Source organism: Peromyscus californicus, unplaced genomic scaffold, assembly GCF_007827085.1.
Source record: "Peromyscus californicus insignis strain IS unplaced genomic scaffold, ASM782708v3 Scaffold_14__1_contigs__length_90479793_seg_2, whole genome shotgun sequence".
NCBI classification, from domain to species: domain Eukaryota; kingdom Metazoa; phylum Chordata; class Mammalia; order Rodentia; family Cricetidae; genus Peromyscus; species Peromyscus californicus.
This window is the reverse complement of record NW_026294436.1, coordinates 47,216,332-47,360,510: the sequence shown is the minus strand read 5'-3', so window position 1 is coordinate 47,360,510 and position 144,179 is coordinate 47,216,332. Positions and strand designations below refer to the sequence as shown.

The 144,179-nt window shown below is 38.7% G+C and overlaps 1 protein-coding gene across 4 annotated transcripts; it reads left to right on the top strand.

Moving 5' to 3' along the window:
* Positions 1 to 60,340: 60,340 nt before the first annotated feature.
* On the top strand, positions 60,341 to 121,544 carry Suco (SUN domain containing ossification factor). Of its 4 annotated transcripts, none has more exons than XR_008217946.1 (24): positions 60,341 to 60,652; positions 72,827 to 72,938; positions 74,515 to 74,625; positions 77,114 to 77,268; positions 78,640 to 78,777; positions 79,175 to 79,325; positions 82,543 to 82,666; positions 83,436 to 83,560; positions 84,043 to 84,110; positions 88,686 to 88,793; positions 90,157 to 90,262; positions 92,157 to 92,177; positions 92,380 to 92,435; positions 92,903 to 92,994; positions 93,653 to 93,718; positions 98,983 to 99,051; positions 100,033 to 100,123; positions 103,244 to 104,401; positions 106,033 to 106,120; positions 108,955 to 109,059; positions 110,249 to 110,403; positions 110,820 to 110,911; positions 111,197 to 111,294; positions 117,795 to 117,847. XR_008217946.1 is itself a non-coding variant. In XM_052737378.1 (24 exons), the coding sequence occupies exons 1-24, from the start codon at positions 60,591 to 60,593 to the stop codon at positions 120,019 to 120,021; spliced, it is 3,750 nt and encodes a 1,249-aa protein (XP_052593338.1). In that variant the 5' UTR covers positions 60,341 to 60,590; the 3' UTR covers positions 120,022 to 121,544. The 4 variants fall into 4 exon arrangements, 2 of the variants coding, with proteins under 2 accessions (XP_052593338.1, XP_052593337.1); XR_008217945.1 differs by having other exon boundaries at positions 117,792 to 117,847; XM_052737378.1 differs by lacking the exon at positions 111,197 to 111,294 and adding an exon at positions 119,578 to 121,544.
* Positions 121,545 to 144,179: the final 22,635 nt, after the last annotated feature.

Below are 144,179 nucleotides of genomic sequence, written 5' to 3'. Positions count from 1 at the left end.
TTAGGAGATAAAATGTTTCTGAAATCTCATAAAGACGGCCTCATCTAGAGTACTCCAAAACCACATTAAGAAGAGCATCTTGGCCCTGGCCAGTATGTTGACCGTGGGTGCTATAGTTTAGAACTTAAATGCTCCCCACAATGGTCACATATTGAGTGAAGGCTTGGCCACCAGCATATGACTCCCAGGAGGTAGCAGTGTCTTTAAGAAATGGAGCCAAGAAAGAAGTTACGTCATTTGGGGGCATACCTTGAGTGGGCTAAGGGGACCCTGTTGTGTTCTCTCTTCCTCTTCCCAATTCTTTTTTCCCTCTCGTTTGCCTTCTCCACAGTCTTTTCTTCCTCCTTCTCCCTCTCTCTATGTTTCTAACACTATTAGGTCTTAGAAATATTTTATACTCTTCAATAATTAAGAACCCTAATGAATTTTAAAAGGGGGGTTATATTTATTGATATTTATCATATTAGAAATTAAAATAGAATAATTTTTTAAAGTTTCATTAGGTATCAGAATGGTTAAATTATCACATATCATTTAGTCTTGAGAAAAATTCTACCATGTTTGAGTAAGAAGAATAAAAAAGTATGTGCTATGCAAGTAATTATAGATTTGATAGCCCCAAAGGATTTCAAAGGCCAAGGGGTTCAAGTCCACACTTTAAGAGTTTAAGGCTGAGTAATATATACCCTTGAATCTCAAGACCTCCATGAAAAGGGGTGGCATGGTGATTTAACTCATGCTCAGAGTAATATGTTTCCTTGGCAGATGATCTAGAGAGAAGGCGGTACTAGGTTTTCAACATTGATAATTTTTAGCATCAGCTTCCCTTTACTACCTATGAACTTAGTAATATTTCTCAAATAGTGTCTCAGTGAGAACAGAAGTTTGGTCCCTACTACACTGTCATGTTTCAATTTGAATATGAGTGTTAGCTGATTTGCATTTTGGTTTAGTATGAAATTTCCCAGAATCTCAGGCCCAAACCTGACCTCTTATGGCCTCAGCACACTAGTGATGACCTCAGTAGCTTTGTTAAATAGCTAACCAAGAAGAGTTTCCTTATTACTTTGTTCCTGTAATCAAATTCTAGAGAGTAATGGATGTTTGCCTCTAACATATCTTCATGCATGACTAACCCACTGCTACCATTTAGATCAAACTTGCAAAGAGATCTGCATATATCCTGCATGGTGTTCTATACCAATAGTAAACTTATTTAAAATAGGTTTCTCACCTATACCATACTTGGCTTCCATTATGTTGTAGGAGGAAAATGGTTGACAGTGTCCCTCTTGGCTCAGTTTTCTCTGAATTGGGCTCTTGGAGGCAGGATAACAACCTGAGCTTGTTATTATTTTACCTCCCGAATGTTCTTAAGTGTCATCCAGAAATCTATCATGAATGGGCCAAGCAATGTCTTCATGTATAATGTTATTCCTAGGTCAAAGTCATATGTAGTTCAAATTAATTTTTGAAAAATGGATAGTGCTGGGCAGATGTTTTTATTTCAGTGCAAAAGCTTGATTTTGCTTTAAAAAAAACTTAATTGAGTTAAAGTCTACAGATGTTAGTCATACACATTCCTCCTCTCTTACTTTCCCGTACTCGAACAGGGAATTTAAAAACCATCAATCTGTATAATTCCTTTACCTTAGAAATGGAAAGAAATGCTGTATTTGGCAAAAAAAAATCCATGTTATAGTTTTGATTGTGTTTCGTTTTATATAATGCAAGATCATGGTGACACCTGGTCCCAATTTGAACTCTGGGAAGTCTGACAGGCATCTATGGCTATTTTCTCTCATCAGGGTCACTTGTACATTTCCCTTGCTCAGGACTATCAGGTGGGGAGGGAGAAAAGGAGAAATGGGGGCAGGGAGGTTGACTGAAATTGTTAGCAACTTGCTGACTTCCTGGCCTAGTGTTCTTACACATGGCGCAGCTCATGTTCATTGTCTTAAACATGCATAATTCCAGGTAGTCTCAAGAGTGCCCTGTTTAGGTCTCACTCAGGTGCAGTTGTTCAGGTGGAGGGGTGTTAGAGGGGTGAGAGTGGTATTCCCCAACAAAGGAAGAACAATGGGATTACTGCCTATAAATAAGCCTAAAAATGAAAATAGTAAGAGTCTAAATAAAGGGTTTGGCAAGACAGTAAAGTGCTCGCCTTGAAAAGATTGGAGTTGAAGCCTAGGAAGCCACTTAAAAAACCCAGGTGTGGCAGCATGCATCTGTAATTCTCGTGCTGGGAAGGTGGGGACAGGCAGATCCCTGGGGATTGCTGACCAGTCAGCCCAGCCTAGTCAGGGAGACCCAGGCCGGGGAGGGAGAAATAACCAAGATGTCATTAAATATTTGGTGCTCGACTATCACGCAGGAGGCCGTGGGTGCAATCTTGAGTATGGAGAGGAGGAAGGCAGTGAAAAGGATAGCCTAACCCCTAGAGAAAACTAGACAATCATGTCTTCGATTATGTTCTACTTAAAACCAACTCAATTCAGCACTTCATTAAACAGTTCTCTCATACGGGTAATTGTAACTCTGTTCTATTTTTAAAAAATGTGTAAACCTAAAAAGGTCAACAACATCTCATGCTGTACTGTATCCCTACAGGTGCTACCCAGCATGCTTGAGGTGTATTTAAAATAAAAGCAAATCCATTCCAAGATTTACTAACCAATCTGTAAAATCACAAATTAAGATCCATAAATTTGGGACTTTGAACATAGACTTGGTTAGGTGTTGGGATTCTGTCTTTGAAGAAGTTATCATTTCATTCAGAGAAACACACACACACACACACACACACACACACACACACAATCATGGAATGTGAATTACAAAGAAACCCCCAGCAATTTCAGCAGTAACACTGTCCGTATCACCAGCCTTCCTGCTGTCTGCACAGAGACAAAGCAGCAATCACAGCTATTTTCACTCACACGGTGTTATCATTCGTTCTCTGTGACATCTTTGGCAAGGCCTTTAGTCACCTGATCAGCCAAGTGCAGAAAAGCCAAGGGAGGCACAGACAGGCATTTGCTATTTCAGGGAAATCTTACTGGATTATTAGTTCAGCAGTAAGGGCCATCCAGTGGGATTCCAACCTCGGGGAAAAGAGTCAGGCAAGCTTATTTCCTAGATTCTTACCTCAAGAAGAATGCATAAAGAGTACAAAAATGCGCCGGTGGTAGTGGCCCACGCCTTAAATCCCAGTACTCAGGAGGCAGAGCCAGGCGGATCTCTGTGAGTTCGAGGCCAGCCTGGGCTACAGAGCAAGATCTAGGACAGGCACCAAAACTACACAGAGAAACCCTGTCTTGAAAAATACCAAAAAAAAAAAAAAAAGAGTACAAAATGCATAAAAACTAGAAAGAGATTGTGGTAGCCTTGGTTAGCTCCAGAAAGTCAAACTGAGTGGCTAGAGGGCAGAAGTCAGCAGAGAGGATTCTGCAAACTGTACCCTTCCTTTCCCTTTGGATTGTGAACTGCTTCAGTGTTTCACTGACTCAAAAACAGAACAGGAGGAAACAAAAGACGTGTTTGAAGGCGCCAAGGAGCTAATCTAGCTTTGACATTGGAAACCCAATAAACTATCTGCATAATTGTCTTGCTAACACTCAGCTAGACATAAACTTTGAGTCCTATCAGGTTCAGGCAAGTGTCCGGTTCAAAGAATACATTTTATCTCTGGCCCTCAAGAAGTTTTGCCACTAAAAGTCAAGTTCTGGCACCCAGTAACAAATGTTTCATGCTTATGCAGCATTTTATAATTCTCGTCTCTGTATCAACTGTACTTTTGTTTTCTTACCATTAAACAAGAGTGTTTCACAAGATGTTATTCATTCATCCTTCCCCAGGGTAAATCCATAAAAATTCTTCATTCCACTGACACATATGTGCCTGGTTTTGTTGGCTTTTTTTCATTGTTGTTACATTTTTACGGCTAGTGATCTGACTCCAACCATCCCACTTGGACTCTGCCCACAGCACTGCTCAGAGTGAAATCTAAAACCCAAGCTGTGGCTCTGGGAACCAACCACCTTCATTTTAGATGTCCTACTTTCTGAAACATGGGCTGAAATTGCATTTTTTTTTCTCTCAATGGTCAAATCCCTAATTCATTCTCTGTCATAGCCTTGCCACCATATAAAGATGATCTGTCATTCTAGTGAGAATTGTTCTTAAAGTTTTCCTCTGCAGCTAACTGTGTGTGTTTTATGACAGGGTCTTACTGTGCAACACTAGCCAGCCAAGAAGTCACAGAGCTCTGCCTACCTTTCCCGCCCAAGTGCAGGGATTAAAGGCTTGCAATATCAGACCCAGCTTGAATATATATATAGTTTTTTTTCCAAGACAGGGTTTCTCTATGTAGCTCTGGCTATCTTGGAACTAGCTCTGTAGACCAGGCTGGCCTCTAACTCACAGAGATCTGCCAGCTTCTGCCTCCTGAGTACTGGGATTAAAGGTGTGCACTACCATGCCCGGCTTTTGTGCTATGTATTTTTGAAGCTGTATGCACAAACTTGTATTCTCCTTTATTACAGACACTCTATCAGGATTCCAGACAGCCTCCATTTTTCTGAATCTGGGCTTCGTCGTTCACTAGTCCAGATTTGATCACCTGGTACATTTGTAGAAGAGAGGAGAATCAGAAACCAAACCCCATGACTCACCACAGCACAGCACTCCCATTAGATCAGGGGTTGCAAAGGCCTTGTACTTAACCTGCGTTTAATTATAGAAAAACAGGTATGTACACATAGGAGCAGAAATAACACACAAGCACCCATATAGCCTCCCACTCGAACCACTCTTGTCTCCACTTTGTCGCATCTACTCCAACTGCAGTACTTGCTACCATTTTAAAGACACTGACATCTTACACTAATTAGTACAACTCAAAACTCCAAAACAAATTCCTTTAACACATATCACCCGTGTCTTACTTAATAGTTACAAAAACAGTCTGTGTTGTTATCTCTCCTTGATCCATATTCAAATTCTTCAATGTGACTATTACAACAAGTGTTGCTAAATTTCCCTTTCTTGGGGAGGTGTAAACAGTGTCTACTCCCTGTTCATAAGGTCCCAACTATAAACTTACGTATGAGTCCACAAAATTCACTCTGGAGAACCAATGAGTTAACTAAGCTTCCTTCCAGAGCAGTGGGTGAGGGGTTATAGACAGGAGTGAGGGTGCCCTTAAAGCGGCCACATTGGAAAATCTGCCCCAAGTCTTGATGATGACTCCCCCATAGTTTCATAGAGGGAGCACCCTCTCCAGGCATTGCCAGCCTCTCTCTCCCTCTAGCCCCATGTGCGCTTAGGGCAGAATTACAGACAACTGGTTGGGAGGAGTAGCTAGATAATCAGCTGATGGTTCCATGTCCTTCCCTCAGTGAGGAAACGTCAATTGTCATCAAGCTGGGCTGTGATGATCTTTTGCAAGCATGTCCAGCTGAACTCCTGAAGATGCTATTATGTCCGACATGGGAGACAGTCCTGTACAACAGCTATTGCCTTTAAATTCAAATCAAATTAAAGTGACATGTTGCGTATTTGCCTCATTTAATCTAGAACTGTGCTTCAACTTATTTCCATAATATTGATTTGTTGAAGAAATCAAGACAATTGTTGTGTATTGCTTATGACTGAGACAGAGATGTGAGTCACTGAGTTAAAGTGCTCTCCCTCCAGGCCTGACAGCTCAAGTTTGGTCCCTAGAACCAAGAGTGGAAAGAGAACTGACACCCCAAAGTTGTCCTCTGACCTACACACACACAATGTGTCATGCCCCTGGCTGCACATCGCTTGTGCACGAGCACACACACACAAACAAATAATGCTAAAGACCTCTTTAAGTAGTACCCCTCTTCATGTGACTATAAAGTCATATGTAACTACCAATTAGAGCTTCCAGTGGGTATGAAATAACATTCCTATCATGGCTTGACATAGTCACAAGGATCATACCACAGTTTTGATACTTTATAATTGTGCAGCTGATCAAATTACCTTAATGGGGCGTTGTTTCTTGTTATCTATAAAAAGAATAAAAGTATCTGCCACAATAGCAAGGTTCTATTAGAATTGATACAACAAAGCACTCAAGACTTCTGTTTGAAACCTCTGACCATTGGAGCAAACGTATTTTCATATAACATTTGGAAATCTGACCCTTTAAGTTAACATCAAATCCATATGGTGGGTTGTTTAAAAAAAAAGTTATTATTGCAACCTGGAAGCTGACTCAGTGGAACAATGCCTGCCATGCAAGCATGAATACTGAGTTTTGATCCCCAGCACTCACACTGGCCCATAGTACGTGTCTGTAACCCCAGCACTGGCTAGGAGTTTGGAGGAGACAGGTGGATCCCTGGGACTCACAGGCCAGCCAGCCTAGTCAGTTGGTGAGCCCTACGTTTCCTGAGAGATCCTGTGTTGAAAACTGAGAATCATCAAGGAAGACAGCCGATGCTAATCTCTGGCCTCCACACTCATGTGTATGTAAGCACAGTTACATATGCACGCACGCATGCACGTACACACGTGTATGCCAAAACAGTGATTAGCTGTTTATTGTATACCCTACAATGCATCCACCACTGTTAGTAAATTCACATTTCATCCTTATATTACTCTACAGAATAATATCATTATCCTTATAGTATGAATGAGGAAACTGAATCTTAAAAAGATGAAATGCTTTCCCAGGCTCACACAATGTTACAATATGAACTTAGTGTGTTTTGAGTACTTAGCGGGAGCTCCTACCATGTCTTTCTAGTTGTGAATAATAGCAATTTTGTGGGTACAATATAACATTATGATGTCATATTAACCCATCAGCTCATCCCTGTTGGAGTTAAGTCCAAAGGAATAATTCATTCTTTTGAATCCTCTTGTTTCCATGGGATAAAACCAGCCACATGCCAAAGCAAGCCAAGCCTCATCTTGTTGGTTTTTCCCGGGGTGGGAAATACCACATGTTTGCTGCAGACAGACACCTCCCTGTTCTTTCAGCCTGTTAGATACTCAGGCTCATCAGAATATCTCATGTCTTTGGAATGGGAAGGCAAGGAGGGGTGAGATGAGGCCAGGTATTAGCATGGTAATTACCATTAGGACAGACAAGGCTTAAGAGGGGGAAATAGAGGCTAGGGCGGCCAAAGAATGGCAAAGTCAGCTATGGTGTCTTTCACCAGCCAGTCTAGGAAGCTCTGGAACCAAGTGGAGGAATGTACATATAACAAGGGGTACTTGGAACCATGGAGGGCAGGAATTTATAATAATGGACCTCTATTTACCTGTAGTTAAGCCCAGTGTCTGGACAGGGTTCAAAACAATGGATTCTGCCTGAGGAGGGGAGTCTGGGAATGGAAAAATAGGAAGCCTGGGAGTTCTTAGTGTGACCATATCATGATCTATAGAAAAGAAATATACAGTTATTGTATTCAATGTAAACATATTTTACAAATATATTTAAAATATTATTCTTATGTTCACCATCGAAGATGATAAAAGTAAATCTGAACAAATTAGTTTTCACTAGTAGAATGTATACAAAATGAATTAAAGCTAAAAGTTATTATTTTTACTTATTAGTGATTTTTAAGCAGCTTGTGAAATTTCTAGAATAAATAAAAGAAGTCATTCAATTGCAATATTCAGGAACCCTTGGAGAGAATAAAGGAAAGTTGGTATTCTGGGGCAGACCTAGTTGTCACAAAGGACAATGAGTTAGTCTAGGGTTTCCCTCCATCTGAGTTAATTCAGCATTCACCGAAAACAAACGTGAAAGGCATTGCACTGTTGATATTGCACAATAACGAATGCAAACATTTTCTACCTTGAGAGGTGTGTGGTCTAATTGGATGGTAAAGGTGAGTTAACAGACAGTCATAATGAATGTGAGAAGTGTTGTAATCAAGGCAGTACCGGGCACTAGAGAGTACTGTCTAACTTGGGTGCAGAGATAGGGAAAGCAAGCTGATTTCCTGGAAGTCCATAAACAAATTTTAAGGAGGACTTGCATTGGATCTCGTTCAAAGAAGCAGGCTATTCAGGACTGGTGAGCCACACTGGCTACAAGCTTGGGCTCTGTGCTCATGATAGCTAAGTTCCAGTCAAGATGGTACACTCTTGGGCAAACGACATGCTGCCACTTTTCAGCTTAATGCCTTCGTCCATCACATCGAGATTGCAATACAGCACCTCGCCCATCGGATTATTGCAAGGGTTAAATGGAATGACTATTTTACAAAACACCTTTGAATTAACTTTCCAGTACTGTGACTGTTACCTGGGCTCCGACACAATGGAAGAAACATTCATTTTGGCTTCCGGTTTCAGAAGTCTCTATGATCCCACAGTGGTCCTGCCTATGGTGAGGCAGAGCATGGATAGAAAACTGCTCACCTCATGGTAGCCAGGAAACAGAGAAAGAAGGGCCAGGGTTCCAGTGTCATGTCCCCAGTGACCTAACTTCCTCCAAGTAGGAACGCTAAAGGTTCTACCATGTCCCAGCAGCCTAGAGAAAAAACTTCACTTAATACACGGGTGTTGGGGGGAAATTCTAGATCCAAACTATATAGCTCTTGGTACATAACTCTAAGTTAATATAAATCATTCATCTTAAATATTATTTGCCCTGATGGATCTGAAATTGTATTTGGAGAGAACTTAATTATGATGTCCCCTATGTTTAGCAATTCCCTTTCTGGGTTGGCACAAGGCTTTTAATCTCTTCATCTGTAGACTACTTGACAATAAGGTGATGTTTGAAAAATTTGTTTGGTGACAATTTTTCTTCTTTTTTTTAATTAAAATTTTCACTATATATTAGTTTTTCAAGACAAGGTTTCTCTGTGTAACAGCGCTGGCTGTCTTGGAATTCACTCTGTAGACTAGGCTGGCCTCAAACTCACAGAGATCCGCCAGCCTCTGCCTCCCGAGATTAAAGGTGTGGGATTTAGGATGTGTGCCACCACCACCCAGGTCACACAATATATCTTGATCATGATTTTCCCCTCTCAAATCCTCTTTACTTCCCTACACACTCAGCTTTATGTTTTTTCCCTTTCTTTCTTAAAAAAAGATAAATAAACAAATAAATAAATAAAAGCACACACACACACACAAACCCCCCCACAAAAAAAAAAAAACTTAAATAAGCAAAAGATCAAGAAGGCAAATGAGACAAAAAGTCTACCAAAATATCATTTAGTTCTTTTTATTGTAGCCAACCACTCCTGGGCATGGGGCCTACCCTGACATGTGGTTGGTATACTCAGTGAGACTCCATTAAAGAAAACTGATTTTTTTTCCTCTGCCAGTGAGTATCAATTGCAGATAGCTTCTTGGTTAGGGGTGGGGGACTCCATGTCCACTCCCCATCTCAGTGCTGGGACCCCATCTGGCTTGAACTTGTGTAGGTTTTTTTTTTTTTTTATATAAAGTCATTCTTTAGCGTCGGCTAGCCTGGAATTCCTATGTAGTCGAGGCTAACCTCAAACTCATGATAGTCCTTCTGCCTCAGTCTCTGAAGGGTTTGGATTATGAACATGAACCACCCATGCCTAGCTATGATCTTGGTTTGGTTTGGTTTGGTTTGGTTTTTTTGAGTTTAACAAGAAGTTATCCCAACCAGGCTGTACCTCAAGCATTCACCAAAAAAACCCTCTTAAGCAACAGCAATATTGCTTATTGCTCTGGGTGTGTTGGTATTGTACAATAATGAATACAACCATGTTCTGTCCTTCAGAAGCTTGTGCTCCAACTGAACTGTCAACTGTAGGTTGACAGATCGCTGCAATGAAATGTATGCTGTGATAAAGACAGTACAGGACAATAAGAGAGACGTCTAGCCTGTGCTCTCACTCATTCATTGACTCATTCCATCAGCATTTGAGTCCCTCAGACATACCAGAACTATGTTTCATGGTCGGCCTACAAAGATGGTTTCTACATAATGTTTTCCCCTGGCAGCTGACAGCTTAAGGAGAAAGATATATCATACATTACAACACATACACCATATCAGTGTATAGGTACTTTGAGAACCCTCCCAGATATGATTAACACTGACTATGTAACTGGCAAGGTTTTATTAAGGTAAGCTTCTAGCTAGGCCTTAGGGAAAAAAAAAATTCCTAAGCCAGCACCAGTAGGGTGGGAAGATTCCAGAAAAAGGAGGCTGCTTTTATAAGATCCAATGTACTCATCAAGTGTATATTCAGGTCAAAAGGCACAGAGACTGATTGAAGTTAGTTTTGTAAAGACTTTTTTATGGTTTAGAAATCTCGTTCATAGCATTTTTAAGCATATCTCCAGCATTAACCTGAAACCTGTCTGCTCACCACATGAGGGCTTCTTTCCCTGCCTTTGTCCCGCCCACAGGTTGCAGGAACCAAGATGGAATGAAGCAGAGCCTGCCCTTTGGCTCTAGGCCTTCTAGATTCCTCCCCTCGCCTGCTCCCTTCCCCTTACTCATCAGCTTCCCTCCTTCCTGACCCACTTGGCATCACAATTGACTTGGCTCCCACTTCTGGTGTCTCCAGAGCCTCGAACTAGTCCCCATTCCGACTATAAATCAGCCAGTAATTGGTATGCATATCAGTCAAATCGGATTTTCACTCCTTCTTACAATGGTCTTCTTCCTTGTATCTTCTCAGTGACTTTCTCTCCTTGTTGTGGCATTTTCTTTCCATGTACCCATCTTGCTTTTCATACCTAAAATGCCATACTTTCCAAATCAATACTATGTATTGCTCAATCTAGCATGTCATCAATTAAAGTATGCAATATTATTTTATGTGCTAGTGAAGAAAAATGCTCAAGATGGGAAATTTAGCAAGAGATCTTAGGTAAAGCTAAGAAATCAGAACTCTATGTCCATAATATATGGATACATATGTACATAATGCAAGAGAAAAACTCACCAGAGCACAAAAAAGAACATCTTGTATGTCTCCATTTTGGCACTGAGAGAGAGAGAAAAAAAGAGAGAGAGAGAGAGACAGAGACAGAGACAGAGAGAGAGACAGAGAGAGAGAGACAGACAGAGAGACAGAGACAGACAGAGACAGAGAGACAGAGAAACTCACCTGAGAATTGAAATTACAAGCTGTCACTCATGGCTAAGAATGGAGCTCATTGGTAGAGTGCCTACCTAGTAGGTGCGAGGCCCCAAGTCTGACCACTGTCCTAGCAAAACCAAAAGAAAAGTAAAACAAAACAAAACAAAACAAAACCAGCCTGGCATTCATACAGGGAGTAAAGTCTATGGTTAGTCTAGGCCAAACATCTTCAATTTAATTTGAAGTGGTCTCAGAATGACAAGCAGAAGCAAAACCAAGCTCTCAAAACAAAGGTTTACATGGCCCAAACCATAAACTCCTTCCTCTAGCTACAGTCAAAGCCAAAACCTTTCATGTTTAATACAGCCAGACACCAGTCATCCGTAAGATTTCATTGTGGAGAGGTTTGGACTATGATCTCCCTTTTGTGTGTTTAAATTATGAGAACAGTACGTTGTGTATATTATGACCGCTCCAAAGCTCTAGATCAAAGAATGGAGGCTTTAGACATCAACAAATCAACCATAACACCAGGGTGCTGATTTAGTGCTCCAGGGAGCCATCTCTAATTCTCTGACAGTTCAGAACTCTTTTGTCTGGCAGCTTAGGCTCACCCTTCCTGGATGGTAGCTTTCGCTAAGTGTCATCCTGGCATCTACAGATATGATCGCAAACTGCTGGATACCTGAGCCTTGAATATAGGCAGACCCTTCTGAAAGCTCCTAGGCTAATTCTAGGCTTTGTAGCTGGAAATTACAAATGCTCGCCAGGAGTGGTGTTGCTTTAATACCAGAATGCAGAAGGCAGGAGGATCTCTGTGACTTTGGAGCCAGTCTGATCCAGTAGTGAGTTCCAGGGCAGTGAGAGCGACATAGTGAAACCTTGTCTCAAAAAACTAAAAAAACAAATGTTGCAGATTTTGAGAGGGAACAAAAAAGTACTGTAAAACAAGACCTAGATGGGAAGTGTAAAACTCTAGATTCTTCTATGTAGGAACCCTAGGGACCATCCAATGAAATTCCCAAGGACTGTCCCAAAGGACTATGAGCTCTCTAGAGGTTTGTATGGCTCATCCCTTTGCACAACTCAGGTACCTGTTCCTGTCTCCTCAGAGAAGCCACTTGGTCACTATTTGTTTATAATAGCCCGCCCACCTCAGATGCTCCATTCCTTAGTCCACTTGTTTTAGTTATAGCACTTATCATTAAAGCTGCCTGAAGTCCTCAGTTAATTGTTAACTCGCCTCTTTCTTTTATCTTGATAGAAGACAAGGACCTTGTTCAGTTTTATGAACCTAGCCCAAATGGTACCTGACCCAAAAAATATTTGTTGAATGAGTAAATGGAGAATGAATCAGCAAATAACATAAGAATGGTAGCTAATCATTTTAATCTCAGAAAAATTAAATTTCCTGATGTGAAGTTTACACCATGCTTTCTTGGGGAATTCATGCTCTAGTGAAGCAAGCAAAAAGGCTCTCGTAAAATAGCTCTTGCTTTGTGCCTACCATATACACAGATCCCAATAAATATTTGCTGCATGACTGTACCTTATACGTCCCTTTATAAGATTCTACTCCAGGGAAAGTACTGTGTCACCATTAGGAGACCTATGTAATTATTAATTAAAAAAGTAAAGAGAAAGGATGAGAATAGAAATAGCTTGTAAGTGATTGGAAAAATGGAAAGAAATTAAAGATTTAAGACAATATTTTTTCAAGTTAGAAGTGGGAAGTATCCTATTGCTACATGGTGGAAGATCTGACTAAGGGTGGCCTCCAAGTCTGGGGCCACATGAGTACCAAGCCTCAAGCACCAGAAGACACCTGCTGGGACATGAAAATGTACCTACCACCAAGCAATCAGCTATGGCCTTCTGGAGCTCTGCGGGGTGAGATGGTGGGCAGGGAGACACACAGTTTTGGATGAAACTGTGCAAGCCTGAGCAGTCAGTACTACGATGTTCATCATGGCCTGGCACTGTGTGGGAAACTGATGAGACAGAGATGACTAAAGCTTTGTCCTGTAAAACAAAGATGCCATTGCTACTGCCCTATGCAAAAAATGCTATAAATGATATCTTCAGAAAGTCTGAATGATGCTCGTTCAGGAGCAGCTGAGATTGGCATCTCCCTTTGAAAAGACTGCCCTCATTTTTGTGAAAGGCGCATCCCGTCTTTCCAGTTGAAGATGACCTGTCACTTGGGGGGTTAGTGATGACTGTGGTGCAGGTCAAGGAACTGGTTTATCAACTCTTAGGGGTACGGGAAAGGAGGTCAGTATTACATTATTGCGGATGAGTAGAACGAAGTAGGGAACAAGATGAGTGCTAAGCAGAGAGAAGAAGAGGAAGAAAGGAAATGCAGGCCAGAAAAAGAATGTACTCAATGGATATATGTGAAAGTAACTGCAAATCTCGCATCCTTGCAGCACTCCATGTACTACTCCACCCAGGAATGAGAGAGAGGGGCGCTGGAATGATCTATGACACTGATCACAACTTACTCCATTTTCTCTGCCAGTGTCCACTCCCTTCTTTCTCCCCTATAGTTATTATTTTGAAAGTGTAGTCTTTATAAAAATGCCTGATTGGAGAGGGGTATGAGCCTGAATGAGCGACTTACACTCTAGCTTTATTTCCACAGTAACTCATCCTCAGGCATTGTGTCTGAGCTCTTAATGTATACTGAGAGAATGTATACATTCTGCATACTGGTAGGTATGTAGATCAGATGGCTCCGAATTATGAACAAGTAATAAATAGACTTTTCAGAGACTCTCTAAAAACTGACATTTCTTTTAGGAATATTTCTGTCCCTGGTTCTTTAAGTACTGTGATTCTTTTGAGATCTTTAAAAGCAAAAATGCTTCCCTTCTGCTTAAGAAAGTTACCACAGTTCAATAATTCCCAAATAGACCTGTGACAATATGAGCCAAAGAAAACCTTGTCATTTGTTAGTCAAAGGTGAAGGGGAGGGGGAGGAGGAAGTGAGGAAGTGATAACCTGGTGGTAGATTGCCTCAGCCAGGTGGCCCCACTTGAGAACCAAAGTAGCTAGCCAGCTAGTCCTGGAGGATTTCAGGGGAAATGGTGTTTTTAGATTACCTGCAAGTTGGGCTGGCAAAATAGTAAAGATGCTTGCCTCCAATCCTGATGACCTGAGTTCAGTCTTTGGGAACCACATGGTAGAAGGAGAGAACTGATTCCTGCAAGCTGTCCTGTAACCTCCACGTGTGTCCACTAACATCCCTGCCTCCAACTCACACACTCATGGACACACACACACACACACACACACACACACACACACACACACACACTAAATAAAATGTAATTTAAAAAATTACCTGCAGGTTATCAGCCTGGGGGAAATGGAAATGTTCAGCGAGATGAAAGCATTACACACTTGCATTGAAAGAATACCAATGACTTTGAGATTCTCCATTTGGCCGGAAGCGAGCGCCTAAGACTTGAGCATGCCTCTGTCTCTAACTAATGTGGCACCTGGCATACAGCAGGTGTTTCAGCAAATTATCATTGAGTGACTGAATAAAGAAATTTGAGATCCGTGAATGTATCTCAGGAGCTAAGGATATCCCTGTGCTTCCTAACAGCAGGAAATTTGCCCTCTAGGAATAAAAGAAATCCTTTTCTAACTTTTAATGAGCCTTCATTTAACCTTGATTTGATTTTTCTGAGTTGTGCTCCATATTAACTGGAAATTTAACTTAAAAAAAACTGGCTCCAAGTGAGATAAAATTATTTTTTCATTTCATTGCCCTATTTAAAAAAAAAGACAGGTTTATTCTAGGATCTGGGGACTGAGCCTAACTAGGGACATTAGCAGATTACCAAAGGTCAGTGTTAGGCCCAAATCATGGGGACCCCCAAAAGACCACCACCGAGACCAAAGCCCATGTGTAAAAACAGCCTTTATTTCAAGCTTGGAGCTTTGGTCTCTCTCCAACACAGCTGTGAGAGCAGAGAGCCCCGAGCCCAGGCAGGGTAAAATTTTTATCATAGACGAGGGTGGGGTGAAGGGATTTCCAGGGTTCAGGACCCTGATTGGCTAACATTTGTCTGGGGATATCAGCAAAAAGGAGAAATAGGTGTGTGCTAGACTCAAGGGCATCTGGCCATCTTATCTAACCTTATCTAACATTTGGAATGTTTGGGGTGTCAGGTACTTCTCCATCCCTGGCCCACCCCTGGGGGGGGTCCCTAGGTGGTGTCAGCTTATGGCTTTTTCCTGAATCCGGGTGTTGCCAACCAGTAAGCCTGTCATGGCAGCTGTGTGGTCAAGCTGTTTTGCCCCCCCTCCACCCACACACACACAGTCAGCATTGAAACAAAGGAAAGTACCTTGCAGAGCTGGCCTTCTTGACGGAGCACACAACTGTCACTGAAGGGTAGAAACAGAAGTCCAGCTCATTCGGAATTTTCTATGCCCTCCAGACACAGACTTGAAACCTGGGGGAGAAGGGGATCCCTAAGTCGTAGCTCTAGTTTAAGCACGAGAACTTCCAAACACACTAGCTTAAAACTGAAAGACAGTCAGGAAGAGGTAAGTGCTGGGGATTAGCATCTGTTACTGAGAAAGAAAGCTGGAAGGCATGCAGATATGTGGTTATGTTTCTAGTTCAGTGTCTGTGAGCAAGTTTGGTGGTGGAAGTTGATGTGGTTTGTACCCTGACCCTATCCCTTAGTACTATTATGTGGTTTAGGGCAAGGCTTCTGTGAGACCACATGTCTTCTATTAAGGAAAATGCTTAAAACATTGCCTGGCATATAAGAAGTGCTCAATAAATACCAACTTATGTTACTATTACTACTATTTTTAAACGTTCTCTCAAAGTTCGGACAAGGCTCATATTTGCTTAAAATACTTCAGTAGTTCCTCAATTTACACCTAGCCCCAAGAACTTCAGGTTCTTAAGCACAGCCCACAGGGAGGATTCCAGGCTGGCCTTTGCTCACCCCTGTCGCTCTGATCAAGCTCCCAAAGGACTCCAGCTTCACTTAATGCTCCTTGAGGTGCCTTCTCTTACATCACTATACACATCCTCTTCCTTCTGCTGGAAATATCCTTTTCCCTCCTACCTAGCTAATAGCTACTTGTCCATGGACTAGCTCAGCTATCACCGTTCCCCAGAGTCTCCCTGCCCTAACAGGATCAGCTCGGCTTAGGGACCCCTCCCCTAGGCTCTTACTCGCCGTGTGTCCCTCTGCACCATGTCCCTCATCTAACTCTGCCAGCACGTTTCCTTCTCTTTCTTCCCCACAGCATCTTTTTTTCCCCTCCAATATGTCTTCAGTAAGTATCAAGAGAGGTGCTGCAAAAAACAAATTCTTGGACTCTTAGAAACTTTTAACGTGAAAGTTTTAAAAAGTGAGGAGGCTTTAGAAGGAGAGGACAGGGGCTGGAGAGGTGGCTTAGTGGATAAAACACTTGCCTGGAGAGCATAAAGACCAGTGGTCAGATCTCCACATAACAGCTGCGCTGACATGCCAGCTGCCTGTAATCCCAAAATTCAGGAGACAGGATTCAGGTGCATCCCCGAGGCAAGCTGGCCAGCTAGGCTAGCTCATTGGTTAATTCTGGGTTCAACTGACAGACTATGCCTCAATAAATAGAGTGCCATTGTCAAAGAAACTGGATGTCGACCTCAGGCCTCCACATCTATGGGCACACATGTGGCATAAACTCTGACATACACACATGTACCCACACACATATACACACATGGAAGCTCACCATATGCATCCACACAAATTTAGCACTTTTTAAATGAAGGGTCTTAAAAATAAAGTATCCTGCCGGGCGGTGGTGGCGCACGCCTTTAATTCCAGCACTCGGGAGGCAGAGCCAGGCGGATCTCTGTGAGTTCGAGGCCAGCCTGGACTACCAAGTGAGTCCCAGGAAAGGCGCAAAGCTACACAGAGAAACCCTGTCTCGAAAAACCAAAAAAAAAAAATAAAGTATCCTATAAGGATCAGTACAGTGAAAAATTGAGGCCCAAATAAAAGCAATCTGGGCTTCCATCTCATCTCCACCCTCTTGGTAGCCTCCCCACCTCCTGCCTCCTCCACCCCCCCAACCCCCCACCCCCTCCACCCCCCACCCCCCCCCCCGCCCCGTGAGGGCCTGGACTCACACTTCCTTTCTGCTTCTCCAGTTCTCCTGCACTGAGTAAGAAAATGTCAGGAGTCACATTCTTCAGTGACCTATGTTTTGAGGTTGTTACCTGATCCTGCTGCATTTCCGGTGAGCACCCATAGGGCTGAGTCTGATCCTCTACAGGGAATTCTGGGTAGTCAAGATTTCAGGCCCTTCTAAGCAGCTTAGGATGCTTGGAGGTAAGTGATCCCGGGGTTTTCCTGATCTAGACAATGCAGAGCCTGTCTGTCTGACTAGCAGCCCAAGGTTACTATACTCATTGCCTTTCCCATCCCTAAGTATCCCATGGGGCCCCAGGTAATCCTTTAAGTACCTCCACAGGTGGAAACACCAATATGCTACACAGTGATTAGAAACACGATAGTTCAAGGTCAGGCAACACCTCAGGGCAGAAGTAGGAATCCAAGAGGAGCTCCAGCCAGCGGGGTGCTGGGGTCCCAGAACACTAGCAAGCTGCTGCGGTTTCTGTTTCTGCTGCTGCTGCTTCTCCTTCTTTTTTGTTTTTTGGTATTTCCCATTCTGACCACAGGCTAGAAATCAAAAGTGGATCAAAAGGCCAGCTAAAGACAAAAATCACACCTCTGAATAAGATTTTACAATGAACAAGTCATGAGTGGCCGTCATAAAATCTTTATGAACCTGTTTCTGCAAGCTGCCAGTAACACAGCACAAACAGATGCCCCAAGTTACCCAAGGGAATCCCCGTTTCTTTCTTTGGCATTTGAAAGCCTCCCCCAGAAAAATCCAGAATTAATATTAGGAGAAAAAGAGGAAGAAAACTTCTAGAGTGTGTTAAGGGGAAACTGCTTGCCCTACAAGCACGATCTTGACTACCCAGAATTCCCTGTAGAGGATCAGACTCAGCCCTATGGGTGCTCCAGGGGGAGTATACCTGCAGTCCTAGGGCTGGGGAGATAGAGACAAGTAGAGAGACCTTTAGAAATTGCTTCAAAAAAACAAGGTGAATAAAGATAGAGGATGATACTTTGACATCAGCCTTTGGCATTTACACACACATGAAAATACACATGTTGTAGAATATTATTTTAACTATGTAAAGGTGTGGTACATTTGTTTATGCTGCAGAATGTTACTTTAACTGTGTAAAGGTGTGTTACTTTTGTTTATGCTGCATTTGTTTAACTATGTAAAGATGTGTTGCATTTGTTTCACTTTGCCTGTCTAAGGCACCTGATTAGTCTAATAAAGAGCTGAGTGGGCAATAGCTAGGCAGAGAAAGGATAGGCAGGGCTGGCGGGCAGAGAGAATAAATAGGAGACATTTAGGCTCAGGAGAAGGAGGAGCGAGAGAAGGAGAGAATGAGGGACATGCCTGGGGCAAGAAGCCAGGCAGAAGCCAGACATAGAGAAACAGTGAAAGTAAGACATACGGAAGTAAGAACAAGAACGGTAATAAACCCCGAGGCAAAATGTAGGTAAAGAGAAACAGTTAAGTTAAAAGAGCTAGCCAGGCTAGAGAGGTCCCCAGAAATCCACAAAGATACCTCCACAATAGACTGCTGGCAATGGTGGAGAGAAAGCCCGAACTGACCTACTCTGGTGATCGGATGGCTGAACACCCTAACTGTCGTGATAGAACCCTCATCCAACGACTGATGGAAGCGGATGCAGAGATCCACGGCCAGGCCCCAGGTGCTCCAGGAGTCCATCGGAGAGAGAGAGGAGGGATTACATGAGCAAGAGATATTGAGACCATGATTGGAAAAAGCACAGGGACAAATAGCCAAACTAGTGGAAACACATGAACTATGAACCAATAGCTGAGGAGCCCCCATGGAACTGGATCAGGCTCTCTGGATAAGTGAGACAGTCAATTAGCTTGAACTGTTTGGAAGGCCCCCAGGCAGTGGGACCAGGACTTGTCCTTAGTGCATGAGCTGGCCTTTTGGAACCTAGGGCCTATGCTGGGACACTGCTCAGCCTAGGTGAAGGGAGGAGGGGACTGGACCTGCCTGGACTGAATCTACCAGGCTGAGCTGAATCCCCAAGGGAGTCCTTGCCTTGGAGGAGGTGGGAATGGGGGATGGATTGGGGGGAGGGGGCGTAGGAGGAGGGAGGACAGGGGAATCCGTGGCTGATATGTAAAATTAAATTAATTATAAAATAAAAAAATATACTGATTAAAAAAAAAAAGAGCTAGCCAGAAATGTGCCTAAGCTAGGCCAAGCATTCAAACCTAATAATAAGTCTCTATGTCATGATTTGGGAGCTAGTTGGTGGCCCAAAAGAAAAGCCTGGTATATACACACAGAAAGAGAGAGAGACAGAAAGAGGGAGAGAGAAAGGTGTACACTCACAGACTGGTGCATACATGCTTGAAAACAAAGAGGATTATTTCTAACTATCTGAACACTTATTTGTGTCATGCCAAGACCTTTTTTTTTGGGGGGGGGCCAGGGGGAGGACAATAAACATAAAGGTAAGTAGATCATTATTTCCACTCTCCCACAATTTAGATCATTCATTAGTTTAAAACAAAACTAAAAACTTGTCCATTCATCATGGTGCTAGAATGAATAGGGTTCCTGCTCTGGCATGCTTAGGAAGGATGTGTCCTATGGAATGTGTTCTTGCAAGATAGCTTTCAGCTTAGTGTGATTCCTTTATGCTAATACGTCCTGGACATGCCCAGAGCCCGGCAGCATGGAGGGCCGGCTGCATACTACACTGGGGCCCAGGTTTCCCCTCCAGCACATGCACTCACTTCCCCCTCTGGTCCTGCCATCTCTGAAGGGTAGGAGTTTTGCCCAGGGAGGAGTCAGAGGGGAGGAGATGGTAGCCAGGCCAGCACCTACTCCACCACACCAACAGGAATGGTATGTAAGGCAGGTCCCAGCCTAGTCTTCCACGTATACACTTGGTTTTCTTCATGTTCTCTTTGCTAACAGTTCCCCACTGTTTTTCCCCCTAAACTCATTCTCTGGAGTCCCCCCCACCATGTTTGCCTTCCCTCCTGCCTTGGATTGGCTCCTTGTGGTCAAGGTAGAGGCTGACAGCAGCATATGATAAATCAGGTTGGTCTAGTTTTGTGCCTTGGCTCCTTCTGTTGCTGGCTCTATGACATTAAGTGACTTGACCTCTCTAAGCCTCACCTTCTACACCTACAAGATGAAGTCACGGTGAGTGCCTAGCCTGCAAGTATTTAAAAAGAACAACGTATTTACCAGGTTCTTAGCCAGTGCCTTGATGATAGGCACTTAACGTATTAGCTTCCTATAATGCTATTTTAACATTGATAGAATCATTGGTATCAGTAGAGGTGGAGTTTTCATGGCACAGTCTTATATCGAGGGACTTGGATGATGCCTACAACGTTAGCCTCAGCTTATCTGTACCTCCCATGATTCCACAGTCAAGATCCTTTAGTAAAGCACTGAGAAATGTTTACTGTGTAACAAGATACTGAAGACAATGTTGTCAAACCTGCCTCCTAGCAAACAGAACTATGTAATAATTTTCACCTGTTCCTTGAGATAGCCTAGAAGTTTTCCTTACTTGAGAAAATCCTTAATGACAGGGTATTTCTATGTAGCGTCAGCTCGCCTGGAATCCATGATCCTCCTGCCTCTGCCTCCTCAGTGCTGGTGTTTCAGGCATGTATAACTATTGTCCAGCACTAATGAATTTTTAATTCTGCTTCCTATAGATTTTGTTATTATTGCTGACATGATTTATGTAGAAAATATGCATCTTTTCCATTTATATTTAGTAATTATCAATTGATAATTGATATTGATGATATCAATCAATAATTACCTTTAAATTATCAATGAATTTATTAAGATTTTTAATTTTAAATTTAAATTAAATTCTAAAAATTAAATTAAAAATTTTTTTAAATTTAAAAAATCAATTAAAGCCTTGGCCTTTGAAAATGAATAATGGTCATAGAGATTATGGTGTTAATAGAATCACTTTATAGTTTATTTTTCCTCTGAGGAGCTAAGCCAGAGATTGGCAAGATGGCCTCTTGCACCTCTTCCAATTGAAGATCAGATGCCTGGAATCCTTGGAAACCCTGCATTTCTTATTTTCCTCCATGTATGATCGGGAAAGAGCCAAACTCCTAAAATAGGGTAGGTGCCACCCATATTTTTCACATCTAAATGTCCTTTAAGGATGCATCCACACTCATTTGTCAAGATCAAGGGTTTAAGCTTACCTTCAAGGTCAAAAAATGACTTTGAATTCTTCAAGAAACAGGAAATAATGTCCTGCTCAGGCTGGCATGTGTTGCCCTGTACATCAGAGGACAAAGTCACGCTTTGGACTCTCTGAAAACAGACTTCAGAAGCATTCAAGCAATCTGGAGAAGGCAAGACACAGCCAGAAATAAAGACCTAGTTTAAGTTGGAGTGTGGCAAACATGTTCTCACTCCAGTGTTTACCATAACTAAGCCAACTGGCCCCGTGTTTCCTGTCTTTTCCTTTGCTCTCTGTCAGCATAGGAATCAATTCTTCCCTATGCACAGTCCCACGATTGATCAACAGAATAGCCCAGGCAGGCTGGACATGCAGAAAATACCAGTCAGATTTAGTGATGGCTTGTCAGCAAGTCACTGTGCCTGACACTGGGACATCAGAGAAGAATTGGAAGCTTGTCACTTCTTACTGAAGGGAAGAAGCAAAACAGCTAAACAAACCACCAGGAAGCAATGGGAGAAAGCAGGGGCTGTGAGACCAATGTCAGGGTGCCTAATCCATCTGGCTGGGGGACAGGGTTGGGTGAGGGAAACTAGGGTCTAGGAGCTCTAACATACCAAGGGCTTGGCAGGTGCTCACTGATCCAAAGCAAAGGCACAGTGTGGGGGACCAAGAGGAGGTGCAGCAGCCAGAGTGAAAGGACCGGGAGGAGAATAGATGGGTTGGAACTGAATAATGATTCCCGTATCAGAATATTTTACTTTCAACTAGAAAGGTCTAAAGGTTGAATCATTGGCTTGTCACTCAACTCACTGGCGGTGACTAAATATCAATGAGTTTAAGGGAAGCTTACCGTTAGCCCTCTGTCCTGATCCATGAAAAGAAAGCTTAAAAAGTGCCAAGGTCAGAAAAAGTACTGGCCAAGTCCCTACGTAATGCTTTCCAACTCTAATGGACAAACAAAGGCCACCAGCAAGTGTCAGTCACGCAGGAATGTGCTGGGGTAGCTCTGAGGCTGGCTGTTCTCCCAGCTCTCTTTTCTTTTGGGTGGGTGAATTTGCAAAAGGCTTGCTTTCTCTGGAGTTGTCAGGTCTCATACCCAACACCCAGCTTAACCAAGCGCAAGCACATCCCTGCTTTCAGGAGCTCTCTCCACAGTACATTCTCTCTGCCCCACCCACGATGCCCTGGGGCCCTTTGAACTGCACAGCTCTGTGGAGACAGAAAGTCTGCAAGAAAGGGGCCCATCTGGGGGGCTGGGGCAAACAGGTGTGGCTAGTAGATCGCTTTCTCCTGTAGGCTTTAGGAGGAAAAAGATAGGTCATCATTTTAGACAATTCCTTGGACATTTCAGCGTAAGAGAGCAAACTTTCAGATCCTTGTTCACATAGAAAGTAAATGGCATTCTTAAGTGTTCAGGTTAACGTTTAGCATGGATGATATCCTCTAACCCACACAGTAATCTTATAGTGCTTGTTACTATTGTCCCTCTCTCTCTGAATTCCCTCACTATAAATTGGGGATAGTAGCTCCTAACAGTCATGTAGGCATCAACAAGTGAACAGTGAATACGCTGTACTGGGACTCGCCCGTATTAAGCTCTGAGAAAAGGTTACTATTTTTACCCAAAACTATGGGCCACACAAAGGTTAAGAAATTAGGATCACACAGCAGCTAAAACGAGGCCGAGAGTGAACTTAGGTATCAGGGTCTCAGAGTCAGCTTTCTTTTTTTTTTTTTTTAATAATTTATTTTTATTTTATGTTCATTGGTGTTTCACCTGCATTCATGTCTGTGCGAGGGTATCAGAAGGTCTGGAACTGGAGTTACAGACAGTTGTGAGCTGCCGTGTGGGTGCTGGGAATTGAACCCCGGTCCTCTGGAAGAGCAGTCACTGCTCTCAACCACTGAGCCATCTCTCCAGTCCGGTTTTTTCTTTTTTTTTTTTTTTTTTTTTTTGGTTTTTCGAGACAGGGTTTCTCTGTGTAGCTTTGCACCTTTCCTGGAACTCACTCTGTAGCCCAGGTGGGCCTCGAACTCACAGAGATCCACCTGCCTCTGCCTCCCGAGTGCTGGGATTAAAGGCGTGTGCCACCACCGCCCGGCCAGAGTCCGCTTTGTTAATTAGCAGCTTTCCCCTGCATGCCTGCACTGCTCTACAGAGAAACTGAAGAGGAACCAATGAGTTTTGGTTGTTAAACAGATGCCAGGGAATACCTCTGGCTTATGAATCCATCCTTCTGGCTTGTGTAAACACTGGTTCTCTAAATGTGTCCTCTGGTAACATCCCAGGAGCTGGTTAGACATGTTTGTACCTAGACCCCACACAGAGCGACAAGACATGGAACACAGGCTCTACCATGTTTAAGTCTACCATGGATTCACAAGTCACCAGGTGAATCTGAGGAACACTAATTGCCAGAAGTCCTTGTCTAGGCTTTCAGCTCTCTGTTCCCTCACGCCTGCTACACACAAGGCCCCACGGGTGAATGTGGCTCTCTGGTTTTTTTCCACTGCTTTATAACTGGCTTCAACCCGTCTTCCCTTTGCTTTGGTAAAGGTATCAAAAGGGGCTGAATACAGGGGTGACTTCTACAGCCCCAAGTCTTGCTTTGGGAGGCCCCACTGGCCATTGGCTCGTAAGGAGCCCTTAGTTTTTATTAGCCTTTTTTGGGAGACTTCACCAGGGCTGTGTCTGACCTGGTGAAAAGGAGCCATTTATTTGAATCCTGTCCCTAGTGAGAAGCTTTTCTGCAGACCTTGGTCCAGGTTACAAGAGCCCTTTATAGCCTTACCAGTTTTATTAGACTACCAAATGGGAAAATATGATTTTTTTCCTTCACATATTTAGTTTTAGAAGTGGCTTAGTACTGAGAGACGAGGAGTTGCATTGTCCAGTGGTAAGAGTGATCTATGGTTGGTATTTCCACTATTCAGAAAGCAACCAGAGTGATCATGGTTCATGGATCCTTTGTGCACCCCGAGCTACCCTGAGATCAGGGCCCCATGAATAGTCAGCCCCTCTGGGAAGGGCTGATGCAACGTTCCTCTTCTGTAAAATGGGCACAAGAGTCATTGCTTGCTTTCCATAGACACACACCTGCCGAAGCAAGGAGACCTGATGTCACCTAAGAACAATTTGCTCTTAGGCAATTTGCCTTTAATCAGTAGTACTCGCATTTGTCAGGGGAGGTGAGCTGGCAGCTTTCTGGAAACTTTGACATTTGCCTTCAAGTCTCCCAGGGAGAAACATAATGGCTCTGATACACCTTCTCCCAGGAAAAACCAGAATCCTCCCTCCCTTTGTAAGATGCCCAGAAGGAAAGACTTGGTGGGTAGACTCTGATTGCATGCCAGGAAAGGGTGGAGCAGGTTATACCTGCCTACCCAGCCTCCACAGATGAAATGTCAGGCAGAAAATGAAATATCCCTCCCTGAAGCCACACTGTCATGTTGGGTGCTCATTTCCTCTTGAGAAGGAAGACAGCCAGAGCCTGACTCAACTCCCAGGACCAGTGAGGCTCTGTAGTGACTGGATGCCACCATTTTTTAAAATACCATTTTTTTCCTTGAAAATGTTTACATGTATACAATGCATGTTGATCAAATCTATCTACTACCACCAGCTCCTCCTAGTGCCCCTACCCCATCTCCCTCCCAGATTCATGCTTCCTTCCTTTCTTTTTTTGTTATTAATAACTGGGATTATTAGTGCTGTCCTGAGCACTCTTATTTAGACCTCTGTCAGGGTTGACGTCACAGTACTGGGAGGCTGGACTTTGCCACCTGCCTCTGGATGTTCCCTTGCAAAGGACTGCGTGTATCACTGTCACCTGACAGATGGGAAAGCAGGAGGTGCCAAATTCCACCCAGAAGACGGATGTGGCAGTGTTTGGCTGAACCAGTGGCAAGAAGCATCTGGTCCACTAGTGGAAGCCCATGAACTGTGGACTGGTGGCTGTGGAGCCCCCATGGGACTGGACTAGGCCCTCTGGACATGGAAGATGGTTGTTTGGCTCGAACTGTTTGGGGGGCACCCAGGCAGGGGGGTTGGGATCTGTTCCTGGTCTGTGGGCAGGCTTCTGGGAATTCGGTGCCTGTGGTGTGACACCTTTCACAGCCTTGGTGCAGTGGGAAGGGGCTTGGACCTGCCTAGGCTCAGTGAACTGGGCTCTGCTGACTCCCCATGGGAGACCTCGATTGGGGGATATGGGGATGTGGGGTGGCTTGGGAAAGAGGTCTGGGGGATGGGAGGAGGGAGGAGGGGGGTCTGTGGATAGTATGAGGAGTGAGTAGAAAATTTCTTAATTAAAAAAAATCTTAAAAAAAGAAGAAGAAGCGTCTGGTCATAGAAGGAACAATCACCTTGTGCTGCTGGTCAGTTTCTTCCAGCCACTCTCTTTTCCCTGGACAGATCTGGACGTCAACCAGCCTGAACACTTGAGGGAATTTTATCCTTTGGGAAAACTTAGCCTCTTAACTTCTCAGTGCCACGATTTCCTTAAATCCATCTTTAATGGGATGCAAACAATCTGTGGGTATCAACCAGTTAACACAAGCCGATGTCTAGTGCCTCATGTGAGGAATGTGGTAGGTTCGCAGCAGTATTAATGACAGCAATGCTTCTCATAGTCCCCTGGAATGTTGAAGTTGCAGGCTGAATGAGGAAGAAACTCCGTGGAATGGTAAGGTGCCGAAGGAAGCTATGTAGCTGGTTCCCATCCACGGCTCATCTTTCCCCTTCTCTAATCTTAAAGAGATAGTGACACTTCTGTGACTATCTTTATGGAATCTCAGAATTGTTTTCTTTCTTTTCTTTTTCTTTTTTTTGGTTTTTCAAGACAGGGTTTCTCTGTGTAGATTTGTGCCTTTCCTGGAACTCACTTTGGAGACCAGGCTGGCCTTGAATTCACAGAGATCCGCCTGCCTCTGCTGGGATTAAAGGCATGCGCCACCACTGCCCGGCTCAGAATTGTTTTCTAACACTGTGGCTACCTCACCTACCCAGTGGGTGAGCTTCATCATCCTTGGCTATGCTCAGCTCACTCCCACAGATACACTTCTAAGGGTCAGATCCATTTGGTCATTTTTAAAATTAGCTTCTTTGGCCTTTGAACTATGTTTTCAGTGTATTTTAGGGGGGCTTAATCAACACATACACACACATACACACACACACACACACACACACACACACACACACACACACACACACACACAAAGCCTCATTGCCAAATCTGTTCTCCATCTGTGACTTAGTGTTTCAGAGAACCAAGGCTTCTGTATGATGTACCCATAAGGTCAAAACTTAATCCACCTTTCCAGGTATCTAGGTTTTGTTCTAAGGAAATTTCCTAGTTGCTAGAAGAAATACCAGTGAAGCTAGGACCCCCAAAGGCCCTACCAACATCTCAATGCTCAGTGATGCAGGAGCACTTGTGTGTGTCCTTGATACAAAGTAGACTCAGAGGACCCTTTTTTATCACTTCCAGGAGATTACTAGAGGTTTCCTCTGATTGTGATGGAGAGATACAAGACTCTTATAAGAAGAATAGTTGTATATAGCTTGGATATGAGGGACACAAGCATAGGGAATAGGTTGGAAACTTAGGGCCCCACTTGGTTTGGACTATGCAATGCATCCCTCTTCTTTCAATGCACTTAGCAGCCTGAGGCTCTTATCTCCATGTATTATGGGTATACACCTTACTCCAAACAATGTATCTAGTTACCTGTTAGCACCCTAGAACCCCCACTTGTATCAGTAGGTATGCTCATCTTACTCTAAACAATGGGAAAAGTTTCTTTTCCCCTTAATGACCAACAAACTTAGATTCTACTCAATCATACTGTGTTTATCTCAAGGTAGGGGAGTAGGAAGGCCAATCGGCCTGAACTGTGGTTTTTGTTTGTTTCATTGGTTGGTTGGTTAGTTAGTTTTTTGAGATTTTTTTTTTACTTTATGGATATGGGTGTTTTGCTGCATGTATGTCTGTGTGCCACATGGGTACAGTGTCCACAGAGACCAGAAGATGACATCGGGTCTCTAGTTACAGATGATTGTGAGCTACCGTGTGGGTGTTGGAATCAAACTCAGATTCTCTGGAAGAGCAGTTAGTGCTCTTAACCATTGAGCCGTCTCTCCACCCCGTGAACTACTTTTGAAATTATGCACAAGGCAAACTATGTCTTCATAGTAAACTTTTAGGGGAAATCCTCATTTACCTTATCATGCCTATGCATAACTGGGCATTCATATGATTAAAATTAGATGCATTATGGAAAGGGACATACACAGGAAAAAAGATGATATAACAATTTGCCAATCAAGTTAGTGAGTTGCCCACATTTTTGCCACAGCTCTTGCAACCAAATTCCTTTGTCTCTTGAACCCCATAAAAGGAAACCCTAAACTACAATCATAGTACCTTCACTCATGTGGCTTTCTGTCAGTCTATCTACTATTACTTCACTCTGAATAAAGTTTCCCTGCTACTTTGAAATCCACAAGTGCCTTTATTTAATTCTTAAATAAGATGCCAAGAATCTAGAAACACTCAGCCCAGACCCTGACCACTAAGGAAACTATCCCTTCTTACTGAAGAATAAGAAAAACATATACCCTGGCTAGTAAAACTCAAATTATACTACCTGCCACATGGATAGTGAAGGCTGCAGAATGAGCAAGCAGGTAGAAGGGGAGGCCGCAGAAGTGTCAGGGAGTGTCCCTAAATCATGGAACCAGACCAAGGACAAATTCTCCACAGAATGGTCTGATGACAAAGAGCATGAGTCAAGTCTTTGGAGCAAACTGTTGGAGAATCCATCTGTGTAGTATAGAAAGGGTCTCATGGGAATCTGGGGACATTTAGTTAATGGCTCCTAACTGGAAAATTAACTTTAGGAGAGAGAACACATAGACTAGAGAGAGCCCTTTAACATACTAATGCTTAAGTCATTTTATTTTCTATAAACCTTAGGTGATATTTAGTTGGATTGGACTAAAACAGATCCTTCTAGCTCTCCTGAGTTACTGTGAAACAGGGTCTTGTCTAACTTCAAGGGGGTAAAAAGGTATTTTAGATCATCTAGCCACTCTGTGGAAGCTGTACCTCCATCCCAAAGATCAGCTATCCTTCTGAAGTTGAATATCCACAAAGTCACTCCATTACAAGAGCAGCTATGCATGTAGTATGCATCCTTTCAATTCTGACTCTTGAACAGAAGCAGCCAGAGAGTGTAAGTCATTCTCTAGCAAAATCAACTGGAAGTATGGGCTGTCTCTCTTTCAGGTTGATGAGCTTCAAAATGACCTGAGGCAAAACCTAGCCAATGCCAATCTTACTGAGGCGGAATGCAGTGTAACCAGAGACTGCTGACTGCGTTTAGGGACCTGGAGAGAGAGGAACAATCTCTTCAGGCTGAAAAACATTGTCTGAGTGACTGAGATGTTATTTATTTGTAAGACTGCTATAGTTAAGACCCTAAGTGACTCCTTACAGCTCATGTATTGAAGGTTTGGTCCCCACCACAGCAGTGTTCAGAGGTGCGGCCTTTGGGAGGTAACTGGATCATGAGATTTCTGACTTCATTAATGGTTTGATCCATTTATGAAAACTTTTTTTTTTTTGGTGACAGGGTTTCTCTGTGTAGTTTTGATGCCTGTCCTGGATCTCGCTCTGCAGACCAGGCTGGCCTCTAACTCACAGAGATCCACCTGATTCTGCCTCCCAAGTGCTGGGATTAAAGGTGTGCACCACCGCTGCCGCATTTATGGATTCTTAATGGGAAATTAAGAGGTGGTAGAAACCCAAGGGGTTGTGGGAAAAGAGAAGAAGTAGGTCATTGAAGGCATGAACCTGAAAGGTGCATTTTTATCTCTGGCTCCTTTCTCTAAATCTTTACTTCCTGGCCAGTGGAGATGAGAAATTTTCACTGTTATATACTTCTGCCATGATGAGCTACCTCACTTTAGGCCCAGAGCTTCTGGGCCAAATAATCATGTGCTGAAAACCCCGAAATCATGAGCCAAAATAAGAATCCCTGTATTAAAGCAGGTGTTTCTCGGGTGTTTTGTCATAGCAACAGAAAGCTGGCAGACACAGACATTTTCCTCCACACTAGCAAAATAGATGCATTTGGCAAGTCTTTCACATGCCCGCTGTGAGAGTTCCTGATAGTACACTTGAGGAGGGCTTTGTGTTCCTGCTAAGCGAAAGGTTGAACAAACAGAATTTTGTAGTCACCAACCTGCAGGCCTAACAGTTCCTCGTGAACAGCAAAGAGAACGAGGCTTGGAACAGGGCTGTGAACTCTCCAGCCAAAAAAGGCAAAGAGACTCCTCTAGCTAAAATGCAGCCTCAGACACAACTCTCTCCAATTATGGCTAGCTAGGCACACTTAAGGTGATCTCATTAAGAGATCTTGTTACTGGTAGGTTGGGATGCTCCCTTCTGTACCTGAATGCCCATCACAGAATGTTCCAATAATGACCCAAAGGGCAGTTCTATCGTTAGACATTAGACAGAAAGAACACAAGGAATAAATTTGATCCCAGTCTCTATCATTAACTCCACAGTCTGTTAAAATAAGGAAGTTTTTGTTTCATTGATTATCAAGAATCAGTCGAGGTAGCCAGGTGGTGGTGGCAGAGATAGGCAGGTCTCTGAGTCTCTGAGTTGAAGGCCAGCCTGTTCTACAGAGCTGGTTCTGGGATTGCCAGGACTACACAGAGAAACTCTGCCCTGAAAAACCAAAAAAAAAAAAAAAAAAGAATTAGTTGAGGCTTCTCCTAAGTGCCAAAATTTACCTTGTGGGTTTCAGTGACTTTCAAAGTTGGGGAGGGGAGGAAAGAACCGAGTCACTAACAGGGAATGACTTATTCTGTCTCTGGGTGTGAGACTGTCAAGATTTGAACTCTTGTATTAGTCAACTTTTTATTACTTTTTATAACAGATGCCTGAAATAATCAATGTGTAAAGTTATCTTGGTGCTTCTGTTAACAATCTGTTAATTATATTTTTCTATACAAGATTCTACACCAGGAATGAGAGTAGAGAAAGAATATTAAGAGATACAGATCAGGGTGTCCACCACCAGACAGTCATTCACTGACTAGGTAACCTGAGTGCTATAGATACAGTGCTGGGCAGTAGAAAGCACAGGGGATGCTTCTAATAGCGTAGTGTAATTGCTTATTTACACAACTGCCTGTATCTCAGCAAGACTGATTTTTTCAAACTGTAAGAGACATTATCTGATGTGAAATGATAGTAGAGTCACAGGAAGCATCATTCAAAACAAAGAGAAGATAGTACTAGAAGACAGCACGTATTGTACGTAACATTACAGTATGAAACCTTTATGTGCGCACATTTTAAAATACACAAATATATGTGGACAATAGATTACATTGTGAAATGTGCTTGTTATGTTAGTTAGGAATTGAATTAAGAATTAGCCCATGTGCTTCCTAAAAGCAGGGGCAGTGATCTAGGGCTGTGTCCCAGCAGGGTCTGAGTAGATGGAGGTTCACAACAGTTATTTGTTGATGTTTGCTGAATAAGGGAAGAGAAAGTTATCTTTCTCTTTAAGAATAGGGCTCTAGCCTGGTGTCGGTGGCGCACGCCTTTGATCCCAGCACTCAGGAGGCAGAGCCAGGTGGATCTCTATGAGTTCGAGGCCAGCCTGGGCTATAGAGCAAGATCCAGGACAGGCACCAAAACTACACAGAGAAATCCTGTCTCGAAAAAAAACAAACAAACAAAAAAAAGGAATAGGGCTCCATTTAGAAAAATAGAGCAAGAGAAAAGAGGAAGACCATGCCACGGCTATGACATAATCACAGATTCAGAGGGATTCACAGATTCAGATAGGGATACTCAAGACTTTAATGAACTGGAGGTTCCATGGAGTCAGTGGATCTGTAGATTAACTAATCTATTAGTACAGAGAGAAATTAAGGAAGGAGATGTTGTCTGGAAATTAATGTCAAAATGACCAGCAAGCTTCTCCAAGCATAATTTTTCTGTGATGAAGTGATCAAGTAATAATGTCAAAATCATATACTTGCAGAGTGGGGGGGGGGTTTGTTTCATTTAAAGATCTCAACCCATATTTATTTTTTAAGATATTGAACATTTTTACTTTTATGTGAATGAGTGTTTTGCCTTCATGTATGTAAGTGCACAATATGCATGCAGTGCCTTTGGAACTCAGAATAGGATGTTGGATCCTCTTTGAACTGGAGTTATGGAGTGTTGTGAACCACCATGTGGGTTCTGGGACCTGACCCTGGGTTTTCTACAAGAGCAAAAAAGTACTCTTAACTGCTGAGCCATCTGTCTTGGCCCTCAATTCATACTTTTGTTACACGTTACATTTCAGACATTCTGGAAAGCAGGAACAGAGAGGCAGCAGTATCATCACCCAATAGAAAGCAGTGAAGTTTCTTGATTCTTCACCCCTAAAGTGAGCACTTAGTCTGAAATGTGCTTACTCTCTAGGCTTCCTCTTCTCAAGCCCATTATGTGTACAGAGGGTCCCGGTTCTTATTCAGTATAACTGTAGGTGTTTATCTCTTTTTAAAAACTTAAAAATTATATTTTATTTATATAAGTATTCTCTGTGTGAGTGGCTCAAGTGCCACTGTTCCTGTGTGGCAGTCATAAGACAACATGTGGAAGTCACTTCTCTTCTTCCAACATGTAGGGTGCTGGGGACTGATTTCATGTCACCAAGGTTGAGTGGCAGATGCCTGAACACATAAAGCCATCTTGTTAAACTCTAAATATTTATCTCTTACAGAGAATTGATTGTGATAGATTCAAAGTCATGTCATTTCCTCATCCCTTAGGAAGATGGACTTATTATATATTCCTTTTCAGTGTCACAAATGTTTCTCATGATGCCTAAAATTAAATCATAGTGTTTAAGAACTAAGACATGGGCTAGAGAGATGGCTCAGCAGTTAAGAGCATTGGCTGCTCTTCCAGATGACCTGGGTTCAATTCCCAGCACCCACATGGCAGCTCACACCTGTCTGTAACTCCAGTTCCAGGGGATCTGACTCTCACACGCAGACATGCAGGTGAAACACCAATGCACATAAAAATTAAAAACTAAGTAAAAAACTAAGACAGAACCAAATGAGACCTAAATATTAAAATCCATTTCTAGCATCCACATGGTATTCCATAACCATCTTATAACGCCAGTTCCAGGGGATATGACGTCCTCTTCTGACCTCCTCCATGAGGCATCAAGCACACACATGGTCACATACATACATGCAAGCAAAACACTCAAAATAAATACATCTAAAAATATTGAAATTATTTTTGAGGTGATGGTAATGAATTGCCACACGTGGTAATGAGAATGCATTGCCAGTTTCAATGCATATTTGTTGGCTCTGATGTCTGTTTGGGAGGATTAATTGAGCCTGAAAAGATAATTCAAAGCTGCCTGCAAGAGAATATTCTGTAACTTGACTGTGACTATAGCAAGCATGATTAGATTGGGTGAAATTACTGCACTGTTCAAAAGACAGCTGTTCAAAAGCAGGTCAAGCATCCACTGGAAAAAATAGACTTAGACAAATTGTTTTTACTCCCAGGAACTCCCACTAAGGTCTTAACAGGAGTTAATAGTCCACTGATGTCTGTTTAGACAAATGGGTTGACCTGTTTACAAAGTAAACAAATGATTCTAGCATGAGCTAAGCTTCCTTGCCAAGCAGGGATTGCTTAGAAAGCAGGTCTGGACTCAGGACAAGCTGGAAGCAGTTTCTCTGTTGAGGTAGGAGGAAAGAACAGGCTGCTTTTGATGGCAAAGATAAGGCTGGGAGAAGTTATTTACCCATCCCCCCACCCCCATCCCTGGCCATAGGCTCAGAAAGGCACAATCCATGCTACAAACGGCCAGCTTCTCAGAGGTCTCCTCACCTTCCTGGTGGTGGTCCTCAGGTGGGCAGGGCAGATCACAAGGCACCAGACTCTCCTCTGTGCTTCTTTCGTGAGCAGTTAAATAAGAGATGTTTCTTCTTGTTCCTGGGGGAAATTTCTCTTACAAAAAAAGAAAGAAGCTTGTGTTGATTTGCATGAAATCTGAATTTCCCACCGTGCCTGAAGACAGCCATCTCATTTCCGACACCGACTTCTATAAACATCAAGGGCGAATAGACCCTAATCCAACTCATGAAAATCTCACCCCCACCCTTCACACACACACACACACACACACACACACACACACACACACACACACACACATACACGCAAAGCAGGAGGGAATGTGACAACTAGAAGTGTCACACTCTTCTAGGGCAGAAAGCACACACTAGTCTCATAGCTCATGCCAGGGTGCTGTTGTGTTCTTTCTCGGTAGACACTTCCCCAGGTTACCTGTGGCTTGCTTTACATGTTTTCTTAACAGAAATGGGCTTCCATGTACTCGTAACCATCGTCATAGTTGCAGATTAACCCTTCTTGGTGTTCTAATCTGATGTTCCTAAGTCTGACATTGGATCCTACAGCTTGTCTGCAGTAGAGTACAATAGTCTTGTATGTGGGTTCCAGGATCATAAGCAATGGTAAAACTAGGGTTGAAGTTGCTAAAATGGTTGACCTGGTGGATCTGTGGGACAGAGGTGTCGGAAGAAGACTGAAATCACTCACTTACTCAACGTTCATTGAATCTGCAGTATGTCCTGGGCAGAGTTAAGGGGAACTAAGAACAGATACATAAGACATTTCTATACGCCCAGTGGGAGGAGGGTAATTGCCTAGCTGAGAAATTTGTAGTTTTAAAATGGGCATTCTAAGTCAGAACCATAGAGGTTGCCTGCTTTGTGGGATCAAATTGCTGTTGTGGGGTTTGGACACCAACAGTTTCCCATTAATGAACCCACTTAAAGCTTTAGAGAAATTATACAGCACTTACTGAGATGTAGAGTGAATATTGTCAGGTCAGCATATCTATTTACTAGGGAGATTGCTTGCTGAGTGGCAGGGCCAGTATCCTGGTGATGTATGAGAAAGTTCCTTTACATCCATTGTTACACATGGACGTAAGGAGAGCCATACCCGAAAAACTATGACAGTGGCAACTCCAAATATTCATAATGGGATATGATCCAGGAACCCTGATTGCTAATATTTTTTTCAGCCACTATCAGAAACATCTTGCATAAACATCCTGGATCGGTTAAGCCTTAGGTTTCTTTGTTGGTGGAATGTGTTGTATCTAATCCACTCACCTCACAGAATGGTGTAAAGCTCAGCTTCTTGACCTCCGGGATGACTGGTTGTGGGATCACTAAGAATCTGGCAATAGCAAAAGCTGAGAAAACTAATTCAAACATGAACTGAATCTAAGGTGTCTCTGGTGGCACTTACCACTGTTGCTTCCTGTGATGTCACTGAAGCCTTGGTTCTCAACACACAACATGAGCTGGGTTTATATTAAATACAGTTACATAAATTTAGTTATGATTTATTTTCAGAAAATCCTTGATTTGTGTACCTATTTTATAACCTGGTACTGTATAAAAACCATTGGGTGAAAGGCCTTACAAGGCTGAGGAGATGAGTTAGTTGATAAAGTGTGTGCTTTGCCAGAACAAGCCCATGACTTCAATTGCTAGAATCCATTTTTTTTTTTTTTTTAAAGAAAAAGCCAAGTGGCACAGACTTGTAAGCCCAGCAGAAACAGGCAAGGCAGATCCTTTGGAGCTTGTTGGACAGCTAGTCTACAGTGCTTAGTAAGCTCCAAAGCAGTCTTAATAAAACAAAAAAGATGGATGGTACTTGAGGAATGACACTCAAGGTTGTTCACAGATCTCAATGCATATGCTCACACTCATGTACCCTGTATGCACACGTGTGTATAGATACACACACATGCACAGGTAACGGGTCCCAAGTGGATAAAGTTTAAGAAGTATAAAGTATCAAATGAGATCATGAGAATTGAAAATAGTCATTCTTTTCCTCCTACCCCAACATTGCAAGTCCGTTACCAGGATCCCATTCCACAAAGCACATGTTCAGAGAGGCTAAAGTGACAGGAAGGAGGCTACTTGGCTCTGGTGAACCGCTGTGAAGAAAGGTAAAGACGAGGTCGACTCTGGTTTCATCGGCTCAGAATGCCTCTGAATCTAAGTGGCTCAGTCACCTTCTTTCTAATAGAAGCAGGTTTTGTTCAGAATCTCTAAAGCACATTTCCCTGCTTCTGCCTAGAACATCAAACATTCATTGTCTATCTCATGAAAGACACTAGGCTTCAAAGATGAAAGGGCATGGCTTCTGTTTGTAAGATGTTTCAGAAAGGAATAGAGATAGACCATGAAATGAAAGAGAGCTTTATTGGCTACTTGAATCAGGACCAAGATAATTCAAGAACGTTAGAAGCTATGTGTGAACCAAGGCCGACCTATTATCCTAACGCTTGTCAAGAGGTATCAGGTGGCCTATTCGATAGAAGGGAAAAGCAGACCACCCAGTGTGATAGAGAGCCTTGCATACATTGGAGACACCTGGAATTTTATGCCCAGACTTTAGCAGATGTGAGGGTTTTGTTGTGAATTCAAGTTCTAGGGTGTGAATAATCAAGATTATAGTGAGATAAAAATAAAAATAAAATTGTAGTGAGGACTAGAAAAAATAAAAACAGACGGATGGAAAACCACAGAGTAGTTTATAATCAAAGAGGCATCACAGGTCACCATATAAACTAAGAAGTAAGCTGTGAACTCATTTTGCTGTAAAAACTGTTGTCCTCTAGTACAGAAAAAACTTATGGCATTCTTTTTCAATGAGGAACTGTTCTCTGATCACATGGTCCAGGCACTTGCCACCAAGCCTGATGACCTGGGTCTAATCCCTGGAGTCCACATGGTGGAAGAAGAGAACTAGTTATTAGAATGTGAAAGTGACCTTAACAAAAGCTTGCAAAAAGCTAACATTGAGATGCATGTCAAGTTTTGGTCAATGTATTACCAAATCTGAATTTTCTTTTATTAGTGCCTAATTATAATTTTGTCTAAGACTAAGTCTAACAAGATTGAATGTTAAATGAATAAAGACTTATCATTCTTGTTAAAATTTAAAAAAAATAACCCTTTTAGTCCTTTATTCCATGTGTCCTTGATCAATGAAGAAAAGTTGGCTTCCTTCATAAGGATGCCCTACTCTCAATCGAAGCAAAGAACCAAGAGTCAGTGGCACAAAGTGTCCCCAGAGGTGCAGATAGAGTAAAGCTAGACAAGAGACAGAGAACAACAGAGACAGGAAGAGAAGACAGGAAGCCAAAGGAAGAGTGAGGTTCACAAAACTGATGCCGAGTTACTAGGCTAAATGCTGAAGACAGCACTTGAACAACTGAGAAGACTTGGGTTTAGTGATAAAATTGGTGATCTGGGAAGAATGAGGGAAGAAAAGACTGAGTGCAACATGCTAAAGAAAAAAAGCAGTCAAAGAATGAAGACAGAGTTATAGTAAAATGTGGTTGAGGGTATTTATGGAGATTAGTTGTTTGCCTAATGTTCCACTAAACACTGACATGCATAGCTTTTTATAGGGGCCCTATTAAGTATGTGCAGTGGTTTGAATAAAAATGGTCCACATAGGCTAGTGAGCACTGTTAGGAGATGTGACCTTGTTGGAGTAGGTGTGGCCTTGTTGGAGGAAGTGTGTCACTGGGGGCAGCCTTTGAAGTTTCAGATGTTCAAGCCAGGCCCAGCATCACTCTCTTCCTGCTGTCTTAAGATCTGTCCGTAGAACTCTCAGTTCTTCTCCAGTACCATGTCTGCCTGCATGCTGCCACATTTCCCACCATGATGACAATGGACTAAACCTCTAAAACTGTTAGCCAGTCCCAATTCAATGTTTTCCTTTTATGAGATTTGCCATGGTCATAGTATTTCTTCACAGCAGTAGAAACCCTAAGACAGTATTATAATAATAACAATTTTATATTTAATATTTATTCTATATTTGTTATAGTAATTATTATTTTACATATTTGAAAATTTTAATCCAGACCAACTAGTAATTTACATAAGTTAATTTACTACGTTGTATGACTAGAATCAATATGGCTCATATTCAGAGTTCCATCTGTTAAACGCCTCACTAGATTACTTGTTCTTTTGAAAGAGGTTTATCTGGGTAACAGGAAAGAAATAATTTTATCTTTATTTCATAAGGAGAATGTTGATAGAGGAAGTTTCTTTTCTTTTAAGACATAGAGATAAGGAGAAATATTCAAGCTGATGAGAAAGCCGTGGTGGAGATGGAGGCTGAAGATACAGAAAGATCAGTTTTGTTGGATGGAAACATGCGATTGGTGAGATAAAATTCCCCCAAGGAACAGAAAGGGCTTTGGTAGCTGCCACAGTAAGTTAACTTGTAATGCAAGAGGAGGAAGAAAGTGGTCCCTGGACTTGATGATTAGGACATAATATTGTTTGAAAAGGAAGTCAGTGGTTAACAAATGCTCCGTTGTTCTTGTAAGTTACTGGCCCTGTCAGGCAGAGTCAGCAGCATGCACTTGTCATTTCTAATTATTCTATAAAAGCCGATTTAACAATGAAAAATTATCTGCCTCTATTATAGCAAACAATTTACGGTGCTTCTTTTTGCTAAGGAGCCAATAGTCTCTGAATAGTTCTGTAAACTGGAACTCTTTTAAGGGTCAGAATCTGAACTTGAGCTAGCTTAGGCAAAAGGAAACACACAGTGGATCCCCAGGATTGGAGTGGCTAGTCTTGGGACGACTGGTGATATGAACAATAAATCTACTGCATTAATCATGTAGTTACTTGTTTTGCAGATGGGGAACGTGAAGCACAGAGATGTTAGAAGATTAAATCATGGGGCTGGTGAGGTGTCTCCATGGGGTCAAGGCACTTGCCACCATACCTGATGACCTTAGTGCAATCTCCAGACCCCACGTGGTGGAAGGAGAGAAGCGACTCTCACAAATTGTCCCCTGACCTTCAGATGTACATCATTGCATGTATACACACACACACACACACACACACACACACACACACACACACACTCAATAAATAACTGTAAAAACTTTTTTTTAAAAGAAAATTACCTAAAAGAGTCTTCAAGTCATAACTGATAATAGATTATTTTTCAACTTCGGGGCTAAATTGTTGTAGGTACTAAATTAAAAACAGGATTTGGTTTCAGTTATAATTGTTACTGGTTTCCAGTTTGGCTTCTTTGTAAACTGTGGTGTCTGATTCCAAGTTCATTGCTGATTATATCCTCAAGAAAACCTCTGGGCAGCCCCAGGTATATATTTAAGAGCTAACTTCTTCCTTCTCACAGAAAGCAATAGGGAAAAGTCATAGCAAGCTCACCTTGGGCCAGCAAGTCTCTGCTTGGCACAGACGTACCTTCATCTGGATTATTCACGGTGATCTCAGTGAGAACCCCACCTACAGTGTCATAATGAGTGAGCAGAGGAGGAGGGAATTGCTGACACAAACCTCTGTGCTATCCTTTCCTCTTCCACGCTGGATTAAATAGAGGACCTGCTTCCTCTGTAGCCCTGAGGAAGAGTACAGACATCTAAATACTTTCAAATAAAGGCTCTCACTCTGTATCTCTCAGCTTTCAATATTAGAAAGGTATTGCTGGGAGTGTGGGAGCTGGCATCTGGAGACCCATGACTTAGAAGACTGAGACCGGAGGATTGTTGTTGAGTTCCAGCCCAGTCTGGATTACAGAGTGAGACTCTGTCTCAGAAAGAACAAAGCAAAACCAAACAAAACGAGTATTCACATAATTGACATGACTTAAGCACATTTTTTCTTTGTTAATGGAATTTGAAAAAGTAATTACTGAATGCTTATGTGTAAAGCAGAATTGTGGATTTTATCATAGATGGGGATCTCGGGTATGTGTATGGATGGAAGGAAAGAAATATAAAGAATAATATGTCTAATTTATATGCAGATCTTAGCCAAAGATACTGAAAGGATTTATAGTTGAGAAAAACTCCTAAGTGGGAACTTACTGTTGGACTCCAGAGTACTGGGCACGGTACACCAGGCACTCCTCAATGAGGAGAGCTGATTTTATGATGGACTAGGCCTGTATACATCTTTCAAGTGGATTTGTTCTCTTCCTCCCTGTGGATTCAGACTGAGCCTTTGTTCATTGGCCTGCTCTGTACTGAGATGTTTGCTGCTATAACCTCACGTGAGTCTGAATCCAACTCCATGCCAGTCTCATTAGTCTCATTTTACAGACCAAGAGACTTTAAGCCAGTGGTTCTCAGCATGTGGATTGTGACCCCTAAGGGTCGCATATCAGATATTTACATTATGATTCATAACGGTATCAAAATTACAGTGATGAAGTAGCAACGAAATAATCTTATGGTTGGGGTCACCACAACATGAGGAACTGGATTAAAGGGTTGTAGCATTAGGAAGGTTGAGAGCCACTGATCTACTTAGATCTACTTTTCCTAAGGTCACATAAGAGGTGAGTAGCCAGCCTAGGTTATGAAAATTCTAGTCTGTCATTTTAAAGTATTGTTATTATTATTGCATGTATATGTGTGTACAATGTGTGTGTGTGTGCGCGCGTGCGTGTGTGCGTGTCACAGCACATTGTAGAGGTTAGAGAAGAACCTGTAGAAGTCAGTTCTCTTCTTTCACTGTGGGTTCCAGTCCTCAAACTCCAGTTGTCAGGCTTTGGGACAAGCACTTTTAGCAGCTAAGTCATCTCAGCAGCCCATAGGCCAGCACCTTTAGCAGCTAAGTCATCTCAGTGGCCCATAGGCCAGCACCTTTAGCAGCTAAGTCATCTCAACGGCCCATAGGCCATCTATTTTTCCTGATAGCATAATGTGTTTCTTCTACTAACTCTGCTCTCTGCATTCATAAAAGAGCTGCACCAGAATTTAATAACAAATGACAATAGAGTGGAGAGAATAGTGTTCTTTCATTGTTTTGATTTTATGAACAGAAAATTATATACTATGCCCAGAAATAATAGAGAATAAGTAATCCATAATTGAAGCTGGCATGGGACAAGACATAAAACCATCTGTTCCCTTTGTTGTTGTTGTTGTTGATGGTGGTGGTGATGTGTGTGTGTGTGTGTGTGTGTGTGTGTGTGTGTGTGTGTGTGTGTGTGTGTATTTGAGTTTAGTAGTGTAAGCAAGCTCACTGCATTGCAGAAAAACATGGAAAGTAAAACATGCCAGCTTGAATCGCAGGAAGTGTGGGGCGGGTTAGCTCTCTACCCTTGGAGCTTTATTTACTCACTAAAAGCTTTAAGCAGCACGTGTCTGAAAGCAGATTTATCTTGAAAGAAGCACTCTCACTAGTGACGTCAGAGGGTCACGTAGCGATGTGGGACCTGAAGATAAGTGTTCCTCTGCAAAGCTGGTTGAAATCAAGGGTCATTTGCCAACTTTATGTGAAATGCCCATTTGGCAAACACAAAACTTCTTTGAAAGAAACATAGGGTAGAAACAGGGAAAATTTTAACCCAAAATGAAAATAAACATGAGTCATAAAAATTAATTATACCCGAGCACATTGCTGTAATAATAAAACTAATTTCACTTCTGTATATTCCCTTCACAGGGACATGGCTGTCTGGAGTCCATCGCTTAATTTTCTTCTGATAAGTGCCAGTAAGGGTTGGATTGCCTGGCTTTCCACTTCATTTTTAGGACAGTGACACTTAGTAGTGTGATTGTTTTATGCAGCCTCGATAGTGTTTGGATATTCAACCAAGCATACTCAGAGCACAGCAAGCATGCTATGGAAGAAACACTTCTCTCTAGCTCTGCTCTGCCCAGTCAGTTCTGGTGCTAAAGGAAGAAGCCAGCGTCTGCTTCCTGACTGTGTGTTTTCAGCTTCTCAAGCAACTGAAACAGGAAGGCCTGAGGCCAGGCTTTATTTCCTAGGATATGTTTCTTGGATTTTTACCTGCTAATTATTCTTGTCACAATTCAGCTTCTATCTCATTCAGGTACTGTTTTTAATTGAAAATAAATTTTTTTCATACAGTATGTTCTGATTACAGCTTTCCATTCCCCAACTCCTCCCAAAGTACACATCTTTAAAAAAAAAAAAAAAGGAATGAAAGTTCACATCAAAAATTATCCATTGACCGCTGCCTGCCAAATCGATGGTGAGAGAAAAGGTATGTAGCTCTTCCATTGTTCATTTGGCTGCCTTATGCTATAGATCGAGTCTTCAAAAGACCATTCATCTGAGTACGAGTATAAGGAGAGAGAAATGGCTCCCAGGTCCCTGATAAAGTCAAAGCTCGAAGCTTGCCACATTCATTTTTCTGGGTCCACCATCTCTTGTCTTTCCCACGTCCTGTTCCGATCCCACTCCCTCCCTTCTCTTTGTATCCTTTCATCTCAGCAGATGGCAGGCATTGAAAGAATATTAGAAATACCATCTAAGCATTCCGATGACCCCCGAGGAGGATTCCTTCAGAGTTTCAGATGATTAGTTTCTTCTGCAAAGCAAACTATTCATCTGTCAGGCAAACTGGCTCTTCTCTAGCATGGTAGGCATCCATCAGACCTCAGGAGATGACATTAAATATATTTTGCAAGATTAAAGCTGGGAATCTGGATTGGTTCCTTGCTAGAGTACAGAGGTGTCATCCTAGGACAAGGAGGAGAGCAGAATTAGTGGGGGTGGTGATGTGGAGATAAGGTAAGAGGGTTCTGAGGTCCTTGTGTATAATAATCACAAATGATTTTTTTTCAGTCATTCCCTCTATAGCCCTCTGGCACATAGGTAACCTTTTCTTAAAATCATAGCTCAAGGTAAATTAATTTTCTTCCTCTACCTTTAGTAAATGGGGTTTTGTCCCTACGCCTTGGCTTATGTGTCCTTCTCAACTCACTATACACACATATGCTGACTCTGTCAGGGAAATACACCTAGCCATTAAGACCATGCGAGAGGGGGGCGGGAGGAGGGAGGACAGGGGAATCTGTGGTTGGTATGTAAAATGAATAGAAAATCTCTTAATGATAAAAAACATTATCTTAAAAAAAAAGACCATGAGAGACAGAAAGGGGGTGGATCCAGAGAGGAGGGGAGGCAGGGAGGAAGTGGGAGGAGTAGAGGAAGGGGAAACTGTAGTGAGGATATTTTATGTGAGGGAAAAAAAATCTGTTTTCAGTAGGGGGAGGAGATTCAGTTGGAGGCCAGTCTCTTCCTCACGCTTGTGGAGTTCAGCTTGCTCCATCCCTCCTTTCTTTTCTGAACTTTGTAGCAATACACTATCAGATGAGAGTTAACCCCCACGGTGGAAACCGTTAGGACGCAGAAGATGGAAGTCTTCAGGCTTGGGAGAGTATCCTGTGTGTGCACGTGTGTGTCTTGGCCAAGAAGCAGAAAGTAGAAGGTCAGGATGGCAGAAAGGGTCTTGAGGAGAGGTGACAAACACAGAGAAGAGTTACAGGAAGCGGATGAAAAGAACATGCCCCCTTCTGGGAGTGACCACTTGTTTCAGAGAAGTACTTTTTTAAACTGGTTCCTTCCCATGGTGATTATCACATGCTCTATTTGGCTCTCATCTTGCAGCTATTAACTGATCTTAGAAATTCACCAAGACCTCAAATTTCAGCTCAGCACTTTTGAAATATTGTATTTTAGAAGAGACCACACACACACACACACACACACACACACACACACACACACACACAAAGAGAGAGAGAGAGAGAGAGAGAGAGAGAGAGAGAGAGAGAGAGAGAGAGAGAGAGGCAGAGACAGAGAGACAGAGACAGAGGAAGACAAAGAGATGTGGAGACAAGAGAGACAATGATGAGAGAGACAGAAAGACAGAGGAGAGAGAAAGGGAGACTATACTTTAAGTGTCAACGTGGCTATAATATTAGTCAGCTTGGAATTACTGTAACACAATACTCCAGACAATCAACATAAAAGAGGAATGCTGTGGGATGTTCTGTATGGCAAATGTGTTGCTGATTGGTCAATAAATAAAACACTGATTGGCCATTGGCTAGGCAGGAAGTGTAGGCGGGACAAGGAGGAGAATAAAGCTGGGAAGTGGAAGGCTGAGTCAGAGAGATACTGCCAGCCGCCATGATGAGAATCAGCATGTGAAGATGCCGGTAAGCCACGAGCCATGTGGCAAGGTATAGATTAATGGAAATGGATTAATTTAAGCTGTAAGAACAGTTAGCAAGAAGCCTGCCACGGCCATACAGTTTGTAACCAATATAAGTCTCTGTGTTTACTTGGTTGGGTCTGAGAGGCTGTGGGACTGGCGGGTGACAGAGATTTGTCCTGACTGTGGGCCAGGCAGGAAAACTCTAGCTACAGAGGAAAGGTTCACTTTGCCTCAGGGTTTCAGATATTTCATTCAGTCCATGATAGGTAGGACCTGTTACTTGTGGGTCTATGGTAAACCAGAACATCATGGCAGGGAATTCATGGCTGTCAGCTACTCACCTTCAGATAACTGCAAAGAAAAGGCAAAGGGACAGGAAGGTCCAAGATCCCCAAAACTCCTTCCCAGTAGGTCCCATCTCTGAAAAGTCTCCACCGTTTTCAACAACATTAACCCTTGGAGGACCTAAGATCCAAACCACAGTGTCCACTAACTTGAAGTTAACCTCGTAAGTGATTCTGGTTTTTGTCACTATTTACATACTTTTGGCCACAATGAAAATCAGAATAGCTTATTTCCTTTGCTTTTCTCCTTCATGTATTTTCCTAAAGGATATTCTGATCTCCCGCCCCAGCAAGTCCCATTCTGTAGTCTGCAGCACACCAGAGCTCTCAAATGCCAAGCAAACCCCATATATACTTACTTCTTACTTAACCCTTGTTCTCTTGGCATGTGTATGCATGTTCTCACAGCACAGTAATGGCACAGCCTGTAAATAAAATGTGGGTCTGAAAAATCTATTTTAGCATCCAATTTGTCTTCTTTAATAGACATATTTGTGATCACAAAAAGTAGGCCTTTCAGTATGTTCTTCAAACATAATGCTAAAGATAATTATATGTCCTTATTTTTATATATTTGTGGCTCAACACATACCAAACTTATGATGACTGATAACCTGTAGTTTTGAGATGACAGAACTTTGAAATAAACATCAAATGTATTAGAAATTTTCTTTCTTCCCTCTGGTCATTTCTCCCTTCTTCCTTTCTTCCTCCTTCCCCAATTTTCTGTCTTTCAACAAATATCTGAAAATCATAATGTACATGTGCATGCATATTTGATTGGATAGTGTCTGGTGGGCCACAAATGTTCCCTCCAAGGGCTGTCACAGTACAGGGAAAAGCACCTAGGTTCAGTGATACTGTGTGTGGTATAAATGGCTTCCCTACTAAAGAAAGGTCCCGGTTTCATTATTGAAATAGGTCAGTTTGTAGCCTGGGGCCTACTGTTTATTTTATTTACATTTCGACCAGCATCAGAAAGCTCTGCCAGGAGTGTCTGTCTCATTGACATGCTCAGTTGTATATTATAAACATAGATAAGAAGCTTTTGCATACGAAAGGGCAGAAACAGGGTCAACAGAGAGAGCTTGGACAAAGAGTATAGAAAGAAGGGATGTGAGACCACAGGGAGAGAGGCTTGGTGGGAAGAGCTTCCTAATGTCTTCCATTAACCTCTGCTAAGTGAGAAGCATGAGTGATGCTACTTGCATCTCAGTAGACTGAAGACAGAACACTCTCCAAGCAATGACACAAGGAAAAACTGTGTCGGTATCCTTACCCTGAGCTTCTTGCTTCCATGACTTACACTTTGATTTATTTAAACTCACTGTCATGCAGTCAGTCTACATCTATTATGCACCTGTGAGAAGCATAGGTGAACTGAAAAGTAAGAGTCTGGCCTAGGTTGCCAGGCAGTGGTGGCACACGCCTTTAATCCCAGAACTCAGGAAGCAGAGGCAGGCAGAAGATCTCTGTGAGTTCCAGGCCAGCCTGTTTACAGAACAAGTTCCAGGACAGGTTCCAAAGCTACACAGAGAAATTCTGTCTCAAAAAACAAAAAACAACAACAACAAAAAATCTGGCCTAGGACTTTACTTGATGAGGGGAAGAGACCCAGTAGAATAGCTAGATGATATAAATACTATAATACAATAACATAATATATAATTATATGGAATCTATATCATGATATATACTAGGCATTATCATGGTTACATTAGATGTTATAATTCCCACAGTGACATATACTATGTTCTGCTTTTCCACGCCAGAATGGGAATAAGAATTGTCCATGAGACAGAATTTAAATATTAACTAGAATTAGAGACAGAATTTAAATATTAACTAGAATTAGAATAGACATAATTTTTTACCAAGTTTCTTACAGCCACACGTTGAATGCAGTTCAATAGAGATATTTTATTTCCTCTTGTAAAAACAACGCATCAAGGAGCTGGAGAAGAATGTTCTAGAACAGTTTCTAAGCATAGCCAAGGATAAAAACCATCTTAAGGTATAGACCTCAGAGCTCTTTCTGGAGCTGCTTATCCTATGGTTACAGTGTAATAGTAAGAAACAGCTTGTGAAGATGGGTTTGATTGTAAGGGAAATTGGGGAAAGTTCTATTTAGGAGAAATGCCTTGTGATCATGGGGAGGCAAAAACACAAAGAACATTATATGTAAAGAAGAAAGACAATACGATGCGTTGTGAGCCTTTTATGATCCAATCTATGTTGACAACATTACAGAGAAGTATAATTTAAAAGAATTTAAAATATCTTGCCCAATTAGGAAAATATTTCCAGCAGCTGTGTTTGATTTAAAAGCAGGCACAGTGAATTGCAGTTACGCAAATACATACATCATATTTAATTTCTCAGCGTATAAGTAGACCTGGGAAGTGGTAAAATTAAAAACACACAAATTTTAAAATGAACTAGAGTGATCTAAAAGATAAATTGGGACTGAAAATTCCATTCTGACTAGAGGGGGCTGGAGAGACAGCTGAGAGCAGTCGCTGCTCTTCCAGAGGACCTGAGTTTGGTTCCCAGCACCCACAAGGCTGGAGGCAGGCACAACCACCTCTAGTTCCACTTCCAGGGGGATCTGACCCCCTCTTCTGGCTTCTGTGAGACCCCTCACCCATGTGGCATGTACTCACACAGACACATATACATACATGTAATTAAAAAGAGGTCTTTAAATTCTGACTAGAGCCGGGTGGTGGTGGAGCACGCCTTTAGCCTTTAATCCCAGCACTCGGGAGGCAGAGCCAGGCAGATCTCTGTGAGTTCGAGGCCAGCCTGGTCTACAGAGCAAGTTCCAGGACAGTCTCCAAAGCTACACAGTGAAAACCTATCTTGAAAAAAAAATTCTGACTAGAAAGGAAACTACTCTAAAAGGGAGAAACAAGGTCTTGAGGAAGCAAGGCAGGGTGGACATAAGTGACTTGGAAGTGGAAAGGAAGAGGTGAGGGGGAGAGGGGATAAGGAGGGGTGGGGGATGGAGGAGAAGCAACAAAAGCAAATTTTCTTAATGTCACAGTAAAATCTAATACTGTGTGTGGTAATTAAAAATGTTTAATTATGGCTGGAGAGATGACTCAGAGGTTAAGAGCACTGGCTGCTCTTTCAGAGGTCCTGAGTTCAATTCCCAGCAACCACATGGTGGCTCACAACCATCTGTAATGAGATCTGATGCCCTCTTCTGGCCTGCAGACATACATGCAGGCAGAACATTGTATGCATAATAAATAAAATTTAAAAAAAAAATGTTTAATTAAAAGTTAAGTCTGAGTCAGGCAGTGGTGGTGCATGCCTGTGATCCCAGCACTTGGGAGGCAGGGGCAGGCAGATCTCTGAGTTCGAGGCCAGCCTGGTCTACAAAGGGAGTTCCAGGACAGCCAAGGTTACACAGAGAAACCCTGTCTCAAAAACAAAAAACAAAAAACAAACAAAACAAGCAAACAAAAAAAAACCTCTAAAAACCAAACAACAACAACAAAAACCAAACAAACATTAAGTTCTGTTTAGTGATATCCTCTCTTTCTCATTCCTATACATTTAGTAATAGGAATTCAGTAATAAACATTTAATTTTTCTCTCAGTTTTCTTTTCTTTTGACACACAGTCACACACTGTACTTGGCCTGGAACTCACTATGTAGCTAAAGCCGGCCTTCAACTTATGGCTGTCTTCCTGCCTCCACCTCCTGAATACTTGGATCTTTAAAACTTCTTAGAATGTAATTTGCTTTCCAATATTATCTTGGAAGATGGAACTAAGTGCTGGCAATCATAATAAAAGCCAAATGTTTCTGAAAAGCCCGCTTTTAATGTTCCAGCTCACAAACAACATCATGAGGATTATATTGCTTAGCTGTGTTTCTTCACTTTTCATTTTAAGTGAACACAAAGCTCTAACTCTATATCGCACGAGCTTAAGACACAGAAACATGCCTCTTCCTAGATTGCTATCATTAGCATGCTCCTTATAGGCTTGATTGAATGCCCCTTTGTGCCAGGGATAATGTCAAGCCCTGTGGGGATATAGAAGTGAAATAACATACAATCCCTGCCTTTCCAGTTGAGGACGCACTGATCAGAGTGTAAGAATGTAATGATTCATGGTATGGAAGCTCACAAAGCAGAGGGATTATAAAGGAGAGCTCTGTCAGAGGGGAAAACCTGGAGAAACTGGCTTTTGAGCTGGCTTGCAAATACTTCCTATTAAAATACTGTATTACCAACAGCCACCAACCTTCTTGAGAGCATCGTTGTTACTCTTCATCAATTATTTAGTGATGAGAGATAATTAATATTTAATGCTTTCCTATGGAACAGACTTTCCCAATGAATTCAACTAAGTTGTTTGAGTCATTTATGTGTAAGTAAGTGACAGTGGTACAGTGGAGGGAAATTGCAAAGTAACTCAATACCAGTTGACCTTGAATATCCTTTCACACCGACGCTTTAACGACTTACAGATGGGCACATTTTAATACCACATTATCTTCCTGTGAAAAAAGATGAGATGAAATGACTGGATCCATGCAATGATGTTCACAGCTTAGGCCTCAAACTGTGATAATGACTAAATTGCTAAAGCAGAGTGAGTTTTCCTCAATCACCAGCTAAGTACTTAACCGTTAGAAAGACTGCGTAAGACGGCCATACAGATAACAGGCAAGAAAGGAAACTTAAGTCGAGGAACAAAAGTTACAGTTTTAAAGTTCTGAAAGTACATATGGCAGTGAAAATTCTAGTGCTCTAAAATACAAGAGAATACTTAGGGAAATGTTCTTCATATACTTCACATCTCCACTTTTGTTGTTTGCTTTTTGTTTTTCGAGACAAGGCTTCTCTGTGTACCCTTGACTGTCCTAGAACTTGCTCTGTAGACCAGGCTGGCCTCCAACTCTGAGATCCACCTACCTGCCTTTGCTTCCTGAGTGCTGAGATTAAAGGCATGTGACACTGCCTGGCTCACCTCATATATATACACATATATATATGTATATATATATGTGTATATATATATAAATTTTCTTACATTCTCATCAGATTTTTGAGGTCTACTGGTTGAATAGGAGAACTCTAAAATTTATACACCATAACAGGATGGTGTGCCCCACGTATTCAGTACAAAGGTATACAAAGATGGAGAACATCATTAAAATATGAACTAATTTTCCCATAAATGGCAAGTACCTAATGACCATGACATACAATATTTTTCCTAAATTGTTATATATACACACAAGAATCAAATTTTTCCAGTAAGATTATGAAAAATAAGTTCCCTAACCCCCACCACTTCTCCTTGTTCAACTGCCTTCATCTCTTATGGCCAATAATTCTCTGATATTTACTCCATGTCTTAAACAGCAGGCTAATTATTCCTTGTTTTAAATAGTAGGTATTACTTCAATGGAGGCCAAGGATTTGCTTTTCCTTCTGTGGACTAATAAGTCTCATGAGAGCTGTACTCTTCCTCATTCCCTACCTTCTTGGTGTAATTATATCATAATTTTGATGAATTTTCAGCGTTTATATTATGATGAGTATGTAACTGCTTTTCACAGACATATCTTTCATGCATATCTGTTTTTCAAATTATGTTTGTTTTCTCGGTGGCTGCTTCAGTGGTCTGATTTTTTTTTTTTTGTTTTACATACCATGTTTATATATTGAAATCCTAGTCTTCAAGATGATATTTGTAGATGTTTCCTCAGAAGGTGGTTAGGTCTGTTTGTTTCCTTGAGGGGAAGAATCTCTTTACATGAGTGTCATGTGCCACTATTCATGGGAAGATATGAATGAAGATCTACTCACCCCAGAAAAGGAACCAATGACATACTTAGGGATATCACCAAAACCCAACTTGGTGAACCAATGAATTTTATTGGGGTTCCTTAAAGAGCAGAAATGGTTCAACGATAACTTCACCAAAAGCTCACCCCAACGTGGGTGATGGCTCACAAAACCTGGAAGCTTGGAGAGAAGTGCCCAATTTGCAGGTAGTTCAACAGTGGCAGAGTGTCCTTTCCGGATAGTTCTGCTGGTCTGAAAGTCTTGTTAGCAGTTCAGCTTGTCTGAAAGTTGTGTAGGCAGCTGGCTTGTCCTAAATTGTTTCTCAGAAGTTCTCACAGCTTATATTTGCTTGGGAAGGGAGAGCCCTAGTGAACCTAAAAATCAATAAATATGCGCATTGGATATCTCTTTGAGTCAATGTGTGATATTTGCCTATGACCTCCCCTGGAGAATGAACTAGTTGAAAAACATCAGATCTCCATGTCTTCTCCCCCTCCCCAACCCCCTTTGGAATATTTCCCCAGATAAGCCTCTTCCAATTTCCAACATAGACCATGAGTCCTGCTACTGATGAAAGATGGTGTGATGTCTCCATGCACACGTAGAGGTCAGAGGACAGCTTTCCTCCTTATACCTTTATATGGGCTCCGGGAGGTCAAACTCAGGTCCTGAGGCTTACATAGTAAGCACCTTTATCTGCTCAGCCATCTCACCAGCCCCAGAGTTGCCTAGGCATGTAGGTGGGGGAGGAGATCCATTGTCATTAGTCTCTCTCTCTCTCTCTCTCTCTCTCTCTCTCTCTCTCTCTCTCTCTCTCACACACACACACACACACACACACACACACACACACACACATACACACACACACCTTTAATTCCCCACCTGCTCAATTTGGTCCTGTTTCCTGAACTGATTTTGTGAAAATTCCATGCCACATATTGGATCAAATTTTGCTCTTTGCCATTGCTAAACTGGAGTTCTCCTTTCTGATGCCTGCTGTGTTAAAGATGACTATATTGCTTATTGTGCCAGCCAGAAAATATCCAGGAGTAAAGGTTGGCGCTGTTATTAGTTATGCCAGAATTATTAGTAGGGTAAAGCAGGATTGCCAGACCAGCAGATGGGCACTTCAGGGAACCTTCATTCCTTAGTCGCCGTCCTGCTGCAAGGTTTTATTCTTATGATCCCTTCACCTGATCTTCCAGCCTTGAAACCTCTTGTATTAAAAAGCAAAACCCATCTCCTGTAGTGTTGTGGGGCTTGTGAGTACAGCAATTACACAGGCCCAATGAAGGTATTGCTTTTCCAAGCTCAGTTATCTTTAACTTACTTTGATTCCTTTGTAACTTCCACATTTTTTTAATTTAAATGTTCTTGTCTAGTCTAATAGAAGATGGCATCTTTAAAATTTTCCCATGACCTAAAGTCATTTTTACAAGGTGCACAATAAATGATGTATTACAGTTCACCCACACTACTTCTTTCAAACAATAATATCAAATAAGTACCAGCTGACTAAAATTAAAAAGCTTGTGATACAGATTATTAAAGTTGCCTTGTATTCAATTCTAGGGCCTACTGTCCCCTGTAGATACTTATCTCTTTGAAAATCCTTCCTCCCCCCACCCCCCTGCTCTGTGTGTGTGTGTGTGTGTGTGTGTGTGTGTGTGTGTGTGTGTGTGTGTAGGCCAAAGAACAACTTTGGGTGTACTTCATTAGGTGTCACCCTCCCCCTCTTTTAAATAGAATTTCTCACTGGCCTGAAGTAGGCAAGGCTGACTAGCCAGTGGCCTCCAGTAACACAGCTGGCGCCGCTTCCCCTGGAAGACAAGCCTTGCCTCACCACTAATTTCTTTTTTTAAAACGTGGGTTCTGGCCGGGCGGTGGTGGCGCATGCCTTTAATCCCAGCACTCAGGAGGCAGAGCCAGGCGGATCTCTGTGAGTTCGAGGCCAGCCTGGGCTACCAAGTGAGTTCCAGGAAAGGCGCAAAGCTACACAGAGAAACCCTGTCTCGAAAAACCAAAAAAAAAAAAAAAAAAAAAAAAAAAAAACGTGGGTTCTGGGAGTCAGATTCAGCCCTCATGCTTGAAGGCACGTGCTTTACTGTCTTCACGGTGTCTGCAGCCCTGTACCATCTTTTAAGAGCTATCTCATTCATGTACATCTACTTCTTCCCTCAAAGAAGAAGTAAATTCATTTTCCCCTTAACCTCATGGCACTAACTGTTAATATCATTTGGCCTTTATTCAGCATGTCTTATGCATCTCATTTCTCCTAGTGAAGATACTTTCACGTTATTTTGAGTGCAACCCATATTTAGACATATTTTACACTGCAACCCAGTTTCATGAAAAGAAAAAAAAACAGAACACACACACACACAAACTGAAATAGGAATGCCAAGAAAAATCATCTCCATTATGGAGACGTATGCTGATTTTTTAAAAAAAAAAAAAAAGATTATTTTATACTTTTTAATGGTTTTGTGTTTTGAGAAAGAGTTCCATTCTTTAATTCTATCTGATCCAGAATTCATTTTGGAACTTAGGTGGCCTCAAACTCTTGGGTGACCCTTTTGCCTCATCTTTGTTAGTGCATGTTGTGACATGAGCCACCATGCCTGCCTGGCTTCTTTTACTCTCTAAAGAGTGCTGCTGGACTTCCTCACAATTGACCTCTTGACACTCTGATGAATTGTGGCCCAACCTGTTGAAGCTTCTTAATTTGAGACACATAAGCATCATTTACTAGTCTAAGAAATTGGATGAAAATGTAATTACACTTTTACTTTCACTAACTTCTTACTAAAATTTACACTTTCATTTTATTATATGAATATAGGTGACAAGCTGTGATAATACTAGCCAGATACATAACTTTGTCACCAATAGAAATAGTGGACGTTTTCACACCACATTAAGTATATTATAGATATCCTGAAATATGCTGCCGCTGGGTGCTGTTAATTATACATTAGTCCAAAAGCATAACTAGTATATTGTGGATTCATATTTTGATGATTGTATTCCATGATTGGCTTTTCTGTTAAACTATACATATTGTGCCTTTATAAACTTTCTGAGATTCAATGTCACTAGACTACTGTCCAGAAATCTGTTAAGACTCCCTGTCTATAAGCAGCTATCTGTCTCAGTACTTTTTACATAAGGAAGGATCAATAAATATTTCTTAAACATCTTAGTTTTCCATGTTGTAGAAGAGTAACTGGAACTCAGAATAATCTAGCCAGACCCAAATCAAATAATATTATACAAATAAAGCCCCATGTAGTCATTAATAGAGGAAGAGCTAGTTGGCTGGGTAGGGCCTCTAGGAATTAGTAATGTCTTACTACTAAGAATTTCAGTAATAGAGCAGATTATATTAATTTAGTGTGATTAGATAAATCAAATAGTTAAGCAAAAAAAGATTTTTATGCCGTTGTAAAAAAATTATTGTATTATAAAATGCATGATCTCGTAAGAAATTTATGCACTGTTTGTGAAGATAGAACACAAACAAATGAACATTAAATAAAATGGTCTTACAAGGGCCAAGTATTTCATGGCAGGGAAAACAGTTTGCTTAGTGAGAAATTTGAGTCTTGAAAGGACAAAAACGGTAGATAAATCTTGAACCATCAGATATGCTGAGTTGTGGAAGGCCTTGAGTGCCAGGCTGAGAAAGGAGGCCTTCAGTAGAGAATCATGTAAGGTCGATTGGAGGCTTTTGAATGAAATTGGGGGCAGGATGGAAGCAATGTTTTAGGAAGCAGTTAGCTGACCTCGTTGTGCAGGAGGGACACAGCAGAACCTCCAGTACATTAGCATCATTACTACTTTCTTCCCCTTACGCCTCATCTTAGCCTACAAAGCTCTTGCCAGATATTCCCACCAGAGCCTCAAACCTAACACAGTGCTTGTGCTTCCACAACCAAACTAATCCTCTTTGCAAACTTGTTCCTACGGTTTGAATGTGCTCCCCAAAGTTCAGATGTTGGAAACTTAATCTCTAGTGCAAGTGTCTGTGTGTAGGATTTAAAAAACAAACAAAATGCATCAACAAAAACCAGCAACAGTGATTGTCAGGAAGACTGCACTCATGAGTCGTTTCATGCCATTACTGCAAATCAGATTCCTGATAAAGGGCTCTCTCTCTCCTCTCTCTCTCTCTCTCTCTCTCTCTCTCTCTCTCTCTCTCTCTCTCTCTCTCTCTCTCTCTCTCTCTCTCTCTGTCTCTCTCCCCCTTCCCTCCATCTCTCTCCTCTCTCCTTTCCTCCCCCCTCTCTCTCTCTTCTCTCTCTCCCCTCTCCACCTCCCTGTCTCTCTCTCCCCCCTTCCCCTCCTCTCCACTCCATTGTGTCCCCAATATCTCTGCCTCTCTCCATCTTTTCCTCTCTCCCTTCTTCCTTCTCTGTCAAGCTATGACACAGCAAGAAAGCCCTCCTTGGGTCCTCCCTAGAGTCAGCCATTGATCTTGGACTTCTCAGCCTCTAGGTCTGTAAAAATAAATAAACAAGTAAATAAATAAATAAAAAGCAAATGTCTTCAATTAAAAAATTAAGCCTAAAATATTCTGTTAGAGAAGCACAAAATTAACACATGACCTGGAACTTCTGACTTTTACATCATTGCTCCATATTCCTTTAGAAGTTGGATACTGATTTTTCCCTCTCCATCACCCACATTTCCTCTGGTTACTTCCTCTTTGAGCTTATTAAATCTATCCATTTAAAAACAGTCATATGTTAAACTTGTGATAGAAGTCTAAAGTTGGCAAAGCAAAAGTATGAGTTCTAATTGCATACTCATAATCCTCCTGCCTCAGTTTCCAGGGTTTTAGGATTTACAAACATACATTACAATTGCAAGCTCAATTTTTTCCATACAAGTGGTTTTATTATTTGAATTATAAACAGGACTCTACAATACAGTATTCTCCCATTCAATTAAAAAAAGAAATAAGTTCCTAGCTAGCTAGAAATAGAATTTCTTGTCTTAGTCCCTTCTAAATTCCACCTTTCCCTCCTCAAATAGCCAAATTATTCATGATGCGAAGGTAGATTGACAAAGTAATGTACTTTTTTTAGTAAAAAAAGAATAACTAAATAAAAAATGTATATAAGGAAGAAAATTAGGTGGGAACAAACAATGAATTCAGTTGTACTTATTCATATGTGAAATTTTAGGTGCTGATTTCCACACTCATCCTTTCTATTAATGGTTTGTTCTTTATACTCTGGCATTTTTCACCTATTTCCAAGCAATTTCTGGCCTAATTGGCATCAAATCACACTGGGCAACAACTGTACAAAGCTTTCTTAGACACAGACCTTCTCAACATTTTGTTAGCAATAAAAGAAGCAAATAAAGTTTCAAGTTAATCAAAATATGTCAAAGTTTGCTAATCAAAACCACCTCCTTAAATTAGACAAAATGGTTCATTCCTTGAACTTCTTAGGTCTGACTTGTATGTGAGGTAAAGGACAAAGAGATGGTCAGAAGGTGTTGGCTCCTTTTCTGAGATCTGCCTGTTCTTTCTTACCCCAAGGAAGACTTTCTGATCTTTATCAGGGGTGGGACTGAGCTCTACATAGTTTCTGTGCAGTTAACCTTTTAGGAACAGCTGAGCTTTTGTTCATTGTACAGCACAGCCCTTTGTAAGTTCCAGAACAACCCAAGTTCCTGCAGGGATCATCAGTTACCAGGAGTAGTTAGGGGTTCAAGACTTTATTGAATTGAGAGATTTTGTTATATCTGATTCTCTTTCAAAAATAAACAAAACAAAACAACAAAACAAATAATCCAAATAAAAGATAGGTGAAGACCCAATAGACATTTCTCAAAAGAAGATATACAATAACTACATGAAAAATCACCATCACTATTTCTTAGGGAAATGCAGATTCAAAAAAATAACATTATATAATCTTACTCTAGTTAGTGTGACTACTATAAAAAAGACAAAAAAAATCTGGCTAGAGAACAGAGAAAAATGTGAACTCTTGTAAACTCTTCATGGAAATATTATAAGTTTATACAGTTCCATGCTGTCTTAGCAAGTAAGTAAAGTGAGACAGTCTGGGGCACTATTGGAAGCTGGGATGTTTTATGCTGTGATATTGGTCTTAAAATGAGATCTTGAAGACAAACAAGAAGTTTCAATTGGATAGTGGTATGGTTGTGTGTCAAGTTGACAAGGAGTCAGTTGTTTGGTTGTTTTTCTTTGTTGTTGTTGTTGTTGTTGTGTGTGTGTGTGTGTGTGTGTGTGTGTGTGTGTGTGTGAGCTTGTCATAAGCTATAGTTATCTGGAAAGAGGAAGCTCAATTGAGAAAATACCTCCATCAGATTGCATGTAGGCAAGTCTGTAGGGCATTTTCTTAATTAACGATTGATGTAAAAATTCCCAGTTCACTGTAGGGGATGCCAACTCTGGGCAGGTAGTTCTGAGTTGTATAAGAATGCAGACTGATAGACTGGAGGATTGGCCCAGTGCATAAGAGCATTTGCTATTCTTGCAAAGAACCTGGGTTCAATTCCCAGCAACCAGATAGCTACTCACCATCTCTATGGGCACGAGACAAGCATGTTGGGACACAGATACACACACAGGGAAAACACTTACACATACAAAAATAGTAAAATAAATACATCTAAAGAGAAATCAGGCTGAGAAAGCTATATGGGAAGGCCAGTAAGCAGTATCTGATTTAGTTCCTGCCTCTGGGTCCTTGTACTGATTTGTGCCCTGACTTTCTTCTATGATGGACTGATAAACCCTTTCTTCACCAAAATGCTGTTGGTCATGGTATTTTATCATAGCAATAGAAACCCTAACTAGGGTACATGAAAACAGTATGAAGCTTTCTCAAAAACCAATATATATATATATATATCCCATTGCTTGGGTATATGTCAAGAGGAACTGAAATCAGTGTGTCAGAAAGATGGGTATACTTTCATGCTTATTGCAACAGTAGTCACAATAGCCAAAATATGGAATCAACCTAGGCATCCATTCATGAATAAAGACAATGAATTTATACAATGGAAAACCATTCAACTGTAAAAAGAATGAAATCTTGTCATTTGTTGCAACATAGAGAGAACTGGAGAATGTTATGTAAATAAATCAGGCGTAGACATACAAATATTTTCACTTACATATGAAAGTTAAGACCGTTTCAAAGAAGAGAACAGAATAGTGTTTAGAGATCCCAGGAGTAGAGAGTGGGAGGAATGGAGAATGGTTAATGGGTATAGGGATGCAGATGGATGAGAGGAACTGAATGAAAAAAATAAAAAAGGAAGAACGTGACTGTTCCTAGGTATAGTGGAGGAGAAAGTTTATTGTAGATAAAAGGGAGAGCATAGCCAGAGGGAGGGACATCTGGAAGAGTCCAGAGTGAACATGACCTAAGCCATGTGAGGAGGTGGGGGAAGGGAGAAAGAGGAGAGCCAGGGGATCAAGAGGCCAGGAGGATAAAGGGTAGACCAAATGGGCTGGGTAACCCAAATGGCTGGATTATATAGGAATGGGCAGCCCAGTACCTGGTCTGGAGAAGTTTAGGGTAAGGGACAGTGTTGTGAGATAATGTTTTTGTACACTGTAAAGATGTGTCTTTGCCAAGATGCCTTCTGATTGGTTTAATAAAAAGCCAAATGGCCAATAGCTAGGCAGGAAGAGGTTAGGCAGGACTTCCAGGCAGAGAGGAACTCAGGGTTAGAATCTGCCAGCAAAAGACACCAGCGAGATATAGAACAGTTTGGATGTACAGATTGGGAGAGAGGCAAAAGCCACGTGGCAAAACATAGATTAATAGAAACAGGTTAATTTAAATTATAAGAGCTATTTTGGAGCAAGCCTAAGCTAAAGGCCAAGCTTTAATAATTAATAATAAGTCTCCATGTCATTATTTTTGGGGCTGGTGGTTCTGACAAGAAAGATTTGCTACAGGGTGAGGCATGCCAGCCAAAAGGACCCTGAGGGATACTGGGAGAACCTGGCAGCCAGGTCTGCATTGGTATGTTAAATAAGCACCGAATTAGCCATTTTTTCCTGGTTTTGAGACCTAACAGGGATTACAACTATTTACGATACAGTAGGACAACTATAGCGGACTACAATTCATTGACTTTTTAAAAAATTTATTTTATGTGTATGAGTGTTTGCTTGAACATATGTATGTATACCATGTATGTGCCAAGTGTTTGCAGAGGTCAGATAAAGAGTATTGGTTCCCTTGGAACTGGAGTTACAGATGGTTGTGAGCCACCATGTAGGTACTGGGAACTGAAATTTGGTCCTCTGGAAGAGCAGTAAGTACTCTGAACTGCCAAGCCATTTCTCCAGCACCAGACTTTTTCAAATACTTGAAAAAAAAATCATTTTCAAGTAGAGAGGGTTTTAACTGTACTCAACACAAAAAAAGATACATCTTTTAGGTGATAGATACCTTAGTTACACTATCTGATTGTTATACATTGTATACCATAGTGTACTCCATAAATATGCATAATTACTGTGTGTCAAATAAAAATAATTTTTTAAAATGAGCTGACTTGCTGTTTTGGGATGAGAGGGATAGGAGTTATTAGCGGAGGTATACCAGTTCCCTATCCTGACCAGCATAGTTCCTTGATTTAGAAAACAAGGAGCAAGTGGAGGTACATGTCGAAGACCCCAGAACTCAGGAGGCTAAAGAAGGAAGAAAGTAGAGTCCAAGACCAACCTGCGCTACATGGTAACACTGTGTCTCAAAGCAATACATAAAAAACACTTGCATACTAATGATGTGGTTCTCTTTTTGAGGTAAATGCTGGTCTGCAGTGGGGAATAGACAACAGTTTTTTATTGTCATATAAAAATGGCATCAACAGATGATTCGAACTGGTAACTATTTAATTGACAGTTAAAAGTCTTTTAAGGAAACCTCTTCTGAGGACAACATTAGCATCTTTCGTAGATAGCCTAACATTTGGTTGTATTATTTCCAAGAATTACTTGGTGGGTTATTTCGTTCCCTTGGAATATAACAACTCATTCACTTTAGATTCTTGAGGAAAACACCACGTCTCAAAATTGGGTGTTCATTGGGCATTTTCCTTGCTTTTTTCCGATGACAGCATGAATAAGTATCGCCACTTTAAACGCCCCCCTCCCAACAACAACAACAAACTACTACTATATTATGTCCTGAGGCACAGATTACTGACAGTAACCCTGTGTCCCCTTCCTTCACTTTGTTAAACAAAAGTTTCTTCGGAAAGTAGTTTCCAGTCTCCTGGTAGGAAAAGGCAGTAAGAGCAATCAAATTGAGTTGCACTTTTATATTTTGTAGCCAATAAAAGAAGTATCCAAGCCGGGCAGTGGTGGTGCACTCCTTTAGTCCCAGCACTCGGGAGGCAGAGCCAGGCAGATCTCTGTGAGTTCAAGGCCAGATTGGTCTACAGAGTGAGATCTAGGACAGGCACCAAAACTACATAGAGAAACCCTGTCTCGAAAAACCAAAAAAAAGAGAAATATCCATCAGTAACGACTAGCTTCTATTAGTGCTAGAATCTGTAAGAAATGTGCCACCAGAGACAAGAGGAGACCAAATGTCTCTTCCAACAGCTGCCTTTCAGGATCAGAAAGCTACTTGAAGAGATGCTTTCAAACACTGAGTTGTTTTTTGTTTTTTTGTTTTTTGGCCTGGTCCACAGCAAGTATGTGGAGAAGGTCTCTTTCTCTGCTTTCGGGGTACCCTAGGACGCGGAGCGTCAGCAGTGTACTGTCTCGCAGCAGGGAACCCAAAGCCCCAAATAAAGACAACAAAAATTGACTCTAACTCTACTATCTCAGGAATCTGGCGGGCAGGGAGGAATTCTCACTTAGGTGGAAGAAAAGCTCAGTCTCTCAGCCCCAGCCAATCCTATGAGAGGAAACCTTGACACGCCTCTTTCTACTTTCCAATCAGCATCTACCTCAATAAGCCAGACCCACTGCCTGGGGTGAATCGATTTTTAAATTACGTTAGTAAGGCTTTATTCTGACCGTCCTCCGTCATTCTAGGCCATTCTGTGACTGTACTCAAAGGAAGAAAACTCGACGTAACAATGACAAAACTAGTCAGTCTGGAGGTGAGAAGTGATCCTATAAAATTCTAGAATCAAACCCGCCGTTTCTAAGGAGAAAGAAAAGCGGGTTCGGGTAGGAGGACTACAACCCCCAGGGGGCCGCGCGCGGAGGCGGCGCGCGCAGCAAGAGGGGCGGGCCATTCAAAGGCGGAAGGCCGAGGGTCACAGGACTTCCTGTTCGGACGCCAGCAAGTGGGCGGGACCTGCGTAGGCAGGGGGGCGGTGGAGTCGTTTGGGAGCTTTGTCAGCGGAGGGGGCGTGGCCTGCGCTGAGGCCGGTCTGGAGTGCGAGCCGAGAGGGACGTGGGTGACGCGTCTCCTTCCAGCTCAGCGGAGTGTGAGGTGTCGGGGCCCGGCCGGCGATTGGCTGTTGAGTGGCGAGTACGCGGCGGCCGTTGGTCGCTGGCAGCACGGAGCGAGGGCTCGAGCGGGCGGGGCGGGGATGGGGAGGCTGTGGCGGCGACGGCCGGAGGAGGCGGGCGCGGGCGAGCGGGCGGACCCAGCGGCGGCGGCGGCAGTCCCCGGAGCGCCCCTGTGAAGCGTCCCTGTCCGCGCTGCCGTGGGCCTCTCGGGGAGGCCGGCCGGGAGGCGAGCCGCTGCGGAGCCGCTCCCCTGGCGCCACAGCCCTTCGGACTCTCGGTCCCATCCTCGCGCTCCTGCTCCGGCTCCTCCATCTTGGCCTCGGCAGTGGCTGCTGCGGGGAGGATGTGCCGCCTCCTGGCCGGGGGAAGAAGGAGGAGAAGATGAAGAAGTACCGGCGGGCCTTGGCCCTGGTCTCCTGCCTCTCGCTCTGCTCTCTCGTCTGGTGAGTCGGGGCGACCTCGCGGGTTCTTGGCGTGGACGCGGTAGGGGAGAGGGAGCAGGTCGGGTCACACCCCCAAGTCCTCGTGGCTTTGGGGGGTTTGCGGGTGCTCCTGCCCGCGCTCCCCCCCCCCCCCCCCCCCAGGCAGGGGACACAGCGGCCACCCAGCTCTTCCTCTTGAGATTATCGGGTTGTGCTTTGGAATTTACGGAGTCCAACCGAGAGAGAAGGGAGTAGAGGGCATCCCTTGGTGCCTTTGTACGCAGGGACTCCCGCGCTGCCTGCCGATGGGGCAGTTGGGGTAGTGTTCAGAAAGCTGGTGAGTGAGTAACTCGGTTTTACTGTCAGTCGCTTGCTTTCATTACGAGGGAAGGGCATGGGCGAGGCAGGTGTGATGTGTTCCGGACCTGTGATTTTGAAAACGTGAGTCGTCAGGAGGGTAAGAGTAATGTCTAAACAGTCGTCCTTCGGGTCAGTTCTTGCACAGGGCTTGACCAGGGGTACTTTGGGGGCTGCTGTTCTTGAGACACGGGTCTCGCGGGGACGTGCCGTATGAAGTCCTTTTCCGGTTAGCTTGATGGAGAAGGGATCACAGACGGAGTAGCTACCCTAGGTAGGTTTCGGTCACGTCCTTTGGTACTGGGAGAGTAAACTCATTTGCGACCTGTTCCGTTCTTTGTCTCTGAAACTTTATGGAGTTCAAGTTCGTTTTAAGCACATCTCTGGTTTTTGAGGAGCAGAAATAGCTTGTCAGCCAAAGGATTGCTAAAGGTGTACTTGGAAAAGCCATTATTTCTGAAGGAATTCCCGGGAGGATTGCTTCAGAGTCATGACATTTGGTGACCAAACGATGGCTTTTCTGTCAGAATGATTTTGTTTTTTATATTAAAATCTAGACAGATTTTCTTATTTAGCGTCTTTCTTCAAAGCACTTAACAATAGTTCCGTTTTGATGGGTGTGAATGGAATCCAGGGGCTCTGACGTTGTAGAGTTGTTGCTCATATAGAATAATATATTAATGAGGATGAAAAGAAAACACTTGTCTATCTGAGAAAATATGACTGGAAAGACTATATTGGAGAACAAAATGTTTGGTCTTCTGTTTGTCATTCTGAACCATTTAAATACTCGTTAACAGAAACAGGTATCTGAAAACGGCATAGAATTAGACAGCAATTTCTTAAAGTTGGTGAGCTTCTCATACTGGCCATTTTTTTCTCCTCTCATTCAGAAATTGTCTCCAAATTTTGTTACCCACTTCTGTTTTGTAGACAGAGTGTCGTATGTTCATATTATAATCAGTTTCTGGGGTTTACCCTCTCCCTTACCCTACTAGTATTACTGCATTTTACTTTATTTTTTTTGTTTTTCGAGACAGGGTTTCTCTGTGTAGCTTTGGTATCTGTCTTGGATCTCACTCTGTAGATCAGGCTGGCTTTGAACTCACAGAGATCCGCCTGGCTCTGCCGCCCAAGTGCTGGGTGCCACCGCTGCCCTGAATATTACTGCATTTTAGTTTGATCTTACACGGTCATAATTTGATAGATTGTGACAAAGCCTTTCTGTTTTTGTCTTAATTGTCTAGAGTACTATAGATTTACCTTAACAGAAAAGCAAAACTAATTCTATCCATGTCATTCTTTCTGGTTGCTATTTTTTTTCTTTTGCACTCTATTAATCACAATTCTTGGTTAAGTAGTACAATGTATTGTAGGTGTAATTGTAACATAGCTACAGAACAGCAGTGGTAGCCAGTATTTATTGTTAGCTGTGCCAAGCATGTGGCATGTGTACATTTTAGCATCTTTGTCAGCACGGCCCTCTTAGGTAGATATTACTAACTTTTTTGTATTTTACAGATGAGTAAGTAGAGAGGCTATGGTTCAGCTTGTAACTGAGTAACATGGTTAAGGTTAACTAGCTACTACATTCTGAAGTTTAGATTTGAACCTAAGCAGCTTATAATACAGGCTCCTCATTACAGTGGTTTTTTTTAACTATAGGTTAAATAAGGCCTGTGTTATTAGACAGATATGGTACCATCACTTACTAGATACGTCTGCTTGAGCATGTTACATAACTCCTTTGAACTTTAGTCATTGGAGTCTCAGTATGATACAATTGATCCATTCATATCAAAGTTACTACAAGTAAATGAGATAACACATAGGCCACTCTTCGTAAAACAGTAAGAGCATTCTATGTATTTTATTATAAAAGCATTCAAAGATGTTTTTCTTATGCTTACTATGTAGTAAACATTGTGACTCTTAGTTTTTTGAGACAGGGTTTCTCTGTATAGTTTTGGTGCCTGTCCTGGAGCTCGCTCTATAGACCAGGCTGGCCTCGAACTCACGGAGATCCACCTGGCTCTGCCTCCCGAGTGCTGGGATTAAAGGCATGCGTGCGCTATCACTGCCCAGCATGACTCTTAACAGCGTGACTCTTAACAGTGTTTTTAGTACTGAAACTATAGTGACTAAGAAGCCCCCTTGTCAGTTCCTACTGCCGCTGTAACAAATTACCAGAAATTCAGTGGCTTACACATAGTTATTTTATAGTTTTAGGGTGTGTGTGCAGGAGTCCAAAATCAATCTCACTAGGTCAGAGTAGTTACCGAGGCATGGCTGGTTCATTCTGGAGGCCCAGGTTGGGGGTGGGTGTTGGGGGGTGGGGGGAGCAGGACGACTTCATTTCTTTGGCTTTTTCAGTTTCTAGGGGTTGCTTGGATTCTGTCTCCTGTCTCACATCACTTCAACCTCTTTCTTTGGCCCTCAACATCTGCTTATGAATCATCTTCCTGCCTCCTCTTTCTCCTATAAGGACATACTATATTGGCTGTATCCTTGGTCAATCTAGGAGACTTGCCCTGTCTCAGAACTCTTAATTTGTTGAGGTCTTCAAAGTCTCTTACAATATAAAGTATGATTTTCAGATACTAGAGATGCAGAACTGTCAATCATTGGCACAGGGAAGTTGATCATCACAATGAAGTGGAAGATGTGATCCATGCATTTGAGTAGATATTCTGAGTGTGTCCTCTAATTAGTAAAACTTAATGCATGTGCCTTTAAAATGTGTCTAATTATTTGTAAGTTATATACATGTGCCAATATGACATTAGTATTTTAGTGTATATATATAATTACATAAGGTAGGTATTTAAGAAGGATAAAAAACATTTTGCTAATATTACCGTTTGTTTTCATTAAAGTTGTAATTTTCACTGAGAGCTGTATGATTGACTAGATTATTTTATATCAAATGTAGATGAGGAATGGTTTATACTGATTAGTCTTGCTGTTTTCTTACTGGCTTATGCTTGTAATACTATGTTTGTTGGCTTTTTTTTTTTGAGAAAAAAATACATGTTGTAAGGGTTTATTTAGTTAAAACAAGATAATCCCTCAGTCTTCTTAGCTGGACACATGTAAACTGCAGTGAATCATGGTATGCTTGAGATAAATCCCACTGCTTGTGAACTTCCACTCTTCCTTTGGATTTCTGGCTATAGTTCTACAGTTTTTGATGTGTGTCCAGCTAGCCCTTAAGATCAATAAATCCATACATCAATCTTAGTAAAGGCTTGTTTTTAAATAGTAACAGATCTCTTCTCTCTGTGCCTCAAAGGATGATCTTGGAAGAGCTAATATTTAGACTAGTGAGAAGAGCTTGCCATTTAAACAACTCTGACATGTTTGACAAATACAATAAAGGCACTTACAAAAGACATAGAAGCATCAAATGAGAATTTGTATTTTAGGGTATTCTTCCTGTCATTCTGTTATCGATGAATCATGCCTTTGGGTCAGTTATTTCTGTGGACCTCAGTTCTCACCTGTTAATGATTTCCAGGGTGGATAATTGAAGGTGAGAGACTTGAATTATGAGCAGAGGGAACATTTTGTGGGTTATCTAGAGTGCTTACTAGGGATGGAGAAGAGTTGAAAAGGAATGTTTGTTAGGGTTTGAAGAGATTTGATTATTGTGCAGGTGAACTCTGATTATAACCAGACAGAGGATGAGCAAATGAAGGCCATATTGATATTTTAATTAGATTACTATCAAAGATAGAATGGATTTGCTGACAGATTTTGGAGGTGGTAGTCCATAAATGGGGATAAAGTAGGGGAGCATTGGGAATAAATCAAGATGATGACCTTTTTAGACCAGAGACATATGTCAGTCTAGTTTTCATGGATGGAAGAGGTTTTTTTTTCCATCTTTTCCCCTTGGGTTATGATTCTGTTTCTGTATTCTTAATTTTGTTTTTTCCTCTGATAATTTGTCCAGCTTCTTATTTTTGTTAATATATGAGCAGAAAAACAAGAAACATAAACTACATGTAAGCTGTTTTCTTTTTTTAATCATAGAAAAATTGAAAATTCCTATTCTTTTACCTGGAAATTTTTTACTTGTTTTCTGCTTCTGTAGAGACTTTAAAAAAGACTTTGAGTCTATTTATTGAATAAAATGATATTCAAAATAAATAAACTTAATATAAAAACACTGGAAAAAAATCAGGTTTGCTGATATGTATAGTCAGAGGGTAGCATCTGGTGTTTGAAAGGAGTGTGGGGTCATTATAAAGAGTGCTAAGTCCTTTGTATAAGGAGTGTGGGGTCATTATCAACAGTGCAGATCCTTCATATGAACTTGGTAAACTAGGCTGCTTTAATGGTGATAGATCTGGGAAAGGTAGACAGCATCTGTGTCCAAACACAGAAAGGCCAGTGATTCTTTATAATGTTCTTTGAATTATTTTTAGGAGCTGGAGATGTGGCTCATGTTGCCCTTTAAGGTTATTAGACATTTGAAGATGTTTTAGAATGTAAGCAAAAATAGGCTTGGCAGACAATTAAAAAAAATCAAAGATATTTGCTTATCTTTGAACATTATCATTTCATAATTTTGTTGTTCATGACTAGTAAATTATTCTTTCACCTCTCTCAATCTGAGCAGAGAAATAAATGACATATAATTAACATTCTTGCACTTCTAATGAAAAGGAATAAGCTTAGAGAAGTCTTTGCTTTTTTCCCTCTCAAGTCATCCTCAGCTGTGAACATTATACGTATAAATGCAATATATATATATATATATATATATATATATATATATGCTCATTTTTCATAGTTTATCTAGATATGGAAATACATAAAACACCCTACTTGAAACAGTGATTTACACATTGCAGATTTTAGTGCCAGCTATATAACACAGAGAGCAGAAAACACAATTTTACTTCCATTACTTATTTTGTTTTCAAGATGATATTATGAAGTGTTTTTGCAAAGTAAAATTCCACCTGTCACAAGGGAATGGGAAATTGCTTTTGAGTATTTGCAGTATAAAAATATAATCCTTTGGGATATACTTGTTTGATAAATGGAGTGGTTTTTTTTTTTTTTTGGTTTTGTTTGCTTTTGAAGGGCCTGTCTTCCATTTTTGTGTGTTGGGTATAAAACCTTGGGGCTTCCCAAGTGCTAGACAAGTGCTCTACCATATTCTACACCCCAGGCCCATAACTTTATTTTTATAGTGAATTACTAGTTAAAGGGATTTTGTATTTTACATACAAGTAAAAGTGACAGCTAGCTTTATTTGTTGATTTTTTATAGTGTTGCCGTGCTTCTTAGGTACAGAGCTCATTTTGTATCTTGTATTAAGTGGTAGTATGTATGTTGTGCTTCATTCACTCTGGTGACTTTGGTAGCTTATTGAGTAAAACAGGAAAGGCTATATATATTAGGATTTAGAATATTCTACAATTTTTTTCACAAATTTATTTAAAATAATACTTTGTTACCTACAATATATTTGGGACAGAAAGGGAAACAGTGTAAGTGTGGGACTTGAGCCCTGTGTTCAAGTTGCTTGTCATAATACAGATAGATACCTGTATTAGAGTAGTGGAGAAGGCCTGATAATCATTTTATGATCATTACAACTCTTGTGAAATGTACAGCCTTTTAGTATAGACATCTTCATTGAAAGATGAAGACGACACATAGACATTAAGCAACTTGGCCAAGTTTTCTCGCAACTAACATGGGATGGATCCAGAACTCAGCTTTGAGTCGTGAGCCTATGTTCTTTTTTTCCTTCCTATGTTTATTTTTTTTCGCCTCTATGCCAGTTGATGTCCTTGGGCTAGTGTCTTTACCTCTTTCTTTATAGTCAGATTTCTTTTTGATCTGATGAAGCAAGAGAGGATTTAACAATGTTAAACTTGTTTAAAAAATACACTTTCTAGGTGGGCATTGGTGGCGCACGCCTTTAATCCCAGCACTCTGGAGGCAGAGCCAGGCAGATCTCTGTGAGTTCAAGGCCACCCTGGTCTACAGAGCAAGTTCTAGAACAGCCAGAGCTGTTACACAGAGAAACACCGTCTCCAAAAAACAAAGACAAAACAAACAAAAAAGTACACTTTCTTAGGATTCCTACATTGAACAGACTATATTTATGGGTATTTTTGTTTTTGTATTCAATTTAGTGTTACTGGAGATAAACTCACCTATTTTTATACAGCCAACATTCTAGAACTATGACTAGAATACTAATGAATCATTCAGAAACCTAAGTTTCATAGTTATTAAATATAAAAAATAGGGCTGGAGTTGCTAGGAAGACTTGAATGTATGTGCCCGTCATAAACTCTCCTGTGTGAACAGGTGCTTCATGAGCTGAAATAAGATGCTCTGTTGCTGCTAATATGAATGATGGCTCTATCTGTCTGTATGCATTTCACTGCCCGAAGTGAGCAGATGGCATTTAATTAATTGTCAAGGGGAAAGAGTGTGGGTAAATTGATAATGAGTGGATAGAAGTGGTAATGCACGTAAGCTTAAGGAAAAGTAGCAGATACATTTGTGAGATTATGGTGAATTTTATAAGTAAAGCCAAAGAGCTAGATGATAAATGTCCAGCAAGGAAAATTGTTTTGAGAAGGTTTTTTTGTTTTTGTTTTTTGACATCGTTGTCTTAGATATGTTTCAGAAGAGAGATTTACAGGGACAAATACATCAAAGCAGAGTAATTGAGTTTGCCACAGCAAGAATGTGGTTTTAGAAATGAAGAAAGTAAGTACATTAAGCATAAATTTTATGGAAGTAAATGATCTGGTTATGTAATAGGTTGTGAAGTTCAAGGCCAGCCTGGGCTACAGAGTAAGTTCCAGGAAAGGCCCAAAGCTACACAGAGAAACCCTGTCTCGAAAAACCAAAAAAAAAAAAAAAAAAAAAAAGAGTCAAGAAAGATGACCAAGAAAGACAGCCTTGAAGGCCTGTTATGCCTTCCTGTAATCCTAACATTTGGCGGGAGGGAGGATTAGGAATTCAAGGCCAGCCTTTGCTCCTTAGAGAACAGTCTTAGTTACATGAGACCCAGTAAAAGGATGGGAAGGAGGAAACTGGAAACAAAGATGGAAGGACATTTAAGATCACTTTGTCAACAATTAGGGTCTGATAAGGTTAAAGAGGTTGAAAACAGAAATATCTTGTTTTTGAGAGGGAAGTGTTGATAAACTTTTGGGAGTTGAAATAGAAGATGTTTGGGAGGTGGCAGGCGTGCATTCTTGCATATTTGTTTGGTAACCTGGAGGAAAAAGAATACTTATAATAAAAAGTTAATGGCTACAGTAGCCTTATGCTTTCTATTTTAATTTTTAAAAAGGGTTTATCAAATGTTATATATGTTTGCGTGTCTCTGTGTAGGTATGTGCATGTGAATGCAGTTGTGTATGGAGGCCATAAAAGGACCTGGGATTCCTTTGAGTTAGAGGCTGTTGTAAGCTACACAATTTGAGTATTGGGAACTGAACTTTGGTATTCAAGAGTAGTATGTACTCTTAACCACTGAGCCATCTCTTTAGCCCCATACTTCGGATTTTTGTCAGTCCCTTAATGAAATTCTTTTAAATGCTCCTGTTTGCCTTAGGATGAAAATTTGAAGGCTTAGTCCTGAACCTACTTTTGAAGCTTAACTCTTTTTATTGTTCTATTTGTAGATTTCTGTTTTACCCAGACTACAGTGTTAGCCTGGCACTAATTTATTTGGGAACTCTTTTTCTATTTTGAACTGAAAATTACTATAGAAAAAGCACTGTGGTTTGAGTTTTATAGGATAAATACATTTTATACAATTTCTTAAAATATATCATTTTAACTATAATTAGTGTATGGTTATTTCCAGTTGTTATGAATTATTGCAGGGGTGGAGGCGAGGGCATCCCATGTGCAGGGAAACATGGTGGCATCGGCCATTAATTCACAACCCAGATACTGCATCCATGTGGAGAGTTTATTATAATAGAGAGATGAAGAGAAAGATAGTAAAGAGAGAGAGACAGAAAGAGAGGAGGAAGAGGAAGGAGAGAGAGAGAGAGAGAGAGAGAGAGAGAGAGAGAGAGAGAGAGCGCGAGCGAGCGCACCTCGGGGGAGGAAAAGTAGAAGAGAGAGAGAGGAAGGGGAGGAGTTTTTCCTTAGAATGAGACTTTTACATCAGGACACAGGGCGGTGCTAAGGGGGTGAGATTTCAAGGGGAGGATCAGAATATTATTAACACCAGTAGCTTAAAGGGCAGATTTTATTGGCAAAATTAGTAGTGGTAGAATGATATAAAACATAGCCTACCTTGCTCAGTGCTTCTTTATGATGGATCATTGAAATTATAGGCCAATCTTTAGTCATCAATCATTGAATAGAATTTGATATGTGGAGTATAGTGGCTGAGAAAATCCAAGAGCAGTCATATGTGAGTGATGACTAGTAATGATCTGAACTACTTAATTGAGAGGTTTGGTTATCAGCCAGCAATAGAACAGAGTTTTCTCAGCTAGACTGAAAGGAGAAGGGATACATTGTGCGCTTATCTACTAAGAGACCAAGCAGAAGCAAAGCAGTTTTAAGAGCCTTAAACTATAAGGTTAAGAGTAAAAATATATAAAATATTATATATATTCTTTAAAGCCAAGTATTTGAAAGAAAAAAAGTGTACCTTTTAAGCAAAGACTCTGGAGGCCAAATGACAGTTTGCTGTTTTATCACCAGTGTTTAACCAGAGTGGCTTCCGTATTATTTCTCATTTCTCACAAGTCTTGTAATACATTACAGAATTTTGTAGTTAAAAAAAAAAAAAACTTAAGTAGTGATGTTAAAGAATAAAACCAGTATTTTTTCACGGTTAATTTGAACCATACTGCCCTAAATGAATGGCCAGCACTGTATTTCTGTATCAAGAATAAGATGCGAATTTGGTATCAGAAGCAATCTTTACTGCTGATATAATTTCTTTAGTGTAAATGTCAACTACTTTTCTACATATTGTAGATGATTAGATTCCTTTACATGCTGCAAATACAGTCACATTGTAGTTTGGTTCAGGTATTTAGTTCTTATATGGTTATGGCTATATAAATGCTACTCTGCCGCTTCATGTTGTACAATCTAATAATTTCTTTTCTCTATCATTTTCCCAGAAATACTGACTTTTTTGAATTTGAGTTTTTATTGAATTTGCTTATTCTTTCTTTAATTACAAATTTTTCTAGTTATAGTGTATGCTTCAGACTTTCAAAGACGGATCAATTAGGTCATAAATTTTACCTTCTATCAGGCCCATGAACTTCTGATAACCTTCTGTCTAGACTGGTTGCCCTATGTTCTTTGTTTCTAGCTGTCATCCTGAAGCTTCTCTTTTTAGACATAGAAAATGCAGTCCCTTTGGCCCTCTTATCTCAGTATAATATTGCTGTAATTGTAGCTTCATATAGGTCTAATCAGACCCTGTATGCATTAGAACTGCCTTTACTGTTTTACTTTACTTTACTATTTACTACTTTTATTTTTTTCAAAACTACATCCTTGTAGTTTCTGGATGTGGTTTTCAAATTTTCCTTATATGTCAATACTTTGAGTTGTGTTAAAATGACATTTTTTTCCAAGTAAAGCAGTTGTCTAATGTTGGCATTCTCAAATAGTTTGATTTAATAATTTTCATGTTAAGTTTGTATCTTTTATTTATTGCTAACAAAGACTAGGAATGTATATTTTATACCTTACTTGTAATAGTTAATTCCTTTGTATTTTACATTATGTGAACTCACCTGTATACAGATAAACTCATTATTTGTAACTCATAATCATTTTACTGTTTACTTTTCCACTTTGGTACCTTTTTCTTAATTGAAAATAGATTTTTTTTCATATAGTATTTCTGATTAAGGTTTTCTCTTCCCTTTACTCTCTCCCAACTCCCCACCCACCCAAGTCCACTTCCTTCTCTTTCTCATTAGAATACAGACAGACTTCCAAAAAATAATAATAAAATAAAGTAAAAACAAGCAAACCAGAATAAAATGAAACAAAATAAGAAAAAAGACAGGGTGGTGGTGGTGCCCTCCTTTAATCCCAGGACTCAGGAGGCAGAGGTAGGCAATTCTCTGAGTTACAAGCCAGCCTGGTCTACAGAGCTAGTTCCAGGACAGCTAGAGCTTCACAGGGAAAACCTGTCTCAGGGAAAAAAAAAAAAAGAAAGAAAAAAGAGAGCCAAAGAGAAAGCACAAGAAGCACATTCAGACACATATGCAGACACAGAGCAATTTCAGCAAAACACAATACCAGACACCAGACATTAATATATACACAGAAGTCCTGTAAGGAAAACAAAAGGTAATGTCCCATTAAAGCTTCCTGAGACAAGGAACCTCCAAAAATGCCATTGAGTTCATTTGTGTTGGCTACCTGCTGATGGGCATGGGGCCTCTCCTTAAGAGTGCTTTGTATACCCAGTGAGATTCTGTTGGAGAAAACTAATTTTTCCTTTGGGAGTGGTTATTAATTGGAGATAACTTCTGGGTTAGAGATGGGGACTTGTGTCGGCTTGTGTTCACTTCCTTCTCAGTGCTGGGATCCCATCTGACTTAGACCTGTGGAGGCCCTGTGCTTGCTGCCACAGTCTCAGGATTCATATGTGCGGCAGTCTTTCTGGTGTTTAGAAGGCTTTGTTTCCTTGGTGCCTTTCATCCCTTCTGGCTCTTATAATCAATCCTTCTACCTTCTCTGAAGGGTTCCATTAGCTCTGAGGGGAGGGATTTGCTGGAGACATCTCATGTATTGCTGAGTATTTCAACACCTCACTCTGTGCACATTGTCCTGTTGTGGGATACTTCCTTTTTTTTTTTTTTTTTAATCCTCATAGCATTGATACTACTGACAGTAGATTAGTGATGCTGATCTTGTTTCAGAACTACATAGATTATTTTTATATTTTTAAAAAAGATATGCTAACTCTTTGGATTATATGGCATATATGTTCCCTATACTATGTTTGTTTGTGTGTGTATGTGTGTGTGTGTGTATTATTCATTTGAAGAATCTTTATGACTAGGTAGGTTTATCCAGATGCCTTTCAGTGGGAATGGTCATGATCCTAGGTATAAATTACAAATGAAATAGATTTATATTTAAACCAGTTTTGACAGTCTGCTTTCTAAACTGTCTTATAGAATGAAAGTAACTTGAGAAATAGTAGACTACAAATTTGGTAGAGATTTCTGTTTTATTGTTAGGAGGAACTCCTGAGATAATTTTGACATTAAGATAGCTCAGAGATATTTGTGTATTTATTGCTTGTTTTGAGCTAAACAATCATAAGGTGTTCTATTCCTCCTTTGTTATATTTGTGGAGAGTTTTTTTGCTTCTATTTCATAATACTGTCAAACTGTAGTATTTGTGCTTATACAGTTTCTATTACTTCTGTCTATAAATGTCCTTTATGTAAAAATAGTTTATAAACTTTACTTCCATGCTTTAATTGAGGCGGGTTTTAGAATTACCTTTAAATATTTGTACATGTCTTTCACATCTGGACACTTTCTCAGGAGGCTAACTTTGACAACTTTCTGTACCTTCTGTGATAATTATCACATGCTGCTTTTGTGAAGTTGTTTTTATTGTACTCTCTAGGAATTTATATATTATTTGGCAGTGATAACAATAGAATCAATTAACTTTTTTCCTTCTAAGATATTCATACTCTAAAGTTGTGTTCTTGAGCATATTAGGTAGGATAAGAACTTGTTTTTATTGCCTCTGCTTGTAGCCCATAAAAAGTATTATGTTTTAATAATTTCCCTTCTCTGTTGTTCCTTGTTGCTGGTGGCGGGTGTCTACAGGCTTCCCAGTTGGCATGTATGCTGTAAAGAGAGTTCTTCAGCTTCAACAGCCTATTATTCTCAAGATGACAGTTGTGCATTAGGAAGTGAAGACACACAGTTCCAGAAAAAGGTACCTTAAATGGAATTGACAGTCTTGCTTTCTAAGGCTATCTTAATTTAGAATGAAAGTAACTTGAGAAATACTGGGTACAAATTTAGTGGAGACTTCTGTTTTATTTTGAGGAGCTACTGAGGTAATTTTGACATTACAATAGCTCAGATATTTGTATATTAATTTTTGTTGCTTGTATTTCAGATTTTGGTAGCATACCATGTTCTACAGTAGGGAATAAGAATGTTGTGTATTCAATAAGAATTGGTCTTTTATTGCTGCAAAGAAATATACTCTTATAAATTAAAAACTATCAGCAATAAGTATTGCATGGAGAATTTGCAGTTGGAGGCTTTGTAGTTCCTTAGATATAATTAAGTACATTGAATAGATTTAAAACATCTAATAGTTTTGAAATCATTTACAATTTTACTATTTCAAATGATAAAGGTAAATATTGATTTGTATTTGTCTCTTGCCTCCAAGTTTATGTATTTTGAATTATAGAAGTAACTTAGGCTGACTATAAAACAATCATCTTTGTATCCTCTAAGGAATCATAGTTTACTGATTGTTGTGAATGCTCAAATGTTTTCCTGTGGTTATAGATATACATTTAAAGAGGAATACAAATTAATGTTTTTATTTCTGTTAAGATAACAACAATGTTCCACAAAGTGATTTCCTTCCTTCTCCAAGGATATACCCACATGATTTTTCTATGTTGATCATTTCTTCAGAATGGCTACATTTTCATTATATTAAATAGATACATGATGATGTATTTTTCCCTTCATGGACTTTTGTGTTGTTCCTCAGCTGTGTCTGCGTGTATATACATATATACACATGTTAAACATATATGTGCTATGACATTTTTATTTACATATTTAGAGGTTTGAGATATGATATTTGGATTGGATTATTTAATTTTTTCAGTTGTATAGAATTTATTTCTGGGATGAATGATATAAACTTTTGAAAATTTGTCTAAATGTTTCTTTAAAACAAAACATAATATTTTAGCTTTTACCCACAGTCAGTAGTACTTGACTCTAACTTCTTACTTGATGAGATATCTAAATTTAAAATGTTATAAAAATGAATTAAGCAAATATTAAGTGGGGAAAATTTTTTTCAGCAAGCATTTTGATATTTTGTATGTGCTAGGTAAACTCAGGTTTAAAAAAGTCAAACATGAGCTTTGCTTTTATGAACTGTGTCTTCTGGGAAACATATTTAAAGGCACAGTTATAGAAAATTTTAATGAACATGTCAAAAGAGAGATGAGACATGTATATTCCATGTAATTATGGAAGTTTTACTTTGTGTCTGATACATAATGCTTCATATAGGATTTTATTAAATAATCAAATGAGGTTCTTAAATTCACATATTTTATATTTTAAGTATGTTGGCAAGGAGAGGAATGGAAGGAGATAGAACATAAACAAAAACAGTAAATACAGTTGAGAGTCAAATGTATATAAGACTGGTTTTGTCGCAAAGAAGGAGATAGTTTTTGGTGACTGATTTATTATTTTTTTTAAATAAAATAATTTTACTAGTCTTTTTTTTTTTGGTCACAATGTAGAATGAAAAAGAGGAACCTAGTAATGCTGAGCTATCAGGAAAATTGAATTCATATTTACCTATTCCTCCAGAAGAAAATAAATTAAAAGATGACTATGCTGTGGATGTACAAGTAAGCTCTATATTGCTCTTGCTTTTAATAATAAAACTTTTCTCGAAAAACCAAAAAAAATAAATAAATAAAACTTTATAGTCTTTTTGCATAGGATTGGGTGCATTTGTTTGGGCAACATGTTATATGGTGTTATATTTTCTTCTCTCTAAAGTACCATATAGCAGAATGTAAAATTAGTTACTTTGAAATAGTAGTACTGATTTTGAGAAAATGTAAAATTATAGATTTAATAATAAGTATGACTGTTTTCTTAGAAGTAAAATGTGAGTGCAAATACTTATTTCTTCCTAAAATCTATTGTTTGACTCATTATAAATATATATTTTCTGATTTCTAGGTCCCATAATTTTTTTCTGACTTTATTTTTCTTTTCTGCTTTATTTTACAGCAGTAATTGTATGTAGAACACAGAGCATTTTTGGTATCAATATTTAAATTTATATAGGATATAAAATTAAAAGAATAGATTAAAATAAAATATTTTACCCCTTTTTTTCATTCTGAGTATTGTTTTCTATTTTATGCACCAGAATTAATGGAAGCTATTAAAACCCTGAATAAATATACTGTAAACCCAGTAGAATGCTGATACATCTGGAAACCATTTAATGCAACAGTAGTTGAAAGAACTAGGGATATTTGATTTGGAGATAGAAAGATTAAGGAAAAAACAAAACATCTTATAGATTAAAAAATATGTTCATCTTAGTATGAGGGCGTTTCATCTTATTAGCTTTTGGAAAATATTAGCCAAAGATTTATTCATAGACTAAAAGAATGCCGTCTATTGCCTTGAGTATCTTGAAGCAGCTAGAACAGCAGTTCTCAACCTGTGGGTCGTGATCTCCACAGGGGTCACATATCAGATATCCTGCATCAGATATTTATATTAAAATCCATAACCGTAGCAAAACTACAGTTGTGAAATAGCCATGAACATAATGTTATGGTTGGGGGTCACCACAACCTGAGGAACTGTACTAAAGGGACAGGGCATAAGGACTTAGGTTAAAAAAATGTAAAATAATTACTTTTGAAAAGTTTGAATATATGCTGAAATAATATAGTTTTTGATAATGTCCTTCCTTAAGACTTCCTACCTTAAAGAACAAACCAATGTTATTTGTGAAAATTTCACTGCTACTAATTCTCCAAATGATCACACATGCATTGTATCCTGCTGCACTGTCTTCTGTCTTCTTTTTGCTTCCATACCAGCTCAGCTATTTTGCAAGGCCTACCTCATCTAGTCCATAATAGTTCATAGTTTTTCTCTTTCCTTGAACATGATGTGAATTCTTCTCACTTGCTATTCTTTGTTAAACTTTAGATGCTGGGAAAATTAGTCAAAAGAACGTTCTCCTTATTTAATACATTTATATTAGAATTGAAAATAAGAGGGAGGCATAATAACAATTGAGCTATTATAGATGTGAGAAGCCAGGCGGTGGTGGCACACGCCTTTAATCCCAGCACTCGGGAGGCAGAGCCAGGTGGATCTCTGTGAGTTCGAGGCCAGCCTGGTCTATAAAGCGAGATTCAGAACAGGCACCAAAACTACACAGAGAAACCCTGTCTCAAAAAACCAAAAAAAAAGACTGAATAGAGAATAGTGGAAGCAGAAAGGACAGGGGCTGGCTAATCCTGTTATAGCTGGGTGTGGGAGTGCTGATAATCGATTTCTATTTGGGAGGGGTGAATGACCTAGAACATTCAAGACTGAAAGAAAAGCAAATTTTTTATTGCATTGTAATACTTGCACATATCTTATTTATTGATAAACATTTTTCCATAAATTCTTTACGGATAAAAGTACTATATCATAACATTTTATATATTTACATAGGATTCCTTAGTTTTTGTATTCATTAATTAAATAGAAGTGGGATTACTTGTAGGACCTGATACAAAATAGGAAGAAAGGAGAATGGGCAAGCTAAGCTGTGTCTGCAGATGTATGAAAAATGCACAGGTCACATATTAGAACAATAATAAATAATAAATGAAATAAATTTCTTAGGGTAGAATGAATGTTGCTTGTTGGAAGAAAGGATTGTGTGTGTGTGTGTGTGTGTGTGTGTGTGTGTGTAAAAAGTATTTCTTTTAGGGCTGGAGAGATGGCTCAGAGGTTAAGTGCACTGACTGCTCTTCCAGAGGTCCTGAGTTCAATTCCCAGCAACCACATGGTGGCTCACAACCATCTATAATTTGATCTAATGCCCGCTTCTGGCATTTAGGTAGAACACTGTATACATAATAAATAAATCTTTTTTTAAAAGTATTTCTTTTAAGTAATTTTCTTTTGTTAGTGCTGGAGAATTAAACCCAGGATTCTAGGTGTCATGTATATTAAGCACTTTACCATTAGACTAAATATTCTTAGATTGTGAACATTACACAGTCATTTTTCAGCTTTCTATAAACTTTAGTCCGTCAAAAAAGTGGTTTATTAACCTTAACATTTAATATAATCTTAAAAAAACAGGATGTGGAAACGACAAAGTTAAGTCTCCCTGTGGTTGAAGCACTCCCTACAGTTGATTTACATGAAGATTCTTCCAGTGTAGTTGTGGGCAGTGAAAACACTGAAAATAGTTCCAGCTCATCTACCTCAGAAACGACTCCAGTCTCAAAGCTTGAGTAAGTCATTATGAACGGGAGGTTGGGTTAGGAGAGAAGCAAAAACAACAAATCAGAAATATTCCTTAATGAGACACCTTGATAAACTCGTTTGATATTTGGACTAGATAGCAGATACAATTTATAGTATCTGTGTCTTATTTGTGTGTATTGAATGTAATCTTAATAGTAAGCTTATTTACTTAGCTGAGTAAATAAAATTGATTATGACCTGGCCATGAATTTCTATATAGCACAGGTTCTACTTAGGAGAAATTATGCATTTTTTAATAATCTGTGTAGTTATTTAAAAAAAAAATCAAGTGTCAGTTTATTTCCGTTAAGTATTACTAGCATTCCAGTAATAGTTATGTTTTTGTGTGTCCAGCTATCTTTTCCTAACTTAATAATATTTGGAATAGTTAAGCTTAAGTTATCCTTAGTTTAGCAGATGGGTTTGTACTTCTGAGTTCCTTCATCTGTAATGCAGAGAACAAAGCCAAACACCCCTCTCTTAATATTACATTATATATTTACTTTATCATAATAATTGATAATAGTAGGTATGTAAAAGAATACTTAATAAATGTTATTTATTGCCACTTTAAAAAACCCTTATACAGTAGTAAGTCAGGTTTTAAATGTCTGTATTCCTCAAGAATATAAGGGGCTGGACTGATGAAGTTGTGTACAAAGATGGTATCATTTGGGAATGAATGTTGCTTAGTTAAGGAAAAGGGAACAGAAAGCATGTGGAGAAAAGACTAAATACTATTTCAGAAACAATTTAATACCAGAACAATATTTATCTGAACAATATGTTCTTAATTCTCCCATTTTTAAAAAATTATTTAATTGTGAATTAGAATTAAGGCAGGGAAAAATATTGTCACATTTTTTAAAGTAAAATTGTAAAAGTGCAGTAAGACTTCTGCGAAATGGCCTGAGATAATTGGTAGTTTTGCTGTATGCAACAGTATTAGTAGATTCAATATGAACAAAAATCGAATGTTAGAGAAGATACACTTAGAAAAATAACTTAAGATCTTTTTATCAGACCAAATACTGATTTAATGTGTTTTAAAATTCAGTACTGTTTTAGACCTAGGTACACTCATAGATCAGTCAATAGTTGGTTGTATATGATTTAAGAGAAATAGTTCAGGCTGGCCCTGACTTCTCAGTCCTCCTGTTTTGGCCTCCTAGGTATTGGGATTAAAAGCATGTGCCATTGTGCCCTATTTAAAAATAATTTTTGAAAACATTCCATAGATCTGCGAAGCATTCTTCTTTTGGAAGCTTAGGTTATGTTTCAGTGCCACTATTATCATTTTAAACTTAGATTGAGTTGATTAAATTACTGGATTATCATTTTTTTCTTTCCTCTTTCAGTGAAATAGAAACATCTGGTACTTTATCTCTAGCCAAGCCAGGTGAACCTGAGCAGTCTGAAGCTGACTGTGATGCTGCTGAGGCTCCTGATGCAGACGCTCCAGTTGAACAACCTGCTTTTGTTAGTCCACCTGAAAGGTGGGTGTGAGCAGTTGTTTTTAGTGTGATTCTTTTGTTGTTATCATTTTGGTTTTTTATTATGACTGCATCTTGCTATGTAGACCACCCAGGATATCCTGGAACTTAGTGTGTAACCCAGGCAGGCCTCAAACACAGGATCCTCCTGGCTCAGCCTTCCAGATCCTGGGACTCCAGGCTTGCACCACCACATCTGATTGTGATAGGACTCTGTAATAACTGCAGTGTGATTGTTTTAAAAAGGTGTTTTTGGTGCAAACTTCATTCTGTTTTTATGACTGGAATTTCAGCTTTGTGCTTCTGTTTAGGTTTTCTTTGTATATGATAATCATAATGATTGTATAAAACTTGTTATCTAGCTAAAACTATGTTAAATATATCTTTTGCTTTTAAATAGCCTTGTTGGCCAGCATGTAGAGAATGTGTCATCTTCACATGGCAAAGAAAAAGTAACAAAATCAGAATTTGAATCAAAAGTTTCAGTGAGTGAACAAGATGGTGATGATCCAAAGTCTGCGTTGAATGCTTCAGATACTTTAAAAAATGAGGTGAGGTATAACTTTGGCTGTCTCCTACCATTATGTAATGCACTTTAGTACTGGAATCATGAAAAAAAGTTGCTAACCATATTTGTTATGAAATTAGGGATATGCATAAAACTGATAAGAACTCTGCTTCTATATATAGCAAGTAGTTACTTTATGATATTCTGACTAGTATTTACATATATTGGTGTTCTGGTATAGATTCTCTCGGGTTTTATATATAATTACACGACTTTCTGCCCACCATCGACTATTTGGGGTCATATAAGTAAAGTCCTTGCCTGGTGGTGGTGGTGGCGCACTCTTTAATCCCAGCACTTGGGAGGCAGAGCCATGCGGATCTCTGTGAGTTCGAGGCCAGCCTGGTCTACAGAGTGAGTTCCAGGACAGGCACCACAGAGAAACCCTGTCTTCAAAAACCAAAAAAATAAAAATAAAAAAGTAAAGCCCTCACTTAAGCAATGTTTTAGAGCTATAATAGATGACACAACCATTAAATTAAAGAATATCATTTAATTCAGTAAGGACAAATACATGCTTCTCAGCTAGAATAGTTTAAGGGCATATTTTTGTTTTTGTTACTTATATTCAAGTTGTAACTAGATGCTAAACTTCTGTCTTGAAACATTATTCTTACAATAAAGAGGGACTTCAGCACAGTGAAGCAGTTGTCTTTCTGAAATCCACTTTAACTGCAGAGAAGAGCCAAGTAAAAAAGTTCCTGAGGAACTGTTACCCAGCAACTTAGGTTCCCCTCTGGCAAGAAAAAGCTAAGTGAAAGAGATGAAGATCTTTTCATCAACTTGAAAGCAAAATAAGTTGAATGAAAGAGTAATTTAAAGTGCCAACCACACATTTATTTATTCCTTTTAGTATGGGATGTTCTATTCTTTTTAGTGAATTTTTACTTCAACTTCCTAACCTATATTTCAGAGCTTTATACCATTTATAGGATTAGATGTGTCTGTCTGTGGTGCTTCTTAGAAAAACAGTTCAGTTTTCTGTAGTCCAGTACCTTAAAAGAGCTCCTTTTAATTTTCTCGGTGGAACCATATCGAGTGTTAAGGTTCATTTGTCAAATATACACTCATAGGTAAAAAAGACAAACATTAAACATGGCTTCTTTGGAGCTCTTTCAGTATCAAATATGAATTGAAGCTTGGCAGCCAGCTCTGTCCTAAATTTACTTGTTCTCAACTAGTAGCCAACTATAGTACCTAAGACCTTAGACTGTAAGCATGTGCTAATAGGCAGAAGGATGAAAAAAATCTTAATTAAATGTATAATTACCGTCTGAACCAATTAGTATCCCAGAAAGACTGTCAGAGATAACATGTGAGCGTCCAATTCAGAATGATTCTGCCCAGTTAAGTTCGCGTAAGCCACTTCGATTTCCAATGAAAGCAGTTCTTTGCTGTTCTTTAAAAGGTTTGCAGGACACTGACACGATTATACACACAGTGTTTTAGAAAGTGGCTCCATTTGTAGACAGTGCGTTAGAAATTGATTTTATGGTTTTGTTTAGATCTCTTAATTGGTGAGAGGAACTTTGTTACCTGGAACTCAAAAAAATGTGTACATGTTATTTTTGATTTTGTTTGTCTAGCAGGGGGCTTCACCGTCTCAGCCAAGTGAATTTTTATAATTACTTATTTACCAGAGTTAATTCTCTCAACAGACTTTGTTCATAAGCACATAAGTTGTTGTTTTGTTTTTTTTTTTTTGTAATACACAAATGGTTAAGCCATGAAATGAATAGGTAAGTAAATGAATCTGCTTTAAAAAAAAAAGATAGTGTGCTCTTTCTTGGTTACAGCTTCTCTTCAGACCATGCTATCATGCATTTAGTGATTTTAAGTTTTCATTTCAGGACTTTGAAACAGTGTGTACTGACATTCTTGTCTTTATTTAGACTTTTACTCAATGTTGACTTTGAGATTTGTCTCTTGTTACTGCTTGATTATTCTGTTATAATTATTCATTTGAGGACTATTCAAGTTTCTGATTTCCTTATATTAGAAGTAGTACTGCACTATGCAATTACACACATTAAAAAAAACCATGCGTATATTTTTCTGACATTGCACATAAGTGTGAATTAGTGGGTATGTACATCTTGCTAATACTAATTTTAAGATTCCCTCAGCAATCTGATAGATTCCCCATGATTCAGTAGATTGTCACACTTTAACCTCCGATTGGTATTTTTTTTGTGTCTCTGATTTTCTTAGCTTTTCATGATTATTTTTATGATTGTATTTTCTTTTTGCTAAATTTATTGCTTCTGTTCCTTCTGCTGCTTATTGATTTTCCATCATTCTTTACATACATTCATTTGTTGGTTGAATATGTTATAAATACTTCATTCTTGAGGCTTATTTCATGCAGCTTATTGGCTTAATTTTTATATAACTAGTTTACTAAGTTTTTAAAAATGTATTTCATACATCCATTTTTTCAAAGTCTTTTTGTTAGCAGGAGTTATAAACACATTTTTTTCTATTCTTTTAAAGTATAATAATCTTGGGGCTTTTAAAATAACATTTTAAAATCTACTTTAAAATTTTTGTGCATGTAATACTTGTTACTGATTTTGTAAAAACTGTACTACATCTAAAATTACTCCTTTGATAAGTGGATGTGTACATCTTAGATTTATTTTAAGGTGGTTGTACTGCAAATACTATATATATGGATGGATGGATGGATGGATGGATGGATGGATGGATGAATAGATAGATTTCTTTTTGAGTGAGTAAAGAATTTGCTTAGGATACAGCATTCTGTTTTATTTTTACAAGTGTTTATATCACTAACATGTGAAGGAGTATATTCTTTAGTGCTTGAAGTTTGTTCTTTTATATGAACTTGAACTTTTAAGCAAAAAATTAATATTTCATCTTAAAGTATTCATTATAAAATTAAACTTTATTGGGAGGCTGAGGAGATGGCTCAGAGGTTAAGAGTACTGGCTGCTCTTCCAGAGGTCGAGTTCAATTCCCAGCACCCACATGGTGGCTCACAACCATCTATGAGATCTGATGCCCTCTTCTGGCATGCAAACAGAACACTGTGTACATAATAAGTAAATGTTTGTTTAAAAACAAAAAAAATTAAACTGTAAATATTTAGTGTTACAGAAACATTTGTGCTTACCTTCATTATTTATTAATCTTTTTTAAAGATTGAAGTTTCTTGGGTTTTTTGGCATTTCTTTCAGAGTGCTGAATATACAAAGCCAGGAGAAACTGACCCTACACCTGTCACAGGTCCCAAAGATCCAGAAGATATACCAACGTTTGATGAGTGGAAGAAGAAAGTTATGGAAGTAGAAAAAGAAAAAAGTAAGGAAAGCACTGGGAGTCTACTGACATTTTTTTCTAATGTTTCAATTATTGAGGGAGTGGTTTAAATATTGCTTTTTCTCTTTAAATCATAAAATAAAATTTCTAAAAACTTCATCAGATTTACCACATTGCTGCTGATTACCTGCCATTTATTGGTAGTGTACAGTTTTAATCTTAATTGAATTCCATTCTTAGAGATTATCCACTGATAGTAAAATAAGAAAGAGTAATGCTATAACTCTCAATTTATGGGAAGAAAAATTGGACATAGAAAGTTTAGTCAGAAAGTTTTAAACTTTTTTTATACTAATTTAGAGTTTAGAATTCTTGATGTTGGAGTTAGAAGTAGAAAGAATAAAACAAAAAAAAAGGCTTTATTCTCAAGGAAAATTTTCATCTTATGTTCTTAGACATATCTCAGGTAATGTGAATTTTTGTAGTTTATTCCAAATATGTTAAAGCACTTTGAATTTCTAGTTTGTTAGTTTTGAGATAAGGTCTCTATGTGACCTTGGTCAGCCCTGAGCTAACTGTGAAGTACAAGCTGGCTTGAAATTCATCGCAATCTTCCTTGCATGGCTGGGATTAGAAGCATGTGCCACCATGCCTGGCTTGAGATTTCTCATGTATTTTAAAGCTAGATTTTTAATAGTTAAAACCTGTTCCTTTCTAAAAAGTAGCTTGTTACTTTTGAGATCATAGTGTTACTGGGGGGTATTTTCATAATCATAATCATATATATATTTATAATGAGGTTTATCTACAGGTCAATCACTGCATCCATCTTCTAATGGAGGTCCACATGCCACCAAAAAGGTCCAGAAGAATAGAAATAATTATGCCTCAGTAGAATGTGGTGCCAAAATTTTGGCAGCTAATCCAGAAGCCAAGGTACTTAAAGTATATAAGTTCTTTTCAAAGAAAATATAAGAAACTAGTGACTTTATTAAAAATAGACATTGTTATGATGTTAACTATTTTTTCATATGAGTTATTTTTCAACTTTACTAATTAATACCAGATTATGCTTTTAAATACTTTATAGTGTCAATTTTTAGTTATATTGGTTGATAATATTGCACCTTTAAAAATATCATTTAATAACACAATGTAACTTTTAAAATAGCTCATAAAAAAGTTATTTTTCCTTTGTAATAACAGGCATTGTAAGTTTCAAAAGGACAGTTGATATAAGGCTAATTTAATGCTATAGCCTTAATGGAAAATTTTAGCCAGTCAATTAATTTTTTCCCCTTAAGTATTCTATCTTAAGCTTATTTTAAATGTCTAAAATACAGAAATCTCACAAAATTTTAGAATTGAAATATTTTTAAACTGTTTTTCTTTAATATGTTTTCTTTGTCTCAAAATAGAGCACATCTGCTATTCTTATAGAAAATATGGACCTTTATATGTTGAATCCTTGCAGCACTAAAATTTGGTAAGTAATGTAAAATTTTACAAAGTATATTTTATATGTGTGCATCTTTATTGAGTTAAGATTGGTATATTTGCATAATTTAATAAGTATTTATGATTGATTAGTATTGCTATTACTTCCGAATTGAGAACAAAATGGTTTTCCTTTTAAGGAGGTAACAAAAATGCTAACAGTGACAGGCCTGATCAAAAGTACTGTTGGAGGAATTTTCTAGAAAGAGATAACTAAAGGAGAAAGTCTTAGAAGTGGTAATTCCTAGGCTGAATCTTGAAGGACACATGGGAAATGGTAGATGATGGAGGCAGAGTACTCTAAAAGGACTATATTTATTCTCGATGACTATATTTAAGCAGTTTAGTAGTTGCCAAAATAAAGGTAAAATTAGAATACTGAGATGATGAGGCCAGAGCATTAGTCTAACTACAGTCAGACCATTTGGTGCTGGATATACTCAATTTGACAATGTGCATGTGTCCGCACCAGTGCCGTTTGCTTGTGTGTGGGCATACATGTTTGCTGTGTGGATGGAGGTCTAGTGTGTTTTCTTTGACCATTCTACAGTTTATATATTGAGGCAGGGTCTCTCAATTGAACCCAGAGTTTGCTGATTCTATTAGTCTAAGTAGCTGACTCTCTCCTCGAATTTTCTGGGATTACTGGCAGCTGTCACACTTACTAGCTTCTTCTTGAGTGCTGGAGATCTAAACAGTGGTCCTCAAACTTGCTTGGCAAGCACTTCCCTGCTGAGCATTCTCCAGTTTAACAGTTTGTAAGTTTTTTGTTTTTTAAAAGACAGGTAGGTTAATATTTATTTTAAAGAAGTGACATTATCTCATTAACATTTCAAGAAAGCTTGTCCTCAAAGAATGCCTAAAAGAAAATGCATTTGAAGTAGAGAAATGAAATGGAAGACTGTTGTCATAGCCTTGGTCTGATGTCATGACCTTGAGCTATATAATTGGCAATTTGAGTACAGAAGAGAGGAATTTATCTGAAAGACATTTAAACAGGTAAAATTGGCAGCTCGTAGTAATTAGGTATGTAGAAGAGAAAACCATCTAAGAAATACTCTATTATTTTGGCTTCACTATTGGTGAAGTTATTAAGGCCACTCCACGTAGTTAAAAGGAGATTTATTTAATGGCGTAACTTACAAATTAAGGGATAGGTAGGTCGCGGGGTCTGGGGAAGGTGTATCACAGTCCAGTGGTGTTCTCTGGAGCTCTGCTTGGTCCACCTCCACTATCCAGGGTCCCGGAACCAAGAGAGTGCCTGCGGATCCAGATCTCGGGTCCCCAGGCGCCTCCCTTGACCCCGCCTTGTAGGCGTGACAGTTGCCGAAGTCTCAATGGGGGTTGGAACTTCCAAATCAAAGCTGGAATGGCTACCCACTACACTTCTCTGCTTTTTAATTCTTTGATTAATGAATACTATAGACATGGGAGCAGATATACAGGGGAAATAATACACTTATTACAGTTTTTTGTTTCTTGATACAGGGTTTTACTGTGTAGCCCTAGGTATCCTGGAATTTGGTCTGTAGACCAGGCTGGCCTTGAACTCATAGAGATCTGCCTGCTTCTGCCTCCCTAGTGCTGGGATTAAAGGTGTGCACCACCACTCTCTGGCTTATTACAAATTGCTGAGCCATCTCTCTGGTCCCATGCACTATTAAATTTTTAAAGTTTGGCTCATCTGCTTATCCCCCTTGTGGAAGCTATTAATTTTAAATGAAATGTTTACTGTTTATGATAATGATTAAATTCACATGGTTTCAATTTCTTTAAAAAGAAAAAATTTCTAGCTTTCATTTTCCATTCACTGTTAAAGTTCAATCTGCATTTTCAGTGTCACTGTGCAAATACATGTATCTCTTTTCATGTAAATTAGTGTATTATATGTCATATTTATAGCTTAGAAGTATTTGGGCCTTCTCTTTTTTATTTTTAGAGAACTTTTTCATTCTTTTTGATTACTAAATGAGATTTAGTGAGTCCTCTCTAAGTGAATATTTGGATTATTTGTAATCATTTTCCCAGGGTAAGCAGTAGTATTGTTAGCTGCCTTTGTATTAGTGTCCTGTATTATGTGAATACCAACTGACCGATTTATTGATAGGGCCTCAGTTGGTAACCTAAACTAGCTCTGAATTTATTTTTTAGCCCAGTCTGGTTTCATATTCAAAAATCTTCTTGCCTTTTCCTTTTATGCACTGGGATCATAGGAATATACTATATTCTGTCTAGCTTATATTTCTAAATATTTTAAGCTTTTTTTTTTTAAGTGACTAGGTTTTCTGCTTCTTGAATTAGCTTTTGTGGAAGTCAGTTTTTCATCTATAATACAAAATGCCTAAAAAGACAGCTGAAGGAGGAAGGACTTACTTTCACTTCACTTTCAGTCCAAGGATCAAGGATTTTGAGCCTGAGCAAATTATTGTGGTCAGTCTGTTAGATAAGGCCGTTCACCGCATGAGGGACAAGAATCAGAGACAGGTGAAAGGTCTGTGGGAAAAGATATATCCTTGTAAAACACAACCCCTACTTTGTTCAAGTAGACCCTATGTCCTGCTAGTTCATTCAGCTCTAAATTCATCAGTGGATAAATCTATCGATAAAGTTAGAGCCCTTATATCCAGTGTCCTTTCAAAAGCTTAGCCTGTATGTAACAAGATCTTACACTGTGGGAGCTGTAGATTTAAACCTCAACGGTTTTTTGTTAAATTACATATTGTGGAAATAAATTTGCCTTCATATTTTCAAAGTTTTATAATAAAAATTTTTACAGTATTGTCTTTTTTTTGCTTTAGAGAGCTTTTCTTTTAAAAATAGTATCTAATGTTTATGCTTTCACCTTTATCTCCATAAAAATCTCTTTTGTCATCATTTATTCCTTCTTCTATCTTTTCCTCTTTCATGAATGTACCTAAATCATGAATTTTAAGTATTCTTTAGATTTGAGAGTTATTACACAGAGAAATCCTGTCTCGAAAAATCAAAAAAAAAAAAATCCTGACTATGGATGCTTAATAGAATATATTTAAATTGGATTTGTTAACATAGTTTTATGCAACATTCTTTTAAATTTATACATTGTTCTCTCTGAGAAAACATGAGAGATGCAACAGGAATAGGTATAGTGAAAAGACTGACAAAAAAAAACTGACAAGGTCACCAGCTTACTAGTATTTTATATAATATGAAACTTTTTATTGGGGATATACAGTTATTAGGATATCATTAATTATATCAGTGAGCATATATTAATACAGTTTTTAATCTTCAAAATAGGAAAAAATTCTGTGTGAAAAAATGAGAAGGGAGAAATTAGCTTTTAGTTTCTTTCTCTATACTGTATTTTGGGCTTCTTTTCTTCATCACAAATAAAGAGTCTTCAAGGATTTTTACAGGGTAGTTTAGAAAATATTCAGGCTTTAGCCCCAGATAAATATTCTGATTTTAACTTCACTGTTTAGTAGCTATGCAACTATTAGTTTGTGACCTTTCTCTCTGAAGCCTGATTGGTTTTTACCATCTCCTAGAACTATGGCTCTATTTTTCTCTAAGATTAAGCACTGTTAATTTAATATCTTTGATTTTATTTGGGGCTGGCAATATCAGTGCATAAAGCACTTGTTGCCAAGCATGGTGACCCGAGTTCAGTCAACAGCCAACATGGTGAAAGGGGGCACCTAACTCTCTTGCAGGTTGCCCTCTTAACTGCCACATACATACACCATGACATTGGTGTGCCCAAACACATATGCACACCGAATGAATGAATGAATGAGTATAATTAAAAAATGAAATTGCATTTGGTGAAAAAAGTTGATTAGAACAGGTTGGAATGCTAACCATGAATGTCTTTTTTTTTTTTAAATGTTTTTTCTGCAAATATTATATACAATTCTATTTTTGTGTCTGTGGAAACATACTCTTACTACCTTTTTTTCTAAGTAGTAATGTGACATCTTATCATCTCAGTAGGCCTCTCACATCCTTTTTTTTTTTTTTTTTTTTTTTTTTTTTTTTTTGGTGGCAGGAAATGTCTTTTAAATGGTAGGAATTGAACCATTGATTTAATCTTAATTGACATTAGTTGCTTCATTGTCTGGGAAGACCATAATTTTTAAAATCTTTTTGGCTTAATATTAAGACAGACATTTTTGCTTCTTTTTAATAACCTTTACAAAATGTTAATACAAGGATGGACATTTGGAGCAGTGTTGCCTTCAGATAATTTTTAAGAGTATATTGCTGGATCAAAGGCTTTCATACTAACTATGTATCAGATTATTCTTGCCAGTTTGTAACATCACAGGATTTTTTTAGTAAAATCATTTCATTAAAAGAAAGGTAATTTTAAGAATATCGTAGGCACAAATACCAATGTTCCTTTCTTCTCACTAGATAATGCTTGTCTTGACCAAGGCATTTTTACCAATGGATAAGTTGGGTTACAAACTCTACTCCTTGGTTACATTGTAGGAACTTGTGAATGTCTAGTTTATACAGATGTTTAATATGGACCGCTTTATTGGTTTATGTAAATAATTGTCTTATTTTCTTTTAAAAGGTTTGTTATTGAACTTTGTGAGCCAATTCAAGTGAAACAGTTTGATATTGCAAATTACGAATTATTTTCTTCTACTCCCAAAGACTTTCTGGTTTCTATCAGTGACAGGTAAATTCTTAAACTATTTTTTATAGAGTCCATGATAGAATTTCAGAATAAAAATTAAAGATACATGCCAGTCTGTTGTCTTCCATCATTTTAGTTTTTATTTTAATTTCAGTTTGTAGTAATATTTTAATTGTGGGCTCTTGTTAATCATTCATCTTAGCTCTTGAAATACACAACTGTGTTATGTTACTCCGTTATAAGATGAAGACACAGATGGGGGTTAGCTTGCTTAAGTCACATGATTGTTTATTTGGGAGAAGCAAGATTCCAATCTAGAACTATGTGACTTTTAATCATTAATGCTTATTGCTTCCAGGCAGTTCTTTAAGACTTATTAAAAGCATGCTTCATTTTATATCACAATGTTTATTTTTCGTGAAGTGTTTTAAAAATTTTTTTACTTGCATGATTATAGAAGAAATGAAAATCTAAGAAATTAGAAAAAGAACTATATTCTGTTCTTGGTAACCAAAACTTACTGTTCTTAGCTTGTAATATATTCTTTTCAGCTTTTCCTATATATTTTTATGCCACTAAAATATGCATCTTTTTATTTCTTAAATCCTGAGAATATTTTCTTTTTTAAGCATAGCAGTTTTAATTAGAATTTAATTTTATTCTCGACAGTGGAGGTGTTTATTTGCTCCATAAGTACATTAGTGTGCCAGTGATTGCCCTAGGGGATATTGTAACTTCACTATGCTGCTGTCATTGATTATCAGAGTTCCAGTGGTCTTTCTTCCTCTTCTTCAAGCTATCATTGTATCTTTACAGCTTTTGAAAGCAATATTCAAAATTTCTTGAGAATCCATCTACTATTTTGATATTAACCTTTTTTTCAGATCACGCCTTCTAACATTGTGTGTGTTAGGTGGCCATACCTAACTCTGAAAATTAAAGTATGCATATTTTTTAAAGATGAGAAGAGAGAACTCAGTATTTTGAGCTCTTTAAATGTTATAAACAATAACAGGTTTAGAGTTTGAATAGTAGATTTCCTTTTAAAGGAATTAGCTGTGTAGGGTATCTGTGTAAATACAGTAAAATAGTGTCTTTTCTAGCCTACTTTCAGTTAGTACCATATTCACGTATTTCTTCATCCCATTCGCCATCACTGCTTGTGTGGAATGGCATCTTCTTTCTCCGTGAGATTCTCTTGGTTACTTTGCTCTGCTCCTTCTTTTGTCTTCACTTGTCTTCTGTTTGTTAAAGTGGTTTTTCAAATAATCCTTCCTAGTGAAGTGGAACATGTCAGTTTTAAAAAAAGTAACTTAAGGGCCTGTTTTTTAAAAAATTTAAAAAATTAAGGGCTTAACATGAGAAGAAAAACTCTACATGATGCATTTATTTTTATGTTTTCTAGATATCCCACAAATAAATGGATTAAGCTGGGTACTTTCCATGGTAGAGATGAGCGAAATGTCCAGAGTTTCCCTCTGGATGAACAGATGTATGCAAAATATGTGAAGGTAATCTTTATGCATATAGAATTATGTCCTATAATGAAAATATCCTAGTTATTCACCCTGCTTGTTTAGAAATTAGAGAAACTAAGAGGAAATTTATAGCATAATACTATTTAATTAAATACTTCTTACTAGGCTATATTATTTTTTGAGACAACTGTCATTCTGGCATTTTTGTATTATTGGTAATCAAGACCAAGCAATTTATTTCTGGCTGTAATAAAATGCCAAATTATGTCTTGTTTTTGAGTCTTGTTTTTGTTTTGAGGCAGTTCATGTAGCTCACTCTGGCCTAACTGACCAGGTGAAGTACAGCAGTTTGTAGCACCATGCCCAGCATGCTTTAGAGTCTGTAAATTGTCATTTACCTGGTATTGTACTCTGTTTTGAAACTTAAAACATTGCTACAGTGGAATCTTTTAAGTAGGTCTGATTTGTTTTTAATTTTTTAAAAATCTGATTCCTAGATGATTGATTCAATTCTGGTGTCAGTTTATTTATGGCGTCCCTTTTTATATTCAAGTGAAACATTCTATGCCCATTTAGCAATTTCAGATAAAAATTTAGACACATAAATATTCCCATTGCTTCCTTCACCAACTGACATTCTTCTTCAGTTGAATTTAAATAGTATGTGGAAGTTTCTGTGCTTCTCTTTCTCACCCCCTTTTTTCTTTAATAGAAAGTAATAGGCACATCTTAAAGTACCATGATGTTAATAATAAGGCCTTTTGGAATTGCAGAGCTTCTAATTTCTCTTCTTTCTTCTTTAAATTGTAAGAACTTGTAGCTACTTGATTTTGTCTTCTGGGATTTTACTTTCTCTGTTTAAAGCATGACTTAAATTGATTTCTTCAAATGGGTAAACTTGTAGTATTCCTAATTTCAGTATGAAAGTGCTGGTTTCTATATTGAAAATGCAGTTGATATTTTCAGTATAAAAATTGCATTTTTAGTATAAAAACTGCCATGTAAAACTCCCTACTTTTATGGAGAAAAACTATATATATAGAAGGTTTATGATTTTTTTTTTTTTTTTTTTTTGGAAAAACCCTCTTTAGTAAAGACAAGTCTAAAAACCATTTGCTTGTGATTCTTACAGTGATGAATGCTATATATACACACAAATTCTTACCTGGGTTTCTGTTCCTCTAAAGGAACTAAATACAAATATACAAATTACTTTTTAAAACTTGCATTTTGGCCAGGCAGTGGTGGCGCACGCCTTTAATTCCAGCACTCGGGAGGCAGAGGCAGGCGGATCTTTGTGAGTTCAAGGCCAGCCTGGTCTACAGAGTGAGATCCAGGAAAGGCACAAAGCTGCACAGAGAAACTCAGTCTTGAAAAACCTAAATAAATAAATAAATAAATAAATAAATAAATGAAAATAAAACTTGCATTTTGTAAATGAAACATCTTTCACTTGTGTTAGTTATATATGAAAAATTTATACTTTCCCTGAAACACATTATATAACTACCAGAAACACTTCATGATAATTAATTTGCTTATTAATGTATACATTAAACTGTAGATACATGCATTCATTTTACATGGCTGTAATATTTAACTTAAGACATGATTGTTTCTAGAAACCATTGGTTTTAGAATCCTTTTTTAATCTAACAAAACAACAATGGATTTAAAGATTTTTTTTCACTGTATCAGCTTAAAGCTAATCTGTTACATATTTTCAAATTGTGCTTTTCAGTTATGGTAAAAAATGGAAATTATGGCTTTTATTTCTGCAAAGAATTAGGAGTACTACAATGTTACCTGCTACAATGCGTTGCCTTCTACACTTCATATCATATGGGAGCAGATACTTAAGTTACTTATGGCATGTTACCTAGACTTTGGAACTGATTCCTTTTTCTTTTCCTTTCTCTTGCTTCAGATGTTCATCAAGTACATAAAGGTTAGCAACCTTCTCTTTTGCAATATTGAATAACAGAGCATGGCATATTAATGCGTTGCAAAAAAAATTCCCGAGGCTTTACAAGTATTGATTTGGGGGAAATGATTTTATTTTTAGAAATGCTATAATGAGAAGACTGAGTATACTGTTAACCTAATGGATGCCCTGCTGGCTTCCAAGTTCATGTACTTCTGTTTTTCAGGTGGAATTAGTATCACATTTTGGATCAGAGCACTTTTGTCCTTTAAGCCTAATAAGGTAATACAAAACAAAATATTTCCTGTTTTTACAAGTGATAAAAAAAACTTACATATTTTAAATTAAAGAGATAACTTTCTCTTATGTGAAATTAATACTATAGAAATATAAGGTATTGAGCCTCCATTTGAATGTATTTTGCAAAAATGCCAAGATAGTCTGAAAAATAAAACTTATTTTTAAATATTTCTGTTAGCTTACTTTCTATTTTAGTGTATTGATAATACATAGAAGCACAAATTGATAGGAAATTTTGGTCATTATATTTCTAAATGCTTTGTTACTTTTATATTAATGAAGTAGTGAATGAATAAATATAAGAAATACATTATTTTGATGTGCAAAAGCTAGTGCCCCGTAAAGCATTACCAGAATTAATGTTTGTGACATTTTTGCTCATGTATTGTGTAGTGCTGAGCCTTAGTAACTTTTATTTTAATGAAAACCTGTAATGAAATTGTTATTAGGGTTTTCGGTACTAGCATGGTGGAAGAATATGAGGAAATTGCTGACTCCCAGTATCAGTCAGAACGTCAAGAACTATTTGATGAGGACTATGGTAAGTGATTTTAAGTAGGTGACTATTAATAATTTTATTTTTTGTTTGGTAATCCAATAGTAATGGGTGAGTCATGGATTATGTAAATCAACAATTGTGGTCACTTTAGTTTATTTCATTGTTTTTAGCTCTAATAGCCAAATTTTTCTTAAATGCATCTTCTAATGTGAATGCTTTGGAACTTGCATTCCAAACCCATCAGTGAGTTCTTGTAACTGGAACTCTCTTTTGTTACACCAGCACTATCAATTATGAGTATACCCCAATTCTGGGCCTAAGAATCTGTTCAACTTATAAGATACTGATCCCACTAAGATCTGCGTTTTTTAGATGCTCTTTTGAATCAGAAGGGGAGAGGTTTTTAATCCCCTGACTACTTTGTTTGATTTTCTTTTGACTTTTTCCTACAAAGACATTTGCTGAAAGTTGGAAAAATATGTTGTGTTTAATACTTTTGGTCAGCATTACATATATTTTCCTTGATTTACACCTGTTAAAGGGTCTTCTGAACCTCTTTATGTGAACATGTTTTAGGTTTATAATTAATTCTTACTCTATGGTGTTTTGTATTTCAGTTGGCTGACAAAGTTCAGGAATTTTAAATGCTGTTATTAGAACTAGTTCTTATCAAAATTATTTTTATCCTCTCTTAAAACAGATTATCCCCTGGATTATAATACTGTGGAGGATAAATCCTCAAAAAATCTTCTTGGTTCTGCTACAAGTAAGTACTTGGGGGTTTCCTATTTATATTATTAAAGTCTCAGTCTCTTGCTCTCCTTCTGACAGGCTATTTGTTGCAGTGTAGTTTAAGATGCTTATACTCCCAATATTGACCTGCATTAGCTTTTGAAAGGAATTTTCATGGAAATGAAATATAGTAGGTAAAAAGGAGGAAAATGTAAGCATCAGATGTAATCATATTTGAGGGGCTCAATCTCTTTGTAGTGAAGAAAGGGCTATAAATTTCTTGGGGGAAAATTATTAAGAAAGTAGCACACCAGTAAATTATTTGTGAGTGAAGACTTGGTAATCTGTGCATATGCCTAGTTTTCTGTTCAACTGTAAAATATAAAAGCTGTTTCCAATATGTGCCAAAAATAGTAATAATACAATATGGTGTTTTCAACTGAAGAAATGAATATGATACCTACTTGGTGGTTTAGTTTGTTCTTCTTCCAAACTAGTGTGAACCTAGGGATAGGCTACCTAAAGATACTTACAGAAAAATCCTACCAACTGGAACATTATTTTTGCGGTTAATACAAAACTAAGCATTTTCTATATATTTAGAGATTAATAACTAGAGGTCATATCAGTATATGTGTACTTTGATAGACAGTTTATATGTCGTGTATATGGAGTTGAGTCACTTTCTTTTCACCTTCCCTTTTCTCCTTTTATCTCTTCTCCATGGAGGATTGTAAATTTTAGGAGTCTCTAAGGGATGAGAATAAAAATATTAAAAATACCTGCGAGAGGAGAACCCATTTATATAATGTTCACTACATATTAGTTCATTATACCTCATTTATAATTGTTGCTTTTATTTTCTTTCATATGTGAGGCAAGCACTGTAGCCCTCAGCTAAAACCCTAGCCTCTGTTGATCATTTTTGACTTTTTAGGTTTGAACAACTATTCGTACTTAGAATCCATTGTTATTTTATTGCTGATATAAAAATAGTGCTGTGATACAGCATTATTTTAGGGGTGGAAAACAAGATGGTATGTTATATATCTGAATTTTAGTATCATTTTCTTCAGTATATGTTTGTTTTATGTAGTAGTCATTATTCTTAATGATGAACTTGTTCTGAGGAAGCATCTATTTCTTTTCTTTTTATACATGGAGTTAGAACCAGACTAAAAGATTTTTACATGGAGTTAGAACCAGATTAAAAGATCTTTAGCTTCTGATGGTTACCAGAAAGGAGGTAATTAGTTTCTTACTATAGTTTTAGCTAAGGGAAAACCCTGTTAATATTCTGGGTTTTGTTTTTCTTATTCCTATGGGATTAGTTCACAGATGCCATTAAAACATAGTTATATGCCAGTGTAGGACATTTCCCTACTTGTAGTCTTTTCTCTGACCATATACTATTTTAACTAATTATATATAGACTTTTATATTCAACTTTTTCTTTCTTTCTCTTTGAGAAATGTGATTCTTGCTAAAACTTTTACTTTTTTTCTTTTATCGGTCTTGAAAGGCAATTCATTTACCTTTGTGTGTTCTGGGTATTTAAAGAATTTGCCTAGTGAAATGATAGAGAGAGGGAGATGTTACTTGCTCTGTAGTATGGAAAATAGCTTTTTGAAATGACATACCTGACTTAGTTACATCCTCTAAGATAGGATAACTAATAGTGTAAGGAGTGCATACATGTGTAGAATTAGTCTAAAGAACCCATGTCTAACAATAGAATATCCAAGTTTGGCAGTTCTAAATGAGCTTGAAATTGGGCTTATTTGGAACCCAGCATTTTGGTACTGGAAAGCAGACCTAGGGCTTTGCCCATGCTAGGCCAGCACTCTATTACTGTGCTAAGTTATCTTCCCACTCTTTAGATTTTTGAAACAAAATCTCTATGTAACCCAGGTTTCTTCAAACTTGTCATCCTCCTGCCTCTACTTCCAAAGTATTGAAATTAGAGATGTGTACTAACATACACAAACTTTTCCCTTTTTAAAATTGTGTATATAGTCTATAAAGCAGAATTTTGTAACTTTAATTTCACAATTTGGATTTCAAAATATTGGCATATACATAATGAGATATCTTGAGGCTGAGATGTAAGTTTAAGCATGAAATTCTCTTGTTTTGCAGTTTATGCACATAACTTGAAGGTAATTTTATACAGTATTTGTAGTATGCCTGAATTTTGACTATGATCCATCATATGAAGTCGTATTTTAAATTTTCTGCTTTTGGAAGTAGGAATTGTTAGTGCTCAAAAAGTGTATTTTGGAGCATTTTGGCTTCCAGGCTTTAGAGTTTTGGGATAGGGATGCTTAGCCTATAGTTAGTATTCATAGGAAGTATACATCACCAGAATACATACTCAGTCTATACCTAGACATGCTTGATACTGTGCAATTTTACTATTACAAAGGGAGAAATGGCTGTCTTAGAGCATCGTGTGTGCACGCCCATTCTGATAGTTCTTGTGACTCTTGCTTACATTCTTGAACTAAAACACTTATATCTTTACATCAATAAGAATTCTCCCTAATGCATCCTGTTTCACTTGTGCTTTGTCTTGTGAATTTACTATATGGCCCTCTACTTTGATATTCTTATTAGCTTATCTTTCCTCTTAGATACATGTTTTACATTTTATTTAAATCTCTATATCTGCCAAATATATCCATATACACGTTTAGGAGAAAATGCAGTTTTTAAGTCAATATATTTGAAATTTGATGTGGTAAAATGCAGTGGTTTGAGCTACCAGGTTACTTGGTAAGTGGATTTTGTATTGCCGTTTTAGAAAGTGGAAATGATTATCCAAAGGGAACGGAGTGCACATAGAAGAAGGTAGTGTTTGGGTTGGTTCATCTTGGAATATTGAAGCATAGACAAAAACTCCCCCATCTCTGCATTCTAGACAGGAGTTAGTTTTCTGTAGCCAAAATGCCATTGAAGTACTGGAGACTCAACAATAATGTAGAGGTTGTCCCTACAAGTATTTCATTCCTAAAGGAATTATGTGGGATGTGTAACTTGCCAACTCAGAGAAATGAGGGAAAATTAATACAGTCTTGAGATTGTGCTTGATGTTACAGCTCTAGTCCTTCTAAAAAGATCTAAAGCTGCCCACATTTGGCTCTAAGTGTAGAATGGTCAGAATATAGACTGTTCACAAAGTTATTTTGTCTCAAAAGACCAAAAGAGAGAGAAAAAATTAATGTTCTTTGAACATAAGGAAATTGTTTCTTTTAGTTAGATGAGCTAGAAAATAGAAATCTTCTAAAATTTGCTTTTGTTACCAAGCAGTCCCCTAAAACGATGACAGATAGGTCTTTAAGATGTAAAATACTGTGTGTCTTCTTATTGTTAAACTATTAGTAAAATTAAGTCCAAAATAACACAAAAATAAGTTCTTTATACAGGTTAATGTAGATGTTTGTTCATTGAATTCTTTTTTTTGTTTGTTTTTTTGTTTTGTTTTATTTTTTTCAAGACAGGGTTTCTTCATGTAGCTTTTTTGTTGTTTGTTTGTTTGTTTATTTATTATGTATACAGAAGAGGGTGCTAGATTTCATTACAGATGGTTGTGAGCCACCATGTGGTTGCTGGGAATTGAACTCAGGACCTCTGGAAGAACAGTCGGTGCTCTTAACCTTTGAACCATCTCTCCAGCTCTGAATTCTTTAATGATGACCTAAATTGGAAATCTGAGATACAAGTTTATTTTGAATACAAGAGAATATAAACTATAGATTCAAAAATTTGATTTTTGTAAATCAGGCAGCTGTGACTGAACTTTGGGTGGCAGTGTAAGTAGAAGATCATGTCCAATAGTGTGGTATTATTGGCATTCAACGTAGGCTTATTCAAAGCAGGAGTTTCCATTCCTGATGTGGAGGATTGTGAGGCGATGGTGGTTATTGTTCCTGTCATACCTCAACTGAAGCATCATCTTAGCCTGAGTAAAAGACTAGGGCTGTACTTCTCTGTTCCCCAGCTTGTCGCATCTAAGGGCAAGACATTTAAAAGTGGCAGCTTTTGTTATTCTGACGATTATAAATAAAGTCCGTTTTTTGTTTCATATTCAGATAAAATCACACTTATGTGCATATTAAAATTACTCTACTTGGAGTCCTCTTTAAACAGTCAGAAGTCTTTTTCCCACCCTGCACACATATATGGGTCTGTGTCACCGTGCTGAGCTGGCTTTCAGCCTTCTTGATGTGCCTTCCCTTAGATCTTTTCTTTTCACATCTTTGGTTTTCACTGAAAGTGTAATACAAACTCTCTGAATGACTTTTATGAGGGGTCTAAGATGGAAATAACTTGGGAGGCTTACAGTACAGCCTCTCCCACTCAATGCTTTATTAGAAGTGCACGATAGTGAAGAATTGACTTCAAATGATAGTTGAAGGTAGACGGGGGAAATTCCTCTGAAGTTATGTTACATTATTAGAAGACTCCCCACTATGATCACCAGATTCTTGTGGAATTCTGCTCTTTTGTGCTTCTCATGTATTCATAGATGTCTTTATGTAGCAATGGAGGTTTGTACCACCTTTATTTCTTAGCTAAATATCCCCACTGAGGGGAAAAAAAAAAATCAGAACAACCAACTTTGCAAATTGTTCTACCTGTTAACTTTAGTTTTGACTTTAACTTTTAAAAAAAATTGCCTTATCCACACAATCAATGGTATTGGGTGCTGTATACAACCCACAAAACATTGTTTTGCCTAATTAGTTTTAAAAGTCATCAAAGAAATTTAATTATGTGTATTACAAATTTATGTGACTGATAGATATATGATAATATGATAGTATAAAATTAATAATAGAAATTTCTGCTTTTCTTTGGATAATAATCTTCCCATTTTATTTTTACTCATTTAGAAAATTGCTTTGTCTATATAAGTTGATTTTTTAAAAAAACTATAGAACCTTAAAAAAAATTGAAATATGAATTTTGATCATCTCATTTCCTCTATGTCCCAGTCCAGGCTGTATGTTGAATTATAATTGAATTTTGTAATGTGTTAAAGACAGTATTTAGTAAAAGATAGGAGGAAGTTTTATTTTTAAAAAATTGCATTTAAAATTCCTTCTGAACATTAAAATTTCAATTTACTCTGGCTAAAATCTGTGTCCTATATTGGACTTTGATAGGAAATACAAAGATAACTAGTCAAAAGAAAAAGGCTTAAAGACCTTTATGGACTTTTTAAAAACTATATTAAGATTTTAATAAGACTGTTTAGGTATATTGGTATTGTTTTCTGATTGAATTTTGTTTTAGATGCCATTCTAAATATGGTGAATATTGCTGCTAATATTCTGGGAGCAAAAACTGAAGACTTGACAGAAGGTACCTAATCATTTTATGGGTCTTTAAAATAGTACTTCATGGATCCTTTAAGTTAGAAAAAGGAAGTAATAAACCAACAAAATAGAATTTCCATTTAGAAATGGAGAGACCTTTGAAAAGAACTAAGCAGTTCCGCATTAGCCATTGCTAATTGAACTTCACAAGTTCTTTTTTTAATGAACGAACTTCATCTGCATAACGTTCATGAATTGATCTCTGTCCCTCTACACACCTCCTTGCCGCCCTGGTAGAATTCATTCAACCCAAGACATCACATCTGTTATACAAGTAATCTTTGACTGAGCATTATACCTAGCCTTTAAATTTTTTTAAATTTTGAGTTAGGTCTTAAGTTGCCAGGCTGGCCTTGAACTTAACAATCCTCCTATCTCAGTCTCACTAGTGTCTGGGTGATGACAGGTGCCCTGCCCAACTGAATTGATACTTGATTCTTCCTAGCTATGACAGTAGTAATTCTATGCCCTCATCTCTTTACTGAGTATTTGAAGTCCTAGTGGTACTTTATATTAGCCTTCCTTTTGTGTAGCAAAAATACTAATGCAGTAAGTCGGCTTTTTCTTTAGAGAATTACAAATAATATCATTAGCAAAGAGTAACAAGGTGCCTTTTATATTTTTAAAAACCACTACTCCAAGGGTAAGCTTCAAAATTACCCATTTTACTTTCTCATTTTCCAATAGCTTTCTGTTCTAGAAGCATATTAATTATGTAAGATTATGCGAAATTTATAATATCAAATAAATTGAGGAATAACGTTCATTCTTTATAGTTGTGATCGTGTGCAGTCATGTCTTTCTAAGAGAATTCAGATTTAAAAGAGAAAAATCTCCTCAGTAGCAAATGTATTTGTACGTCTTTCCCCCCTACAAGGCTAAAGCTCTTTTTAATTTGTTACAGTAAAATATTTTATGGTACAGCTTTTAAACATTAAACTCAATGTGGGCATCTTTCTTAAAATAGGAAATAAAAGTATATCTGAGAATGCCACTGCCACAACTGCACCTAAAATGCCTGAATCAAGTCGTGTTTCCACTCCTGTTCCATCACCTGAGTAAGTTATACTGCGACAAACAGAGCTGAGTTTATGAATATAAAAAAAGAGCTTGTAATATATATATATATATATATATATATATTATATATATTTAGTAATTTATGAGAGCCTGAATCATAGGGCAGACATTCCTACAGCTACTTAGAACACTTCAATTGCTTCTTTTTATTTGTGTATATGTATATTAAAAATACGCCGGGCGGTGGTGGCGCATGCCTTTAATCCCAGCACTCGGGAGGCAGAGGCAGGCGGATCTCTGTGAGTTCGAGGCCAGCCTGGGCTACCAAGTGAGTTCCAGGAAAGGCGCAAAGCTACACAGAGAAACCCTGTCTCGAAAAACCAAAAAAAAAAAAAAAAAAAATACACTGCATTCCACACATTTGTTGTTTTGGTATTATGCTTTGTTTTTACACATTGGATCTTAAAAATATTTCCTTACTGAAGGTGATTACTCTAGAGTTGAGGACAGATTTCAAAAGCTTGTTTTTTATTAAATGTTAAAGCATTGTATATGTATATATGATGTCCCTAGAAAGCCACAAAAGGTACCCAAACTACCTAGAGCGGTGGTTCTTGACTTGTGTTTGTCACCCAGCAAACTAAGTTTTTTTCATTCTTAAACTGATTTGTTGAATTTTTTTTGCAGTGGCACACTTGGGGCAGTGTTGTGTATATAGATAACATAACATAAAATACCTTAATTTGGGGGGGTCTTATCAAAGACATTTACATTATAGGTACATATTATTTGTAGGTATATGCTATCTATAGTAGACAATAAATTCAGTAATTTGGCTAATGGGTTATGGTTATTGTGTAAAATCTGAAAATCTTTTTTTTTCCCCAGGAACTCTAGTAGAGGGGGTATTTGAATTTGAACTATTTCACAATAGTAGAAAATCAGAATTGCAGTGAGTATGCTTTGAACTGTAATTCCCAAACAGCATACTAATTAAAAGATGATTTTTTTGGCTTTGAAGAGTAGAGTTAAGATATTTATATTCTGAAAGTGACTGAAGATATTTATTAGGTGATTGGAGTGAAAAATATAGCATATATGTTACTGATTTGTAAAAGTACCTAAAAATATATATTAGTGATAGAGATATTCTTGTATTTCTAATTATCTAGGGGTATAATTGCTACTCTTGATTTTATAACTAGGCTTCTTCAGTTAACATTTTTTTTTTAAAGATTTATTTATTTATTATGTATACAGAAAAGGGTGCCAGATCTCATTGCAGATGGTTGTGGGCCACCATGTGGTTGCTGGGAATTGAACTTGGGACCTCTGGAAGAGCATTCAGTGCTCTTAACCTCTGAGCCATCTCTCCAGCCCCAGTTAACATTTTTTTAAACAAACTAAGCAAGCTAATTTTATTTATACACACTTATATGTGCACACATGCAAACATGAATATTTGAAAAGGAATGTTGTTGAGACATGATCTCCCTATGCAGTTCAGCCTGGTCCCAAACTTGAGATCCTCCTGTTTCTTTTTCCCAAGTACTGGATTTACAAGCACAAGCTCCCACATTGACTTTTTTTTTTTTTTTTTTTTTTGGTTTTTCGAGACAGGGTTTCTCTGTGTAGCTTTGCGCCTCTCCTGGAACTCACTTGGTAGCCCAGGCTGGCCTCGAACTCACAGAGATCCGCCTGGCTCTGCCTCCCGAGTGCTGGGATTAAAGGCGTGCGCCACCACCGCCCGGCTACATTGACTTTTATTATATATTATTGCAAAGTTTTTACTTAAGGTTTCTTCATTTGTTTGCTCTTAATTTTTTTAAATAATTATAGAGCAATCACTTGGTGAGATAACAAAAAATGCAGGACTCCATGTGCAATCTTAGTAGAAGTTATGGAAAGCTATTACTTTCTTTTCCTATGCTTAAGTGTTTTAGCTGTAACAGACTAGAGTATGTACAACAGTCTGTAACTTACCGTTTGCCAGATTGCTTGATTTTCTCCTTCCTTTCCTCAGACATTGCTCCTTTCTACTGTCATGGTTTGTTCTGTAACTAGTAGGTGATGTGCCCTTGACTCTGTGAGAAACATAATTAGGTACTAAATGAATCTATATGGCTGTAGATAGCTCTTTCTGGTTAGAGAAGCATAATTTAATTGTTTTATCTTAATTGGTTAGTATTTTGCTCTCAGCAAAAATGAAAGTCTGCTTCTTAAATGCTCTTTGTCTTTGCTTTTGTCATTGTGACAGTAGTCTGTACTTAGAAACACTTCCTGGTAGGAATTTTTTAAGTAGATTTTGCATATAAAGATAATTTAATTTTGATATTCATATTACCTGAGTTTTTCAGGTTTTTTATTTGTTCTTTAAGATTGTACTCAGAAATTGTCCATCTCAGACAGAACCATGGGCATTGTAATTTTCTACTATTACTCCCCCCCTAGTTAGGCCCAACCATACAGACCTGGTACAATAGAGCCAATGGTGAGACAGGCTTAATGACATTGTTGGCTTATGATGACCCAGGACTTTTTATTAAAGTAGTCAGGTATTTGTCTTTTAATAAGAAAACTAGCTCAGGTGATGTTAAGATTGTATCTCCTTAAAAGCAGAGAGTCTTCTGTGTGGGAATTCCTCACAGTATCTACAGAAACATCGTTGAGAACTTGAGTTGCCTTCTGCAGATGATATTAAAATCCTGGATTCTAGTTCTAGCTCTTGGGTATCTGAATTTCTAATCTGTAAAGAGTGGTGATAAGGCTTGTAAAAAGTTAGTAAATGTTACAGAAAGAAAGATACACTGTACATGCAGGGAAGAGAAGTATTCACTTTAGAGTCAAACATTAAAAGGAAGCTAATTTGATGTGGTAAAATACAGTGGCTTGATCTATCTGACTATCTGGTAAGTGGATTTTGTGTTGCCATTTCTGACTTGGTAAGGGGATTTTGTGTTGCCATTTCTGACTTAAATACATTTTTTAAAAATAAAATGGGAAGATATAAAATGGGGAAAATTGAGTACAGCTTTGTTCACACCATTGCTTTTGAAATCCTGGTCTTCCCTTATGTTGTGCAAAGACATTTTCCTTAAGCTTATTTTAACATTAGATTTCTAACTAAGTGATATCTAATTATGTATATGTGTTTCTAGATATGTAATCAATGAAGACCGTACACATGATACAGAACCATCAACCTCTGATACTCCAAAAGAGAGTCCTATTGTACAGCTGGTTCAGGAGGAAGAAGAGGAAGCAAGTCCATCCACAGTGACCCTTTTGGGTAGCGGGGAACAGGAGGATGAGTCGTCATCCTGGTTTGAGTCTGAGACACAAATACTTTGTAGTGAACTGACCTCAATTTGTTGTATTTCTAGTTTCTCGGAGTACATATATAAATGGTGCTCAGTCAGAATCGCTCTTTATCGACAACGCAGCAGAACTGCTATGAGTAAAGGAAAAGATTTTGTGCCAGCTCAGCCGTCGTTGCTACTTCCTGTAGAGTCAGTAGAGGTTTCAGTAGTGGAGCCTCCCAGTGGAGATGTGGACAATGAGAACATGGAAAGAGAAGCTGAAACTGTTGTTCTTGATGACTTAAGTAGTGTGCACCAGGGTGATTTGATGAATCACACAGTGGATGCAATTGAAATTGAACCAAGCCATCCTCAAACTCTTTCTCAGTCTCTTCTCTTCGAAATTACTCCAGAAATCAATTCACTGACTAAAGTAGAAGGATCTGAGTCTGTTAAATATGAGGGAGGACTTACACCATCACAAGTAATGCCCCAGGAGAGTTCTGTTGAGTCTGATGATGAAATGGAAAAAAAGCCTGAGAGCTTTAGTTCTATAGAGAAGCCCTCTGTTATTTATGAAACAAGTAAAGTTAATGAGGTAGTGGACAATACTGTGAAAGAAGACATGTCCTCCACAGAAGTCATCATCAAGCTATCTGAAACAGTACCACCACCTATAAACACAGCCACTGTACCAGATAGTGAAGATGGGGAAACCAGAGTGAGTACAGCTGATATACCAAAGCAAATAGTGACTCCGCTTATAGATCCTTCACTGCCTGAAGTAAAAGAGGATGAACAGTCTCCAGAAGATGCCCTTTTAAGAGGGTTACAGAGGACAGCTACAGATTTCTATGCTGAGTTACAAAATTCTACAGATCTGGGATATGGTAATGGGAATCTTGTACATGGATCAAATCAAAAGGAGTCAGTATTTATGAGACTTAATAATCGTATTAAAGCCTTAGAAGTTAACATGTCTCTCAGTGGCCGTTATCTGGAGGAACTTAGTCAAAGGTAAGCTTTCTTATACGTTAGCTGATAAGATCTACAAAGATATTGTGGTAATGTCGTAAGCATGATTTTAACTGGAAAAAAGAGGGCAAGCAGGGCTGGAGAGATGGCTCAGAGGTTAAGAGCGCTGGTTGCTCTTCCAGAGGTCCTGAGTTCAATTACCAGCAACCACATGGTGGCTCACAACCATCTGTAATGAGATCTGGTGCCCTCTTCTGGTGTGCAGGCAGAACACTGTGTACATAATAAAGAAATAAATCTTAAAAAAAAAAAAAAAATCCAGTCTCCTATTTAGCTGGGCGGTGGTGGCACATGCCTTTAATCCCAGCACGCAGGAGGCAGAGGCAGGCGGATCTCTGTGAGTTTGAGGCCAGCCTGGTCTCCAAAGCGAGTTCCAGGAAAGGTGCAAAGCTACCCAGAGAAACCCTGTTTTGAAAAACAACAAAAAAAAAAAAAAAAAAAAGAGGGCAAGCCACTTGGTGTTCAAAGCTTTCCAGAATTGTTAGCTGTTTTGTTTTTTATAAGTAGTTAGTGACATGCCATTATTATTAGGCTAATACATTTTCTGTAGCTCATTCACTCCTTTATAATTTTTGTGTTCTTACTATGTTGCTGAGATTAGTCTTGAGCTTTTGAAGGGCTTATGTGATCTTACAAACCTCTTGATTAACTGGGACTGTAGATTTATGCTAGCATGTCCAGCATCATTTTCTCTTTCTATTGCTTGACTTCAGCAGTTTTTTTACTGATTCCCAGAGAGAACATGGGAAAGTACCTTAAGGCTTGTAGTGCATCTGTACCAGATATTTAAGAGCTTAGATATGTAAAGATGAGAGAAAATCAGACAAGATTGCAGCATTTATATATGCAGACAAAATATGCAGCATTTATAATCAACACACCTTTTATACAGATCACAGAATCATAGTTCTTTTGTCATAATTTATATTCTTTATTCCTTAGTGTCAGTACACTCAGGCAGTGATTAAGACTGTAGGCACAGGCCGGGCGGTGGTGGCGCACGCCTTTAATCCCAGCACTCGGGAGGCAGAGCCAGGCGGATCTCTGTGAGTTCGAGGCCAGCCTGGTCTCCAAAGCGAGTTCCAGGAAAGGCGCAAAGCTACACAGAGAAACCCTGTCTCGAAAAACCAAAAAAAAAAAAAAAAAAAAAAAAAAAAAAGACTGTAGGCACAGTCTTCTTGTTTTTATGCCTGTATTCTGTTTCATTATTCTGTAAATGTCCAATATCTATCCTAGAGTTTCTTTCTCCTACATTTGCCATTACTTGGGCACCAGATGCCTAGAGATCTTGACATACCACTTTTTCTTATCCCTCTTAAGTTGAAATGCTGCTAATGAGATGTCAGTAAGGTACGGAAAGGGGAATTTGTTTCTGGCCTTTCCCCACTGTACTCCATCCAGAAGGAATCACGTTACATTTTTTTATAACAATGAGAAGAATAGACTTGATGTTCAGGATCTGTTGGTTAATACTTTTTGTATGTATTACTGTATTGTACAGTCCTCAATAGGTCATTTTAAGAAAAGTGGATTGTCCAGTCTCAAAATCAGAAGTATTTTTCCAGTGCTTAATGAATGAGAAAGTGAATTTAAAGCAGTTCTTTACTCTGTAGGTACCGAAAACAAATGGAAGAAATGCAAAAGGCTTTCAATAAAACAATAGTAAAGCTTCAGAATACTTCAAGAATAGCAGAAGAACAGGTTGGTTTCTTCTTTATCATATATATAGTTTTTAGAGTATAATGTGATATGCATACATCTTTATGGAGTGTTTTGTAATTACTGTGCATGTACAATGTGTAATGGATAATCAGGGTAGTAAGTCACTTCAACCAGTGTCAGTACTCTCTAGTTTCAAATATATCAAATTATTTTAACCAGTACTTTTCCACTGTGCTAGAGAAGAAATGGAAAAAATTCTCCCACTCTATTGTGCCCTTGATTGAACTTCTTTTCATTTTTTCACCTTTCTGTCCTATGTAGGTTGACTTAATAGTTTGCACAAATGAGTGAGAATATCTGGCACATGTCTGTCTGTGCCAGATTTATTTCACTTGAAGTAATAACCTCCATATTGATCCACATTGCTATAAACAACTTATGACTGAATAGTATCCCATTATGTAAATATACCAGTGTTTTTTGTTTTTTGTCTGTTCCACTGAAAGTCAACGAGTTAATCACATATTTTATCTGTTATTAATAATTCTGCTATAAATGCTGGAAATTTTTTTATCTCCTTTGGCTACATACCCAGCAGTGAATTGCTAGATGATATGGAAAGTCTGTTAAAACGTTTTGATTAATTTCATACTATTCTCCATAATGGTTCTTCTGATTTTCATGTTACTCTTGATGTAAATATCCATTGATTTTGGTAGGATGTAAGTAGCAAAAGTAATTCTTACTCACGTTTTCTTCTGATAGCTGGATACAATATCATGTTTGGAAAGGTATCTTGCTACTGGTGTCATTATCTCATCTAGAAAAATATTTTTTAAACATTGAATATTTTGTGTATAATTTTGCAACTTTCTAAAATTGCAAAATGTTTTGTGGTTTTTCTCTGTAGTACTCTTGTTGATTACAGAAAATAACAGCTTTATTTCTTTTTGATCCTTCTTTTTTATTTATCCCTTGGCCAGATGTAGATAATGATGATAGTATGACTGGTAATAAGTTCACTCCTCTGTCTTCGGAAAAAAATTTCAGTATTACACTTTTAAGTATGATGTGTGTGCTACCACAACCAACAAATATTATATATCAGAGTTTTAATCTGATAACACCTTTATTTTCTCTCTCTTTATATATAGTATCTATATTTTATGTCTCAAAGGCCTGTTTAAGTACTTGTAATCTTATATTACAATCTTCAAATGTGTTGATTAGAAGTGTTAACCAGCCAGGCGGTGGTGGCGCATGCCTTTAATCCCAGCACTCGGGAGGCAGAGCCAGGCGGATCTCTGTGAGTTCAAGGCCAGCCTGGGCTACCAAGTGAGTTCCAGGAAAAGGCGCAAAGCTACACAGAGAAACCCTGTCTCGAAAAACCAAAAAAAAAAAAAAAAAAAAAAAAAAAGAAGTGTTAACCAGTTTAGACTTGTCTTTAGGTGTTTGTAACTATCTCAGGCTAATCAATGGTGTATGTGAGTTGAGTTTCAAAAGAAGTGATATAATAAATCACTAACTTAGTATTTTAAGAAGGTAAACTATACTAGAAAAGATTAAAGGTTTTATACACCCCTCTTCCCTTACACACAGTTGAGACTTAAAACCTTTTTGAATCTGAAATTGAAAATCATAGATCTAGAATAATAATTGCTTATGTAGTTTCTGTGAGGTCTTAAGTTAGAGTTTTCAATTTCCTGGACATCTTCCTTCCTTCCTTCCTTCCTTCCTTCCTTCCTTCCTTCCTTCCTTCTTCCCTTCCTTCCTCCCTACCTTCCTTCCTTTGATTCATTAATAGGTGTAATTTTTTGTGTGTTTGTTTGCTTTTTGTTTTTCGAGACAGGGTTTCTCTGTGTAGTTTTGGTGCCTGTCCTGGATCTCGCTGTGTAGACCAGGCTGGCCTTGAATTCACAGAGATCCACCTGGCTCTGCCTCCCGAGTGTTGGGATTAAAAGTGTGTGTCACCACCACCTGGCCAGGGTTAAATTTTTAGTACCATTCGTCTAGTATACAGTATGCATGAAAATGGTAAAATTTTAGTACCATTTGTCTAGTATACAGTATGCCTGAGAATGATAATTTAAATAAAGACATGTTGATTATAAATGTTTCTGAAATAAATGCAGAGAGGTGACTTTTTTTTGTTTGTTTGTTTTTCGAGACAGGGTTTCTCTGTGTAGCTTTGCGCCTTTCCTGGATCTCGCTCTGTAGACCAGGCTGGCCTCATACTCACAAAGATCCTCCTGGCTCTGCCTCCCAAGTGCTGGGATTAAAGGCATGCGCCACCACCGCCTGGCTCAGAGAGGTGACTTTGATGACCTTCTTTTCATTGATAGGAGTATAGCATCTATTAGATAACAACTTGTAGGTGTGATATCCTGAGTTCATTCATTGTATTTTGATGTGAAAGGAAAGATTTTTTTTTTAAATTTTACATTAAAATACTCTGTATCCAGAAACTTACTTCAGAGAAGTTTCAGCATGTCTTTTTACTGGCTGCTTTGCTTTTAAAAACACTTGGTGAGAGTAGCAGGTATGAGACTGGTGATCCACAGTTCTTACCTATGGAAACAATATTAATTTGGAAAGTGCATTAGCTTCTGTTATACGGTATTCTACATCCTGGCAGTGAGTGATGAAATAATTCTTTTTTTGAAGAGAGGATTGAACATAATCCCAGATTCTTAAGTGTTTTATATTTTTTTAAACTTTTCATCAAAGTTTGTATTTATCCATTAAGATCTTTGTAAAAATACATTTTGAAAGAACTTAGTGGTTTTTCCAAATTATATATTTTACTTAAATTTATAATGTAGTTAATGTACAAGATGAAATATTAAAAAAAAAATGATAATCTTTTGTTATAGGATCAGCGGCAAACTGAAGCGATCCACTTGCTACAGGCACAACTGACCAACATGACACAGCTTATTTCAAACTTGTCGGCAACTGTAGCAGAATTAAAACGAGAGGTAATTGTGCAGCTGCCTCTGTTGTAAGACACGGTGCACCTAGGGAGGTTATCAGAAGGGCAAGCTTGTGAAAATGATAGTTCAAAGCTTGAACTAGACATAACTGTCACTTACATAGAACCTTTTATATAGAACTTTTTCAAAACACCAAAATGCATTATTTTATTGTTTGGGAACTACATTTTGATAGTCTTTTATAAAACATGGCTTTCATGATTTAGTCTTACCTATAAGGCAGGTATGTTAATTCTGTCAGGTCTTTTGGAAAAAGCAATTTAGTTTGATTTTTATTCTGAGCATTGCAAATGATTAGAAATTATTAAGTAAAGAAATTACCTACATCTTCTCAGTAATGCTTAACATGTTGAGGAATTCCTCATTTGCTGCCCTGTTGAAAATTGGCTGTTAGAGGGCCGGGCGGTGGTGGCGCACGCCTTTAATCCCAGCACTCGGGAGGCAGAGCCAGGCGGATCTCTGTGAGTTCGAGGCCAGCCTGGTCTACAGAGTGAGTTCCAGGAAAGGCGCAAAGCTACACAGAGAAACCCTGTCTCGAAAAACCAAACAAACAAAAAAAAAAAACAAAAGAAAATTGGCTGTTAGGAACAAGAACAGAAACAGGAAAGGAAGTTGTTAGGAGGCAATTGCAGTGACGTGGGTGAAGTTAACTTGGACTAGGATTTTAGAAGTAGAAAATAGTAAGAGGTTAGTCGAATTAAGTATAAATTTAAAAGTATATATTTAAAAAATGAGCCTTAATGAAGTACTGGGTATACAAGGTTAAGGAATTGAGGTTGAGTCTGAGGGGTTTGATAACTGAGAAATGGTTCAGTTGTATATAATGGGAAAGGCTATGTGTTAGCATGCTTATCCCTGAGGAAGAGAGTGCGGATGGGAGGACTAATTAGATGTTAACAAAATGTTGTGAGCATAGGTCTAAGGCATAAATAAAATGTGCTTACTGTACTGCTGCATCTCTTTCATAGGTTGAAAATTTTTCCAAGGTAGAATCAGATAGGAAGAAAACAGAACAAGAACAATTGTCTGATAGTTTGTTTTCAAGCAGCATGCTCTGTATTATGGTTTTGGAGCACATTGACTATTTAAAATTATTTGTTCTCTGAATTTTAGGGTCCACTGTATATTCTTTAAAGAAGTTTATTATTATAATTATTATTGTTTATCTTTTCAGGTTTCAGATCGACAGAGTTACCTTGTTATGTCTTTGATTTTATGTGTTGTCTTGGGACTGATGCTCTGTATGCAACGTTGTCGAAACACTTCTCAATTTGATGGAGATTACATTTCAAAACTTCCTAAAAGTAATCAGTATCCAAGCCCTAAAAGGTAAGGTTAACATCATATTTCACAGTTTCTTCTTTCTTTCACCACTTTTTTTCCCTCAAAGAAATGCTGAGCAGATAAAAGGACATGAAGTAATTCCCTCTTGAAACCAGTGGTCACTATACATGGAGATTGCTATATTGAATAATTGAGAGGAACCAATAATAAATGCATCAAACCTTTGAATTATTTTGGTTGAGAAAGGTATTCAGATGTGGCCTTCAAAGATGAAAGAGAACCCACATTGTAAGATATGACCATTTCAGATTCCTTTTACTCACATTAGTAGTGTGTGGTGTGTTAATTTAGGCTTGTTCCATTCGTTATGCAGTTCTCAATATCCTCCATTTAAATGGGCTATATAGTAAGTTAGATGCCATACATTCATTGTATGCTATGTTATTTTCTTAATGTACTAGGTGTTTCTCTTCCTATGATGACATGAATTTGAAAAGAAGAACATCGTTCCCCCTCATCAGATCCAAATCTCTGCAGTTTACTGGCAAAGAAGGTAGATTTCTGTGAATATGATATGTGTGTATGAATGTATGTATATTTAATATGAAACTGGCTTCTGGCATAAGTATAATGTACATGCTGTGTTTGTGACCATCTGCAACCAAAAAAATGAAAGTTATCTTTGTGTTTGTGCTAGTCAAAGCCACTTTATCATTTTCATACTTTAAACCTCTTTGTTCCTTTGAAAGCCCAAAGGGTGGGGAGGGGGAACTTAGTTTTAATTAGCAATGAGTAGTTTTGTTTGCACATGCTCCTGTTTAGAAGTATTTCTTTTTAGAAAGGGATGTTTGAGAAAGTTCAGCAGCTATGGAAAACCTGAATGCTCAATGTGCTCCTATAGCATCCTGTGCTTTTCTGCCTCCTCTTCTTGTGCAGGTAGGACCCTTTTTGTCTCTAGTTTAGGACTTTTGAGGCACTTTCTTTGCCCCAGAGTTTATAATTGGGTTTCATTCAAGACATGCTAATATTTGGGTGAACAGATGTATACTGAGTGACTATTTTCCTGTTTTAGTTCCTTTGTAATTAGTGCTTATTAAGAAACTTAAAAATTTATCCTTAAAGCAATAGTAAAATAACCAGTTAATTATATTTTTCATTTACGGGTGCTTTCTCAATAACAGCTGTTCTCCCTTTCTTTAGGATTTTAGTAATTGAGCAGAATGTTTCCATTATTATGTCCTTCAAATAAGCACTCCTAAGTTTCACTAGTGTAAGCTTTTCATACTTAATCCACTCATGTGCAAGCTTAGTTTTTACAAACTCAGTATGCTTGTGTAATCCACATCCTAATTAAAAAGTGGAGTGTACTCTTAACACCTCCAAAACTACTTTGTGCATTTCCCCCTCCCAGTGTAGCCAGTATTTTAACATCTAATGGTTATGAGTCACCATGCTGTTTAATATAGTTCATTTGTTCTAATTCTAGCACAGGGTCCCACTGTACAGATGCTGCACACTAACACATTTACCTTTGGACTGTTTTCATTTTGAAGCTATTCCATGTCTTTAAGTCAACATATACATGCATCTGCCAACAGAAATGGAAGTGGGAATGCTGGGTAATAGCATATGTGTCACCTTTAGTAAATGTCAAAGCATGGTTTTCTAGAGTGTTCTACAGATGACCTCCCATCAGCTTTGGATGGCTTCTTCCCAGCTTTCCCAGTTGTTCTACATCCTAGTAATCATTTCATAATTTGGGTCTTGCAGTCATTCTGATTGGTGTATATGTATTTCTTAATTGAGCTATATTCATGCAATTGGGAGATAGTTGAGATGGTTTTTGTTTTCATCAGTTCTAGTCTTCTTTTAATTTAGATGAACTAATACATTTTTTAAATTTTCTTTCCCTCTCTCTCTTTAAAGACAAATAGAATAGGCTTTCTAATAACAGAATTGCTTCTGTTATAAACAGTGATGTGATCTCGATTTATCCTTGCTTTTAAAGAAAGTTGAAAGAAATAGGCAGGAAGGAACTGACTTCAGTCCTGATTTCTGTTATTCATTTCTTTATTTTTTCTTCAATCAAAACTCTTAGGGCATTTGTCTTAATCTGCCTTGAATTTTCCCATTTTATACGTAGTTTCACTTCTTAGCTTAGAAGGAAGGAACTATGTCAAATAGTTTTTTTTGTTTGTTTTGTTTTTGTTTTTGTTTTGTTTTGTTTTGAGACAGGGTTTCTCTGTGTAGCTTTGTGCCTTTCCTGGAACTTGCTTTGGAGACCAGGCTGGCCTCGAACTCACAGAGATCCGCCTGCCTCTGCCTTCCGAGTTCTGGGATTAAAGGTGTGTGCCACCACCGCCCGGCTCAAATTGTTTTTTTTTTTTTTTTTAAAGCAGCAACATAAAAATGTATCATTTTAACCATGTTTTAAGTATGAAATTCAGTAATAAGTTCACATTGTTGTAAAACAGATCTTTAGAATATTTTCATCTTGGAAATCTGAAAATTATGTCTATTATCTATAACTCCCTCAGTCTCCACTCTACCTGACATCTCCTAAATACTATTGTATTTAATGTCCCATTTAATTTAACTACTTTAAATACTGCATATCCATGGAATCATGCAGTCTTTGTCTTTCTATGCATGGTTTGTTTTATATAACATACCTTCAGGGTGCATCCATGTTATAGTGTGCAATAAGATCTCCTTTTTAAAGCTGAATAATTGTCTCCTTTGTGTAAATACCTCATTTTCTTTGCATTTTTCTCTTTATTTTATTTCATCTGTGTATGCGCTTATGAACAGCCACATGTGGAGGGCCAAGAACAACTTTGAGAGTCAAAGTTCTCTCCTGCCATGGACTTGTGGATCCTGGAAATCAAGCTCAGCTTGTCAGCTTTGCCTTTACCCAGTATGCCATCTCATCAGCTCTCTGTCTTCTGATGTTTTTTTGTTGGTTTGTTTTGTTTTTTAAGATTTATTTATTCATTATGTATACAGTGTTGTGCCTGCATGTTGCCTACAGGCCAGATCTCATTATGGATGGTTGTGAGCCACCATGTGGTTGCTGGGAATTGAACTCAGGACTTCTGGAAGAGCAGCCAGTGCCCTTAACCTCTGAGCCATCTCTCCAGCCCCCTTCTGATGTTTTAAGCTGTCTCTTCTGATGTCTTTTGCTGTTTTAAGTAATGCTGCTGTTAGCATGGGTGTACAAATACCACTTCGACAATCCTATTGTTGGTTCTTCTGGATATATGACTGCAAATGGGATAACTAGATCTTGTGACAGTGTTGTTTTTCATTTCTTTTTGAGTAATTTCCATATTTTCCATAGTTACTGTACTGCTTTACAACCCCAGCAACAGTGTTCCATTGTTTTGCTTTTTTTTTCTAATAATAGCTTTTCTAATGTCTGTGAGTTATTTTACTGTGCTTTGATTTGCTAATTCATTGTATATATGTCTATATACATATATACACACACAAATACAAACACATACACTAGCATATAAATGCAAATGTAATATATTATTTACAAATATTTTCTTCCTTTCTGCACATAGCTTTTTCACTATCCATTTTGCTTTTGTTGTCAGTGTCCTATCTAGGAAATCATTGTGAAGTCCAGAGCCCTAAAACTTTTGTTTTTTTTTCCCCTGGTTTAATAGGTTTAGATCTTATTCTACTTGGTGTTAATTTTTGTATATATGACATAAGGGTCCATTTTCTTCTGCACAATTTGTTGACTAGATTATGCATTTCTTACTGACAATAGTCCAGTCACCCTTGTCTAAAATCACTAGACCATATGCCTACATACTATGATGCCCTGTTGTTAAATGACCAGTATGTCTTTTTGGAATATTGAACTCCTTGTCATTATGCAGTTTTTATTTCAAGGTCAAAATTCTGCTTTGTCTCAAGTGAATGTGGCTGCTCTTTCTTTTGTATGTAAATGATTTTTTTAAAGGTAATAGATAGTTGGATCTCATTGCCCAACTGACTGGTAGTCTCCTTTAAATAGTTTATTTAGACCACTGATTTTAAAAATATTACCATATTATTGTTTTACATCTGTTGAGTTTGCTTTTATTTTTGCCCTCTATATTATTTCTATTCTTTTTGGTTATAATTGAGTATTTTACCTGATTCTTTTTGTTAGCATATCCAGTATAATTTCTTTATAGAGTTACTTTGATGATTGCTTGTTTACAGTATACATTTACAGCTAACCCATCTCCACTTTTCAAATAAAGCCATACCCTGTCACAGGTATGGTTATAGCAACAAAGTAATCTTAAATCCTGCCTCCCGTCACTTGCATTATTGCTATCATTCATTCCGTGTATACATATAATACATAGCTTTTACACACATACAAAAACATATTGGCATTAATTTGAATATAATTATCTGTTAACCAGTTAACGATAAGAAAAAAATTGTTTTTTCTTATTTCTTCATTCTGAAATATTAATACTTCTTGCAAAGCAGATAATAGTTCCTTCAATTTTGCTTGTTTATAGAAGTCTGTTTCTTCTCTTTTGAAGAATGCATAAATACCCTCAAAAACCAGAATTTCTAGAATTCACATCTTACTGTTTCAGATCTTGCTTCTATTTTTTCCTTTCTTGTCTTCTTATTAAGCTTCTGTTTCATCCTGTTAAGATATGCTATAGTTATAGATCATAGCTTCCTTTTTAATTAGTAAAGTTACATGGGTATAGAATTTTCTTTGTAAGAGTAGTTTAGGGTCTTTAGCTTAAGTTGTAGGAATGAAGTTTTCTGGTAATGTTAAGTCACAATTCCAAGAATCTACCCATTTGCTAAGTATGTACTAACACATACTTAGAGCATTTGGTGTTGTGGTCTAGTGTACTCTCCTTCATCATCTTAACTTGAGGCCTTTTGTTAGGATGAAGTGGATGTTTATTTCCCTATTACAGTGCTTAGGTTGGAAGTTATACAGTCATTGTCCTTTATTGGTCACTTCAGGAAGGTACAAGTATTTCCTGTCTAAAGAAACATTTTTTTACCTCTTTTCTGAATCAATACAATGATCTTATTAACAAGTCCTTACTTATTCTGTTTAACTTCATGCTTTCGTTGTTTATTATGTTCATTTTTATGTTTTATTTATGTCAATTCTAGTTTTTCTGCTTAATTCTAACTCATGGTTTTACATATTATATTCATTGTTTATTTAAATTTGCCTGCATATTTCATTTGTCATTATGTCTCTAAACCTCTGGATTCCTTTTTTTTTTTTTTTTTTTTTTTTGGAAACAGGATCTGTCTATGTAGCCCTGACTGTCCTGTAACTCACTATAGATCAGGCTGGTCTCTGACTCACAGATCTGCCTGCCACCACAACAGCCCCTTGAACTACTATTTTCATTTTTCTTGAATTCTGTGTTAGGTTTGTTGGGCTCTTTAAAACTCTACATAGGTATCTTTTGAGTAATGGAGAATTGTCCCCTATATATATTACCTACTCCTCAGTGTCTTAAGTCTCCAATTTCATAAATGTATTAATCCAGCTCTCTGTATTCTCTTTGTCTTGTAAAGTTTCTGTCTTTATTTTTTTTTTAAGATTTCTTTTAAAATTAAATATGTGTGGTTGTGTGAATGTAAATGCAGGTACCCTTGGAGGCCAATAGGTCCCCAGAGCTGTGAGCTTCTGACATGGGTGCTGGAAACCCGACTCAGGTCCTCTGCAAGAGCAGTGTGTGCTCTTAATCCAGCCCCCTTTTGCTTCCCTATGATACATTTTTGGTGATTGGTTTTTTTCTAATCCATTTTCTAAGCTACATAGTCTGCAGCTATATCTAATCTGTTACTAAATTCATCCATTGAGTTTTAAATTTTACTTAACCACATTTTCTGTTCTTAGGAAATCCTTGTGTTTTGTTAAAAAGCCTTGTTTGGTTTTCTTGTTTTGTGTTTCTTGAGATATTTTCCAGCTTTTTAATATTTAAACACAGTTAAGTATAGTGTCTTTATAGCCCGTTTTTGAGATCAGTCCCTTTCACAGTGGTATGGCTATTAGATGACACTAATCTGTGATCATCCTAATATCCTGAATATTTGTAAATCTTCATTTAATTGTATTTGTGGGCCCTTGCTCAAGGGGTACTATGTCTTTGTTTGCTTGTTCATCTTTGTGTGCTTTTCCACTTTGAAAATTATTTGTAGGGATAATTTAAAAATTAGATTGTCGTGTCCTTGGCAGCTTTGCTTTTTTCTTTTTCTACCACGTTTGTTGACAGTGTAGAAGTCAATCTAACAACAGCATTCCTAGAGGAAGGCATTGTGATGTTTTTAAAGAGTAACTGGAGATTAATGGTTTGATAGAAAGGGCTATTTTGAGGAATATCGTATACTTTTATGTATTTAGTGACTTTTTCAAGAGCTTTTTGGGAATAATAATATAAGTTGTAATTGATTGGATCATGTTGTTAATACTTTTCTAGTTTTATGATAAATTTGCTGTTTACTAAATTAGTCTGTGTTGGACTATGAGTTGTTTTAACAAGTTGAATAGGGCTAAAGTTCTATAGCTCTACTTAGAGATGTGTGCTTGTAGGGAAAGGTAGGAGTGTTCTGAGTAACAGAATTTTTTAAACTTAGAGATAAATATATAGATCTAATATACTCATCATGTCAGAATGTTTTTTTCATGAGTATGGGGTCACATGTATTACATGTTCAAACTGTTTCTGTATTTTAGAGTTAATAGTTTTTTGTTTGTTTTGTTTTGGTTTTTTTTGGTTTTTCAAGACAGGGTTTCTCTGTGTAGCTTTGGAGCCTGTCCTGGACTAGCTCTGTAGACCAGGCTGACCTCAAACTCACAGAGATCCACCTGCCTCTGCCTCCCGAGTGCTGGGATTAAAGGCGTGCGCCACCACCGCCCGGCGAGAGTTAATAGTTTTAATCAGAACTATAAAAAGTTAGCAAAAAGCACTCCTGAATCTCTTTATGTTCTTCTAACTAGCATCTATATGTGATTCCAACTGCTTGACACACATCATTAATGCACCTTTCTGACTCCATCTTTTAGGAATTACCTATAGGCTTGGTAATGGCTTACCCAGTAATCTTACTGTTATCATCAGGTGGGGAATGGATCTGGTCCCAGAGAAGGACCCTTCCTGTATCAGTTGATACTGTTAATTCAAAATGTAAAATGGAAATATACTTACTTGAATGTTGATTTTCTTCAGAGTTGATGACCAACCTTCAAATTAATTTGACCTAATTCAGAGCCCACCGTGCCCATTCTGGCTAACTAATTTTCAATGTAGAAATAATGGTTATCCTGATACCTATTATCCATTTCATTAATAAAATAATCACTAACGTTGTTTGGGGTGTTTGGTCATAGCATAATCCACTTTTCATTTTACACCCCCTTTCCTTACTTACAGTAGACCCAAATGATTTGTACATCGTAGAACCCCTCAAGTTCTCTCCAGAGAAAAAGGTAAATACTTTCTTTTGAAGTCTGTTGTAAGTTGTATGGTAGTAAATAAGAAAACAGATACTGAAAATGTTAATGTGTATTTCTTGGCATAATGTTTATTTTAAATTTTTTGTTTTTCTTTTTTAGTTGTTTGGGTGGTTTTATTTTTACATTTTTTTAGGGTGTGAAGGGCAGATGATAACTTGCAGAATTTCCACCCTGTAGTTCTTGGCACCAAATGCCTTTACCTGCTAAGCCATCTTGCTGGCCCTGCTTTTTGTTTGTTTTTTGTTGTTGTTGTTGTTGTTTTTTTGGTTTTTTCGAGACAGGGTTTCTCTGTGTAGCTTTGCGCCTTTCCTGGATCTCGCTCTGTAGACCAGGCTGGCCTCGAACTCACAGAGATCCGCCTGGCTCTGCCTCCCGAGTGCTGGGATTAAAGGCGTGTGCCACCACCGCCCAGCCTGCTTTTTGGTTTTTGAGACAAGTTCTCACTCACATTGTAGCTCAGGTTTGCCTGGACAGTAATATGTATCCCTGCTGGCATCAACCTCACTGCAGTCCTTTTGCCTCAATGTCCCGAGGGCTGGGATAAGAGATGTGAGCTATCATACCCAACCAGAATGTTAATTTTCTTTCTTTTTTTTCTTCCTTGTTTTTGTTTGTTTGAGATAAAAGTCTTACATATCCCAGGATGGCCTCAAACCAGCTACATACCTGAGAATGACTTTGATCCTCTCTGCACCTTCTGATGCTACAATTACAGATGTGCATCACCATGTTTTATGCAGTACTTGGGATCAAACCTAGGACTTCATTCCTACTGTACAAGCACTTTACTAACTGAATTGTCTTCCCAGTTCCCATATGTTTGTTTAATGTCTAGAGAAGTCATCAAACTCTGGCCTATTTTCTACAATATAGACGCCAATAAGTACTTTCTCATTTTTAAAGGATTACAAAGTAAAAATCAAGAATACACTAAAGAGACATTTAAGAGGCCTGCAAAGCCTAAAATATTATTATCCAGCCCTTTAGTGAAAAAAATGTACTGATCTTTGGGAGAAAGTCATTATTTACTGAGCTTCTGATGGATGCTGGGCACAGTGCAGGCACTGTTCCTATAATCCTCTCAACAGCCTATTGGTGGTAACACCCCCATCTTAAAAATGACAGCTTGACCGAGGCTGGTTTACTTAGATGTCTCATTAGGTAGTAGGCAGTGGTTAGTGTCTTAGGATTCCCCCCTCCACCTTGACTATAAAGCCTCATTTTCTTTTTAACCTCTCAAATTACATAATATTTATTTAATTAGCAATAATTATCAATAGGTAATAGAATTTCTGATTAGTGTGAAGTAGGTTACGCTTTGATTCTACCTTTGGTACTGTTTTGTAATTTAGACAGGGAGCTAAATCTCTAAAGCTTGGTTTTTCTCATGTAGGAGCCAAAAACAAACCTTTCAAGGTTAACATATAAAATATACAAGGAAGTAACCAATATGCCATCTGGTGGTATTCAGGTGTCAGTTATCTCTACCTAACTATGCACAAGTGGCTATAAGCAGTTGAAACTCTGAATTGAGTAGCATTTACAAAATGCGATGTCACTGATACTATTCACAACAGAAGGCGGGGGGAGAGGAAAGAATAAAACTGCTTTACTTCTCACAGGCAGTAATACTTTCCTCTTTTATATCTCATATCTAATAAGAAGGAAAGTAATTTCTGTGCTTCCTTTCATTTCTGTTATAGAAGAAACGTTGCAAGTACAAAACTGAAAAAATTGAGACGATAAAGCCTGCAGATCCATTGCACCCTATAGCCAACGGAGACATAAAAGGAAGAAAGCCCTTTACGAACCAGAGAGATTTCTCTAATATGGGAGAAGTTTATCACTCTTCTTACAAGGGCCCTCCATCTGAGGGAAGCTCAGAAACTTCATCACAGTCAGAAGAGTCCTATTTTTGTGGCATTTCAGCTTGTACAAGTCTGTGCAATGGACAGACCCAAAAGACAAAAACTGAAAAGAGGGCTTTAAAACGAAGGCGGTCTAAAGTCCAAGACCAAGGGAAGTTAATAAAAGCTCTTATACAGACTAAGTCAGGGTCGTTGCCGAGCCTGCATGACATAATCAAAGGAAACAAGGAGATCACCGTGGGAGCATTTGGTGTTACAGCAGTCTCGGGACATATCTAAAAGGAGCTGAACATTCATTCATACTGGAGACTTTTTTGTTCTTTGAAGAACAGCTTGTGGTATTTGAAGGGTTTAGGGGAGGGATAAAATATTGGGGAAAGTATTCAGAAATTATGTTTTTTTGCCTTTTTAAAAAAGAGACAGGATTTTGTCAATCTTGGCTGATAAGCTACAGTTTTACAAGGCTGATCTCTTCCTATAAGGATGATGATAGACATTTTATAAAGATGTTTTTTCACAGATAATTACTGGGACAGAAGCAATCTGGAAGCCCAGTGTTCCTTGGGTGGGATAGGAATGAAAGCCTAAACCTCTTCCTTCAGCTTGGTTCCTATTTCTTGCACCTTCCCATATTTATGTGCCTTTTGTCTATTTATAATGCCACTGGAAGAGGAGGGAGGACTTTCCGTCATTTGATTTGTTTTGTAACTCTATTAGGTTTTTGAAGTTGCAAACACTACAAGGCTTTAAGGTAGTCCATGCCTGAAGCTCAACAGTGTGGGTCATTTGCATAAAAATCCTAAAGACTTGCCAACTTAGAGTCGCTCAGCAATCTCACTGGAAATAAACACCTGCTGAAATTTTCTAAAGTCCTTTTACATAAAAGGTGATGATTTCACCCTTGCTTTCATTTGATTTAGTTGGATTGGGTTATTTTTTTCCTGAGTTACTAACTCAGTGAAATGGTAAGATATTTTCTTGGAAATGACAGGTATCTGAAAACAAATTTATTATAAATTCACTTTTAAACACACTTAGCTATTTGTGATGATTTCTTTTTACATTGTATTCTAAATGTTCACAGTAAACACTAATCCTCCAAATGTTCACATCACTGAGACCAGGTTTCCCATGGTCCAGTCACTGCCTTTGTACATAGTCACAGAAGCAGCCAGTGAGTGTGTCAGGCCTTACTCAGTTCAATTGGTCAAGTCTAACAGGATTATGATTCCTTGATGTTTGCTTTTGTTGGCTACAATGTGCAGATATATGTGTATGTGGTGTCAGCATCTGTCTTAGTTTGTCCTTTTGTCCCTTAAGTAATTGGCAATGTGTGTCTGAATAAATTGGTTCTTGATGTGTGGTTGTACAGAGATGAGTGAAAGTGAAATGTGTTTCTTTTTGAGAGAGAATTGACCATTTTGTGTTGTAAAATTTAAGTTATAACTTATTGAGCACTTTTGTTAATAATTGTTTTTAAATGTGTCTAATACCTTTCTTGGTATTGTTTGTAATGTGATTTATTTAAAGCCTTTTTTGTTTAACTTGCTGCTTTAGGTTAACAGTATGTTTTAGGAGATGAATTTTTCCCCCTTTCAGTCTGCACAATTAGCCATTCAGAGCAACAGGGCCTGAAAGGTATGGCAGGCCTTTGAAGAGAAGTCCAGATGAGAGCCGAGCTAGAGTGGGAAGTCACACTGTTGTGTGTTGTGAAAAGAGGGTTTTAAATATGTAACTACAGAGCTGTAGTGCCATTAGAAACTGTGAATTTCCAAATAAATCTGAACACGTGTCTTTATTAATTACTGGCTCTTCTGTCCTTTAAAAGATTGCACACATTTATTGTTGTTTTTTGGGTTTTTTGCCATCTTTCAGGCTAAATATAACAGCATTGCTCACTTTTCAGGCAACCATAGTATATACTTTCACCTAAATATCATGTTCCCTAATAATCATAGTTCACCTTTTCAAACACTAAAATGATCGTAAGATGCATATCTACCCAGAGAATTAAAGTTTTAGTCTGAGTTTTATTTCTCTTCCAGATTATTACTACACATAAGAGGGAAAAAAACAACAAAAACCCAAACCTTTAATGAGTGAAGATTATTGCCAGCAGCAGACTTGTGTCTGGTAAAAAGCCACAATCAAAATCCAAGGGCTGTAAAATACTAAAATTTTGAATTACTGCTCAAGTTTTTGGAAGATTTGTAGCCCTTTTGGATTTTAAATTTTGGAACTAAGGATGCCTACCCAGCATATATAATTAACAGAATCCCAAAACCTTCAAAATTATAGACACTTCTCCCAAGTGGTTCAGACAAGACATACTCAAACCTTTATGTAAATCTAAAAGATTTTCAACATTCCCTGGTAGCCAACTCACTTTACTTGTAGTGTTAAATAAGGTATTAAAATGAAATTTACTGAACTTGAGCAAAGTATCTCTTGAGGGTTATATATGCGTATGATTTGAGGAATTAAATCACTTTTACAAACTTTGTGCAGAGATACAGCATTCTCTTCCCTCATGCTGTCACACCTACCTTTCCCCACCCAGTGTATCTTCTGCCCCAGCAGCATTCATTTTTAGTTCTGTATCTCAAGTTTCAGTGCTTAGCTTATGCCGTATGCACACAGAAACAGGCATAAAACTGATAAAAACCTGTATTTGTTTACCTTGTTTAAAACCAATTTAAAACCACAGTAAACAATATAATTCTTAAACTATATTTCACAAAATAGTTATTTAAAGCCTGAAATTCTTTTATTCAACTGTAATCTGAGAAATGTTGAAACTGGAAAAGTTGAACACTCATGTACCATTACCTAACCTGTATTTACCAGTTAATATTTTAGTTTTCTTTATATATGTTTGTATATGTATGTATGCATATATATACATATACCTACATACATGTAATGTATATTATGGGTACATAGTGGTATGTGTATATGTGTAAGACATATTTGGTAGATGTACTGGGACATTGGAAAATCATGACCCTTCAACTTTATGTGTTTTTTAGAATAAAGATATTCACCTTACATGACTATATTAGTCAGGATTCTCTAGAGTAACAATTTATCGAATGAGTCTCTCTATATATATAAAAAGGAATTTCTTGCAGGTTGTGGTCTAGCTAATCCAACAATGGTTGTCTGTGAATGGAAGGTCCAAGAATATAGTAGTTGTTCAGTCCACAAAGCTGGATGTCTCAGCTGGTCTTCAGTATATGCTGGAATCTTGAAGAGGATTCTCTACTGCCAGTGAAAGAATGGACTTGCTAGAGAGGCGAAAATGAAAAGGCAAAGAGCAAAAGCTTCCTTCTTCCATTTCCTTATATAGGATTCCAGCAGAAGGCATGACCCAGGGTAGAGGTGGATCTTCCTGCCACCAAAGATCTGGATTAAAGTTGTGTCTTCCCACCTCCAGATCCAGACTAAAAGTATGTCTTCCCACCTCAAATATCCAGACTAGAAGTGGCTCTTCCCACTTCAAATTAAGCAGAAATCCCTCACAGGTATGCCCCTCCATTTTTGAGTTTTAGTTAATTCCAGATGTAGTTAAGTTGACAACCAAGAATAGCCATCACAAGTCAATCCTTTGTCAACTTGACACATAATCATATATCCTTATGTCATGATTAGTTTCCAAATGAAAACAATAACAAGGCCATAATTACACCTAAACTGATATAACTATCCCACATACAGTTGCAGGTGTATTATATATTAACCAGGTCATAATTAAACCTAACAAAATATAACTATCCCTCATATAATCACAAATGCATTATAAATTTAGAATAGGTGGCAGTGTCCCTTTAAGGACATTCTTTTAGTATCTCAAATATGATAACCATTGATAAGCTTTTAATCTTAATGTTAACATCACATGATAAAGTGAGGAAAGAAAATACAAGTATCTGTACCAATGCATTTTTTTTTTTTTTTTTTTTTGGTTTTTCGAGACAGGGTTTCTCTGTGTACTTTTGGTGCCTGTCCTGGATCTTGCTCTGTAGACCAGGCTGGCCTTGAACTCACAGAGATCCGCCTGGCTCTGCCTCCCGAGTGCTGGGATTAAAGGCGTGCGCCACCACCGCCTGGCAACCAATGCATTCTTAACAAAAAAACACCAGGAACACTAATTTCAATTATAATCCTTGTTTCTGCAACTGATCACAGCTGGTACTTATAACTGCCTTCCTCTACTACTTGGGTATATACAGCCTAGACCACATTTCTCTAGCTTTCATGGTATCCATGAATACTTCCATAGTAGCTACAACTAGGCACAGCCTGATGTGACCAGTGTGGTGTGGTTCATGTACCAGATGGGTTCTTTGCAGAGAAAATCCCGCCTAGGTTTCTGTTTTGTTTAAATCATTCTCTTAGAACAGTGGTTCTCAGCTTTCCTAATGCTCTGACCCCTTAATATGTTTCTTTATGTTGTAGTGATCCCCACCATGAAATTCTTTTCGTTGCTACTTCATAACTGTAATTTTGCTACTGTTATGAATTATAATGTGTTTTCCCAGGGTCTTAGGTGACCCTTTGTGAAGGGGTCATTCAACCTCCTCCCAAGGGGTCATGACCCACAGGTTGAGAACCCTGTCTTAGAGAAGAACAGGATCTATTGGGTTTAGTTCTGATTTTAAGATTTACTTTTATTATTTTGTGTGCATGTGCGCACGCGTGCACGTGTGTGTGTGTGTGTGTGTGTGTGTGTGTGTGTGTGTGTGTGTGTGTGTATGTGAATGCCACGTTGTGTGAGATTGTACGCAGAGGCTAGAAGAGGTATTGGATCCTCTGGTGCTGGAATTATAGGTAATCGTGAGCTGTGTAGTATGTGAGCTATGAACCAAACCTGGGTCCTTTAAAGAGCTGCTAGTGCTCTCAATTGCTGAACCATCTTTTTAGCCTCTGCCTGACCCAGAATTCATTCTCCTGTGCTCACTATTTTAATGACTGATGTGTAATTATAGCTCTAAAAACGTTTGTGATAGTCTATATATGTTTATGTTAAGAATTACTTTGTCAAATTACCATGGCTTCCCTTTGAACTTTTAATTAAAATATAAAAATCAATATGTAGAGAAATGTTTATTTCAAAATGTTCAAGTCTTTTTGAAGCTATGTAATTATCTTAGGATTGCTGTAATGTGCAATTCTCATATTTTTATATTATTTTTGCTATTATGAATGAGGTGCTTCCAATATATTTTGCAATAATTTTTTGATAATATGATAAAAAGACAGGTTTTATTTAAACATTTTTATCACTTTACCTTACTGGATTACATTTTTTTTCTCTGTTGATTCTTTTATAGGTAGTCTACCCTCATCACATTTACCACATTACTATGCTTACAGCTGTATTCCTTTTGCTTTTATTTCACATTTACTGTGACTTCACAAACAATGCTAAGCAGTAGGGTTGCTAGTAGGCATCATTTTCCTGTGTATAAATGAGAAATTTTACAATGCTTTGTAATTAATAATAGCAGTCAGTTTCAGATAGATGCTCTAATACTTGGGTGCAGTGGCTCACGATAGAATCGTAGCACCTGGATAGGCTTGTGGAGCAAAACTGCTGTGGGTTTGAGGTGAATCAGGGCTGCAGAGAGAGACCCTGCCAAAAAGCAAAACAAACAAAAAACATACTTCATTATTTTGATGAAAGTTCTTTCTTAGTTTGGAATACATGATGGATTTTATTAAAATCTTTTGATTATCAACCAAGTTAGCACTTTTCCTGTGATCTCTCTTGTGAAATGAATTATTTACTGAGAGGCTATTCAGTACTAAATCATCCTTCATATTTGGAGAAATCAACTTGGGTTTTGAATCTGCTATTGTGTATTGACTCTGTGTTAGTTGGCTAGAGTAAGCTATCTTTTCATAACAAATTAAATCTGAAACCTCAGTGGATTAACACATGAAATCTATTTGTCATTTATGTAAAGTCTGACAGAGCCTGGTGGCCTTTCTCTGTTGTCTTGAGACTCTGAAAAACTCAGGCAGAAAGGGGAGAGTGGGCGTGGAAGCAGCACACCTGTTTGAGCACCTCAACTGTGGAATGGAAATCATATTCTCCTTTCAACGCTGAAGTCAGTGACATTGCCCCAGACAAAGCAAACTTGGGGGATCTTCCTGTTTCTCTGCCCCAATATGTTTTAGAATAATGTTTAATCGTATAGGGGAATAGTGAGGCAGAGGTTTGATTTAATCATCTTAAACAATTTACTGAATTCTATTCAGTGGGAGGGAGTGTGGTAAGCAGACTCTGAAACCTTTCTAATCATCCCTCTTCCTATTTCGATAGAAAGCTTTAATGCTGGTATTGATGTCACAGTTTGCTAAGGTGCTGCTCTGGGCATATTTTACCCATTGAAATTTGCATCCGCATCTTCACACTGCTCTTTCCTTACTTCTCTACAGGTTGTCAGACATTTCTCTTATCCCTGCCATGTAAGAGAAAAAGGCACATTCAGAACCAGTTCTCATGCCTATTTATATTATGTTTGGCATTTCACTTACTTTTTAGAATCTGTTTCTCTTAAGATCAGGCTTAGTTTAGCTCTAAGGCCTTTACCGTTTAGCCAGTATTCTTGCCTAGTGTTTTCCTAGGCAAGAAATACAAAACAAAAATAAAAACAAAACCAGTAATGTCTTGTCTTTACTGCCTATATTAACTGATTATTCTGAAACAATGGGATATGTAATTGTTTTTAATTCCATTATTCAGGAATTACTGCAGGCTTGCTTTCTCTGCTTTTATCTATATTCGTTGTAGGGGCTCTATTTTCCAGAATGCAGTACCTCATGCACTTCATGTCCACTATTTCCTGGGACATGCTCTGTTTAATGGATGTAGAAATAAATTTGGAAATCTCAAAAAAGCAGCCTGCACAACAAAGATGCCCATCTTATCTTCTGGCTAGTATTCTGTCTGAGCCCTGGGGCATATAATACATGAGTTATAAGGTACATTTTAGTCTTTGTCCTTCCTTTACATAAATTGTTTCATGATTCCTATCCACCTAGATGGCAATAAGACCCTGTCTCTCCTCCCCTCCTTTCTATATGTGGATATATGGCTTTGTGCATTCTTGCATTCTGGCAGTTTATTCTCAGTTATATATGCATACATACACAAATATACACACATGCACATGTGTATGTATACATATATGTGATGGTGTATATATATGTGTGTGTGTGTGTGTGTGATGGCTTATATATAATATACATCTTGTGATGGTTAATCTTAATTCCATTTTCAACTTGATGAGATCTAGTATCAGATCTAGAATCCTGGGAGACAGGACTCTGAACTTGCTTGTGGAGGATTATTTTAGATTATATGAAGTGGGAAGACCTGCTCACTAGCAGAGATCCTGAACAGCATAAAAAGGAGAAAGTGGGCTGAGCACAGGCATCCATTGTTCCCCTCTTCCTCACCATAGATGTGATGTGACCACCTGCTTTAAGCTCCTATTGACTTTGACTTCCCAAAGTCAAAGCTGTGAGCCAAAATAAAAATGCTTAGGTATGTTATTTTTGTTGTTGATGTGACCAAAGAGGCAACTTGGGGAAAGAAGAGTTTATTTGGCTCACAGTTCCACAGAGAAGTTCTATGGCAGGCAGAGCATGTGGTGGAGGCTTGTTTACATGACAGCTATGTACCAGGAAGCAGGGAGTGGGACCAGAATCAGGGGCAGGGTATAGCCCTCAAAGATCCACCCCTGATGCCCCATTTCTATCAGCCAGAATCAATGTCATAAAGGTTCCACAGCTTCTCCAAATGGTGCCATTGCCTGGAGACTGTGTTCTTAAATGCATGAGCCTGTGGGGACATTTTACTCCAAACCACAGCTATATATACATAAAAACTATATATGTGTGTATATATACCCCAAGATAGGTATATGTACACACACACACACACACACACACACACACACACACACACACACACACTTTACATGCATGTATATATACACATGGTTTTCACATTTGTAGTTTTATAGCGAGTTTTAGGAAATGCACTGGGGATACCTGTCAGAAATCACTTACCTCCATAACTATTAAAGACTTAAATCCTAACTTTCATAAAAGGATGCTTTGGAGTTTTTCTAGGACAAATGGTGAGCTGACCTCCTTAAAGGATCCAAAGGAGAGTAGTATGGGCCTATAAAACAGGTCTGCCTTTTGACTGCTGTTTCTTGGGATGTTATAAATTTAAGTAGTGTGTTAATAAAGAGAACTAGAAAAACAGCTACTGGCTTCTCAGGGGACTAGTTCTGCCTGTGTTTCTGTATTAGGTTTGGTCAGAACTCACTGTTGCTATGGGTACCACAAGCTACAAAACAGTCTCAAACTACCATATAAGAGCACCCAGTCCCAGATAAAAGGCAAAGTACTATTTCATGCTGGTTGAGCTACTCCCATCCCATGCCAGGGCAGAGAGATGGGTTAGAGCCTGGATAACGGGTCATAGCATCACTTGACCATATGCTCACCTTTCTCCCTTCATCAGGTGAGTCATAGATGTCTGTAGATTGGAGTGGGGGTAAAGAGAGGTAAAGTGAACAAGAACTTTCTAACCTGGTGCTGTGGTGAGACAACTCATCTGGGTCTGGCATGCATTTAAAGATGCACATAAAGATTCTTATGCACATTGTTGAGTTTTTGGTGGAAGCTCATGGTTTTCTTATCTCTTATTTTGGGTTTTTCTTTTTCCCTAGGAGATATAGGTAATAAAATGTCCCTGCCTGTCACTTATTCCTATCCAGCTCCAAGGATCTAGTTCCCCTGTGTTAGTCAGGCTTCACTAGGGGAACAGACTAGCTATATATTAAAGCATAATTAATTAGATTGGCCTACGGATACTGTTTGGATAGTCCAACAATGGTGGACTTATGCTGGAGAGGCCGAGAACCCATAGTTGCGTACTCATGAGGCTGGATGTCTCAGTAGTCCAAACATGGTCCTAAAGCCATGGAGGATTTCTGGAGAGCTGCTAGTCTTCAGTCTGCATTGGAAGCTTAGAAGCTTGAAGAAGCTGGAAGGAAATGCAGCAGCGGCAGCAACAGAACAGATGAACGTGAGTGCCAATGTGAGTGAAGGCAGGCAGACAAAAGCAGTCTTCTATCTCGTTTTTCTATGGTTTGCCACTGTATGTATAAGGTGCCGCTCATACATAGACAGGCTGGGTCTTCCCAATTCAAAAATCTAATCAAGAAATGAGGAGCTGGTTATGGTGGTGCACACCTTTAACCCCAGCCCTCAGGAAGCAGAGGTAGGTGGATCATTCAGTTTGAGACCAACCTGGTCTACAGAGTGAGTTCCAGGACAGCCAAGGCTATTACATAGCGAAACCCTGTGTTGGAAAACAAACAAAAATTAATTAAAAAAAATAAATGAATCATGGAAATCCCCAGTGGCTTTCCTTTTAGTTCTTTCCAGATCCAATTAACAACCAAATATAATCAACACAACTACCCATAGCCTTTCTCTGCTCCTTCAGGCAGCCTAATTGGAGAGAGCCCAGCTCAACCCTTGCTAGAAAGCTCTTATATGAGATTGGCATTTTGTCTCCAGAAAATGTTCATTCTTGGCACACAAACTCTGGGAATGCTGCCTAACACAGTAGTGAACCCGACATTCATATTATGGGAGTAGTTAGCAACAAGCCTTTAAACTTTCTAGTATTGTGGGCAATATTGTGATTTTAGCTTGCTGGACTGCTGGTTCCTCACAGGGACAAGGATGGTGTCACTGTAAGTACCAGTTCCTGGCATGAGGTCAGCAAAACTTTCCCCATAAAGTTTTATTTTATAGTCATAACCAGTGAGGCTTAGGCTCAGAAATACATTAGGCTTAGACTCAGTTATAAGCAGTAACTGCTTAGAACAGAAGATCACATTATCTATCCTCCAAGGAGTACTTAAATGAACACTCCAGTGATCACAGCCCAGCATGATAGCTCAGCTCTGTAATCCTAGCACTTCAGATGTGGAGGCAGAGTGATTGTGAGGTTGAGGCAAACTTCTACTAGGAAGTGAGACCTTGTCTCAACAAAGAAAACCAAAAGAATAGTTTCAGGGTCTGGGGATATAGTTCAGTGGTAAACATTCATCCAAGAGGTGTGAACCCTGAGATCCACCCAGCACTGAAAAAAATAAACTTTGAAATGATATTTTCCAATAGTGTTTAGAAGAAAAAAGCATAATTTTCTTTGAATTGGTTATGGGCAACAAAAATTTTATTGATTTTTTTTTTTTTTTCCGAGACAGGGTTTCCCTGTTTTGGTGCCTGTCCTGGATCTCTGTAGACCAGGCTGGCCTTGAACTCTGGGATTAAAGGCGTGCGCCACCGCCATTTTACACACAAAGTGAACATTGGTTTAGTGTAGTGAATTACAATTATGAAAATTTAATTTAAAACATCCAATTTAGGAAAAAAGCATGTTTAAGAGTATGTATAACATTTACTTGTGGCATAAGTCCTTTCAACGAAACATTTTGTTCAATGAGGTAAAACATGAACACAACTGACAGGCAAGGGTGGACATCTCTTACCCTAAGAGGTCAGAAAGTCCAGGCTATCAAGTTCTAAAAGGAGGCAGCAACCAGATGTGGATGTAGTCAGCAGTAAGGAATCAAACTCTTTATTATCAGGGCTTATGGAGCATAAAGAGAGGAAGTACAAAAATAACTCAGTCCCCACATGAAAAAGAATATGTACTTGAGGGAGCCTGAAAAGCTAAAATGCATCAAATCAAAGAGGCCCCACTTTAACACTAGCAAGCAGAGCAGAGAACAGGAGCTGGGCATCTTTCCTCTGCCCCTCCAAGTCTTTGATCTCCCACCAAAATCCCAGAACACTGTTGGCATGTGTCACATGTTGCCCCATCCCAGCTTCATTAGACATGGTTTGCGCATCTCTGTTCTGGAGCAACTAAACTGAACAAGCTGAAATACAAAGCTGTACTTACTGCTCATGCAGACAGGCTTTAACACAGTATTGTCTCGATAGCTGGAGTTATAGAAGATAATTACAAACTAGGTGTTTTTGCAGTGTTAACTTTCTTCCCTATGAGATATGTTCATTTAAAGACATCTTTTGCTATTTGACTGAACAATTAGTGCATCTCTGTATGTTACCAGGAATGGAGTTGGTGCTCATTCACTCAGTTTTATTAGGTCATATGGTAACTCTTTTAAACTGATTCATACACTATTTTCACGAAGAAAATAATTCTGTTTTTGAAAAGTCCTGTGAGTCTGCATCACCATTTTACAATGTGTATGGAAGAGGAGTTAGTATAATTAAAAGGTAGCCATTACATTGAATGTGAAGAAATGAATTATCTACAGTATTGTCACTGAAGGGTATAATCACCTTATACACTTAACACTTCAAGATGAAGTATAGACACACACATTTCCACTGGTAATTGAGATAATGTTCCTGACTTTACCACAATTTCATAGGTCTTGGGCTCCTTCTCTATACTCTGTGGAGTATAATAACAGCCAAGTATTAGCAATTGGCTCAAAAAGGAGGCTCAAGAGAAAGCTCTTTTATTGTTTGGCACATATCAAAACATTCTTCTATACATCAGCTTAATTTTCACAATCCAGTAATTCAGCTCTAATATACAGAGCTCCGCAGGTGATCCAGCAGGTTCAGGCCATGCTGGGTAATACGTTACTCCATGATGGAGACACAGAAGAGTAACTGAGGCTTAATTGTACCCGAGTCTTGGTCTGGGCCTGCTTCTGTCCCCCATGAGTACTTCCCAGACAAGCCCTCAAAGGCATATTTGCCCATGCATGTGACATATGACTTTCCAGAAAAACAATCCTGTAACTTGTAAACAAAAACTAAATACATGTTTAGGGGGAAAAAAAAGTTCTAACCTCAGTCTCTTCAAACATGCCTGTGTTCTATTTAGTCATGTGTTTTAATGACAGTTTGCTTATATGTTGGTATACTTTTCCTGATTACAGCAGTAAGGTTGAAGCTCCAGAACAATATGAAGATTGGTATAATTCTGCCAAATCCCTGAACTGGTGGATTTCTAGTTAAAACTTCTGTTTGAAACCTCTACATTTGCATTTAAGAGGCTTCCTCAAGGCCAGTGAAGATGCCTTAGGGCGGCAGAGTGGTTTTATATTTCAAGGAGTGGGATAATGGCCTTGAGGCTGGCTCGGGGTGCGAAATAGCTGGGAAGAGTGTGATGACCTAGGTCGCAGTTTCAGACTCAAGCCATACAGTCCCATGAGCTTCCGTGCTTTACTTTTAGAAAGGCTGTGAAAATAAAATGAGAATAATGGAGATAAAAATAATACTGAAAGAGCTTTTCAAAATGGAAGCAGAGGGCCATGGCAAAAGGGCAGCCTTATGCTTGTCTCCAGCTGCTGCGTGGAACATGAACTTTGGTTGCCTTCAACTTTTGACCCTAGACATCTGGAATGCCAATTACAGTTTGCCTAGAAGGTCCAGATTCATATCAAGAGTCATTGGACCCTTGTTTTATGACATTTCCATGTTTATACAGTGTTGGTTTTAAACCTTCTATCATTTACTTGTCCCTGTTCTTAACATTTTGTCGTTAAGGTTTACTTTCTTTGGAACAATGATTGAAAGCTACCCTAAAGTATAATTCCTTGCATGAGGAAGTCAGATATGAGCAGACTTCGATGGCACTGTAGCCAGACCCTTCCCTTATACCCTGCAGCCTGGACTCTAATTACTAGTCAGAGGAAAGGGACCCAGATCATATCTCTGGTCCTGGGAGAAGATGTGACATCCTGGAGGTCATTAATGGATGCCTAAGCCCAGCTCCAAGAGTCCTAAATTTTCTCTAGCTACTGTCCAGCAGGAGGCTTTCTGAAGTGAATCCATACATACCACTGCCCCCTTCTGTAATAGTCAATCCAAACAGGCCTATCAGTCACCCAGAAAGGACAAGGGCCCTTGGGAAAATTGCTTGTTCTAGTGATTTTAAGGATAGAATAAATTAGCTTGCCTAAAATGTAGATCAGGTCAGTGGTCCCTTTGGCCATGTGCCTACACCCACCCCTTGATGACAGGCTCTGCTGAGTTTGTATGATAACATCTGCCTATTTTTCTATACCATCACTTTGTATATCTCAGCTGAATTTTGCTGATGGAGACCACAGGGGCTGGGGAGCTGAAGGGTGTCCAGATTTTGATCTTGGGGACACTAAAGCTTCAAATAAAATTCTTTTTACTTTGACACTTTCTGAGTTTAGATTGATCAACAATGACTTAGCTAAGACTGCCAAGAAAAAAATACCATAAACTGGGCAGCTTAGACAAAATGTCTATTTCTTACATTTCTAGCAGTTGAGAGTCTAGGATAAAAGTTTCTGATTTATGAGAGTCATCATACTGTGTTTTTCCATGACAGAAAGCAAGCTAATGAATGGATCCCTTCTGAGGAAGGGCTAGTCCCATTCATAAGGGTGTAATCCTTATGATCTAAGTAGGAATAGGGGTTTCAAATTAGGAATATGGAGGAAATTAAAGTGTTCAATTCATTATAAATAACACAATATATATTTTATATATATACCAGTTCAGCTCCAACCTCATCAAGCTAATATTTTATCAGTGCTCTCATTTGGACAATTATATAAACAGTTACAGTGGTGGGGGTAATATTCTAAACACTGTTACTAAAGCGCATAAGATAAAAGCTGGGGCTTCAGAGCCCCACCAGGTTAGACTTTGCAGCTCTTTCCCCAATCTGTCAAAGTGACAACTAATAGTGAAAGGCAAAGAAAGGAGAATTATTGAATGTGGCCGCATTGGGAAGAGCAACAAATAAAGGGGTCCAATGACCCCCAAGTCTTTGGGGGCTACTGCATGAGGTTTAGGCTTAACGAATGGGAGGTACAGACAAGTAAGCAGTTCTGGTCAGGGTGTGGTCCTGCCCATTGCAGACTCTATCAGTCCTGCAAAGTGGTCCATAAATGATTAACTATCAATCTGTTGATCAGTAAGAGTGCAGCCTCATCTTCTCCACAGTTGTCCTCATGTAGGGATTGCTCTTTCCTGGGAGATTTTGTCCTCTTGGAATTCAAAGTGATGTAAGAGGAAAGGTTAAGGATAGTAATTTATCTCTGTGCCATCACAGGTACAAATTTGAAGGCAGAGATGCCAGGCTCTCATCCTGTTCTTAGTTACTCAAGTGATAAGCCAGTGCCTTTTAGCAAAAGCAGCTTCTAAGGGCCTGTTTCAGTACCTGCTGGAAGCTCGAGTCTAGAATCAAATTAATTCAGTGTGTGTTTTGTTGCCAAATGAATTATGGGGGGAAAAAGTTCTCTGATCTTTATGGAAGAGGGATTGTAAGTCTCTCTCTCTCTCTCTCTCTCTCTCTCTCTCTCTCTCTCTCTCTCTCTCTCTCTCTCTCTCTCTGTGTGTGTGTGATATAAAATAGATCTCTACAACTCAACAAATAAAACATTGTATAGAGACCATTCAAACACTGCCTATTAAAAATCATTTGGGTATTGATCTCCACTTTCACTAATGTCTAGAATTAGTCTGAGCTTGGTGAGTATGATATGTTAAAAAAAATTAATCTTTGACCTTTTCTTGACCAATGGCATATAATTCCTCAAATCCTTAGACCCTCAAGAGTGATAAGCATGTCTTTTGTATGCAAAAAAGATACTGGATGCTGGAGGCCCATAGAGAGCTTCAGGATGCGAACTGGTAACAGATAAGCCAAAGTGCCCTAGAGCATTTACAATTTCACCCCTACTAACTGACCTTTGAGAAAGAGTGGGACACAGAGATTGAGTTAATCACCACACACCAATGATAGAATCATATATAATTAGTGAAGCCTCCATAAAATTCCTAAGTAGCATGACTCATAAGAGTTTCTGGGTTGGTGAAACCACCCATGTACCCACAAGGTGGTGGTCCCCACCTCCATCAAAGCAGAGACTTTTCATTAGGGACTCTTCAAAGGATACTGAACCTGTATCCTTTATAATATTAAGATATATAAATTAGTAAATATGAGTAATTATCCCTAAATATCCAAACAGAATTGGTTCCAAACCTCTCATATCCTTAACACTCTTATATAAAAGAACATACTGTTTGCATGTAGCCTATGCATTCTCCTGCATACTTCCTCTTCTCTTTATCACTTATATCAGCATGATGCAAATGCTGTGTGAATTAAACTATTGTTTCAAGATAACATTAAGGAAAAATGTCTGTACATGTTCATTTTTGTTTTCAAGTATTTTTGAGATGTGGCTAGTTGAATGGTAAATTGTTGCTATTTCTAAAGCCCCGTTTCTTATATACATTTGTCTGTCTCTCTGTATATCCATCAATCCATCCACCTACCTACCTACCTACCTACCTACCTACCTACCTACCTATTGTTTTATTGATCAATTATCATCTACATGTCAACTCTACTTATCAATATGTCTATCTGTGGTACATGTTAAAATATTTATCAACATCTATTTTATTTTAATTCTAGGCACATAGCTGGCTCACACATGCACTTATCCTTAACTTGCTCTAGCTAGTGAATCACAAGGAGAAGGGACACCTTGTGTGTTTGTAGAAGAAGCATTTAAAAGCAAATAACCTATACTTCTACCTTTTCTTCTCTCTACAGTGACTAGCAATGCAAATGGCAAGGCCTCAGCTGGTCAGGGCCCCTTAACTCTGCACTTACATACTGTAGACTTTGTAGAAACAAAACTACCAATTACTATGGTCAGACATGGGAGTTTTGGAATTGTTTCTCACTTAATCTTATTAAAGCTTATTAACACACTGTCTTGCCTTGTTCCAAAATATTTCAAAGAAGTTATAGCACAATAGGATAAAAAAGTAAATCAATGCTAGACAGGGTTATAGACACCTGTTATCTCAGCACTGGCAAGGTGGACACTAGAGAATTATGAGTTTGATGCCAACTTGGGTTACAGTAGTAGGTTCCAGGCCAGCCTGGGCTACATAGTGAGACCCGGTCTCAAAAGACAACAATAAAAATGATTAAGGATAATGTATCATGACATTTGCTTTATTGAGTCGTTGGGGGAAAACATACCTATTGTGTAACTGGTAACCAATATATCTAACAATATAAAACACAACCTTTTGTATTTTGTTTCTCCAGTCTGTGCAATTGATGATTTCTCTCTGCTCCAGGTACCTTTCCCTCTTTGTATTATAACAGAGAAAGCCTTCCTCAGCTTGCCTACTTAAAATCACAGTCTGGTTCCCTCTACTCCATGCTCACCTCCTCTGTTATTTACTTTTCCCCATCACATGTATCACCATAGACCATACTGTACATTTTATTTCCTTTTATGTCTGCTCCATAACACAGACTGGAAGCTTCATAGGAGGTAGGTATCTTTATTTACTGCTACATCTCCAGCATATAGAATACTGCATGCTGTGTCAATTTGTGTTGCATACATAGTTTTGAATAAATTATGGGTTAAGAAATCATGATTTGGTAGAGGGGTCTTAGTACAGAATACTAATAGAGTGAGTAGCCACTTGCCTGAAACCTGAGTTTGAGATATGGAGATATACACGCCATATGAATAACACTTTCCTTGAGCCTAATCTTCCTGGATCTTCTGTCTTTATCTTTCTTTTCTGAATGCTGGACTTAGATATGCTTCCCACTAGGTAAGCGTCAACAACCATAATAATGAGAATCAAATTATGGAGCGCTTATGATTTATTGACACTACTTGAGCCGGGCGGTGGTGGCGCTAATTTCAAGGCTAAGTAAGTATATTTCCATTTATGATCTAATATGAATTTTAATAATACCTGTAGTCAGTGTTGTTATGATTGACCCTTATTTGTATGAAAAAAATACATAGCTAATGAGTGGTAATATGAGTGTAGGTACATTGCCATGTGACAAGACACACACATGCAGTGGTTCAAAACAATTATTTATCATGATTCCCTAAGTCAAATGGCCACAGCTGAATAGTTCTCTTAAGATATCTCATATGCTTGTATGTATTCTAATTAGGCGGAAGACTTCTGTCTTGGAAGCTAATAATTGACCCCAGTGTAAACATGGCTTTCCCACATCTGGCACCAGGTGGATGGGAGAACACTTAGGGACTCCAGGGCATCTCACACTCCCTGTGTGGCCTCTTCATTGTTAGAGTGGGCCTTCTCACAGCATGGAGACCATAGGATAGTCAGACTCTCCTGTAACGGTTGGATTCTAAAGAGCTGGTCTTCTCGCTTCCCTTGCAGTCTGTTAGTGCACAGAAACACTTCAGATTCCGTAAATACTTCCTGGAGGCCTGGCTCATCAGGAGATAATTTCAGAGACTCATAATTATGGTGGAATTCTCAACTCTTACACTCTACATCCAGGCCTGAAGTTTCAAGCTCTCTTCGTCCACCAGGAACGAGAAAGTGGTGCGTGTATAAGGAGGACGTGAAGCAAGACAATCCAGATGAGGGCATACTATGGAGACCTGGAGAGCGCAGGCCAAGTTAAAGGAACATTTGTTACTCATCACAGGACTTTGCCTTCAAGGCTACCAGCTCCATAGTACTGTATCCTCTGAATTTTTAAGGGAAATACATTGGTCTAGGTTTCTATATAAAATATCTAGTGGAAATATGATATTGGTCAAGCAAAACACTCCTGTGACTGGCCCATGGGTTACCAGCATGGAAACACTGCTTTACATACCCAAGGTGATGCCGACACTCAACATAGCACACAAGGCCCTGGTGACCGGTGTCAGCTACCTCACCTGCTCATTCAGGTTCATTTCTCAGTCCTCTCCATGTGCACATATTCTGCAAGTGATTATTGATTCTTCCTATGTGACAAGCAATGTTCTAGGTGTATAGATACAGCATAGAATAAAACAGTCTCAGCCTTCAGGGAGCTTATATTCTAGTTAGGGAGACAGTCAGCAAACAAAATTACAATGTCAGATCACACCAAGTGCCATGGAAAACAATAAACTTGGCTGGGTTCCAGTGGGTAAGTAGCAGAACATTCCTTTCAGCTTTGCCATGATCTTTGTCTACCTTGAACGACCCTCCTTTCCCCGTGGCTTATCTGCCTCCTGCTTCTTGCTTGCACTGGAGCTCCACTGTCCCACCCACTGAAATGTGTTCTGTCTTCCGCCTCCATCTTGCCAGTGTAGAACTGGTGACCCTTCTTCTTGCTTCCAAGTGCCTGTTCCTGCTCATTCCCCATGGATAATGTTAATATTCTGACCCACCGCTTGGAAGCCATTGTTAGTATTTTGACCTGCTCCTTGGCACTGCCCTTCATCCTGATGTAAAAGCCTCATTTTGGGGAAAGGCTCCTCCCCTTCCTCTCTTCCATTTTTCCTTCCAGGAGGTATGCACCCCTCAACCCCACTCTCTCTCTTTCTTCCTCTCTTTCTCTCTCTTCACTCCCTCTTTTCTATCTTCTCTTTGTCTCTCTATTATAATAAACCATTTCTGCATGGATGCAGTGTCTGGGTTGTGAATGTCCACCCGCCGCCCTGCTGCCATGCCCGTTTGATGTGGGTTGACCGCCAGCTTGCTGCTGCATCTGCCCAGCATGCCAGCATGTTTCCCTGCACACACGGGATACCCTGGCCAGCTGGGGTCCCCCGTGCAATAGATCATAATAGATATAACTTTTTAAAGTTAATGCTTGCATCCTATTTGAGTAAGAAGAATTCGATGGCTTCTGCATTTCTTTTCCTGTCTTTGTTGATCAAAAGGACATCTTCTTTCTGAAGATGTTCAGGGAGGGAGCTGCTTACTTGGAGAGAACTCTGCTGAACTGCTTTCTACTTTCATTTCTCCCTAAAGAAAAGTAAGTTCTTTCCTCTGTTGTCTCAACACAGAACTGTACATTTGGTGTTTTGGAAAACCAACTTGAGACATTGTGTATGTCCCGCATTTGGGGGTAGGTTCTTCATGAGGGTGAAATATTGTCTTATTTCCAGCATATTGGTGGAGCCCATGTTACCATCACCTGGTTGAGAGATATCAGATGCATGTTCATATATATCCCATGCACATAAACATGTTAAACATGTGGCCATTACATGTAAACATAGGGACTTAATTATATGCGCATTGACTCCTCCACTTAGACAAACAGGATGCATTTTTACCACAGCAGGCAAACACAAAAGCTTCTCCCAGCACAGCTCTGTCTTTGCTCGGTGTCTGACCTGCTCACGGTGGTTTGGTCTGACTCTGGCTGCCTGTGTTTCCGCTAGTTAAGCCTCCCTAACAGTCTGAGGTGTCTGGAGACCAGCTGGGTTTTCTTGAAGACTGGAGGCTGAGGCTCCGTGGCCTCATGTGTTGCCGCTCCATGGAACAAGATGAAGCTGAATTTCTGTTGTTCTGTGGAGGACACACATGTTCCACCGTATGCTGGAACACTTGAGCTTTTGAACTAGACCACAGAGCGCTGTGGGCAGATCTGCCTCTGATCTCTCTCATCTCTGGAAACCTTGACTTTCAAGCTGATTTGAGCCTCTGTAAAAGAATATGGCCAGGATTGAACTCTGTTCAAGGACAGCAGTTACCCCTGGCCACAGACTGCTAGCTGCCTGGGATGTCTATGGCCTGAAAAGGTGGCTGAGAAAGAAATGACGGACAAAAGGTGTCTTTATGCACCTTTCCTTGGAAGAGGGCAGTTGCAGGTAGTACAGGATAGTCAAGTGAGGAGGCCAAGCCAGGCTGGCAGGGATATTCAATAGTCCCAGCAACCTTAGCAGTCAGGATGCAAACCATGTATCAGATTTATAACTTCTGGCTAATTTTTTTCTCCCTATGATCTTTTCAATGTACCAAGTCAAAGTATCTTGTTTGTTTAAACAATTAAATGAACATTATGATTTTTTTTAAAAAAAACAGAGTCTCTCTGTGATCCTAGCTGACCTAGAACTTGTTATGTAGACTGTTGTGCAAGACCACCCAGACAAGTCCCAGGCTTTGTTCTTGAGCTGCCATGGGGGCTGGCTGGCCTTGTATGTTCACTTTGACACATGCACGTAGCTCTAAGTTGGTGAGGGGTCCCAGACAGTAAACAGCTGACTAAACCTTGAGCAGTCAGAGTACGTGCAGAAAGGGAGCTACTGCAAGAACTATGTCTTTTGTTCATGGCCCTCCCAGAAACTGCTTGCTCGAGTCTCAGGAAACTGAAATTGAGGCCTGATCTCTGAGAGAAAACTGAGCAGCCTGTTATGGAGTCTGCTTGGTCCTTTCATAGACCATGCTGGCCTCAAACTCACAGAGATCCTCTGTTTTCCACATGTGGGATTAAAGACATGTACCACCATGCCCAGTAAGATTATGATCTTTTAAAAGCACCGTCTCAAATGTGAACTCCTCCATGAAATGTTTCTTTAGCTCCCAACTTTGTCCATTCCTCCATGATCTGTTCCAATATGCTCTTTTCTCTCTAAACTAACACTAGCTTATTGGTTTCTTAGAATGTTTCTTCACAATTAGTCATAATAATAGTTCCTGGCACATGGGTACTTTCCGGCTTTAATGCTGTGGAGGACTGGAACTCAAGGGTTTGGCCCTCTGCCTCCTGCAGTGGCTGATGTAGAGTCTATCTTAGACTCATTCAGTGATCAATGATAGAGCCACGGGACTCAGCCTCTGGCCACCTTCATGTCTCCTTGAGGGATTTGTGTCCTATGGTTGTCACATGCTGACACAGGAAAGTCACATTTCAAATCTGAGGGGCTTTCACTGAGCACATATAATGACACAAACTTCAGAAGTGTGTCATGTCTTGACTGCCCATGATCTTTGTAACCATTTTATGATCAAAGAGCTTCTGATAAAGCTTCAGTAATGCTTTTCTGACCCACTTTCCCAAGGATAGGATAGTTTGCATTCCATTATGTTTCTACAGGGGCACGTGGTGCTCAGGAGTAGTTAGTGAGACAACGAGGTGAGCAACCTGGCTTTGTAGAAGCTCACCCGTGATTTGTACCACTCACCTCAACAGTGGTTGGAGAGGGTGGACTAATGGTTAGCACAAATCACCCAGGAAATAGGACACAGCATAAAGTACCTATTCATAATAAACCATGAAGGTCCAATGTTGTGCCTTTGTTGAGTCTTTCCTGCTTGTGGGTGGGTGAACGCTGAAGGAGGCAGTCACGAGGCAAGAAGGGCTTTCAGATCAGGATTTTCCTCACAAATGGAGGAAACTCAGGTTTCAGCGATACAGAAGCTATATCTGCTGATGAACTACAATTTCGGGCATTTTTGAATGTCTCTAAATTAAAAGTTGTATTCTAGGGACCCAGAAAGCATTGTAGGAGCCAACCAAGCAAAGCCTCAACAAGAGCAGTTTCATATTCTCAGATTAAAAGTCAGTGGAATGTTAGGTGGGTGTAGGACGAGGTGTCAGCCAAGGTATCAGGTGAGATGAGCCTTCTCCTCCTGGGGAGCTCTGCTTTGCAGTGGGGGGGGGTCTCCTGTTTAGGACCAAGCACCCCCATTTCGGTGGGGACAACTTTCTGAGGAACTTACCAGAGATCCTGCCAGCTGCCCCAGAAAACTGTCGCCATCGCCCTTTCACTGAGATCTGTTCAAGCAACCCCAGTGTCTTTGTTGTGGGTGTGTATTGAATCTCTTTTGTTTGAAAATCACAGGAGCCCAACTCAAACTGTCTTATGCTGGAAAAAAAAAAAGAGAAAATGTTATGACTTCCACAATTTATAAAATTGAGGAATAGACTTCTCAAATTGGAATCTGATTCCCCAAGGAAATCCATGAGTCTTTCTCTGTCCATCTCGATACAGCCTTCATATTTCCCCAGATAGGTGGTTAAAAGAAGTAGTTCAAGTCTCAGCATCTACATTATCAACAAGCCCAGTTGCACAGATCTTGTTGTATATGCTACTCCCACTCTAGGTACCAAAATAGCCCCATAATGGACCATCTTAGGGTACTTGACATGATTAGGGTTCCAGATAGTATTAGAACACAGGGGGTCCTGTGCTCATGACTGGAGTTGAGTGGAGTTCATCTTGGGTCATTAGCAACTAGACCACAAACACAGATGGGGAAGATAGGTAGTTCTTCAAAGAAAATTAGACTGTTGTTACCAAAGGTGGGATGGTGGTTATAGGACCAATTTATATCATAATGAACATGTTCAGTCACTCAATAAGGATTCCATGTGTAAGAGTATAACAGTGTTCCCTGTAGGAACATTCGCTTCTCTTCACCTGATCTTTAAAAGCTGGATTCTTAAAGTTGGGTCTTACATTCTCTTTGCCATATAGTAGCAGGTTTAATAAAAGATGGCCATGTTCCTTTTGGAGCAATCACCAACAGGGCAAACCATTTAATTCTTTTTCAGTCCAGAGAAATAAGAAGTATAATTTCTGCTTGTTAACTAAGGAGCATATGAAAGCTTCTAAAACCAGTTATCTGAACAGAATTACTTCCTATATTTTCTGAATGGAAGCAAAATCACATGTAGTTTGAGGCTTGTCTCCAGGCCAGGCAAGGTTCTTGGAATTCCTGTGGGCAGAAGGAGGCCTTGACCAGTATTGGGAAATTGGAGGTTTGAATTCTCTTGAGGCTCTTCACCTGGATTTGTCTGAGTAATTAATCCACTTTTGCCCCTTGAAATTCAGTTTTCTCATCTACAGCTTTGTTTTGAACTTACCACTTTTTCCCCCAGTGTAGTTGCATTTCATTTCTAATAGTTTTATTTGTCATTGTTGTGATTGATCCTTGAAAACTGTGGTAATCTGGGTTGCAAACCTTCTTGCTTCCTCTATAGTCATAGACAGGGAAGCTTAGGTGCTACAAGGATTAAGTAAAAATGTAAAAGGAAGACATGTCAAGATGACTCAGAGAAGTGAGTGTGAGTCTGTGAGTAACAAACAACCCTTCCTTCAGGGCAAGAGGTATTTCTAGAAGACTGTGATCCAGGAAAGACCATATTTGGTTTTGGAGGCACTGTTAACCATCAGTGTCTGCTGACCTTGTGGAGTGGAACTGCTGTGATGGTTTGAATGATAATGGCCCCAATAGGCCCATAGATTTGAAAGCTTGGTCACCAAGGAGTTGTGCCATTTGAAAGGATTAGGAATTTGTTGGAGGAGGTGGGTCACTGGGCTCTGAGGTTTCAAAAGCCCCTGCCAAGCCCAGTCTCCCCGCTTCCCCACCCCTTGCCTGTGGATCAAGATGTAGCTAGCTTTCATCGACCTCTCCAGCACCAAGGCTGCTATGCATGTTGCCATGCTGTAAGCAAGTCCTCAGTTAAGTGCTCTAAGGAGAGTTGCCTTGGTCATGGTATCTTTTCACAGCAATAGAACAGTAACCAAGACAACTGCTCACCAAAAATGATCCAATATCCCTTGAATTCTGAAGGGCAGGAAATAGAGAGGGAGAGCTCTGTACACAGAGACTTGAAAACCCAATAAGTTTAACATTGAATATTCTCCTTTTTGCACACAGACATTTCACTGTTGGGAACAATACAGCATTAGCCATAATCCTAGGCACAGTTTGGGAAGGTTCCATTTCAGATTCTCACCTGGACAATGAGAAGGGTATACAGTAGCTGATTTTATGGTTGAGATCTAGAAGCAGGTCCTACATTTGGCACTATGATACATTGTATTTTCATAGCAAAAAAAATGAGTGAGTAAATGAATTAATAAACATATGACCGAATTCCATGAACTGGAAAGAATATAATGCAGAAGAGATGTTTCACAGAGAGGTCATGCCACTTAGCTTCTGCCCCCAAAACCTTCTGTCACAGGAAATGCCTGCTGCCACCTCTTTGACTACTTCCTCAGTAACCCAACCTGCTGGCTTGCTCCTGCTTTACTCTGTTGAGGTGGAACCCAAAGAGAATCATCCAAAAGAGATAGGGGGAAGAGAAACTGGTCTATTATTTTTATTCTCCACCTCCTGCTTTTCTCCAGCCCTTCTGTGTGAGTGATGCTGGGTAGAAGGCATTTTTGAAGCAGGGCAGGCCACATGCTGTGTGCAAGGAAATATGGGAGGGGCAGGGGGAGAGGAGGGAGAGAGAGGAGGGAGGGAGGGAGAGCGAGCGAAGGCAGTGTTGTAGGAATAAGGAATGTGTAGCGCTATGAGGAGCTAATTCAGAGGAAAAGAAAACCCCAGCGCAGTTGTTCCTTCTGCTGAATCCCCTTAGGAGACATATGTCAAAGGAGTGATGGGGTCCAGGGCTGAGGTCTCCTCATCTTTATGATCAAATACCTTTAATATGTGAGAAATTCGAGGGCAAAGGAGGAAATGCATTGTTGGATTGGTGGTTTTCAAGAGTTACTTATCTTTGATGAAGCCGCTGACTCACCCTGCTGGCAATCATCTTGGAAATAAATTCA

Coding starts and splice junctions, on each gene's coding strand:
- Suco (XM_052737377.1), top strand. CDS start 60,591: ATGAAGAAGTACCGGCGGGCCTTGGCCCTGGTCTCCTGCCTCTCGCTC. Junction 79,326..82,542: donor CAGATACTTTAAAAAATGAG/GTGAGGTATAAC, acceptor CATTTCTTTCAG/AGTGCTGAATATACAAAGCC. Junction 82,667..83,435: donor GGAAGTAGAAAAAGAAAAAA/GTAAGGAAAGCA, acceptor GTTTATCTACAG/GTCAATCACTGCATCCATCT.